At 42.6% G+C, this 118,369-nt stretch overlaps 3 protein-coding genes across 4 annotated transcripts; 1 reads left to right on the top strand and 2 right to left on the bottom strand.

The window, feature by feature from the left end:
* Window positions 1-4,677: 4,677 nt before the first annotated feature.
* Window positions 4,678-13,857, bottom strand: nt5e (5'-nucleotidase, ecto (CD73)). The gene is made up of 9 exons (XM_048251042.1): window positions 13,407-13,857; window positions 10,698-10,920; window positions 9,681-9,869; window positions 7,984-8,181; window positions 7,549-7,703; window positions 5,896-6,004; window positions 5,464-5,613; window positions 5,157-5,357; window positions 4,678-5,054 (listed from the first exon to the last, which is right to left on the bottom strand). The coding sequence occupies exons 1-9, from the start codon at window positions 13,737-13,739 to the stop codon at window positions 4,888-4,890; spliced, it is 1,725 nt and encodes a 574-aa protein (XP_048106999.1). The 5' UTR covers window positions 13,740-13,857; the 3' UTR covers window positions 4,678-4,887.
* A 38,136-nt stretch (window positions 13,858-51,993) lies between these two features.
* Window positions 51,994-103,239, bottom strand: mei4 (meiosis-specific, MEI4 homolog (S. cerevisiae)). Of its 2 annotated transcripts, none has more exons than XM_048250749.1 (5): window positions 103,066-103,239; window positions 102,007-102,249; window positions 95,937-96,487; window positions 79,268-79,399; window positions 51,994-52,679 (listed from the first exon to the last, which is right to left on the bottom strand). In XM_048250749.1, the coding sequence occupies exons 1-5, from the start codon at window positions 103,121-103,123 to the stop codon at window positions 52,452-52,454; spliced, it is 1,212 nt and encodes a 403-aa protein (XP_048106706.1). In that variant the 5' UTR covers window positions 103,124-103,239; the 3' UTR covers window positions 51,994-52,451. The 2 variants fall into 2 exon arrangements, with proteins under 2 accessions (XP_048106706.1, XP_048106707.1); XM_048250750.1 differs by lacking the exon at window positions 51,994-52,679 and adding an exon at window positions 77,663-77,740.
* Window positions 103,240-107,410: 4,171 nt separating this feature from the next.
* Window positions 107,411-110,248, top strand: LOC125299267 (5-hydroxytryptamine receptor 1B-like). The gene has a single exon (XM_048250478.1). It carries the CDS (start codon window positions 107,884-107,886, stop codon window positions 109,033-109,035), a length of 1,152 nt encoding a protein of 383 aa, XP_048106435.1. The 5' UTR covers window positions 107,411-107,883; the 3' UTR covers window positions 109,036-110,248.
* Window positions 110,249-118,369: the final 8,121 nt, after the last annotated feature.

Below are 118,369 nucleotides of genomic sequence, written 5' to 3'. Positions count from 1 at the left end.
GGGGCAGCCGTGGCCTACTGGTTAGCACTTCGGACTTGTAACCGGAGTGTTGCCGGTTCGAACCCCGACCAGTAGGCACGGCTGAAGTGCCCTTGAGCAAGGCACCTAACCCCTCACTGCTCCCCGAGCGCTGCTGTTGCAGGCAGCTCACTGCACCGGAATTAGTGTGTGCTTCACCTCACTGTGTGTTCACTGAGTAATTCACGGATTGGGATAAATGCAGAGACCAAATTTCCCTCACGGGATCAAAAGATTATATATACTTACTTAGACATATACCTCATCCAGAGTGAAACATCTTAATCATTATTAATGTAGGTTGCAGAAGTTGGATCCTCACATACACCGGGGGAACGCGTCAACATTTTTTTCAGTAAGTATATTCCAGTGAGGCTATTTGCATGATACCAGACATTAGTATTAACTCAGGTAATCCACCCATTTTTTTTTTTTTTTAAAAATCCAAACATTAAAGTCCATAAGTAGAGTTATGTGGAATAAAGTGGAATGACACAGGTAAAAAGTATTGAACGTGCCTACTGACATTTTTTAAATACTTTGTGAAAGGCCTTTATTTCTAATCAGTCGCAGTATTCAGGTGTGATTTTGGCCCATTATTTTAAACAGGTAGTCTTTAAATCTTGAAGATTCCAGGGGTCCAGAACTGTTCAATTGTCAAAAAAGTCAGGGCTTTGATCTCCTTTCTCTGAAACCAATTGAGTTTCCTTTGCTGTATGCTTTGAATGATTGTCCTGCTGGAAGGTCTAGCCACGTCTCATCCTCATCATCCTGGTGGATGGCAATATTCTCTTGGGAAAAAATGACTCCATTCATCATTCCTTCAACTGTATGAAGTCTGCCAGTACCATGAGACGAGGAGATCCTTTGCATGGCCGGTTGATGATGCAATGTTCCCTCCACTTGCATACAATGGCCCCAATGCTGCTTACTGGAAGATTCTGAAGTTTTGAAATGAATCTGTAATCAGTTCCATTGATTTTTCAACAATAAGATTGCGAAGGTCTTGGGAGAGCTCTTTGCTTTTTTACCCATCAATGAAATGAAATGTTTCTTGTGTGACACCTTGGTAACAATAAACCCTTTTACAGTCCATTAGTATGTACTAACCCAGCTATATGAATTTGCACAGATAGGAGGGATAATTTCTCTCGAACTACTTATAGATTCCAGCTCGTTCCTTGCCTTGGTGTACTGCTTTTTCATGGTGTTCAATATTTGTTTTCTGTATCATTCCACTTTATTATACATAACTCTTATGGACTTCAATGTTTGAATTTTTGATATGTGTGGATTACCTGAGTTCATATTAATGTCATGCGAATAGCCTCACTGGAAGTATACTTACTGAAAATAATGTTGACAAGTTCAATACTTATTTCCCCTGCTGTATGTCTCTACATACAAAGTTTTTTAAGACTTGTATGACTGACTGTTTCAAACCGCTGCATTTCAGAGCTCAGGAGAGCTAATGTGGTTAAAGCAGAAGTAAAAAAAAAAAACTGCACTCAAAAAACTTTCTTGCACTTTCTATACTGAGGTCTCTGTGACATCTGTTCATGTGAACTTTCGCCCTGCATTGAAATATAAAAAGCATTCATAGGCTACTCCTATTTTCTCTCACATTACTTTTTTTCTCACCAATTTCCTTGTTCCTAATAGATTTTAGCATACTGTAGCATATTTTCCACAAGTGCATGGTTGGAATAGAAGCAATGGTCCCTAAGCTGGCAATTGTTTATGTGGGTGCCCAGATGGGCAAACAGGAGTGCATAAAGCCTGCTTTGTCCTGGAGGTTAAAGGGGGAACATCAGTTACTGGCGCACCCTACAAGAACAAAGTCTGCTCTTATTTACAGCTTATTTCTCACAAGGTTTCCGCCTGCGGTTCACTGGATGGGTATGTAAAGAGACTATGAAACGTGGTGTAAATTTGCAATTGTTCAATATCAAACAAAACCATGTAGCACAGCCATTTTATTGAATCTTTTGCTAATGCCAGGAAATCATTTCTTCAGAATAAGCAATACAATGAGCAATAACTTAAAGTTCATTAGACAACTACAAACTGCATTTTCTTTTTAACTTCTGTTGTTATAATCTTTCCATTTCTTTTAAAGATATTAACAAAAACCTTCATGTTTACCATATAGAGAATTGGATATACAATTCTTGAACAATAGATCGTAAGGCCAGTCGCTTCAGAACATTTTTCTCTTGCATTTGGAAAATGCCTTCTACTATTATATAGCTATTGAAATGCATACATTATAATATTGTTCTTTATTTTAAAAGACTATTACACATTCTTCTAAGCTTAACTCCACTGTTATTTAGTGGAACATTAGAGTGTTAAAAATCTTTTGCATTTCAACCCAATGTATGACCATTTTTACGCAATTAAATAAAAATGTTCAAGTATTTAAGCTGGTATTGAGAGACAGAACTACAGTCTAGACATAGCAGACTTTTTACGTTGATGCATCAGCGCAGAATCAGGCTCGAGCTACATTCTACTTTAGAATGAAATTAGATTATTCAACTATGCGGCTTTATTCTGACCGCTACCTTGACAATAGAGGTTTGGTGAAATGAATGTCTCTAGGACTCTCTTTGGCTTTGTATAAGCGGCACCCTACAATTTATGCAAGAGATGACTATATAAGGCAATCAGAAAACTGCTGGTGAAATCGCCACTCCTGTCTAATAGTATACTGCAGATAGGAGGAGACTACTAAGGTCTAATAGTATACTGCAGATAGGAGGAGACTACTAAGGTCTAATAGTATACTGCAGATAGGAGGAGACTACTAAGGTCTAATAATATACTGTAGATAGGAGGAGACTACTAAGGTCTAATAGTATACTGTAGAAGTGTGTAAGTTCAGAATAAATATTAGTGCCATGAGCTACATTTTGAAGAGTTGCACACATTCTAAACAAATTCACATGTTCTTAGGTCCTATTTTTTTTTTACTTCATCAAAAAACTGGGATCTAAGATGAGAATACAGTATGCCCTCACACAAGTGAATTTCACAAGGTTTGCCAACCTATTTAGCTTTCTGGTATTATAATTCTACCAAAAAGACTCGGGAGGCAAACTATATTGAAAGGCGTTTTAATCCTAGTAAAGTCTTTGGCGTCCGTAGTCTGGCAAGCAGTGCAGGGATATCGGATCCTGCTGATAGAGCGAGGCAGGGACGAGGTGCTATCCCCCGGTATACGCTTGAGACGGGGACCGACTGGTGGCGGTGGAGACATCGAAATCAGCTTACTGAAAGTAGCTAGGAGGTGAGTTAGATACAGAAGTTTTTAAGAAGCACATGTACTTCCTATTGGTTCGTAGAAGGCTAGTTGAATGAATGGGAGACGTAGGCAACGTGACTGTGAATCGAGGAAGAAGAATGAATTAATGACATGGCGTGTTAATTTGCTAGTAGTACTTCTCCTGAGCTGTGATTGGTTAGCGAGTTATGAATGGAATGTGTGACTACGAGTCTTCCCAATAGAACTTCGCTTAAGCTATTATTTATTTTGTTGTAGTTTTTGCGGATTGTCCATCTGAGACGACACAACAATCTAAAATCTTTTGGAATATTCAAAAATATGTCTACACCCTTTTTCAAGAATTCAAGAATATGTGTACACCAAATTTTAGTGTGAATACCCCTGCCTGAAAAACCCTATAAGGGCCAATTAACTTTTTGGGTAGGTTTTCCCCCACCATTTCTTGCATGTGTGCACCTGGTAGAGGGCTTAGGCACACAGGTGCATTCTCAGTGCAATGAATCTTCTAAACTCTCTGTTTGTACTCAGCAACAATAAATGTTAATTCTCCCCTGAAATGTTCTGGTTTCTTGTGTTACAAGTGCTATTGAAATAACACTGAATTCAAGTGCATGGTCCAAATTGGATTTGTACATAAGTTGCTAAGCTGCACTGACTAACTGTGCCCCACAAACAATTGGCCAGATTTGAGCCTTTTGTTACTGTAATGTGCATAACCTTCTGGTTTCAAGTTCATCACGCCAAATCACCATAACAGTGGTGAAAGAGTTAGGTACACAAGTGCATTCTCACGGGACCAATCCTTCTAGAACCATCTGTTTTCAGATATAGGGTTCAGGATACCTGTAAAGCATCCTGGTGTCTATTGTTTAAAAAATGCTTTTCAAGCACCGCTGAACAGAAACAAAAATCTAACTGTTAATTTCCACACAAGTGGTTAAACTTCCCTGCCAAATTATACCCAACAAGCAACTAATGCATACGGAGCTTTTGTAGTCTTGACCAGGGTAGCCATGGGGTTTCAGGTGAATCACGCCACTGGAAGTAACAGAGTTCATAAAGAACTATGTCAAAGCCGAAGCATTTGGTATCACACAGATACTTGCAAAACGTCTGGACAGAGCTGATGGGGTCAGATGATGGGGAAATGAAACAGGACGCAGAAGTGCTAGTACTGAAAGCCCCAGAACAGCAGGAGATGGAGCAGTGTCATTGTTTTGGAGGAGTGAGGTTGGGTTCAGAGACATTACTTTATAGAAATTTGTTTTCACTTTGACATTAAAGAGGAGATTTGTGTAAATTATTGTAAAAAAGTCCAAATTAAATGAATCCTTTTATAAAAGCTGTAAAAGGGGAAATATCCAAGGGGAGTACTTTTTATAGGTACTGAAAACTGAGGGGGGGGGAACTAAAACTAAGCTGATTTTACCTTTACTTCTATTTACTTTTAGTTAGTTTTGCAATGTTCATTGTTGTTTTTATTTAGTTTTGATTTTTTGAAAGTTAAATTAAAAAACTAAATTATTTTTTCACTGTTAAAATAATTCTAACTCTAATAACTCTGGTTCAGACAGCGCTGACTATAGGCTCACTGACAAAGCCAAAAGCATGATCAAGAGCGGAAGTGAGATCATGCGACTAGGTCCTCCACCTGCCAAGCTTGAGAACTTGATGCGCCCTTCCACAGCCGGGTGAACTCTCTTGGACTCGCTGATGTAGCGTTCCACCACCGCGATGTCCAGATCGCCTGCAAAAGATGAAGTAGTGCTGAAACTGGCATCGAAATATCTTTCCGGTTAAGAAAGGCAGAACAAGACAAACACTTCTCCTTTCTGTGCTCCAAACTTACCACTATCGTGCTTCAACTTCTCCTCTTTGATCATTGTATAACCATCACCACCATCCGCAATGTAAGACGGCATGACTAATTTGTAAACCTTTTCATCTTCCATTGGCTCATAGCGTGGAACTCGACACTCGGTGCAAAGGATGTGGACAGATGTCACACGCTGGAAGGGTTCCCGAGAGAGATCGAACTCAACCTGAAAGCCTGCAGAGGCATCGTAGAAAAACCAACAACTTTAATGCCATGAGAAGTGTGGGGTAGCCCCATATGTATTGACATGTGACATCAGACTCCTTGGACACTGCTGTACCTGATACTTGTAGGAATTCCCCTGTGCCCCCTCCATGCCGTCGCACGCCATGCTCAAAGGCCTTTCTGATGGTGGAGCCTTTCAGCTGAAGCAAGTCAAATGTGGATCCAAAGGGCAAGACTGCAATCAGGTCCTCCATTGTGATAGAACCTGCAATAATATTGAATTTAGTCAAGACAAATATACTGTTCATACAGGACTGGTTCTACAACTAAACTGAGAAATCTCTTTGCAAACCCTCCTCCACATTCATGTTCTTATTTTACCTACAAAACCAGGGAAATCATGTGACAACTGATAACCTAAGCAAAGTAATTAGTAGCATTTCTCTGTACTACCGTAGTGTTAAACATTTTTGCGGACTGGATGCCTACATCTCACCAATGTGACTTTATATTTAAATATCGAAACTAGAGGCAGACACAAACACACCATTTCGGGCACGCTCGTCAATGGGTGACCGCACTGCCCCACCGTTTAGCAGGCATGCGCTCACGTGGTTCCACTGAACCTCATCGGCATACTTGATGTTGTGGTCCACCTGCAGCACACAGTGAATGGAGTGAATGATTTAAAAACACAGTGTTTAGCAGACATTTTTCATCCAAAGTGACTGGATGACATATGTGAATTCTATTACAAGGGACAACATTGTCCCTAGAGCAACTCGGGGTTAAGTGCCTTGTTCTCAAGGGCATAACAGTGGAAGCCAGGAATTGTACCCCCAACTTTTTCAGGCTACTGTATGCTAGGCCAGCTCCTTCGCCGCTACGCTACCACCACCCCACCGAATGCTGGCCTGTGTACACTGTTAGTAGGAGTCTGAAGAAGACTGAAAGGTTGCAACGTTATTCTAAGCCAAGCATAACAAAATAAAACACAAGAAAGGAAAGAATCGACTCCTTTTAAAGGTGCTCTAAGCGATGCCACGCGTTTTTTAGGCTAAAACATTTTATGTCACTTACTCCAAACATCACCTAACCCAGTGTTTTTCAAAGTGGGGGCCGGGGCCGTGAGGGGGTGCCAGGGGGGCCCCAGCAAGTTGGAAGGAAAAATAAAAGCAGCAAATACATTTGAAGAATTTAAAATATACCTATTACTATGAGGGTTGTTATACAATGCCATTATAATAATTTGTCAAATATCTGTACATTATATTTTCCATGATAATGACTGGGAATAATAGTAGAGTGATAGCTCTCATATAGCAGAAAGCCCCAAATGCAATTTTGTACACACTGTATGCTCCATCACGAAGTGCTTGTGGCTAAAATAATTATTAGGATTAGCTTAATGTATTTTACATTTGCTGTAGTATTGTCGATGGGTTTAATAACATATCAAGGGGGTCCTTGGCCAGAACCTAGTGGTATTTGGGGGGCCTTGTCGTGGAAAAGTTTGGGAACCCCTGACCTAACCAACCGCTAGCTGTCTGTGTCCTGAATCACTGTAAAAAAACGTGATCTCTGTGGACAGCCCAGGCTCCAACAACGGCAACAAAAACAACCTGGGCAAACCTAGCCCATAAAAACATAATAAACTGTTCTAGCAAATCACAGAAGAGATGCGCGTTTAGGAGAGTTTCAATTGCACGGGAGCAGCACGGGAGGGAGGGGGAGGAAGTAGCGAGCTAGCTCTCCGTTTTGTTTGAAAGTCAACAGAAGTGACGTTACCCAGCATCGCTTAGAGCTCCTTTATGTATTTAAGTATTTTTTCACTTTTTGTCCTTTAACTGTGATGTGCACGATGACCCCTTCTGACTATCCAAACACATGAATAATGTATATATGCAAAGTGTGGCCTTTTTTCTTTCTGAGTTAACATTTAAGTTTGGCCAAGCACTCTAAAAAGTAACATAAGAGACTGAGTGAAGCCTGCTCCTACCATCCTACTTCATCCAAACACATGACCATTATCACCCTCGGGAACTTTCCAGGCATTCACATTGCAGCCATTCAAAATGTTGGACATTGTACCGGTTTATCAGTATTATCAACAAGAGCTCTCTCTGGGGAATTGCACTTGGGTGTTGGCAAATCCCTATTCTATTACCCGGCCTAAGGGAGTGCACTGTTTTGTACAAACCATGGCGTCACAGATGAGGTTGCCCAGGTTGCACTCGCGGAACCGACACTCCTGTGAAGTCCCATTAAGATAGACGAGAGTCTTGCCCACAAACTGAGCTGTGTAATTAGCCAAGCTTTTCTTCCACTCTTCAACGTCAGCAAGGACTGCAGGGTCTGCGGTTATCACAATATGATGGTGAAGCAGATATCCTCTCTCTCTTTCTCTTTCTCTCTCTCTCTCACACACACACACACACTGTTTCTTGTGTATGTGTATACATACATAAACCACAAGTTAAGAATGTGCAGTGTAGCATGCAACAAGTTTTAGAAATCATTTTTTAGAAGCAAAAAAATAAAAAGCATTCATTATTTAAGGTACTGATATCATTGTTACAGTAATTGACCCGGCCTTTTCCATTAAACATTTCAAATGGAAAATATGTTAATTTACCTTGTTGTATGGAGCTGTCCAATAATATTGGATTGCCTTCTGCCTTAAGAACATTTCCACTGTCGTCAAAAGTCACTTTAAGATGGCCAAGGTATTTCCCAAAGGCGTAAGCCTGTACCACAGGCACCTGTCGGCCATCTTGTGATTTCACCATGTAGGGATAAGGTCCAGCCGGGACCTCATTGGACGGGGCTATTCCTTTAGACAGAGGAAGGGGGACAAACACAAAATGAGGACTTGGGAGTTTAAGAGGTTGAATGAGGTTAATGTGATACTTTCAGTACTGCTCTTTTGACTATTTCCTTTGATCTTGTCAACTGTACTGTGATGGCCAGGAGCCTTCTATGCTGTATGTTCTCAAGCTTAAAACACAGCTAAGAAACACAGTAACAGTATGTAGCAAAAGCCCTGAAGATTACATTCCTGTGAAATGTAGCACAGTGTGTTCATAATTAAATACACTGCAGAATATACACTATTCAAATTTCTTGCAATATAGGGAAAAGATCAAAAATGTGTGATTTAATGCACATTTCAAGAGTTTTCAGTTAGGATTTGTGACTTCAGGTCACTGGCCTTTACAACCATTTGAGCAAAGTCTGAACACTGAATAGAGATCAAAACCTTAGATCTTAGATTTAAATACAAGGAAGTCAAAAGGCAAAACAAAAACAAAAAGAAACACACTTCCTCTCTGGTAGAAAATGGGTTTGCAGAAATGATCAATCTTTCTCCATTTTCCATGTTTTCCAAACATGAAGAGCCAGCACACTAAAACTCCACTACTGTGTTGCATACATGCACATATGATCTCAATTACAGTTCAACTCACCCTGCCCATCAGTTACACCCAGTTCAACTCACCCTGCCCATCAGTTACACCCAGTTCATTAGCTGAAGTAAAAACAGTTTGCCTGGACTAGAGTGAGCAGTGGATGGGGCAAATGGGCTGTTATGGTAATACTCATATAGAAAGTGAACAATTTACACAAGAGTCTGACTTAAGACTGTTAAGTGGACTCTGGATCCAGGTCATTTAGGATCAGACAAGTAAATTATCTTGCTCCATGGCAAAGAGCATAACAGATTTTTCCCCCCTCAATTTCTATATATTTTGGAACAAGTATATTCAAAAGGAACACTTTGCTGTCTTTTCTTTGTCTCACAGAAATAAGGTCAAAATCTTTTCCTAATGTTAAATTGAGCTCAATTATTTGTTCATTTTAGCTCTCCTCATCATACACAGTACAATCTACCGATAATATTCCTGCTTTATTCCTGCTATTCCTGCTAATGGCTACAAAAATGCATAAACATAAATGTCTGTATAAAGAACTAAGAATACATTAGTGCTTTGTTGTGCAAAAGACTATGTAGATGAATATGTTACATGAATGTAGAGTTCTAACATTCTAACAGGCATTGTGTAACCTGCGTTGTGTTGAACCGCGCGACTCAGCCCTGCAGTCACCCTCAAACCCGCAACAGCAGCACCTCAGATTGGAAGTCGAGTGTGCTAGCAATCGAGGTGAAGTCGACTGTGCTAGCAATCGAGGTGAAGTCGAGTGTGCTAGCAATCGAGGTGAAAGCCCAGGCTGCTACATGTAGCTCACCCTCACATGACTCTTAAAGTGAGGAAGGTTTACACAGCGTACATACTGCACAGCTACGGACTAGCTGGTTGCCGTTACACTCACCTGTGTACAGGAACGTGTTCGTGTGTCCTCCGATCACCACATCCACACCTGAGACCTTTTCTGCAATTTCTTTGTCTACCGTAAAACCAGAGTGGCCGAGGGCAATGATTTTATTAATGCCCAGAGTTTTGAGTTTTTCAACTTCTGTCTGCAGGGCTGTTATCTCATCGTGGAATATCAGGTGTGGACCTACAGTGAAGAGGACAAAGACAAGTGAGGTTAATGTACCCGATGCTTTAGAGGGTGCGTACCAGGTGCTTTAGAGGGTGCGTACCAGGTGCTTTTGAGAAGGCATTGGCCATGTTGGATGTACTTTTGGGTTTGTACCATTCTGCATCACCCCATTTGGAGCATGTAGTGGGTGTTTGATGTGCCATATTATACTGTACCATGAATCCTATATACTGTACATTCTCCTCTTTCAAAGTGAACATTGCTGCTTGGTATTGCTGCAAATGAACCCTCATTATATACTCTCTAATACAAGAGCAACATTGGTAGGGACGGTGTTGCTCTGTCAGTGACATTATCCGGTGTGCTTTTTTTTAACACTATGTTGTTTTTACCTGGCATAGACAGAGCAGGTGTTTAACACTATGTTGTTTTTACCTGGCATAGACAGAGCAGGTGTTTAACACTACCGGTATGTTGTTTTTACCTGGCATAGACATAGCAGGTGTTTAACACTCACGCTTTTTTTTACCTGGCATAGACAGAGCAGGTGTTTAACACTACCGGTATGTTGTTTTTACCTGGCATAGACAGAGCAGGTGTTTTAACACTATGTTGTTTTTACCTGGCATAGACAGAGAAGGTGTTTAACACTATGTTGTTTTTACCTGGCATAGACAGAGCAGGTGTTTAACACTATGTTGTTTTTACCTGGCATAGACATAGCAGGTGTTTAACACTATGTTGTTTTTACCTGGCATAGACAGAGCAGGTGTTTAACACTACCGGTATGTTGTTTTTACCTGGCATAGACAGAGCAGGTGTTTAACACTATGTTGTTTTTACCTGGCATAGACAGAGCAGGTGTTTCTCTGGATGTGTATCCTACCACAGCCACTATCTCTGAACCCATGTTGAAAATCTTGTAAGGCAAATATTTCCCTGAAACGCTGGATGCCAGAGAGGCATCTGCTTTGATGTTAGCACTCAGGATGGTGCAGCTCACATCTTGCAGAAAGGGACTGACAAGGCCTTCCCATCCATTGTCAAATTCATGGTTCCCTAGAGCCTGGGAACGAAGGGAGAGAGGGTGAATAAGAGCCTTGCCCAGTGAGTGTCTCTATGCCATGTTACCACTGCGACCCAAACCTGGCATGTTAACAGGCTACATTTGTTTAGATCAGTGGTTCTCAAGCTGTGGTACAGGTACCACTGATGGTGGTGACTCTCTCTAGTGGTATTCCGGGAGTCTCCAAGATGGACTCCCATCTATGCTTGTTATATGTTCTCACGTAGCAGCACATTCTTCAGCGAAAATAGTATTACTCATGCAGCTTGTTATTCAGCTCTGCTGCAGCAGCGTCTTGAGCAGATCTAGGCCTCCATGACTGCATAATACCTTGTACTTACATCAATAAATGCATTCTCTCATCCATCTGTGGGTTTTTTGTCTGAACTGTATTTTTAATGCTGGTCATAATGGTGGTACTTGGAGAGACGATTGTTTTCTGAGGTGGTACCCATTGTGAAAAGTTTGAGAACTACTGGTTTAGATGTTGGTGACATTTTAAAGGGGTTAAATTGGGACATTCATCTAGAGTAGCTGCCCCTTGCCATGGTTTAAACTAGGAACAGTAGAGAAGCAGTAGAGTTGGCGTCTGTGCCTTATGGTGATCTGTGTATAAAGGCCAACGCCCACTGGCAACCACTATGGATTTGATGCTCAAGAGATAGAACAATTTTCTAAAGTTTGGCGTTGACGCGTGTCAGACGCCGCCAGTGTGGGCTTTGCTCCGTTAAAATAAAGTAAAGAGTTCTAAACTTTGGCATCATTTGACATGCGTCAGACGCCCCAGTGGATGTTATCCTTAATGGTGTTTTGTCTGGTGTATAGTCTCAAACAGATGAGAAGTGGAAACCTCACTCAGAGCAGTCTTGTCTATTCAAAGGAACCGTAGAAACACAGTAGGGACACGTAGCCTACAGCACCAAGACCACTATTTAATATACTGTAGGTTTCTTCTAATCCTTACTGGTGATGTAAACATTTGTCTTAAATGACCTTATATATCTTATTTGCTATCAAATCAAACAAGCAGAGAAGATCTCGTATCACTACTACTGTGACTAATGATGTCTCTCCTTTAGCTTGCCACTCAGAATCCCAATTGGCTCTGGATTTAAAGCCCTTTTGTGTATCTTAATGGTCACAGAGGGGAAAAGGATAGCCCCTGTCCAGACATGTCTAGCTGCCCTCTCATCAGCACCTCCAGATAAGATTCCAGACCTCTACATCTGGGGGTTGTACTCCATGGAATTAAGCCAGTCCCCATACACAATTATGGAAACCTTCAACTTAGTTGCGTTCACAACATCCACTTGTTGATTACATAGTGCACTAGTGAAAAACTATATTCACTGTATAGTGCACTATATAGGCCTAGTAAATGAGTGGATGTCCAAAAATAGGCTTCATAATGTTCTGTGAGAACAAATTAACAAATAACACACCTTTGTAAGATTTCTAACAAACTACTTGGTTATACTGTTGCAACTCAATACGTCCACTTCCAATAAGTATTAAGTAAGTATATATACTTTTTTGATCCCGTGAGGGAAATTTGGTCTCTGCATTTAACCCAATCAGTGAATTAGTGAAACACAAACAACACACAGTGAACACACAGTGAGGTGAAGCACACACACTAATCCCGGCGCAGTGAGCTGCCTGCTACAATGGCGGCGCTCGGGGAGCAGTGAGGGGATAGGTGCCTTGCTCAAGGGCACTTCAGCCGCAGCCCACTGGTCGGGGCTCGAACCGGCAACCCTCCGGTTACAAGTCCAGAGTGCTAACCAGTGGGCCACGGCTGCCCCTCAAATAGGACAATAGGCTAGTCCACAGTCACACTCTGTCTTTGTTTCAACCATTCTCTGAACCAGCGGTTTCTAATAAGCAGAACTCTTCAGCCCCAAAACCCTAACCTGACTAAGCAGAACCTATAGGCCTAGCCCATGGGGCGGCAACCGGAGATGACAACCGTTTAATTTAAAGACGCCGCAGCTTGGACCACCTCAACTGTTTGATTAGCCCATTCTGGTCTGCCATCCAATATATATAGCCTAATTTAGACCAATAGGCTGAAGACAAGGCCCATGGTACTTGCACTTTCTGGCCCCCAGAAAGTTTTTTTTTTTTTCCAATTCCTTGTCAAAAAATGGCTCTTCTGAAAGTAGCCTAAAGATTGCCGACCCTAATGGTATGGCTTAGCTTTCTATTGCCTTGCCTACTTTCTAGTGACTCGAAATCAAAGTAGGCCTATTTAAGTTGATGGGTTAGTAGCCCCATACGTCACGATGCTTAAAGACGCGCACTAAAGATACACGAGCTGCCTTTTCATTTAAAGCTGTTTCAAGCTTACATGTAGCCTATAGGTCTAATCATAATCTCAAAAAACGCCGAAAGGGGTATCAATTCATTACAAGAAACACATATTTTAGGCTACATGAATTACATCCCTCTAGAAATGGATAAAGAGAAAGGTATGACTGTCTTACCATTGCATCGTATCCGAGTTTGTTCATGAAATAGGCTGCCTCTGCACCTTTGTATAAGTTGAACCAAACCGTGCCCTGAAACTGGTCGCCGCCATCCAGCAGCAATACATTAGGTTCCGTTCGGCGAAGCTGTGATATTTTCGTATGCCTCCTCGCCACTCCACCGAAACACGGAGTTTTCGTGCATTTTCCCGAATCCTTGCTTGTTTCTTCTATCCGTGCATGGACATCGTTGGTATGAAGCAAGGTTAAGTCCCATGCCTTTCCGACGATAGCTTGAGTGCAGAGGAAAGTGCAAACGAGTGTAGAAAACCGCCACTTTTCCGTCCCCATCTCCGCCTCTGCGATGAGGTAGGCTATAGGCTATGGTCTTCTTCACACGCACTGAAGTGCAGATTGCACTGCTGCGAGCCTCAAAGCGAGTTTTAGCCTAGGCTACTCTGACACCGCCAGAAGAGGGCTGGCTATTCATTGTTTCCATGATTTTAGCGTTCAATCCAACCGGCTGAGGAAACCATGCTTGAAATTTACAAACGTACCCATAAATACCAAAACAAAAACAGATAATGAATAACATAATAATTTAAAATGTATTATTACATCCATTTTAACAGTTGCAAAGTTATGAAAAATAGGTAAAATGTTGATGTTGGATGTAAGGAGGTCTGCTCTAGTGACCAACCAAAGGATGTTAGCTACACCCAATTATTGACCAAATAAACATTGCATTAGTCCTACCTACAGTAGGCCTACATAAAAAAAAAAAAAAAATACTTGTAGGCCTACTTTTGAATACTTAAATCGTTATTCATTATCTGTTCACAAATCTAAAACATTTTGACCACCAAATACAAAACAGGATAACTCAATTATTAGTTGTTTATTTACGTTTAATGATGTACAGATCTGGTCCATTTCATGATCATGGAGGACGTTCTGTTCATGCACACACACACACACACACATTCAAAAACTGAACACAAACACACGCATGAACATGCTCAGGAGCGAACACAGGCACGCAGACATACACACACACACAATATACCTTTTTTTTTATTACTTTTATTACTACTTAATTTATTCTTTAAAGTTGAGCTGGCTCTTGAGCACAAGACATTTCATTAGGCCTAGCCTACTGATAAATCCTACAGTAGTACATGACAATAAACTTGAGCTATTTAAACTATTGAAAAAAATGAACTTCAATATGGTCTATCACATTATTGCATTTAAAGAATCCCTTCAAATGTGCTTGCGAGTAATGAGTAGGCTACTTCATGCTTTCATGATGTAGTGGAGTCATAAGTACAGTATATGTCATTAAAATAAAAGTAATACGATTCCAAAAATATTAACACTCAAGTAAAGTATTAATAAGTATTTTTTAGTCAAGTGTTATCAACTACTAACACTATATCCACAGCGTGCAGAACACTATCTCACTGCTTAATAAATATAAGTGAGAGATTTGGGCCTATAGGAGTAGGCCTGAGCGCTAACCCCCCACCCCTCCAGCCACAAGGTTTTAAGGTCTCCTCTCAGACTGAACAAGTTCTTCTTAGGCTTAAAAGCATTTGGACAGATGAGATGGGGCCTCAACGAAAAAAAACCCACAGAGGAAGGAAGTCTGTGGTTGTGCTGACATTTATTACACACAGTATAGCTCCTCTAATGCCGTCTCCTAAGAGCTCTTCAGTTAGTTACAGTAGCTAGTTATACTTCATTAGTCCTGTAGGAAATTTGTTCTCTGGATTTTACCCATCCGGGGGTAGTATCCGATTCACTAACCAGTAGGCCACGGATGCCCCATCAGTTGTTGTGTTCAGTTGTTGTGCTTGTAATATTTGTATGAACGTTACAGTTTGCATACCAGGAGAAAGTGGGCGTGGACGATGCCATCACTTATCTTTTACACAGGACACATTCTCACCTAGACAAGGGGAAAAGTGCTGTGAGAATCATGTTCTTTGATTTCTCAAGTGCTTTTAACACCATTCAACCCCTCAGACTGGGAGACAAGCTTTTGCAGATGGGTGTGGACGCTCACCTGGTAACCTGGATTACAGACCACCTGACCGAGCGACCACAGTTCGTCAGACTGAAGAACTGTCTCTCTGACACAGTGATCAGCAGCACTGGTGCGCCACAGGGAACTGTGCTCTCTCCAGTCCTGTTCACCCTGTACACATCTGACTTCTGCTACAACACCGAGTCATGCCACATGCAGAAGTTTTCTGATGATACTGCAATTGTGGGGTGTATCAGGGACGAGCAAGAGGAGGAGTACAGGAGCCTGGTGGAGACTTTGTGCATTGGTGCAAACTCAATCACCTTCAACTCAACACTTCAAAGACCAAGGAGATGGTGGTGGATTTCCGCAGGTCTAAGCCCGCTCTGCTACCAGTCTCCATTGATGGGTTCAATTTGGAGGTGGTAAGCACCTACAAGTATCTGGGTCTCCACCTGGACAATAAACTGGACTGGTCAGCCAACACTGATGCACTCTACAAGAAAGGTCAGAGCAGGCTGTACTTCCTGAGGAGGCTGCGGTCCTTCAATGTGTGCAGCAAGCTCCTCAGGATGTTCTACGAGTGTGTTGTGGCCAGCGCCCTCTTCTATGCAGTGGTATGCTGGGGAGGAAGCACAAAGAAGAAGGATGCTGGGCGACTTGACAGGCTGGTAAGGAAGGCTGGCTCTGTAGTGGGAGCTGAACTGGAGTGCATCACTTCAATATCTGACAAAAGGACCCTGAACAAACTGATCAACATCTTGGACAATGAATGTCATCTACTCTACAGCACTATTAAAAAGCAAAAGAGCTTGATCAGCTGGAGACTTCGCTCACTGCCATGCACAACTGAAAGGCTGAGAAAGTCATTTGTCCCCAGGGCCATTGAACTGTTCAATGCCTCACTAAAGGGAAGAGGAGAGATAGACTTCTCTGCTTAGTCTGTCTGTCTCTCCACCCTCTCCATGTTTGAGTACTGACTGCCCACTACTGCTTTACTACTGTTTTACTAATGTCCACAGCCTAATGTTTTCACTACTGTTTTACTGCTACACTGTTTTTCATGCTATATTAGCACACATGATTAATGGCTGCGGTCAGGCTTCTGCTACAATACTGAATGAATGAATGGCTATTACCCTATTACCTTAACCTGTTCTTGCACTGACATAGTTTTTTTTATATTTCCTTGTCTACATTATACTTTACTCTCCTATTTGTCCATATTATTTATGCTGGTCTCTAGACCTTACTCTTGCACTGTTGCACTTTTGGACTAATGTTGGACTACTTGTTGCACCTTCACCATGACACTCACTCTCTTGAGCACCTTACCAGTCCCGGCCCTGTCACTACAAGCGTCTTATGCTTGATCACCCTCAAGCATAAGCATAAGCATATATAATAAAAGTCCAATGTGCTTATATCAAAACTAAATACTAAATATACTATATAAATTTAATTTATATAGTATATTTAGTATTTAGTTTTGTTAGTTTTCTTATCTTTCTTATCTACTACTGTCTTTATTGTACAGTGGAGTTTAGTTATATGTTTACACTTATACTTATGTTTACCATTTCTGCTGTAAGTGCATGTTGTGTGTGATGTCTGTATGCTACTGAGACCCTTGAATTTCCCCTTGGGTATCTATCTATCTATCTATCTATCTATACTCTACTTTTGTTTTCACGTTTTTTTGGAATCCAACTCCTAAAGAGTTAGACCATCTGCTGCATCTCCACAGTGTAATATCTATGTTTAAGAGATTTATGGAGTATAAACCAAAACAACATTTGGAATGTGAAAGAACATCTGCACAGCATCTGCTAAGTACTGACACAGAATCAGATGATTATCATCCAGCACAGCCAGGTGCATAATGTGCACAGTCCAGGAAATTGCCACATATCCTCTGTCCCTGATGCAATTTCATTTACTGAATTTAATATAATGAACTATTCTAAAGTCTGTTTATCCCCGGATGCTAAAGCAATTACATTTAGTTGAATTTCATTTAATTTTATTTCAATAAGGCTAACTAGCAATACTTGAATAGTATTTGGTCTAATCACAGAGGTTCCATCTCAAAATAAAATCAAGGAAGTGACAAACACGCCACCAGAATATAGGATGTACGAACCCTCCAGAAACACAAGGTGGCAGAAAACGCCCATGAATAGACTGCCCTCTTCCTACACAAAGAGGCAACTACTGCAAACACTAGCTATGCAACTCTAGAATATTCACAAGAATATATATAACACAACAGTATTTCTTTCATGTGTACACGCTACCAGTTACCAACTCACAAGGGTTTCATCAAGGTCAGGCCAAGTGCTTTAAGTGAGCCTGTTTAAATTGAGGCTGTATGTTGAAAGAGGTGCCATGACATTCACTTTGACCTGTGTTTGCAGCGACAGCTGCTTCAAGACTCTAGCTGCTTCTAGAGTGATTCCCCCCCCCCGTCTCCTCACACCACACGCTGGTGCCGATTATGGGGAATGCCGTCCGGACGCACACCACACTGGGGGGCAGGAAGCCAGCGGAGGTGGTGCAAAAAGACTCTCCATAGTGTATACACATACACTCTGCTGTGTCTCTCTATATAGTATCAGATATACCTATGTGGTTGTTAGTGTACTGTATATATTTTATCTGTGACTCTGCTCCCCATGGCATTTGAATTTGAATATTTCTCATATCTAGTGAAATTTATTTGAAGACTGGCTAGCAGTGAATACGACTATGTCTACTATCTGAAAAGTGTATGCACAGTGTACACAAATATATGTTGTTGATGTTTAATATCCAAATCCATTTAATGTGTGGGTATACATTGAGTGTGTACATTCTGTGGGTGAATTGATTGTCATTCCCTCAGATTTGTCCTTGCCATTGCCAGCACCGTGCAAGGTCACCTGCATGGGAGCTCCACAACCTTTGCCGTTATAAAATGGTGCTGAAGACAGCATGTTCTCCTGGTTCTCACTTTGGATCCAAGGTCTGCCTCACACTATGTCCAGTAGTGATCTATACAAAGCCAAAGTGCAGTATCTGCTTTTTTGTGAGATTCACTTTTTTACACTAATATAAAATGCCATATCCTCCGATCAATCTATTAAAATCTCATTGATCTACTAAGACATTTTTCTGATGATATAGGGGTTTTCATTATACAGTATCTGCTAAAATACAGTGAACAAAAAAACTTAAAAAAAACCCCAAAAAAAGCTGTTTTTTTCTGTTTGAAATGTTCACAACGTCCCCAACGTCGTCTTCCAGGCAGCGCTGCCACTGCTGACTTAAAGGCACCTAATCCTAAACCTAACCCCAACCCTAACCTTAACCCATGCCTAACACTAGTGCAGGGCTCTACAGTGCGCCCATTTCACTTGCACATGCGAGTAAAAATTATGCCGTGCGAGTGCAAAAAAAATATTTAGGCGCACTGGTGCAAATGACTTCTAACCATGTCATTGTTTGTCTACAAAATACACCGCAACATCGAGAAACATTACTGGTGCAAACCACAGAATCACCAGCTGAATGCAGCATAAAAACTACACCTCCCATCAACGTTAGCAGTTTCGCGTTGTGACTCGCTAGTAGTCGCTTCTATCAAATCCATGAGCGCGCAGAAAAAGCGGAGACTTAGACTAGCCAGCCAAAATGCAAAGATTGAAAAATTAGTTCTTCTATCCACCGAATTCATTGGATATAGGAGGAACAGGATGAGATGCCTTTTAGCCCAGTTGATGTATTGGCTGCAATATGCAAAATATAGCTGTAGCGAACCGGCACAAAAGTAGCCTCCCGTAATACTCCCATTTTATTCAAAGGTAGAACGCTACTGACAACTCCAGGCTTCCACGCATGCTTGTTTGTTTACACCGATTACAAGCTGAAGTGCACAACGAAAGTAGGCCTAACGTTTGCCTACTGCCCCCATCAATGCAGATATTTCAAATAAAAACTAATTATAAAACATAACTAAGTATAAAACATATATCCTTGATTAGCCTATGTTGGGTTTTGTGGAAGAAAAAATGTAGTAGTATTAAGCAGTATGCTGTCAGATAGGTCCCCATGGGCATATTTGGATTAGCTATAGATGGATTCACAAATAAATAAATTAGCCTACATTTGGCAGGATACTTAATAAACAGGCTAAATGCAAATATGGCACTGTATTATATTATTTTACATTAACAAAATGTAGGAAAATAGAACAGACTGAAAATAAAGTAGGCACTGATCTTTAAAATCCTTTTTCCTGTAGCCTAAATGTTGTCAGTCATTCTTAATATTCGCAATTGGTGCACTGGTTTGTTTAACTATTAGCTGCAGTATAATGTTATTATGTGTAAGTTAAGTACAGAACTCACTGTGCGCCCAAATTTTTGTCTGTGCTCCTAAATTTTTAACTTGGGCGCACAAGTGCTCCTGAAAAAAAATGTTAGTGTAGAGCCCTGCACTAGTGCCTTCCAGGCAGTGCTGCCTTAACGTTGGGGGCATAAAACACCAAAGAAAAACAATTTGGCTTTGCAGTTGTCCCCCATCCTTGGGCCAGAGAGGTTGAGAGTCCTAGAGAGAGAGAGAGAGGGAGAGAGAGAGAGAGAGAGCAAGTCCTTTTAGCCAAGTCCCTCCATTCGGCGGCCATCTTGCAACACACTTTGGGCAACTATTTTCCTATTCAAATGAATGGGGAGGCATACAGGAATGGGCGGAATATGTGTAGGCTAGACAGCGACCATATTGGCGTTACGAACAAACCCATGCATTTCTGTGGATGATTCTTTGAGTGCTGTGTCTCCTCATTAGAAAGTCTCTGGAGAGAGCTTGTGTCATGTGAGTTTGTGTGTACGTGCACAGCATGTTTAAAAAGCAAAGAGACTTCCTAAACTCCCTTGTTCTCCTGACATTAAACTTTGCCGCAATATTCTCTGACGCGTCCCTCTAAATGAGCTAATCACTGTCTCATTCGACTCCCTCAGTCACACCTGTGCGGTCGTGGCAGACAGACAGACTGCCGGTGTACGTCCCTCGCTATCCAATACAACAACTATCACTGAAAGGTATAGTCTAACCCAGACAAAACAAGCGCCGAAGATTATGAATGCGGAGGCGATATGATCACAACAGCCTTAAGAAAAATATGAGTTATGCTCCAGAACTCGAAAAGTTATCCAATAGAAAAGGTGCACAAGATTCTCCTCGATTATGGTAGTCTTCATGAGTGCACCCAAGGTCACTTCCACGGTAAGATAGAGCTGCCGCTAATTTGCAAGTTTCATTGCTTTTCCATTCCCTGCCTGTACAACTTCAACAACAACTTCAATCGTCTCTCATGCCATTTTTTACAAGATTTGGGTCAATGAGGTCTAACCACAATTGCCACGGGTATACCACAAATTAATAGCAAATGATTCACTCAAAAAACACAAGTATGGATTATGGCATCTTCTCTATATTGTATGCATTCAGACAGTGTATAGTGATTATATAGAATGTTAACATTCATGCATGCTTCATTTTCAAGTCATTTTTTCTGGTGTCAGACAATAGTCTAGAGTATAGACAATTCATCAATGTATTAAGCAGGACTGTGAGAATCACATGGGAGAGTGCTGACACAGCATTGGACAGGGGGTAGCATGCATACTGTATTGTGTGTTTAAGAATGTTCCAGAAACAGAGAAATACAAATGCAACTTCTTGGAAACACCATGTGCAAACACACTAATCTCCCCTTGTAATTATTCAAAACAGCTCATCATAGACAGAGTGATGTCTCTGTCATAGATGTTTATGGTGTGAAGTTGGAAATGTGCTGACATATATTTATCATAATCAAGCAGTTCTTCCACACACGCCTGATTACTCTTAACATCAGATAATATATTTGACATGCACATATACAAATATGTGTCATGTGTAGGCCTACTGTATGTGTACTATTACGCCATACTGCCATGTGTGTAAGTGAGTGTGTGAGTGTGTGTGTGTCAATAGATTCTCAAGCCAACATACTAAATATTTGCTATACTGTAGCAGCAAGAGAGAGAGGAGTCTTTTGCTTGTAATGTACTAGCCTGGTATTTTCCCACTGAGATTATAGTCTTGAAACCCTGTTTGTTGAACTGCTATATGCCAGGATGGAGCACAATAACGTGACAGCAGTGGTAGAGCTAGATGAAGCAATACATAAAGTGTGGATTTATTATCAGTTTGCAAAGGTTAGTGGTGTGAGGAATACTGTACCTGATCCATGTTATTGATATAGACCCTTTCAACAATAAAAACAAAAACAATGCTTGAACGTTCTATTTGGGCCCCAATCTACTTCCTCTGCATTAAGATAACATATGGAATGTTAAAACGGAAGTCTTGTGGGGCCAACTATGATGCTGATAATGGAACTCTCTTGAAAGGGTCCATAGCTGGTCCAGTGATTTCAAAATGAATGTGAAGTCTATGCCCATTAGGATGTTATGACCTTCAAACATTCCAGTACAGACCATTCTCAGATGAAGTATACATGTATACACATTATGCATGAAGTGAATGGCTTTGCTGAAGCCAGGCTAGTAATATACAACCCTCTCTCTCTTTCTCTCTCTCTCTGTGTTTGTGTGTGTCTTTTGTCTGTGTGTGTGTGTGTGTGTGTGTGTATCTTTTGTGTGTGTGTGTGTGTGAATGTGCAGCATACATCTACTGCTGATCACACAAAACACACAGTACAGTAATTAGTTCTGTATTGCAGAGAACCGTCTGTAAATTGGGGTGAGTGATGTGTGTGTATACATACCATACACATACATCAGCCACCGGTCATCCTTGTCCAGACCTTAATGACACATACCAATTATGCACACGGTATAGTGCATGCGGAATCTGCCTCTACATGTGTGCATATAGTCACTAATCCCACAACCCAAACTAATTAAGCGTGTGTGTGGCTTTTAAGGTTTGTACATGCACATTCCGTTGCTGACTCCCACACATTTAATCACACATAACAACTTATAGCGAATACAGTAGCCCCTGTTTGTTATGGCCAGCTATACAGAAAGAAATACAGAGTATAGAGCCAGAATAACAACTTCATACTCATGGCACACTGACATAGAATATGGAGACTGAAGCCTCTGACATTGTCAGTGCATGCCCAGAATGCTATTATTGCTTGAGTAGGCCAACCACATAACCAGTCCCATGAGTTCCGATTGGATGATCATGTTTATTTGCCTACTGATGATTAAAGTTCTCAAGAAAAATAAGTTGCCCAACATCTAAGGGAAGGTGCCAGAATAACAACACTCAGGTACAGTATGTTGCCCACAACATTGCTCAGAAAGGTGCCTTGTATCATCAGCTTTAGAGGACACATACACATCACAGTCAAAGTTCTACCAAAAACAAGGAAACTTATAAGTGTGGGTGAGCAAGTTATGTGGTCCAGAGAGTGGGTTGGTGTGAGAGAGGGAGTGTATTGTGTGTGTCAAGGGCGTAGGTTTGCAAATGGACCATAGGGTCATTTACAATGACTAAATTGTCCTCATCAATATTTTAGTGAACTCATTCATGTTATATTTGCTGTGAAGTCATATTCATTCGAACGTGTCCTCAACCAATTTATGTCCCTACCCAAGCTGAGACCAAACCTACACCCTTGGTGTGTGTGAGCAACCTTCATGTTACTCATCTTGCACTGGATCATCTTCCTGAATCTCAATATTCTGATCACAAGTCTGGGCAAATTACTAAGTCAGCACCAGTCAGAGGCTTTATTCATTGTTTTGCACTTTTATGATGTGGTTTTACCAGAAATATTTGGCAGTGTTCTAAGGTGCTCTAGGCGATGCCATGCCTTTTTTAGGCTAAAACATTTCATGTCACTTACTGCAAACATCACCTAACTAACCGCTAACTGTAAAAAAAACGCGATCTCTGTGGACAGCCCAGGCTCCATGAATGGCAATGGAATTTCCCCTGGGGATCAATAAATTATCTATCTATCTATCTATCAACAAAAACAACCTGGGCAAACCTAGCCCATGAAAACATAACAAACTGTTCCAGCAAATACTGACAAGATGCGCGTTTAGGAGAGTTTCAATTGCACGGGAGGGAGGGGGAGGAAGTAGCAAGCTACAGTAGCTCTCTGTATTGTTTGAAAGTCAACAGAAGTGACATTGCCCAGCATCGCTTAGAGCACCTTTAAACTACAAAAATACATACCTATAAAGTATTTTGATACAAAATATGCAGCCATTTTCTTCAACTCAATAAAATACAATAAAACACAATTACATTTTGTATTTTAAATACATGTATCATATTTATCATAAATTATAATGTGTGTGTGTGTGTGTGTTTATCTGTGATTCATGTCTGCTGGTAACTGGATCGCTGCAAAATGAGTGAGCCCCCCGCCCCCCCCCTTCTCCCCCCCCCTGCTGGGAAGTGGGACAGGAAGGCAGATGAGATCCCTGTGCACCCATCAGAGCCGAAGGGAGCAGAGATGAAGGTGTCACCGCCGGCAACGCTGGCTGACTCATGAGACACCTTCCATTGGCACCCTGCAAAGCAGGCAATCAGGGGAGAGCGAAGGAGGAGTGGGGGGCTGGCAGGGGTAGAGGAAGCTCACACAACCATCACCACCACCACAGACACCGACCACCCCCCCTCCCTCCAACTCCACGCCTTTGATGCGCGCAAAGAGCAGATGAGAGGAGAGGGGAATGAAAAACGGTCCATCTCGAGGAGATGAGAGCGACAAGAGAGGACGGCGAGATGCAGGGTCGATAGCCCTGGAGGAGCACGGCACGCGTGCTGTTGTGGACGGAGGCACAAGGCTGTGGTAGGGCTGCACAGGGGGGGGGGAGGCACAAGGCTGTGGTAGGGCTGCACAGGGGTGGGGGGGAGGCACAAGGCTGTGCCAGGGCACCGCACAGGGGTGGGGGGGAGGCACAAGGCTGTGTTAGGGCTGCACAGGGGGGGGGAGGCACAAGGCTGTGGTAGGGCTGCACAGGGGTGGGGGGGGAGGCACAAGGCTGTGTTAGGGCCGCACAGGGGGGGGGGGGAGGCTAGAGGGTGGAGCGGGGATGGAGGGGTGAGATGGTGAACATGGTCAACATACCCTTATCAATTATTATACCATCATCTATAAATATGATCGAATTTATGGTAGACCAGAAAACCAGAGAGCCAGGGATAATCAAAAGGTCAGGGGGATGAGTGGAGCGCTGGTTGGATAAGTGCTGCCATATGTGACAATTTCCTATGGTAGTTTACGCTATCTGGATGAATTGTCGTAACGGTCACTAATGGCCTGAACAGTGGTTATGAACGGCTGTAAATTCTTTTTTGTGGGCTGTTTGTTGCTTGTGTGTGTGTGTGTGTGTATGTGTGTGTGTGTGATATGTAATGTCACCAGGTTAGTGTCAAATGGATGTGGTCACTTATCTGAAGGACACACTCCTATAAAGATCTTTATCATGACAGTGTTCAGCAAGAGCTGTAGAGCGAACAGGTAAGTCCAGAGGGTCCAGAGCTAGAGAGAGATAAGCTGTGTCTGTCTGAAACGACACGCAGCTGCCTGCTACTTCAACTATCAAGTCACTTGCCGTGGCAGGCATCAAGGTAGCAGCTATGAACTTTGTTTCGGATGGCCTAGCAAGATAGCAACACAGAACGCCGTTGCCAGGATACTGACAGCTGGCTTTAATCAGTGGGAGTTGAAGCAGAGACATTCTAAAGATTCTAAAGAAGGCAGCACAAAAAATACGAATGTATGCTGTCTTCCGAATATATGGCCAAGGTATCTTAGAAGGCAGCATTTTATAGAAATATTTACCTTGCTGTCACCGAATGCTATCTTTGAAGGCAGGGTTTTTTCCATGTTGGACACAGCCATAGTGTTTGACAGAGAGAGAGAGAGAGAGGAAGAAATAGGGATAGGATTTGTTAAAAAATGACTAAACATGAAGAGGGATTGATTTAGAGAGAAATCTTCAAACAGGTTGGAGAGGCCGCCAGGGCTATTTGCCAGCTGCATCCAGTGCCCTGCCAGGTGTGGCGCCACAGGCAGTCGGAGGGGCTTTGTGTGCCCACACAGATGGCACAGAAGAAAAGACATGACATGACCCAGAGACAAAGAGCAGGAAGCCCAACACCACAGCAATGCTGATTAGTAGCCACAGAGGAATTTAAAACCAATCAAAGAAAGAAGTAAAGAAAAACATCTGCAGATTTGTTTATCTGTTAAAGAGAAATCACTTAGGGGGGACATTTTGTGTAGAATCTGCTGTGGTTTCTTGAATTGGTGACAGTTGGATGGGTACTGACCTTGTACCAGACAGTGGAGCATGTGTCACGATTACAGATACGTATTACATCACAATGATGAGGGAGGACTTTCAAGATTACAAAAGAGAGAGAGAGAAGAGAGGAGAAAGAGAAGAGAAAGAGGGAACTTGCTCAGCTTTCAAGTTGAATTGTCCCTCTCACTCCTCTACCCAAATTCATGACCAGACTGATCGCAAAGAGGTTAATTTGAGGACAGACGATAGCAAATTCATTTCTCTCCCCAGCGAAGCTATATCAGATTCCACCTCACCTAATTTCCGCCGAGGCAGGATGATGGAATTTTCTCCCGGATCTATGCATTTCATTATTCACACGCCCCAGAACAGGAGGGGTCTTCTGGAGGAATCTGTCTGAATACTGACACCTGCCTCATCCACCGTGGCACAGAAGAGGGGTTAAGTTGGGAGGGGGGGGGTCTTTTCTTCATAATTGATAGTGGGAAGTGGGCACCTGTGACAAGATGTGTGTGTGTGAGAGAGGGATGGGGAAAGAGAGAGAGAGAGAGAGAGAGAGAGAGAGAGAGAGAGAGAGTCTGTTCAGATTGAGAGAGTGTGTATGTGTGTATGGTTGGTGGGTGTTGGTAAGATAAGTGATGGAAGATGTGTGTGTGAGAGAAAGAAAGAGATAGAGAGTGTGCGTGTGTGTGGGGGGGTGTTGGCAAGGCAAGCAATGGAAGATGTGTGTGAGAGAAAGAGAGAGAGTATGTGTGTGTGTGCGTTGGCAAGGGAAGAGATGGAAGATGTGTGTGTGTGAGAGAAAGAGAGAGAGTATGTGTGTGTGTGCGTTGGCAAGGGAAGAGATGGAAGATGTGTGTGTGTGTGAGAGAAAGGGAGAGATAGAGTGGAGGATAGTGTGGGGTGTTTTAATCAGGACTCTGGGCGCAGGAGGAAGGTGCCTTGGTGCCGCGCTGAAAAGAAGTCTTGTTCCCAGTGAAGGTCTGAGCCTGAGCTCCCATGCCATGACCCTGACGTGAGTGCCAGCTGCTGCTGATGAGTTTTTAATCAGCGAGGCTGCATCAGAGCTTTACAGTATCCATCAAACTGTCAGACATGGCCTCTGTATTATACGCAAGAGCTCGCGTGTTCGCGTTGTTAAAATACATCATCTGGTCTTTACTGTACAAGTGACTGACGTGTTAATAATCAGTTTAATTTCATCAAAATGACCAAACTCCTCGTTAAAAAAATAGGCACTTTCACTGAAATGGATTGGCCATGCATAAACAATGTCAGGTCGTGTCAAGCACATGTTGGCCAACCTTGAACAGTGGACTTGTTTGGAAAGTGGTTGTTCGGGGGAGAGGCTGAGTTATAGTGGGAGGGCTGAAGCTGAGTTCAGTGATAATGACAGGGAGACCAGAAGCAGAGACGTGCGCAGACTGTCTATCAGAGCACGCTCATAACATAACATCAGCTGCTGGAAACATGCCTGTATGATGGAAAATGGACCGTGACAATAAGCTTTGTAACTGAAAATGATCCATTCCAGAAAAAACAGCATGTGATCCATATAATCGCTCGCTGATTGACAGGCAGCAGACATATTTCCCATAAGCCATCACTTGGCTTCGACATATGGAACACATCACTCACATGTTCGTTCACTAGGCTTTCATGCCTAAATTATGCACTGCGCCCTTGTCAGCCCATCATGCATCATGGATGTGTGTGACATGGCCAACACATCTGCAGAATGTGTGTGTTGTGGTGGTGGTGAAGTGTGTGCGCACATGTGCATCCGTGTGTGTGTGTGAGTGTGAATGCATGTGTGTGTGTATGTATGTGTGCATGTTGGTGGAGTTGATATGTGCATATGGCAATAGTTGTATGTGTATGTACTGTATGTGTGTGTGTGCATGTTGGTGGAGTTGATATGTGTATATGGCAATGATCATTGTGTGTGTGTGTATATGTTGGTGGAGTTGATATGTGTATATGTCAATGATCATTGTGTGTGTGTGTGTATATGTTGGTGGAGTTGATATGTGTATATGTCAATGGTGTGTGTGTGTGTGTGTGTGTGTGTGTGTGATTGGGGAATGATGGACGGAGGTCTTCAAAAGACCACAGCAATCAAACACACCGACTGCTGGGGAGGCCTGAACGTCACAGATAGCTGCTGCTCGCCACTCGGCATAATTCACTGCCGCTATCCTTAACAAGTTTCCCACTGCTCTGTGAGATGGTCGCCATGGGTCGCCAATCCAATTACAAACTGGAAGCGAGCATGGGATTGTTGTGCATACATGTGTTTGCAATTCTAATGTATTCTGTGGATTAATAATTGTATATTTCCCTAATGTGAATGCACATTATGTGACTGGTATCAGTATTTGTGTGTGTATACATTTTATTGAAAGAGTATGATGTGCCAGTGCCATTTCCAGTAGAAATTGCATAGATCCTTGCCTATCTCTTGTACATGTCTGACAAATATTAGCCTGCATGGTCTGATATTTTGGTGCTGACCTGATTACATTTTGATTTAAAGAATAAATCATATGCCTATGCTGACCATTTTAGGCTCGGTCACAAAAGATGGAGAACAATTAATCTTTAGTTTTACAATGCTCATTCTGGAATGACTGAAATTTGTCAGAAATTACGAGTAGACAAACACAATGTACAATTAAAAATTACAGTAAATTTGTACAATTTTAATCAATTAAAATATCTTACTACCTTAAAGGTTTTTAATGGTGTGTTTAATCAAATTGTACTTAATGTAAATGGGGATAATGTATTGTCCGCCGGTCGACATTGGAAAATAAGTTCTGACAGGGTGGACAGGCCGGACAATAGCCTACATTATCCTCCCTATTACACGGCTACTTGTGAAAACAAGAAAATATGATTCACACAATATATCTTTTAAAATTAATTTGTTACTATTTTGTGGCTTACGCGGAGAAACAAATAGCTGACTGTCACTCTGAATGAGTGAGTGGACTGCCTGCAGAGTGATATGAAATAAGGCAGAGGCACAAAAACCGCTGCAACGGTCATTCATTTTTTGCGGCAGTTATTACGTTATTATCGGACCCCCAAATGTTGGGAAGGTCTGTTCATGTTAATGAACCTTTCTGCAGCATTCTAAGAGCCATAGAATAACTGCTTTTAAATTCATTCCTTTTGCAGGTACCGTTAGGCACAGGGAATGTGTATGTGCACAGGGAATGTGTATGTGCACAGGGAATGTGTCCCGTTAGGCACAGGGAATGTGTATTTTTCTCAGTATGTGTGCTCCCATTCAAATTAACATTCCTTATGAGTCAATCACAAATAACCAATTTACAACCCGCAGACATCAAATGAGCCGCATCCTAATGACCTTGAATCTCTCTTTCTCTCCCTCTCTCTTTCTTTTGACCCACTTAGATGATGAAGGTTTTGAGCCGATTTAGCCACTACTGTGGAGATGTGGAGAAGCCAGGCACCTTAGCAGACGCACAGGTCAACCCCGCAGGGCTGGGACTTTCTGTGGGCTGGGTGTGTGTGGAATAGTAAGCGCGTAGCTTCAAGGGGGAACACGCTAGGTGGGTCGCACCGGGTCAGAACAGGCCCAGGGACCCCAAACTCGGAATCCAATGCAGGAACACGAACACACCCTGGAGTAATAGGATATCTCAAGGAGAGCTGTCAATCTAAGGAATGCTTTGTCATCGCTTACACTGCACAAGTGATTGAACAAGTGAATTCTTTTTTTTATCAAAGACAACATTTCTTATGTCATTCTCTATTGTGTGCATGCATTCTTCATGAATTCAAGAATTCTTCATGAAAAGAACTGTATCGAAACAGATGTGTCAAAAGATGACAGATGTGTCAAAAATATCTCATGCAACAGCAACCATCCAATTTATAACAGATGTGTATCAGGAAAATCTGTCCTGAAGGTGGTACCAGATGTTGATGAATCTCAATCATTCACCATGACTATCTGATGAGTGTAATCGGCTGTTAACCAAATGGATGGTGTTGCTTTTGCCATTTTAACTTCTCTGTTTGTCTCAATTTTCAATCAGCTTTGTTGTACCAAATTTCAATTTCCTTGTCCATGAGAATGTTTTCATCCTGTTACTCACCATGTGTGAAAACAGTCTGAAAGAAATAGAAATGCGGATTAAGGGATAAACTAGCTTCTAGGTATAAGAATTCATGGAATGAAAAGCCTTGGTTTTGGGGAGCAGAGCTGCCCTAGCAGGCTACTGCCTCAAGATGAATGGAAATCTGAAATGTATGCACCTCCTGATAGCTTCCAAGTGAGATGACGGCGTGTGGTTTCCATGCTACTAAAATGAATCACTTTCTATGTTGTGGGGTTTTCTAAGGTAAATGGGTGTAATATAAGAGCAAAGAGAGGACACTGATGTGAGGTTTTAGAAGAGCAAAGAAAGGGCTATGTAGAGTATGCATGACTCACCCTACACACACACACACACACTCTGCTGTGGCTTTTTGCTTAGTGAAAGGATTGCATCTTTAAGTGTCTGTCAAAGCCATTGTGCAACATGATTGCATTCTTTTCTCCCCCCAAGTGGTGAGAGTACAGTGTGGTTTCAAAGCAAACAGCGTACGGGTTCATCTGCAGACGTGCAGTCCTGGTTGAGGAAGCAGTCGAAGAGCAGAGAGGGGGACGGAAGTAACAAAGGATGGATGGAAAAAGCCATAGAGAGAGAGAATCAGTGGACATCACATACCTACACCGTTATCATGTAACAGATGAAACTCCGTCTTTGAGGCTGACAAGGACCATTATCTTCCTCTCCAGGAGAAGAAAGCAAAGCAAGGGAATGGAGTCTTACTCGTACACCAGAGGGGGACAGAGACAGAGGGAGATAACAGGATGATAACCATTCAGGAGCATTACTGTGAATGTGAGACTGGCTTTGGAACCATGTTGTTTTTTACCCAGACCACGTATCGTATATCTTTAAATTGTCATTTTGTGTGTGTGTGTTCCATAATTACCATCATTTTCAGCAAATTGCTTGTTTTTCGAAAGTTCTTGTGCAATTACATTTTTGTAGGTAATTTGCCAGTGTACAATTACTACCTCCCCAAAACCATAGTGCAAGTTCGGCACATTAACACCACTGTGTGAGAAGATCAATGAGACAGACTGAGAATGAGCATGTTAAAAAGTGCCAAAGCCATCATCTCCTAGTCAGCAGGAGAAAAGGCATCCCACATAGACAAAGTAAGAGAGCTTTAAAAATAGGCAGAGAGAGTAGAGAAAGAATTTTGTGTCTGTTCAGTCGACCCTGACCACTCTGGAAACTCTGGAACATTGTCCACCTCCGCTGGGGCGATACATCTCCCAACCCAGTGGTGCCACAGCAACGTCCCTGAAGTGACAATGGCTCAAACCGGTCCAGACACCTTCCACACTCCACTCCATCGGTACAAGACAATTAGAACTGTCACAGGCCTGCGCATCACTGCACTGCTGGTCCCCCCACGGCCACTGGTCGCAGTCCCGCTCAATGCCATAGCGTCGTTCCGTTTCCAGTTTGGTGCCTTGACGGTTGCCAAGAGCAAAGCCATATCCCTTTTGATAGCTTGTCAATAAGATGCAGGCCCCTGGAGGTCAACATATGAAAGAATGTTGGAATTTGGTTCCAAAGCCTGACAAGTCAAATAAGGCCAGGAAGAAGGGGACACACCAACCATGAGAAATGTTGCTTGTTAAATTATGTTGATTTGTCCCAGTCATTTCTGCTGCTGTAACACTTGGGTTAAATGCACCTTGTCAGCACTACAACAGTACAAATACAGGTGCTATAAGCGATGCAGGGTAATGTCACTTCTGTTGACGTTCAAACAAAACAGAGAGCTAGCTCGCTACTTCCTCCCACTCCCTCCTGCAATTGAAACTCTCCCAAACGCACATCTCGTTGGTGATTTGCTGGAACAGTTTGTTATGTTTCTATGGGTGGTTGGCCCAAGTAGATTTGTGGCCGTTTTTGGAGGCTGTCCACGGAGACCATGTTTTTTTACACTGTATTCAGGGCACAGGCCGCTAGCGCATGGTGAGGTGATGTTAGCTGTAGGGCAATTCCACGGAAAATTGACTTTTTGTCACATCCATAACGCCAGTGAAATGCCTTGTCATTAATTTTTTGTGCATTTTTTCTCATGTACATTCTTCAGCCAAACAATAGCAAATGCTCAAATTTCATGTAATCATTCACATCATACCATACCATCACATTTTATTGGAGTTATGGATGTTACAAAAAAACATAATTTTTCATGGAATTGCCCTGTATGTGACAAAAAAATGTTTTAGCTTAGAAACCGCATTACATCGCTTATAGCACCTTCAAGTACTGTACTCACGTAGCATTTTCATTTTACTTTACTGCCCTTATTTTTTATTTTTCACATAAATATCTGTACTTTCTACTCCTTACATTTTCAAACTGCCTCTTTTATGTTAATGCATTTGAGGCAATTTATCATGACTTTGAGGTCATTGTGTGCTTTCCCAACATCAAGGCTGATTTCAACCTACAGTAAATGGATGGGACAACAATAGTGATGCAAAAAGGTGCTAAAGTGCAGCGGCAAAACAATGGTTTCATGAAAACTTCGCCGAATTCAGTGCGTGTACAAATGGCAGTTTACTTTTCCTCCTAGAAAATTTGTGGGGAAATATTCTGACATTTTTCTACTAGACCTTTTCTGCCAGCAAACTTACCTCAAACAGTCAAACCTCAAACTTGTTCTTTGCAAGGTCATACTTGGCTTGGTAGAAGGCAACAAGCTTGCTTGATTTTTTTTATGAAAGGAGTTAACAGTTCATAAGTACATTTTAGAGCCTGTACTTTGTGACTTTTACTTGAGTAAAGAATCATGAAGTATGGAAATCATAAAGTATGAAAGTGTGCTGGACAAAGCGTAGGTAAAAATGTTGGGTTGGGACGAATTGTTTTACTGAGAAACCAGCTGCATGAACCACACTGTGTTCAGTGACATAACTACATTCATTCACACAGGACTCCAAAGCAAAGGTCCACAGTTAAGCACATGCAGCGCTGTAAGCATTAAGGCAAATTTATAGCCCAGATGTCCCTCAGAATCAGTCTAAACATCACTCAGTCCAGACGCCACTTTGTGTCACTCAACAAAAAAAAATGTTGTAAAAATAATAAAATGTATGTTGCTAAGATGTCGCAAAACTCATCAGATACAACATGCTTTGCACAGACTTTGTTGCAGAGTCCGATTGTATAGCAAAGTAAGCTGTAACAGAAATTTATATTCTGTTGTGTTCCATGTGTATGTGGTTACTTTTGTTTCGTGATGAAATGTAACATTAAAAATGTATACTGTAAGTTGCTATTGAAACAAGGTCAAGTCAAGTCAACTTTACTTTTATAGCACATTTAACACAACAGAGTTGACCCAAAAGTGATGTTTTATTTGAAATTTTGTCACTGGCGCATGACTATGAAAGCCTACAGCGCTATAGCTAGGCCTTCAACCTAATATCAACATCATATCAGCATTTGCGCTGATCAGAAAGAAAGCATACATGAAACAGGGAATGAAATACATTAATAAACTGTATGTATAAAAATAATAGTTAATCTAACTTATATGACAAAATGATTGAATTAATGCTCACCTTTCTTACTGACCTCTGTGTGTTAGGACATGTCTCATATCAGCGAATGGCCCAACCAGCTGAAGTTCGACAGAAAAATCCTTGTATGTGGATAAAACATGATTCTCTAGGTAACCATTCTTCTCTTAATATTAATAATTTTATTTATTTATGTATTTATGCTTATGAGGAAATGTGTATAGAGCCTTAAGGTTTTAACTTGTAAAAGATGGAACCTCTGGATCTTTAAAAAAACTGCATTATTGAGAACAGTGTTGTCTTGCATTTATTTTGTTTCTAATAATTGCCCAGTCTTTGACATAGCTAGGAAAGGCTGCAGTAGACCTCAGTGACAGTGAAAATATTTTGGGGATCAAAGTCATACTGTTGTGGAGCAAACTGTTGGCTGCCTAGATATGAAGAAACATAAATGATTTTAAAAGAGATAGATGGCATGATGGATTTATTGGACTATATCTCGGCAGCCTTTGCTGCTTAACTTGCAAAACCATACAAGCAACGCTCAACACCACTACAAAAGTAAAGAGCAGCAGATGCCACTCTTCTGGACAGCTTTGACAGAAATCAATCATTTAAAGAACACACAGAAAAGGGGACATAAAAGACGACTAAGTGGCTGAGACATACTTACAGTATGGAACGCTAGAGGAACACAAGGACACTTTGAGGCCCTACCCTGATGAATAGGTCGACTTGTTTGTTTATTGCATATGTGTATAAACGCTCACCTCTTTACCTCTCTACCTACCACCCTCACTCCCCAATGTCTTTGAATCACTACAGCAGGGGTCTTTGGGCAGTCTATGTAATATAAAAAGAATACTGAAAAAAAACCCATTCTGTTCAGAGAAGCTTCTCAAGCACAAACACACACTTCACCACATGCATGTAATGTACATACATACACACACACATACACACACACATAAAACATCCACAGACATATTTGTAAACCGTGCACAGATACACTCAAACATGCACCTATAAATGCACATAATCCACGAAAAACACACTCATCATTCACAAATGCCACCACAGGCCATCCCAAACAAGCTGGCCGCCCAGGGACCGGGGAATATGTATAAAATCATAGCATCACGCTTGAATGCCAGCACACATTATGATTAGGGCTCTGAGCAACCGTGAAAGACAAACATGACAATCAATGGTACTTTTTCATCTGTTCCCCCTGCTAAGCCGCTATTCCCCTGCGAGATCTCAAATGCTTTGCAATCACAGTGCTGCCGCAAACACATTAATGCTGCTGCCTCTTCCCCATATTAGCAATTCTCCCTTTAAAATGATTGACCTTTTGTAAAAGCGACACAGAGGACACGTGTCAGCCATGGCTAATTTGTCTGGTGTTGGGTTGTCCACGCACATCCTAAAGTGTGTCATGTATGCTCATTTCCACACACTCGCAGAGACCGGCTTTTGTTGCAGCCTGCTATCAAAAATACTGAGTGTTATCATGGATATGACGGAATATAAAAAGCCACAAGGGATTCAAGAGTTGTTATTATGCTTATCTCCATGGCGTATCATGGGGTGAGAATAAAAGATGGAGATGATCTGAGCAGCTCATTTGTGAATGTGGAGAGGCCTGGGCGGAAAAAAAGGGAGCAGAGACACTTTGCAAATGCAAATAGAGGTAATGAGAAAAATAATTAATTAGATGTCGACAATTGAATTAAGGCAAAAAATTAATCGTAAGTCCGGCGTGCTGCAAGGGAGCTCAAACGAGGGCCTTCGATCACGAAGCGTGGTTTCCCGGGCAACGCACATATCAACCAATATGCATAAACAACAGAAACAAGCCAAGCCGCAGCTGTGATGACTGTATTGAGTCAGTAGAATGCCAATCTAGCCAAAGGCCTATTGATAAAAACAATTAAATCTGCATGCTGAGAACAACAGCTATTTGTGTTATCACAATCACAGTGTGATTTCTGCACACGGTGAATGTCCTATGGAGGTAATAATACCTAAAATGGTGGAAATTGTCGCACGCACGCACGCACGCACACACACACACACACACGTTGGAGTGAAATCAGAAGCTAAGGCCTACAATCTCCGGATAGACGGAGTGGGCCTGTTACACATCAGATGTCCAACATGTGAGCTTTTATTAGCAGCTGTACTTGATTAAGACTTCTAACTCCTTCATTTCCCTAATTAAGGCCCTTAATTTGATCCTCAAGAGCCTGAATTGCCCTCCACTGACATTGACAGAGCTTGAAATGTATGAATAACAGATTTAGCCGAGTCGTGTTTGATCGCTTCGGGCCTGCCTTAATTTTATAGCATGCAATTAACGATGCGCACACAGCACTATATTCCCTATATACTCTATCTTCAGGTGCAGTTTATATGAAGATGAGATTATTGGGGAGTTGGTTATTAAAAAAGCAACCACGTTGTCTCTATGTCAAAGCTGCCAGAGACTTCAAGCCACTGAGGGCTCGGGAAAATAATATAAGGTGGGGCTCTCCATACAGCGGTCCGAACACTATAGGGAGAACATACTACAGAAGACAGAATATTCTGAAATTGCTGCAATTAGTTTGGTTTATTTGAGTGGATGGCATGTGCTGTGAAACCTATAAGTTTGAAAGACAAAAGTTACTACGCAATTGTGAAGCCGCTGATGCCGTGCCAGTGTGAAATAGCCTACCGAGACCCCTCTGACCCCCTTCATGATGGGAGTCCGGCAGTCATGTGCCCCTATGCTCTCTGTTCATCAGTGATATCTGACCTCTCAAGCACAGAGACGATAAGCGCAGGCTTCTTACTGTTCCTCACAAAAAATGTTGTCGAACCCACCATGTGACACAAGGTCTCCATCACTATGAAGAGAGGACAGAGACTGGGTCGTGCTTCATACCAGCTCCTCGTCGTTTTTGCATTGTGCAGGCTGGGCTGTCCCAAGAGTAATCATCAGACACTGTCATCCCATAGAAATCTTATGCAAATGCTTTCAAATATACTGACGCTGTTCAACCGTATATCCCCGAGCTGTACTTCGATCTCCGCACTCCTGTCATTGTTTAGAAAAGACACCTTGAGCTCTTGGAGGTGACACACAGGTGCAACGACAGCAACAAAAGAGCAGGTAACAGCAGAGGAGACCTGGCAGTGGACCTTCATTCACAGCTGAAGGCTTCATTTGTAGTCAAGCAACAAACAAAATTGCCTAGCTCACCCTTTTAGTAGCCTACTCTCCTCACCCTGGCACACTGCTTTCTCTCTACTTTGATCTAGCGGTTGAAAGACATCTTTCATTCTTTACATGTCATGGACCTCAAAATGATAAGATAACACTATTTCAACAACAGTTATTAGCATTTTAAATCGAGGTCTCTGTACACATATCAATTCATCATGGCTTAATGAGCCCTTGTTCTTATCTGTAATGGTTAGTGAATCCTAGTCTCATCTTCAGATTACTGAAGTATCACAAACCAGCTGATTTTTGTAGTGTCCAGTTTGAGTTTATTGGTCCACGAAAAAGAATTCACTTGCTGAGAAATGTAACAGCAGATTCGGCTGTCCACCATTGTCTTGCTACAGCAGAGGTTTATGATTGATCATGTTACATCATTACAAGTTTGTCAAAATAATTCTTTCATTTCAGTACAGACAGCTGTTGGCCATGACAGCTGCATCAAAGTATCTAAGAATCAAACTTCAAACCACTCATCAAAAGTGTGATTGACTAGACTGGGTGCAGACAGACATCTACAGACCTTTTTTTAAGATGGGTTCAATCTACTGTAGGTGCCAACTGTTCAAAGACAAGTTGTGATGCAGAGCTACCCCAGTCACTCCATCATTGCCCCAACAAGCCGCCACCTATGCGTTTGCAGAAACCTGCCTAAACATGCCCCCCGAAATGAGTTCACATCTCTGACATTAACAAATACGTGATATGACATTGGGAAATACATCATAGGTCAGAAAACCCATTTGAGTGACTTCCAGGTGTTCCAGGCTACAGCACCATTGGCAGCAGGTTTGATTGATGCACCTGTGACCCCACCCATTCATCAGGCCGCATGCTAGATGGAGTAGTGAGAAGACAGAACTGAGGAGGAAGAATCACTCTGTAATACTGTAATGGTATGAAGACAGACCATCCACTTCAATGAGTAACCTATAAATTGCTCAGACAAATTGTTGCAGATGAGATGGGGCCTCTCGTGTCATTTAGGTGACAGCTGACGGAAAAATATTGTGCACTTGTCCTTTCGATAGATTGCCTTGGGAAAGTCTTGAACAATCTGATAAGCCAGTGATTGAAGCTTTATTGTTTTTTTTAATTTTATTTTTAGTGTCCTTTGGAAATATTCATGTTAATCAAAAATGGTTCTTGGCTATAGCAGAGGTCACTTGTGGATGACAGGGTAGGTAAGGTGACTAAAACAAAAAACAGTTTCACTGACATCTATTACATCTAGTTAAAGATTAAATCTACCGTACATACCAACATGATTTTTTGGAGCAAACAGCCCCCCAAGTATAGAGATGTATATGTAACGAAATACACTGTATTTAAATGCACTGTGCAATGCATTTATTGGTAAATTTAATTACTCACTCCCAGTGTGAATCCTATGGATCAAAAATAGTAGTCCTCACTACTGCAAGGAGAAGGTCATGTTCATGTTGTGTTTTCATAAAACTTTAATCAGGATGGCGGCTGAGAAAATTATGTACAAGACTACAAACATTTTGATTAAAACATGGCCATCTGGAGGGAAATTTGTGCCTGCTATAAGTATGCTTGTGAAAGGCATTCAATTAACATAAGAACTCTCATAACCATTCAGTGTTCTGGCAATAAACATGCACTTCCGAGGCTCCATACAGGGTGACCTTGAAAAACACAAGTACGGTAAGTTAATGGTAAGGAACCTTTCCGTTTTGTTTTTGACCAGGCTGCATGTCAGCTGTGCCGTTTAGCTGGTGGTCTCAAGCAAGGCCACGTGAGCCAACCCCCATGCTCTGACTCTTGACTGTGGGCAGGCGCCAGAATTGCCCTTCTCAACCCCGAGATTAAACTGCCAATACTCGAGGAAACGGTCAATAAAGGGAACCTCCTTCGCAGCAATGACTTCCACCTCTTGGCCTGTGGATTTGACTGTGCTCACTTCACATCTCATTATAGCCCCTACGGAGTGATTGATGGAAAACAGCAGCTATATGAGTTGCCTCAAGAGCACTTAGAGAGTAGAGGTTCAGACATAGGCTGAAAGGACACACACATGCCTGTGTAAAGACGCAAACTTGGTCTCGCAAACCAATGAAATCTAACCAAAGTGGCTCTTAGCTGCAGCGTCTTCAGTCAACTCATCTTCATAACAGTTCGTAACCCCTAAATTTATAATTCGTTTTTATTTTGGTGCCATGGCATGAACACCACAGCTGAACAGAGTACACTCTTCCTCTATGGCACCATCAAACACAAACACAGACGGCAAGCTCTTTGTTTTTCATCCCATTTAACTCTGCACAGTGACACTGGCATAATTTTGTGCTCAGTTGGTCAGAATTGATTGATCTGAACAACTCTAATGAGGCCTAGGCCTCTTTAATGTACAACATTAGGGGCTAGATGGGCTGTTGACAGAGTACTAAGCAAAATAAATGCAACACATTTTTAACAGCAATTATTTCTCCTCAACACCTCTATTCTGGAAAATTAAACGTTTAGGATTCGGGTATTGTCTTGTGTAAAGTCAATGTTCTTTGAATTCAAAATAAGAATATATACTGTATATATATATATGATATAGTAATCTATAGTATAGTACTAAGAATATATATACTATAGGTATTTTTTGTCACACTAGAAGCAGAATTATGAACTGGGCTATAGAATTCAGCCTAGTTGCCTTGGCACTGGCCAACTGCTGCGCACCAGTGGTGTTTGGAAGCAAGAAGCATACTAAATGAATCCTGAAAAATTAAAGCTTTAGCCATTCTCCCTGATGCCATCCCTCAGCACAGCCTCAGATCAAATGTTTACTCTATGTGATGATGGCAGGGCCTCAAAGGGGCCAGCAAGATTTTGAAGAATCAAATAACCCCTACTGAAACGTCGGATGGGCTGTCGGACTCGGACATCAAGCATGGTGGCGCTCCAATCAAACTCCTCAAACAGCATTATCAACCCAGCGTATGTGAGCATCAGGAGCGGACGGGCCAGCCCAAATACCATGGTATTGTGTTGGTGTTATGGATGTGACAGTTTTGCGCGGAACTGCCCTTATGCAGTATATGTGAGATGTGAATATGAGATCTTAGTGATTTGTAGAATAAAAAACATAGACCACAGATGTTTCAGTATGTATTATTAGAAGCCTAGCTTAAGATGATGTCCTCAATTGCCCTGTTTTGTCCACACTCCCAAAATATCTAGCTTACTGGCATAGAACAGTACGTAGATAAGAAAACATTGAAGTTGAAGCTGAAATCAGAATTTTGAGTCAGGGTTTTTCCCCCTAAGAAACTGCTCAATCAATTACCATTATAGTTGGTGATTAATTTAATCAACCATTTAATTGCTGCAGCCCTAATATATTGACCCGAACAAATTACCTCATAGACCTGTTCTCACAGCCTCGATGACTCCTCTGAGGCCTCTCTTGTTCTGTCTTTCCCTTCTAGGTTCCTCAGGTTACTTCAGCTTGTATTGTGGGTGATCTCTTTTACGTCATATCTTTGTCAAGGAGACAGAAGGAAGAGCTACAGAGCAAGTCAGAGGCAAATGTAAATACTATCGTCATCATCATTAGGTGATGTCTTGGCACTCCTAGGGGAAAAAAGCTTCTGCATCATAAAATCTCATTTAAAGCCCCAACATGCCCATAAGGTGATACAAGAAATACCAGCACATTCATTAAAAACTGAGTCAGGATTTGGTGTCATGGTTACGGTTACGGTGACAGAGAAATCTTGTAACCATGGAAGTTGCACGGTTGGCCACAGCAATGTCTCTGTCTCTGCTGATTTAAAGTGATTCTTGAGCCTTTGCAAGATTTCTGTATAGACCCTTTCAAGAGAGTTCCATTATCAGCATCATAGTTGGCCCCACAAGGCTTCCGTTTTAACATTCCATATGTTATCTTAATGCAGAGGAAGTAGATTGGGAACCAAATAGAACGTTCAAGCATTGTTTTTGTTTTTATTGTTGAAAGGGTCTATACAAAGAACATCTAACCCCCTGTGACACGGTTTGATGCTCCTCTGATAAGTCTTGCTTTTTTCTAAAATAATGAATCATCAATGAATATTTAGATTTGACAGCAAATTAATGAGAGCCAAATTAATCATACGAAGTTGATTGCCTCTGATGCATCAGGGACCCCCACTTAACGAGAGAAGCCATTTTATTCAGTGACACGAATCCTCCATCATTCAAAAGCCACCGTTTCATCCGTGACAGCAAACAGTTTTGAAGACACACCTCAAATGAGTCCTCACTGAAGAGGATCGTTACAGAGCCCACCCAAACTAGCAGTTCTAATAACGCTGGGATGAATCATTAGAAAGCACTGACGGCCGTTGTTTTGGTTCTCTTCAGCAAGCAGCAAGCAAAGGTCACAGCCGTGCAGACTTATTCTGTCTGATTAGTTATTAGTTGTGTGTACTGTGTGCTATATTAGCGTGTGCATTACTGCATCTCTTCCAGTTAGTATTGGACCTTAATACAAATGACTGCAGCACTTTCTTTACTGTGACGCAAGGGCCTGCCTTTCTATCTCTCCTCCTAAACTCAAAAGTATGTCTCATGAGTGCATTGTGCGCAAAGGCAATTACAATCAATGCAGCTGATGCAACAAAGCCCGAAGAAGAGGGAGAAAACACACACACACACACACACAGATTACGCCTGTTCTCAACAACAATAGAACATCAGAAGTGAAATGAGGTTTTGTTGCGCAGATAGGTGTTTTATCGAGTGTTTATCGATAAAACACCTCTCTGCGCGTGTTTATGGATCGCCCCCCACGCGTCTTGTTTGTGATGCGGGAGATGCCGCCTTCCTGCGGCTCCAGTCTTGCTGAAAATCCACAGTTTTCCCCTCATACAGTTGGCAGTGACACAAGATAAAGCACTTCAGCACACAGAAGCAGGATCTCAAAGACAAAACTGATCACAAGAGCCAGATCTGATCAGAGGCCCGTCATGTCAGGCTCACTCAGGCACACAAACTTGTTCTTAATTCTAAAATGATGATTTCAAAAAAATAACTGCCATTAGAGTGTCGTGTTCCAAGACGGAAATCTCGTTTCAGATGGTTTGGACAAGTGAATCACTGGCCCCAAAGCAGAGAGCATCATGATCAGAAAGGGTTATTTCCATTTTATGTGTTTGCTCTGTCTATGTGTTGGGGGGTTTTCATTTTATTCTCATTGTGTGTTCTGTCTGTGTAAAGCAGTGATTCTTAAACTAGGGGTCGCCAAAAACTTCCGTGGGGTCGCCAATTATTTTCTGTATTCAGTCTGAAATTATTATTAGGTGAAACAAAGGGAAATAATATTGGCCTTTTTCTTATTTACACGCAGTTAAGAGAAGAGAGAGAAATGTTTTCGTCTTTCAACGAGATCTGGTTCAGCCTATGGGCTACTGGTCCGCTGATAGAAACAATGTAACTATCTGCTCCACTTCGCAAACTCAACTTGTTCCCGCTATTTTAAGTAAAACAAAACAAAAGACATAGGTAGCCTACTAGCCAAAATGGACAGGTGGCTGCTTAAAAAATTGAACAAAAGCTCGGAAGTGCCATCTACCAGTGCGTCTACTCCGTGATCCTCAGATGGGACAAGTCTACAGGCCGGTGAGAATAAAAAAGGCGCGTCGGCTTTATCAGAAAGAATTTCTGAAATATGGATTCACTTGCCAAGTTAAAGATAACCTCGACCACCCACAATGTGTGATTTGCGGCGATGTTCTGGCGAATGAGAGCTTAAAACCTGTCAAAATGAAACGACATCTCAAAATACAGATGTCGGCTCAGCAAATCTCTGTGTCGCCGTATGCAGCATTCCTCCTAGAATTAACTTGCTATGTTCACGGAAGCATGCCCACCCTTCCCATTGAAATTGTTAAAGATAGTAAACCAGAAAAGGGAAATAAAAAAATATTGTTATTGTTATCACCATAAATATAATTAATGTAACGTTGTAGGCCTAATGCTGCAGGCTATGTGTGTGTGCGTGCTTGTGTGTGCGTGTGCTACGCACATAGCGCTCTGATCTGATATGGCGGCAGCTACACTTGTTTAATCGTGATTGTTTGGTTTTCTCGGTTCTTGTTCATATGGAGTAAATAAAACAAATGACTTTGCTTTCTAGGTTTTGCTTGATTTAGTTGTTAACGTTTGAGGGGGGTATCTAAGTAAGGACTTAGAATGGGTTTGGTGAAAGTGGGGTCGCCAGACCTCGTCATACTTTTTTGTGGGGTTGCCAGACAAAAAGTTTAAGAACCACTGGTGTAAAGCACACTGAATGACGATTATGTTTAGTAATGTGCTATAAAAATAAATCTGACTTTGACTTTGAGAATGCTAGGAAGCATGAGCCTCTTCCTATGACTCCCCTAATATTTGTGGCTGGCTGTTACCTCCTTAAGGCCACTGATGCTGCCCACCCAAGCAGCGATGCCCATGGACCCACAGAGCTATGACCCTCCCCCCACACACACACACACACCCTCTCGGCCTCCTATCGCTCCATGCTGGGTAAGTCTGCTGCATGCTGGGACATAATTCACCTTTATGGTGCTGCTGGAACAATAATCCTGTCACCTCCCTGTGATGCAAAAACATGCTAAACTAGAACCAATGACTAGAACTCAATTTGCACCGAAGTGCAGTAAATTACACATATCACGCTGATTTGATCATCAGAGAGAGAGAGAGAGAGAGAGAGAGGAGAGGGAGGGAGGAGAGAGAGAGAGGAGAGGGAGGGAGGAGAGAGAGATGAGAGAGAGAGAGAGATGAGAGAGAGAGAGAGAGAGAGAGAGAGAGAGAGGGCAGTTGAGTACACCAAAACATTAATGCTCAGCCTCACTATAAAGCCCTAAGGCTTGAGATGCTGGCCCTACAAATGACTATTTCCAACTCTGTCAACAAATGGAGAACATTGTCTGACATACCCTACCCTACCACACAAGGACATTTTTCTCTCCCTACCTCCTACTCTATCTGTGCCGATTGACTTTGAGAGAGTCCATCTAGGACCTCTGAGATTGCTAAAAAACACGTAAATGACAGATGAGTAGCCTTGACAAAGTGAAAGGGATGGAGTGAAGAAGGGGTGTTGAAAGCAATGCCAGCACTTCAAGCACTAAATTTGACATTGAAATATTGTCATTTTGCTAAATTATTTGAACATGGTATATTGTTAGATGCTATTTCTGGGTTTCTGGTTAATAGATTACCTTGACAATTAAGATGTTTTATTAATAATCCACTTCCCTTGCCCTTCATCTTTCTAATCAAGTTCCAGATCTTCTTCAAAGGTGTATCTAATGTAAAATTTGATGCAAAACTCCTCCAGCTGTGTATCTTTTTTTGACTGATGGTCCTGCGTGCTTGAACTTATCAAAGTTTCAATCTGATGAGATTTTCTGTTGTTGGATGTTTATGAAACAGCCTTTCTGCCTTTTTTCTAGACTTCAACAGCCTTTTTATATTGTTGTCCTTTAAGTGAATTTTTCTGTTATTTAGTAGATACTAGTCATAATTCTCTAAAACAGCAGAAAGGACGGGCCAATGACAGGGGATGACTGTTAAGTTTCGAAATCAAAGTGGCTGTGGTAAACAGCAGTTTCTGAACAGCAAAGGCTGTCCTACATACATTGTTACCTGACTGCCGATGCGGTTTATTGCCAGTTTGTAAGTTGGGAATCTTTTGGGAAGCCTTTAGGATTCTAAGGCAAAATAACTGCATTGTGTTCCTTTGAGGATCAGTTTTAATGGCTATGGAATTCCATAATGAAGGGCTAAACCAACATGCCCTCACAATGTAATGAAACACAATAACCTTCATCTTGTTGTTAGTTGATGGCAGAGAGCTCTTGTATTTATTCAGATATAACACACACTAATATATCATGCACACTCACAAGTATGGCCAATGAAATTGAAGACAGAAACGTCTTGAGTATGATGTGCACTGACTTAAGAGTATCAGGCGTGGAGCCCTCAGTGGCCAGCCATGCCATGGTGTATGGAAAAGGGAGTGAACATTCCCATATTTGTTCCATATATTTTCCCCTTTCCTTTCCTTGCTTCTACTCGGCTTTGTGGATGTGGTTTTGTGTGGATACAGCACCGTGCTTGTTTGTCTATGATTTTAAATAAAATGTTTTATTTTTCGTTTTTCTTCGACCGTCACAGAAGTGACACAGTGACATTTGGGCAGCCGTGGCCTACTGGTTAGCGCTTCGGACTTGTGACCGGAGGGTTGCCGGTTCGAACCCCGACCAGTAGGCACGGCTGAAGTGCCCTTGTGCAAGGCACCTAAGCCCTCACTGCTCCCCGAGCGCCGCTGTGGTTGCAGGCAGCTCACTGCGCCGGGATTAGTGTGTGCTTCACCTCACTGTGTGTTCACTGTGTGCTGAGTGTGTTTCACTAATTCACTGATTGGGATAAATGCAGAGACCAAATTTCCCTCAAGGGATCAAAAGAGTATATATACTTATATACTTATACTTATTTCAACTTGAATTAGAAAGTGTGTTTACAGTGTAAGCTGTAAAAGTCAACATTGTGAAAATCACAATCAATATTCAGCATTCAATATTCAATCTTATTATCTATGAAAACCAGTCAAACTATTACATTTAGAGATTGTATTCAAACAATCTATGTCACTGTAAAACTATATTAATTTGTAGCAGCACATGCATACACGGCTTGTATAAACAAATCAAACACAAACTGCAGTCATATGCTATAACAACAAGCTTGTGATCATGTTTTACATTGTCTTCACAGAATCATAGATGATGGCTGATAGGCAAGCTTATAGGCAAGCTTATAGGCCTACAGTCTAGGACAGGGGTTTTCACCCCCTGGTCCACAGCCCAGTCTGTGATGGCTTTGCTGGTGGCCCCTGACCATGCATTCAATAATGTAGTTTCACTGTGGGATTCACTTTGTTCTATTCAGTGGTGGTCCTCAGGTTTATTCCTTATTCAGAATCACTTGAAAATCCCTGGCTGAGGACACTATGATTTTTGCTACCTGCAGTTAAAATCTAAAAACCACCCTCTATCTGTCTGTCTTCCCATCCGGTTTATTTACTGCTAACCAATTCACCATGGGAGAGATTTTTGTCTTAAGTACAAAGGTTCCCTCTTGTTGTTAAATAAATCTGAAAAGCATCTTGACAGCCACACAGCAAGGGCACCCTCAAGATTTTCTTCACAAGACACCACCAGGCATAACTCCAGCATTGTGGTGACACCTCCTGTCAGGATGTCACCTTACCCATGACACTCTTACGTATTTACTCCCAAGCACACACACACACACACACACACACACACACACACACACACACACACACACAGCTGAAAACGCTACTGATCAAGGACAAGGCAGTAACCTGTCCCTGTACGCCCCTGCACATATGGACGGGCCTGGGGCTGCTGTGACCTCTGAGAGAGAGGGCGATGCACCTCTTCCGCGACCCATGAGTGGGCACTGGGCAGCGGACGAGGCCAACCATGCCTCCTGTTCGACTGCCTGTCTGAGTTGTCCAAACAGAGGCGTGTCCCCTGGAGCTATTGTCAGTGTCACTGTGGCAGCGCCGCGGTCCTCCTGCATGTTTGAGAAGGGAGACGGTGGTCTCGATGAAATGTGAAGCGATGTGACTAAACCCAGGCCAAATGCACTGCCGTTGTTTTCCCATCAAAGCAGCAGACATTACAATGCTCTGGTGTTTCCAGGAAGTTTGCACAAGCTTCAGTATCGTCAGAATCTTTTTTGGATTCTGAGGTGCCGCCGGGAAAATTCAAATACCACTACACGCTACTACGTGGCTTTATGTCGGCACTAACCACATTATGGACATCACCTTGTCAAATGTGAAATACTGTAGGTGTCAGGACGAAGTCGATGATGATGATGACCACACATAAATTCCACATGAGAGAGCACCCACTGGTTCCGTCAACTGAAGCAATCACCAATCCACTCAACAGAAATGGATAAAATGCCAAACAGAGGAAATACAGCCACATCGACAGTGGCATGTCCTCTGTCCATAATTCACCACCTCTCACCTCATACAAAGCGGAGGCCAGCACTGAGTGTGAAGTCTGACCCATGTGGAGGAATGTCCTTACAGATGTTTCTGTCTAGGACAGCTGCCAAATCCCCAGCACCGGAGATGTATGGAGCAGCATGGCATTAATCATCTTTTTTGTCACCTTCTGTTCTACAGTACTTGGCAGGTGGACACAGACACACTGAGACAGGATTTCCTGTCCGAGAGGAAGAGCAGCGGCCTTCGCTGAGGCCCGGTGCTTCGCACACAGGGGAGGGAAGAGTGCCAGACATGCTCGCGCTGTGTTTCACTTGACAGCTTGATTAATGCCGTACATAATGTATCATTCACCCCAAATGAGGGTTCAGATAATTGGTTAATGCTGGAGTTCACAGCTATTGTTATCAAGTTTTCACTGGGAGCGTTGGAACTGCCATGATGTTTACTGCTGAAAGAGATGCAGTACATAGCGCCCATTGCTATTGTAATATTTTGTTTTTATGGTTTAGGATTTTGAGGATGAAAACACTGTCTCACTAATTACTATGTGAGGCCCACTTGATTAATGGCTGTTTAATTATGCCAGGAGACAGCTACAGGCCTCATGGTGTGATTGTCAAAGCAGCTGGCTACAGTATATCTGAGTCCTTATTCTGGAGTAATCTGTAACAGTCCATTACTTTCCTCAAGTTCTTGCATATATATACTAAGAAATAGTCACATCATCTTGATTCATTGGTGCTCTGACAGCACAGATAGGGATAAGTCGACACTCAGAGTCAGGACAGGAGGGCCTCTGTCAGCTAGACAGCATGCATGCATGCAAAAAAGAAAAACAGGCTTTGTGTCTGACCTTCACATGAGATCGCAGCTGCAGAACCATACATTGAGGTCAGCTGATCTGAGTTGGGGAGAAGGTCAGCGTTTGTGTCATTTCACAGTGCCCCCGAGCGGCTACAGTGGGGCCAAACCTGCTGAGCCATCAAAATCGCTCAACTGGGTGATAACGGATCTGTGTTGCTGCAGTAGGAGTGTCAGCTCAACTGTCCTCTGACACCACATGTCCTTCTGTTAGCAACAGTAATATTAGCAGACCAATAGTGTCAGGAGAAAAGCGATGTGTTTAAAGGACAAAAAAGAACAACTGAGAATCTGAGTGATTACATCATTTCATATTGACGTGTCTGTCATCTTTTCGGGGGGTTCGTGAGGGATTTGAGAATGTGATCCTTCTACCCTGTTGTCCTCTGGGCTTTAGTTGCCATTGCAGTAAGAAAATATTGACTAGAGGGTGATTGGTGGTTCCAATAAGGATAGACTCACTTTGCCTTTCAGATTGAAGGGATGGACTCAGTGTACCATCTCCATTACATTATAATACTGTTTGTCTATTTTCAGAGAGGGAACACAAGCAATACAAAGCTAAACTATGATATGTGGGTGCCATTGAGTTACTATAGTGATGGTAGTTACTTTGTTTTTGACTAAAATCACTGTCTGTACTCCTACGGCCTCTTGGGGCCTACTGCTTAACTTTATGAGCCATGATGCCATAAAGCCATAAAGTTACATTTCTAGAGCTTTCTAGAATTTTCCAGAGCACAGCCAATTCATGTTACTGAAATGGAACTTTACATAGCAATATTAATTTGCCCAATTTATCACCTCAAAAGCCAGGTGAGAGTCAGGTGTGCTATTTCAAATGCATTAACTGCCATTCACAAGCTCCGACCTGTGACTTGCTAAAATCTTCAGAGCAATGTTTCCCAGACATTTTCTATGGCGGCACACCATTTACTATTAGAAAATCTCACAGCACACCACAATATTACAGTTTTTTTCAGTCGCTTTGGTACATTTCTCAAATCATCATCATTAACATTTGCATATATATATACAGTATATATATATATATATATATATGTATGCACTATATTAACAGTTAGTGCATTTTTTAAAAACAATTAAAGCAAACTGCACAGCATAGTGGATTACCTGCTATTCAGCAGGGAACCAATATAGGTCATGACATTAGCAATTAAAAATAAAAAAAATAGCAGACATTTGAACAAAATCAGTTGCATGGATGTAGTAAAGCATTGCGATTTGTTCAAGCTGAGGAAAAACTGCTTTAATGATGTGCACAAGTGATAAAATGATATGGAGTTTGAACAAACAGTTTTGAGAATTTAAATTCTGATCTGAGAAATGTAAACTGTAGAAACTGTAAAAAAGCCACAACATAAGTTGCTTGTTGTTAATTGCCCCCTGCCAAGAAAAAATAATAATTTTGACACATAATGTAGGGAAGCTACAGCATGCGAGTGAACCCCGTGTCTGTCCGTTACCCAAATTGAATTTTCTTTTTTCTGTCCAGCGCAACAAAATGGGGTGGGTCAAGTTCATGGTCACACATCCTTCAAGTATCCCTACAGTTTTTGCCGATGTCTTTCAGCTATACAGCATGACGCAGCGATTGCTACAGAGGGTAGCGATGTCTCTCAGCTATACAGCATGACGCAGCGATTGCTACAGAGGGTAGCGATGTCTCTCAGCTATACAGCATGACGCAGCGATTGCTACAGAGGGTAGCGATGTCTCTCAGCTATACAGCATGACGCAACGATTGCTACAGAGTGTAGCTGAGTGTAGCGATGTTGTTGTGCTGTGTTTGAGGTGTGTGATTGGCTGCACGACACGTGAGTGTAACATTCCTTGAGTGATGTAAATGGAATCAAGAAAGATGGACAAATGTGTCCAATGAGTCAAAACATTATGCAGATTAAATACAGTTTGACTTAGAAGCTATTTCATTAATGAGATTTCAATAGCCTAGAATTTGTGCGCAAACTGTTAATTAGTCCTGCTGCAGCACACCTAAGCAGCCCTCATGGGACACGAGTGTGCCGCAGAGCACAGTCTGGGAAACACTGCTTTAAAGTGTGCAACTTAGATTTCCTCTGCTCCTACATCTTTTCTTCCACTGAGGCATTTCCGAATCATCCCAAGGGTGCCGCATAATCATCGCAAGTCACCCTAAATCAAATACCGACACTCATGTTATGCCACTGCCCTTGACAAACAGAATGCTCTCAGAAGTCCAGCACAAAAGGCATCATCAAGCGCACAAGAGAAGCCTGTGGGGGCCATGCAGTCCAGTCAAGAGTGTTGGCTGCTCCCTAACCATACAGCCAAACCACAGATGGCGTCTACACCCCTTTGGTATTAATTAAAAGAGCACAGAGCACTTTCCTTCCTTACACGGTGAACTACAAACCCCAATCTCAAACATAATCTAACATCCCCCAATATCATCTAATGGTGACCAATGTGACTTCTTTTCCCATTTCTTACAGTCCTTTGAAAATCATGCCGCACACATTCTAATTCCGCACTATACACTGCACTTGTGGAGAGGGAGCTATGAGAGCACACAGACACAGATTGTTCAGCACCTAATATGGTGTCTGATGTGGTGATCTGTTCACCAGACCATGTAACATAAATGATTCATAAATAAGTAACATAAATGTGTCATGGGGGAAGAACAAATCTCTACAAATATGCGAATTCGGGGAAAGAATGCTCACAGGCATGGCTCAAAGATTTTGAGCAAAAAATCTGTTAAAAATCTTGTTATTCCTCATTTTCCCTCCCTTAGCTATTTTGTTGCAGTTAACCAAATCAACTGAATAATTTGAGATTTTCCACAAGGATGAAGACTGCTCAACTGTAACATGCCAGCATTTATGTTTTAAAGGTCACAAAGACCATGTGGTCCACTCTCTGGTTTTAAGACTACCCCTGTGGGGGGCTCTCACAAGCATCTTAGCGGCAGCAATGCACGCATCCCTCCTCGTCACCCCTAGCACACCCTCCTTCTCCATCTTCATACAAAATGAGATCCACAGTGCATCATGATGTCTGGGCACGCAGATGGCCCCCACCATTCTCTCTCCTGTTTGCGTTCTGGCCATCCTCTCATTCTCCTTCCCTTCCATGGGCTGCACCACTCCGCTCTCTGGCCCTCGCGACGCAACAACAGGATATGAAAGATGTAGAGATCGGCAGCGGAGGGAGGCGAGGCAGGAGAGGCCAGCTCCCCGGGCAGAGGAGGCACGAGCGCGATGGCTATCAGTGGCTCACGCAGCCAGAACCGACAAGGAGAGAAAGGAGGTCGGTGGTGGTGCTGATGGTGGCAGTGGTGTGGTGGGCGGGGAGTACTCACTCGTCAGTAATTCATGACGCACGCCAGCACTCAGATCCATGGCTGTCCTGAGGGACCCTCGCTCACTGCTGTTACCATGGCAGAAAAAAAAAAAAAAAAAAGGGAAAAAAAAAGCTTCAGCGTTCTGGACGGCACACATCATCATGGCTGGCTCGCCTACTCCATCATTTAGGGGGGAGGTTTCATGGGGAGCTAGAAGATGGAGAGAGGGAGTGAGAAGCGAGAGAGGATGCCTCATCCCCAGTCCCTCCACTCCACCGAGGGAGTACTGAGATCATGAGCAGCAGGCGGCACAGGGTGGGGTTGGGTGGGGATGGTGGTGGGGGTGGAGGTGACGGTGTAGTTGTGAGCGGGACACGCCCAGGCGACACGGCACCTCAGGAACACTGACTGCTGACAGGAGGTGATAAGCGAACATGTCATGATCCCGGCCGCAATAAATAATAGAAAGTGACCTTCTTGCTAAAAGTGAGAAAAGGAGTGAGGGGTAGAGCACACGGGCGAGAGCACACATTGGCTACATACGCTCTACTTTAAATGTGCACGGGCGAGAGCACACATGGGCGAGAGCACACATGGGCTACATACGCTCTACTTTAAATGTGCAAATGTCAGCCATAAATGCCAGAACCTCCCACTGGAGGCCACAGAGGAAAGGCACAGGCAGCCAGACCTGGATGCTGGAGAACAAGGCTACTGCTCTGTAGCTAACTGCTGGCCTATGAACTTGGTTGGGTGCTCAACTCAAGCTTCTTTTAAGCATCGTTTTCCCTTATTAGATTGCTACGTGAAAAGTCCCATGATAACATGATATTAGACCGCAGTGAAACTCATTTCATTGACAGCTGATTGGCAAGTAATCTTTTTTTTTCAGGAGGCAGAATGTCTGCATTTGAATGGGAAAAAAAATGTAATGAGGTTTACCAAGTGACCCTAATGAAAATTATGAGATGAAAAGTGAAAAGGTCTGATTACTTCCTGAATGCACTGTATATTTGCAAATCAACAATAGATAAAGGCACATCATTTTGATAAGAACTAATACATCTAAAAATGTAAAAAGGAAGCATTTATTCCAAAAGAAATGCAATCTATTTAAAATACAAATATCTAGTTCAACCTGGCTGGTTGTCTGATTACTGGTTTGACAAAATGAAAAAACAAACAAACAAACAATTGATCAAGGAGCATGCATGCATGTTCTGTATGACAATTGCTGCAAATGTATTCTCTTACAAAGACACTTAGGACTGTTTACCAAAGTGCTCCACACTAGCTGACCGAGTTATCTCCACTGTAAAAGCACAGTCTGTCAACACACAATTGTAGGGAAGACTGGGCCTCCCAAACAAACTGCATCAAACTCTATAATCTGATATGTCAACTGGCACCCTTGCTTGATAATCTGGCCATATCAGCAAACATGCATCAGTCTGTTGATCAGTCCTTTGGTCTGAAGAGTAATGGAACGTAGGTGGTACCTGGCATCAGTCCACGGCAGGCTTTGACGTCTTTCATGTGGAGACCTCCGGCTTGAGCAGGGCTCCGATTCTCCACAGGTAGAGGCTGAAGAGTGGGTACTCGTCAGCCAGACGCAGCACTTGCCTCTCCAGCTGGGCCTGGGCCTCCCTGAGATCCGGGGCGCCTGCATCCCTCAGGACCTGCTCCAGGACCCAGAGGAGGTAGAAGGAGTTCTCGTAGCGTCCCACCTCCAGCCGCGCCGCCCTCCCACTCGCCGTTTCCTGAAATAGAGAGGCGCACACACACACACACACACACACATATGCACACAAACATGCACACATTAGGCTATAATTGTAATATGTCATTAGAATATTATTTGGTATAGGATTTTAACATCTAAATTATTTTTAGTATTAATATTAGTGCAATGGAGTGTTACTGCTTCATGTCATACATCACGCCATGTTCCTACGACTCAGACTTGAACACTGGAGTTCATGACTTGAATGAAATAACACATGACTTATAAAACAACCTGCTAAAGGGCACCACAGGGCTCCTTCGTTAATATCCGATCAGTCCACGTGTGCTGAAAACCGACAGAGAGGCGGCTAGCAGTGGCGGGGATCCATTTTATGAGCATCTTCAGGGGTGATGAATAACTTGGTGAGCGTCATGTAGAAGCTACATCTTCTGCATTTTTAATAGGCTCCGGATCCACGGGCATGATGGGGGGGGGTAGACTGTACCAGCAGCAACAACACTGCCGCCCTTATGCAACTACACATTAATTTACAACACGACACCTTTATTTTGTAGCGAAGGGCAATGAATGTCAGGTGTAAAGGTAAACTCCCTGGTGAGGCTGCCTATGCAATGCCATTCCAAAACAGGAGAGACCATGGTGACACCGCTTCAAGTATTTGTAGTGTTTGTAGTCTACAGTTTGTGGTGGTGCGCACTTGTGTGTGTGTTGGTCTGTGTGTGAGTGTCTCTGTGTGTGTGTGTGTGTGTGTGTGTGTGTGTGTGTGTGTGTGTGTGTGTGTGTGTGTGTGTGTGTGTGTCTGTGTGTGTGTGTGTGTCTGTCTCTGTGTGTGTGTGTGTGTGTGTGTGTGTGTGTGTGTGTGTGTGTGTGTGTGTCTGTCTGTGTGTGTGTGTGTGTGTGTGTGTGTGTGTGTGGAGTGTCTGTGTGTGTGTGTGTGTGTGTGTGTGTGTGTGTGTCTGTGTGTGTGTGTGTGTGTGTGTGTGTGTGTGTGTGTGTGTGTGTGTGTGTGTCTCTGTGTGTGTGTGTGTGTCTCTGTGTGTGTGTGTGTGTGTGTGTGTGTGTGGGTGTCTCTGTGTGTGTGTGTGTGTGTGTGTGTGTGTGTGTGTGTGTGTGTGTGTGTGTGTGTGTGTGTGTGTGTGTGTGGACAAGCAGGTGGCTGTGACATGTGCGGCCCTGTCCCACCGTGCTTTACAGAACTGAGTGACTCGATGTGACAGAAACGTCACCCAACTGCTCCTGACTGTGGGAGATCACTCATGCGCTCTCTGGGCTACAGCCATATAGCAGACGCTATAAAAGGTGTTGTATGCCGAGCATGTTATTTTTAGCATTAGCATGGATCTCAAGCATATTTTAGATGCTGTATCAAATAAAATGACAGATAACTCGTTTTAAAATGCAGGTGCTTGACTGTGGGTCCGACCATGAAAAGCAATGTGAATTTCACCAATGACGAAAGCAAAGCTTTTGAGGGAAAAATCCAGATGCTTGGGATTTAGTCTTGTTGTTGATAAGGGATGAAGCCACAAGGCTCCACTATAAGGTCCAATGTAAATCTGTAGTTTTGTAGTCTTAAACTAGTGATGGTGGGGTTCTGTATCCTTACAGACATTTATCTTTGTTAAAATACGACAGCATAGTCTTCTAATGGTATTAGCAACATGACCATCCATCCTGAGGAGACAAGCAGTTCCACCACCACAACAAACGGACAACGTGAACCATGAAATTCTCACAAACGGAAAGGGAAGGAACTGAATTCTTCTTCTTCTTCTTCTTCTTCTTCTTCTTCTTCTTGTGCCTGATAATGTACAATATCCTCAAACAAACATATTTCAAAGTCTGCCAAGGTGATATTACCTAATACTTGCCCACACTTGATGAAAAAATTGGATGTAAAAATTGCCTCAAAGGACAATAGTTTACAAATCCAAGTACCGTATTTTCCGGACTATAAGTCGCTCCTGAGTATAAGTCGCATCAGTCAAAAAATGCGTCATGAGCAGGAAAAAAACATATATAAGTCGCACCGGACTATAAGTCGCATTTATTTAGAAATGTATTTCACAAAATCCAAAACCAAAAACAGAGACTATGTCAATGGATTTTTGAGGCCAAAAAGATTCATGTTAATGAAGACGAAGGAGTGAAGGCAGCCAAGAGGAGGGCAGGTAATTGCAAAGCAAAAGATCCACTGAAAGAAAATGCCATGTGGTAGACCAAAATGTATCTAAAATGTGGAGAATACAATGCAATCAAGCATTTTGGGCAATGTGGAGTCACAAGCTGGCAGCAGATTAAATGCTCACAAGAGAGAAAAAGATGCAGTTTTAAAAGAAGGTGACCGAAGCAAGCAGGCGATAGGCCTATAGGCCCGACTGAACAAAAATGCTGAATTTAGCTAAAAATGTGGAGAATGCAATGCAATCAAGCATTTTGGACGATGTGGAGAGACAAGTCGGCAGCAGATTAAATGCTGGAGAGAGAAACGATGCTGTTTTAAAAGGAAGTGCAGACCGAAGCTGCTGCAAGCAGGTGATATTTAGAAATATATTTCACAAAATCCAAGACCAAGAACAGACAGACTATGTAACTGGACACATTGAGGCCAAAAATATTGAGAATTCTACAGGGAATGTTACTGAAGACGAATGAGTGAATAGTGGCAAGAGGCAAGCTGAAGGCTGCTGACAAGGGCCCGACACTAATTGTAAAGCAAAGCTAATTGCAAATATTACATGGCAGTGAGTTTTGTTTTCAAATGTTTTCATGCTTGTCTGATAACGGGTGATGAATGTTTAGGAGACTCGTAAATCCTCAAATTTAGGCTGCGCAAAGCACAGCACCTTTATTTGGCCATGGCTTGTATTCGAGTCAGCTATGTAGTCCTTTATTTCTTGCATTTTATTGTGAGACATAGGCCTACTTTTCGTTTGGAGCGGCATGGGTAGGCCATCAAAAGCAGATGTTCAATTTGAGATTTAATTTACGTTTGGACTGTTTGATTATATTGCTAAATATCGGGACTGATGACCACTGAAATCTGTGGGGTATTTAATGGCTTACTATTAAGTTTCATGTAGTGTCGGGATTTCGATTGCCATCCACTTATTGCGAGATAAGGTATCCGTGCTTGCATTCATTCATACGTGTGCTGTGCTGCAAGGGAAACCTTATTCCGTATAGCCAAAGAGGTCTAAGATAACCTAAATGTAGTTATTTTATTATAAATTATGCGTGATTTACTTTTTATAAAATTCATAGGCTGATGCCTGGCAGCAACAATCGTGTTTAAATGTAGGTTACTGCTTCAGCCTCTAGCTCAGAAGGGGGCGGCATGCGACTGGTAGCTTGAGAGCAATGAGAGCAACGTGTTGGAGACTCATGGTGTAGACAATGACTTTTCATTGGCAACAATACCAACCAACAATATAAAATATTAGGAAGAGCTCTTTTATGAGTTAAATTGAAATAAAATTATACTGGCTTTTATTTGTCCAAATCTGAGGCCCGGCTATAAATAGAATCCCGGCCATAATTTGACGATTTAGGTATGCACGTGTGTTTCAGTGCGTTTCACGTAGGGTTCATGTCAGTTAATATAAATTAACATTTAAAAACATGTTCAATTATATATTTTTTTCATATATAAGTCGCACCTGACTATAAGTCGCAGGACCAGCCAAACTAGAAAAAGTACGACTTATAGTCCGGAAAATACGGTAATCGGTATGCCCAAACTACTGTGAGTGAGAAAGTTGTTTAGCTTTTATTAAAAGAACTTAGTTGGCCTTCAAGAACTTGGCTCCTTTCATGATGTTAGTACTACATGATTCAACACAGTAGAGACAGAAAAAGTAGGTGTAAAGGGACGTCTAGTTTAACTACACTGATGGCAGAATTCTGCAAGGGCCTCATTAATTTTTCCAATTGGCTCAGAACCATCCCGAACTTAGTAGACATCAAGTAAGGGACAATGGACGACACGCCTTTCGGTTCACAGAAATTAATGCACGTTTGAGATAGTAAAACGGCCCTGACGTGCAGTAAAGGGCCATTAACGCACTGTGGAGTGCATTATCCCGCATATTCCACTGTTGCCACAGGCGTTGTGTTCATTTCCTGTTATAATTTAAACTTTTTAATCACTAAAACTGTCTTGTTTTTAGAACTACAGTACTTCTTTCCGACACATATCAACTTGCATATCAACTATTTCTCAACTTGCAGGACAAACTGCCGTTACTAGTTCAAAATGGATGGTTGATACGGCCAAAGGCCAGTTGTTAGTTCCGTCTCTCCCGTTGTCAAGTGGGCATATCCCAGGATTCTGATGAACCTATTAATAATTAATAATTAATATGTGATACGGCCATCAAATTGGATCTACTTCATAGGTGTGCAAATAACATACGGTTAATGCACGTTCTAAATAATGCAGGACAATGGGAAATTCAACCAAGCAGTGGAATAACTAGCTTTAAACACTATAAATGACCTCATAATCACAGTGAATGACTGTATGATCCATCCTTTACTATGTGAGTGCTCAATCAGCATTTGACACACTAACATTTAAGATAATGTAGGCCTAGACCTTCTGAAGCTGATTATTTGAAAATATTAAATTGTAAGATATGTCAAGATGTCAAGTGTATGTGCTGTGGCATAAAAAAGTTGCACTCATTAGGAAAGCCTGTTTTGTTTTTCAGTACTCTGAAATCAGTGGTTGTCAAAATCAATCATTCAGCGGCTCTCCGACGGCACAGTTCCTTGACGATCCCTCAGAAGGACCCTCTTTTTTCTGGCTGATCAGTCAGATAGCTTACCCATCCACACATCCCACAAGACTGTCACCACCCAGAGCTCAAGATAATCAACTGCACTCTGAATGAGATTTAATCATCTGCTAGATTGGGCCCGGACTGTGAGACTGTCAAGAGACTTCAGGACAGAGGGGAGAAGCAGAGGAAGAGAGAGAGAAAGAGAGAGAGATAGAGAGAGAAAGAGAGAAAAAGAAAAAAGAAAGAGAGAGCGAGAGAGAGAGTTCTTTAATGAGGACCTGACTTTTGAATGCAATCCAGAGAGGGGCTATGAAAGGCTAAAAATTGTGAAAGGAGTGGGGGGTCAGATGCTGTGGGAGAGGGACACTGGAGGCTGCGTGCTGCTGCTCTGCCACACACACCGCCTCATGATTACTGACTCAGACATGAATAACCAGAAGTGCCCCATGCGCTGTTCCATAACAATCCACAAGGCTGGCCTAACTTAACGGCCTCATCCATAATCAATGTGAGGTTATAGGATGTAATGCACAGTAGAAGTCCATGTCCTCTAATGAAAACCCCTAAATCCAAACTAATTAAACTACATAAATCCTATTTGAACAGCTGACTCACAACAGCTCTTATTCAATACGACAAAACACCCTCAACATACTGGCTATACTGAGCGTATTGTATCATACGTATAGTCAGTATATAACGGCCTTAGGTCTATTAAACAAACCAGCGTTAAAAACAATGAATAAGCAAATAAGCCAAACGAATCAAATGAATAAAAACACAATTCTTCTTTAATGTAAAGGTCATGTTCAAAGCTCCGGCAGCCGAGTCTTTGGCCGAGGCAAACAACTTCCGCAACCTCAAACAGCGGGTGTGTTGACAGAGCTCCTCGCTTGTCGATACCATAGACAGGCTATGGTAAGTACACAGAAACGGAGATAAATGTCTTCCGGCTGCTTGCTTGCTGTTATTGCAACAGCACTGGGTGTATAAGCAGCAGAGGGGAGAGACAGGACAGGGTGAAAGAGACAAAGAGGAAAGGACAGAGGAGAGAGAAAGGACAGAGATTCCCAAAACCATTCACCAATCAGCACACAGGACTATGTGTTATTCACCAATCAGCACACAGGACTATGTGTCATTCACCAATCAGCACACAGGACTATGTGTCAGTGTGACCAGCAGGAAAAGATAGGAGAGAGCGATAAGGAGAAGAAAAGGACACCTCCACGGTGCGGAAGACAAAGAGATTTCTAGACAGATGAAGCACCTCGGGGGCTGAGGGAGGCTGATCTCTTGAGAGCAGACAGATAAGAGGGTAGTTAGAAAAAAAACAAGTGATGTGGTGGGTGGTGTGAGAAAACATGCCACAGACTGAAGAGCATCTGGCCTTTTGGTGAATGGCCACCACCCTGGAGACTCCATTTAAAGTAAATAAAAAGAAAGCTTTATCTGTAGCTACAGAAGGAGACCCAGGATGCACTGTACATACCTACAGTATAGGCTGAGAACAGAGACTATATTGGTGCTTGCATGACTGCCTTCTCCAGATCTATTTGTAGTGAGAACCACAAATAACGCTGGTCGTCTGTCATAGCTGGCCTCTTCACACATCCCACCACAAACAGACAGGGCGGGCTGCTTCCGGCCCCACCCGCTCCTATGGCAACAGCTGCCAATCCACATCCATCTCTGGCCGTGGTGCAAGAGCCGGACCGCGGCACTCGGGGACTGCTGCATCTCACGTGTCCCACTGTACAGGAGGGACAGTCTCCCCCTCGAGCAACCGCGACCCCCGACCTCACGCCTCCCCTCCCCTATAGGTCAGCACCAGTAGACCTGCCCCCAGCAGTGGCAGCAGAGCTACAGCTGGGACTCTGCTGCATACAAGTAAAGCTCACGTTTAAGGCTGCAGCAAAGCCTTTTCCGCGTCACAGATAAGCCGTACACTGCAAGTGGACCACCTCCAAACAGACGCTGTTTACAAAGACACCTTCACAGCTTCCACAGGAGATTGGTGGTCGGGCTCATTTCTGACCTCTGTGGTGGAGATATTCATTTCCCAACTGTGGCACAATCTCCGCTCCCTGACCGCACCAGCAAAGAAATATCTAATGTTACAACTCCATGTCTAGACAGACACAAATCGATAAAAGTGAGTCTTGGGGGGGGGTTAGCTTACACTTAATATACACAATATTTAATTTTTCCTTTGCCAGCAGGATGTAGCAGAGACAGAGAAAATGAAGGCATGGAGAGAATGACTAGTGTCATCAAATTGATTTTGAGGATGTTATTTAAAACTCATTAAAAAGAAACACTAAGGCTGTGTCCGAAACGGAAGGCCATAGCCTGCTGCCTCAATGCCTTCAACTGTCTAACGAGTCCCTTGCTGTAACAAGCAACAAAGTAGCAGCTATGAACTTTGTTTCAGACGGCCTAGTTAGACAGCAACACAGAACGCCGTTTCCAGGATAGACAGCAGACTTTAATCAGTGGGAGCATTTTATAGTAATATTTGTTTTGGACATGCCTCGTTGCCACCAAATGCTATCTTAGAAGGCAGGATTTTCTGTTTTGGACCCAGCCTAAATGTACTTGCTTAGTACCTTTGCCAGTTTCCAAACATCAACTGCACAGAAGCCTTGTGTGAGTGTCTTCACTTCAGCATGCCCACCATGATGGACTAGACTAGACTAGACTAGACCTCACATGATGAAGCAGTGGCTTTCCAACTTACTTTCAAACTCTATTGGTACTTAATATTTGATTTTTGTCTCCCACTTTTCTGTGTAAACTCTTGCTTGCCCTTGTTAGTTTGCCTTGGAACGAACACAGCCTAATTAAAATGCATGCCTTAGATCTAATTCAAGCTTAAGTAATCAAATGAGGCACAGTAAGCCCTCTACAGGGGTCTGCAGCACAGCAAACAGCTGCGATTCCCCACCAAAATCACCACCACATCTCTCCGCCCGGACATCGTACTTTGGTCCCTGTCTGCCAAATCTGTCTTGCTCACAGAGCTGACTGTCCCCTGGGAGGAGGGAATGTCTGCTGCTTACAGGCGCAAAAGAGGGAAAAGTAGGCAGAGCTGGTGACGGAGTGCAGCGAAGCAGGATGGGCAGCTCACATCTACCCTGTGGGAGTAGGCTGCCAGGGCTTTCAACAGACTGCTCCAGGAGTAGACTACTGTGGGAGTAGGCTGCCAGGGCTTTCAACAGACTGCTCCAGGAGTAGACTACTGTGGGAGTAGGCTGCCAGGGCTTTCACCAGACTGCTCCAGGAGTAGACTACTGTGGGAGTAGGCTGCCAGGGCTTTCACCAGACTGCTCCAGGATGTGGGCCTTTCTGAGGAGAAGCTTCGCAGGACATCTAAAGCCCTTACTGAGGAGGCAGAAAAAGCAAGCTTCACGCTGTGGCTAAGGACAAGAGACAAGGGGTGGGGGTCAAAGCAGTGAGAACGGGCTCTAGGGGGTGGCAGGGAGACATGCTTGCCACTGCTACGCCACCAGGAGGTGTTCTGGGGTTAAAGCGAGCGAAACATCAATGAGTGGCGGTCCCCCAGCCGATGACCCTGCAGCTGCCCCGTTGGCGCTGCAGGAGGTGCTGCAGGCAGTAATGCCCAGCGGGTTTCCACCTGCCTGCAAACATAGATTAAGTATAGACCCTTTCAACAAGGTAAACAAAAACAATGCTTGAACGTTCTATTTGGGCCCCAATCTACTTCCTCTGCATTAAGATAACATATGGAATGTTAAAAAGGAAATCTTGTGGGGCCAACTATGATGCTGATAATGGAACTCTCTTGAAAGGGTCCATAAGTATATATAAGTATATATACTTTTTTGATCCCGTGAGGGAAATTTGGTCTCTGCATTTAACCCAATCGTTGAATTAGTGAAACACAAACAGCACACAGTGAACACACACTAATCCCGGCGCAGTGAGCTGCCTGCTTCAACGGCGGCGCTCGGGGAGCAGTGAGGGGTTAGGTGCCTTGCTCAAGGGCACTTCAGCCGCGGCCCACTGGTCGGGGCTCGAACCGGCAACCCTTCGGTTATAAGTCCAGAGTGCTAACCAGTGGGCCACGGCTGCCCTAAGATTACAGGGGTCTGGAGCACAAAGGCACTACAGAAAGCTTGATGGTAAGCATAAATGTGGGAGAATCTTCCATTTGAAACATTCCTGCACTCTGCAGCTCGCTGGAGTGTTCAGCATCAAGCCTGTGACTGAACTATACCATAAAAAACTACACTGCCTGTACGGCACACAATACCGCATCAGATTGTGAAACACGGCTATGTAAGCTTTGAGGATGTGGCCTCTTCTTGGCTACTCCTAATCAGCTCTGCACCAAAACACAAAGCCTTGGTGAAGAACAAAAGATTTAGGCCTAATGCCGACCTAAGGAAAGGCGAGGCTTGATCAAATGCACCTCACCTCATCTGGTGCATTAATAAGTAATCAGGCCAGCACAGCACAGAGCCCATCGGCTGCTATTGTTGCTCCTTCCCATTATGTGGATCTGCTACTCAAACAGCCTTGGAATACAGAGGCCTTTTTTTTAGTTATAGGGAAAGACGGTGCCAATAGGAATGTGGGAAAAGAGTGATTCACCCACCTATCAAGGACTGTTTGTACTGTTCGCCATCTGTGTTGTGCTGCCATCTTCTCAAACAACTTGGCCTTCTTCCAGCGCAATATTACATATATTTTTTTACCGAGCATTGATTAAAAAATTCGGTACACTTTGCGGTAAGGGTACATGAATTATCATGAATTCATGCATGAATTAATTCATGATTTATGCATTACTTCATTCCTTTATATCTTATGAATCATCAGGAATTTACATGAGTTCATAGTCTCTCATTCATGACCTCATGCATGAACAACACATCAACTAAGACATTAGGTACGATGGGTACATCATTATGATTTATGATTTCTTAAGCATGATCATCATGATTAGATTCATTTAAGGTTAATTGCTCATGAGCTCATAATGTCTGTGGCCCCTCAACTAAAGAGTTTTAAAAATGACATGTGTTTACAGTAGAGAACTGCAAATAAACAAAGTCTCTCCTTGTGTTAATGAATGTGACGGTTAAAATTCAATGGGTTCTGATTGGCTATTAGCTTTTTATCGTTCTGAAAATCCCTCTGAAAGTGATCCCCAACGACATTGTTCTTCTTGTCGTTATCGTTATAGTTTATGTGTGAACGTCGTCATTCATATTAACGAGAACGATATTTATTTATATCATTATTGTTCTTGGTGTGAATGGGCCTTAATGCTTTAGTTGATGAACTGTTCATGTATGAGGTCACAAATGACAGACTATGAACTTATGTGAATTCCTGATGATTCATGAGATATTAAGAAATTAAGTAATAGATAATTCATGAATTAATTAATGGATGAATTCATGATAATTCTTGTACCCTTACCTTAAAGTGGTACCAAAAATTCTTACAAACAACCATTCCTTGTACTAATATGGTTCTCTGACAAATGTCGCATTCCTTCTACTAATATGGTTCTCTGACAAATGTCGCATTCCTTCTACTAATATGGTTCTCTGACAAATGTTGCATTCCTTCTACTAATATGGTTCTCTGTCAAATGTCGCTGGGGCTGTTCTGCGGGACTGCAATGTAATATTTGATGTCAACCTGATGAAGAGATACTGGACTGGGCAGATACCGCAATTCCTGGAGGTGGTGCTGATAGCATCTTTGACTCAGTGTAAGAACAGAACAGTCCCTTGATACAGATGACAGCCTTATCCAGTTCTGACATTCTGAAATATATATCAGAGATATTTTCAGTCACAATTCAGGAGGAATGGTAAACTATTACTTTAACTTAGCTGGACTTTATGAATCTTCATAGAAGCTCACTGTGAGCGCATAGCTTTTAGAAGCTAAAACTGGGAGTGAAGATGATACAGCATATCAAATACCTCCACTAACATATCCCATCCTCATCATGTCTGTGAGGATGGGATATGTTAGTGGAGGTATTTGAGCAATACCTTTAATCTGCCAGGGAACTCTATAACAATTACAAATGGGTCTGTCTAGCTCAAGTAGGCCCAACAGTCTTATTCTGCCGTAATGCATACAGTAAGGAACTTCCTGGCTTCCACCGTTGTGCCCTAAAGCAAAGCACTTAAACCCCAAGTTACTCTGAGGAAAATTATCCTTGTAATATAGTTGACATATGTAAGTCGCTTTGGATAAAAGCGTCTACTAAATGAATAAATGTAAATGTGAGATGATCTGTGCATTGGCTGGTGGACTTTGAACTACGAAGCCAATAATTAGGGGTGTATAAGACGATTCGATACATATCTAGATGCATCAGCTACGATACGATTCAGAAAAACGATACGTTTTAATACAAAACGACTCGGTGTGATACGGTGTAATAGGGCCCCAAAATGCAATACAGTTCTTCAGATTTGTTTATTTTCAAATTTTATTTATTTTTTAATTTTTTTGTTACTTTATGGCATGAGCAAAATTACAATTGCATGTCATTGGGTTTATAATTTCTCCAAAAGACACAAAGACTTGACTGGATTGAAAGACTGAACAAACATACTGATATTAAGAACTTTGCCAAATCACTAGGCCAATTAATAGAGATTTATTCCACTGCTTGGTTGAATTTCCCATTGTCCTACGTAATTTAGAACGACCATTAACCGTATGTTATCTGCACACCTATGAAGTAGATCCATTTTTTGGCCGTATCACACTTGTATATTAATTCGCCAAACTCATTGTGAAGTTTAAATGAACTGTCACGTTGCATCCGAGCTGTAAAATGCAGACGTTCAGAACATTGCAACATTGTAGCATATGACGGAGGTGGCTTTTAGCTAGATGGATAACAGCAGGCTAAGTAAAATAGCGATGTTTCAAAGCTAAAGTTCATCAGAATCTTGGGATCGCCGCTGACAACGGGAGAGATAGAACTAACGACTGGCCTTTGGCCGTAGCAACCATCCATTTAGAACTAGTAACGGCAGTTTGTCCTGTGAGTTGAGAAATTAGTTGATATGTGTCGGAAGAAATTAGTTCTACAAACAAGACAGTGTTAGCGATTAAAACGTTTAAATTGTAACAGGAAATGAACACAACGCAAGTGGTAACAGTGGAATAAGCGGGATAATGGACTCCACGGTGGTCTGTTCACAGAAGTTAATGCACTCCGCTTCGCGTCGGGGCCGTTTTACAACCTCGACCGTGCATTAACTTCTGTGAACAGACCACCGTGTCGTTCATTATCCCTTACCTATACGATCATGTCACTCTTATACTTAGCTGCTGAGCCAATCACAATAGTTTAGAACTCTGTGGTGTAACTTAGCTGTAGCTTTTGCTAAATTTCGAGTGCCAGGGGGGAAAGGGTGTCTGGACTACCTCTCATAAACAAGGAGGCTACTACTGTAACACACATTGTCAGAAGTTTGTCACATCAACAAAGACAGGTAGGCAATATTACTCTCCCTGCAGTTAACTTTTAGACGTGCACAGGAGCAATGGGGAGACTGCTGTGGAAAGGGGAATGCAGAAGGCTGAGCAAAGTTACAACACAGACAAGGGGTGTTTGTTGCAGTAATGGATCAATTCAAGGTGATAATCATCTGGCTAAGCAGCAGTTTTGTTGTATGGTACCTGGGCCTTCACTTCCTCAACAGCAAGGATACAAAATATGCAGAGGAATACTTCTGTAAGAACTGTGGTTACAGTTAGTTTTCCACAACAAGATATCTTTCAAATCTCTTAAAACAGAGAGATTTTGGAAGACAGCAAATCAATGTTGTCTTTTCTAATGCTGCATGTCGAGCTTATATCAAGTGGAACCAAAACTGCTATTGATCCAGACATAACAAGAAAGACAACAACTCTAAAAGAATGAAAACTATAGTCTGAAATAACTTTACTTCAATGTTGCAGAATGTTCTTTTTTTTTTTTTTTTTTAAAGAGTGCACTACAATATCCACAGGCATTCACCATTACATAGCGGAGAACAGAGGAGAGGAAATGATTGGTGAAGTGATAACTTCTTTAAGCCAAGATGACAGCAGTTGGGTACTCGGCGGTGTGTGTTTGTTTGTAAAACTGCATTGTCTTATGTGGCTGTTTGATGATCATGTTGGGAAGTGATTGGATTAATATTCACTCCTCCGTATCAGACAAGTTTAATATTCTTCTGTAAAATTATTAATTCAATTAATAATGTCAAACAGAGCAGGGCCTGAGGCAGTAAAGCAGCCCCACATCAAGATGCTTATTTAAGCTAGCAGACTGATCTATTTATATTTAACCATCAGTCTAGAACAGGGTTCCCCAAATGGCGGACCGCGGTCTGAGTCTGGACCCTGACGTGATCCTATCTGGACCCGGATCATAATATCCTAATTTAGATTTTCACGTTTATTCCAAAGCTGCGCTAAATGTTTCGTTGGTTAGGATAACAGCATTTACTTCAGGAGCTTCAGGAACCATCATTTCGCTTGCTGCTACTCAGCGAGTGAAATCTGTGAATTCTGATAAAGTCGAGTCAGTGAGTAAAGTAGCCTAGCCTAGCCTACTATGGGGAAGAGACTGATAGTGAGTAAAGTAGCCTAGCCTAGCCTACTATGGGGAAGAGACTCATACGGGGAGGAGACGGGATGAGAAACAATCAGATGGATCTTAAGTGTAGCTACGATAAGTAAGTTATTTTTAAATCATCGATTGCTCAAAGAGGAGAAAGCTAGACAGCGAGAAGAGAGCTTTATATAACGATACGGGGGCAATACCACGCAAAACTGTCACGTCCGTAACGCCAACTAAATATGGATGAGACAGTTTTGCGCGGAAATGCCCTGGGCCTCTTCTATTCTGAGACAGTCCATTTTTAAAAGCGCCAATTTGAAGCACCTCTACTAGACAAAGCATATATTTTGAGCAAGCATAGGGTAGGCTAGGCCCAACAGTGAACTGAGACCACAGAATATTTTACGATTTAAGAAGGCAATAGGATTGATCCACCACAATCTAGTTAAGCCTAGGCTACATGCATTCACTGCCCAACAACGTGATGTTCCTGGGTTTCCAGGATTTCGGGTCAACATAAAAACAAATAAATAAAAAAATAAACTTGCTGATTAATGGGTTCAAGGAACCAGCTGTGGAATATCCATCTTTGTCTCAGCTCAAATTTTATTTTAAGTTCACGTTAAGATCTTAAAAATAGCCAAGGCTACTCAGTTTTTCTCCCCAATTACTCTTATCTTGCCTTATTTCTCCTCATTTCGAATGTTGCCTTTTAGGCTACTTATTTTATTTCACATTAAACATTAGGCCTAGGCCTACAACTAGGCTCCATCCATCCATCCATCCATCCTAATATTTTTTATACCCACACACACACACACACATACATACATACATACATACATACATAGCCTAAACATAGCATGTTAAACATTATGATGCTCCGGACCTTTGCTTGAGCAAATTTTTCGTAACTGGACCTCACTGAAGATTAATTGAATACCCCTGGTCTAGAAAAATAGTATTACCTAAAACTTAAGTGATCCATGATTAATATTTTTCCCTACAGCCCATAAAACTGAATTTAGGGTGAGGGAAATATGTGCTGGCTGCTTGCATTTAAACAATCATTTGCATTTACATATTATCTAATATAGTGTACTGTGTCGTTTCTATTATTCTGTCTGCTCAGTATTCTATTCCAGTCCCACAGATCACTCAGTTTCCTTGGCTGAAAATAAGTTGATTGAACAGAGAGGAGAGTGCACTGAAACAGATTTAAAATGCTAATGCATTATTTTAAGGTTAACTGGAATAATTGTAATACAGTAGTTTCAATAAACCAATTAAGTTGCAATACAAAAGTAGTGTCTACAATAATCAATAGGCCTATAGCTAGATATTAAAGCTGACAAGCCAACACAACTGCATGTCAAGTCACGTATATCTTTGACTACAATATGTATCCATACATGTCTGTTTTTTTTAACCATACCCCATGGCTATTGTGTTTCAATGATGTGATTGACACTGTACTATATTTCCACATACTTTTAAATAGGCCTAAACACAGAGCTAAAATAACTAAACCTGCATGTGTCCATTACCTCCCTAAGCTTGAGTGCTGTGCTCGGTTGGTCTCCAGCAACTCCTGAGGTGAATTTTTGGGATTCAGTAATGATCAATCTTCCTTCCCTTCTGTTGATTATGGCTGAATGTACTCTAATAACAATTCTGTGTGCATGCTGTCCACTCTGCGTTTTACATTAGGTGGTGAACACTCACGGATAATTGGGCTATGCATGTAAACTGTATTTGCAGTTCTTTAAAAAAAAAAAACACAGTCTAATTGGGTAATACTAATTCTGTTTTTGTATTTTGCATCTTTTTTTCATTTTGCTCATTGATGTGTGCATTTTTAATAGCCTGATTTTTTTATTTATCAAAACCAATACTTGCAGCCCCCACAAAACTGACTAAAAATACATTAACATTGCAACCACATTGTGGGACTTTGACGCTTTTTTCATTTGTGGCTGGCACTGGAGTCATCAGAAGAACTATGCAACTGAAGGATGTGACGGTATGCACAGTCACACGTCAGGGCTGATTACTTTACATTCAGACATTCAGACAAGTAGGTAGAAAGGTGTGTATATTACCAGCCGTGTATGATGGCCCTGGGGAAAATAACTAGTTTGTCAACGCTCCTGTCATGTTTAACATCTTCTAGTATTGTTTACAGTTATGCATTTTATACTTTTTATTGGTTAACTATTTTTTTTAATCGGTCTTTAACCTCATTTTTGTCATTTTTAACCTTGGTGCATTTCAAACCTGGCTAACACACAGATATGTAGAATGCTAACAGCTGATTTGTGAGCTTGGCTTGATGTACTCAAATTAGTGGAGGAACTCTGAACCAATCATATTTGATTGGAAATCATACAAAAACATCTCCTGCGAACCAGCGCCTTCTCAGCAGGAATATGACTGTGGATATGAGGAGCGTGACAGGAAGAGGTCATGACACAGACTGCTACATGGAAGTCAAATGCTCATGCCAAAAGTTCACGCTAAAGAGCCAGCACTCGGGTGAAGTGAAGTCAAACGCTCATTCCAAAAGTTCACGCTAAAGAGCAAGCACTGTGCTGCGTTCATTACCTTGAACTTGCCATTACCTTGAACTTGCTTGAACATTTCTAGAAAAGCGTTACTTTTCTCATTAAATCACTGTATAATGCTATATACACCTGTGGTAACATCCAATGGTTGTGAAGTATGGTTCACAATTGCATTGGGGAAAATGTCTAAAAATGGACACTTGTGTGACTTATGTTAAAAGAGAAATCTGGCAAGTTTTCACATAGATCTCTGTTTCTCAAGGTCACCAAGTACTGTTGGTAAAAAAATAACCCCGAAAACAATCGGTTTTACTTACAGTAGCTCGAGTTGCTACAGCCAGGAGCTAACGTAGCCAGGCAGCTACAGCACTACACTCTGGGGGCATGTACTGTACATGGAGGCTCATGGACATGCCCCCAGAGTATAGTGCTGTAGATGCCTGGCTGTGAAAAGAAGAGGAGAGAGTGAACCAAATAGCAGGTCCTGATAAATGCTCTATACATGCATATTATCAGGACTTAATTTGTGGGAGAGCCAGGGGCAGCTCTGCTCCTGGGCCTCTGTGTTTGAGCCTGCTGAGAACCCATAACCTCTAGTTATGAAAAGCATTGTTGAATTTTTGGTGGGTAAAAAATATGCCTAGAGCGGTAATTTTTTTAATCTAACAGCCACATTGGCTGGTAGGCCAAAAAGTTAATTTTGACGCCTGTGCTTAAATCTCTACAATTCTTTCAAATATAGTTTGAGGCATTATGAAGTCAACTGTTCCAAAAAACATTGTACCCTACATTTTATGTGTATGACCATTCTTTCTATCAAGCCGGCTACCTGAAAATCAAATGATATATAAGCTTGTGCAAGACTTGAATATAGGAATAGGATAGGATAAAACATGCAAATCTGGATACATTCATGTGAAAAAAAGACTTTGCAAGGGCAGTGATAACAGGCATGAAATTAGGCCTACTCTATTTGATTCTCTTATTCCTGTGGAATTTTATGTGGAGGTTCTGAATTATGATGGCTCAACCTGCTGTTCTCTGCCAATAGCATATAATATGTGATTTGTGTGTGATTCCATTCAACTCCTTGGCACAAGTGATTAGCTCTTGAGGGAGTGAAGACAGGTCATTATGGCTATGCTGAGACCAGGTTTCTTTGTTTGAACTTTGAGGACATCAGTATTCATCCAGGACGCATTTATCCCAACAATTGGCTCTTTGTTATTTTCACCAAGAAGGTTAAGTTTTCAGTGTGGTTTGACGGTCTGTAAGATGTATTATGCAAAACAACTAGCCTGATTTTCATAACACTTCATGCAAAGGTCTATAGCTTTGGGCCAAGGGAGGACCTATCAAATCATGAAGCAGATGGAATTTTCTGACATTGGGCAAAGTGACTTGGCTCTGGCAGAGCTCTGCAGTCTCCGAAGGTGTCGGTTTGAGGCACATATATTTTCTTGGTTCAAAGATACTTTTCAAATGGTTCTTCCTACCACACCGTGAGAGGCTCCAAACAAGGTAAGGGCTAGAATATTTGATGAATAGTGTAACTTTATCCCTGTAGGATGAGTATCTTGAAGTCAATGGGCTTTTCTCAATACAAAGTACGCTAAAGAACGGTCTCCCGTTCTTGAAAGTTCGAACTTGAAAAGTTAAGATCGTGAGTCCAGACTCTGGAGAACGCGAGTACACAGGACGCTCAATTTGCAGTTTGAGACAGCAGCGTTCTTGCCAAAGGCAGCTTCTCTCGGAACAGCTCGGGAGTCTAGTCATTTACCTATTGCTCTATTGGTCTACCCAGTATTTCTGACATTTACAATAAAATATATAATTCACCAGCTTGTTTAAGTTTGTTTCTCATTGATTTTTTTTTTTTATTAAATATTAATAACAATATATTCACTTGCCGATGGCGGGAACAACGTTTGAAGTTCGCAGTTTAAGTGACAGTTATGATTAACGTTAGTTGTGAAGCCTGTAGCCTACCGTTTATAGCCTAAACATGAATCGGATTGTAGCAGCAATTATGATAGGTAGGCCTATTATGTATCAATGCTGCCATTTGTCTTATGTGAGTGTCACGGCTGAGCTGACGTAATGCATAGTGGAATCTTCAAGCCACCAAGTTACCACCTGATGCATCCTTGATAAAACCAACGATTCGAGAACACTTCCGGGAATGTTATGCGTTCTTGAATAAATGCGAACTTGTGAATTGGAACAGTACTTCGGCGGTGATTGATGACGTTTCAGAACGATTCATAAGTTCATAAGAACACAAGTATAGAAAAGAACGCATATTGAGAAAAGCCCAATATATATGTTTTGCATGTTGTTCTACTCTTGTGGGCAGTGGCAGCTGATGCTCTTTCAAGAGAGTTCCATTACCAGCATCATAGTTGGCCCCACAAGGCTTCCGTTTTAACATTCCATATGTTATCTTAATGCAGAGGAAGTAGATTGGAAACCAAATAGAACAAGCATTGTTTTTGTTTTTATTGTTGAAAGGGTCTATAACGTTGAGGAGAAGAGGGTCCAAGCTCCAGTCCAAGCTCTGTCTACAGCATCTGGCCTTACCTGGTGTCAAGACATCAAAACATTGACCTCACACAACTAACCCACCTTTGGTACAGCATAAAGGAGGCCATTTAACAGAGTCAGCCTTGCGGATTTCTGCTATAACATCTTACAGTGGCTAATCAAACAGCAGCCGTCTGATCACCGATAAGCCAAAGCAAATAAAAAGAAGGGATGACTTTGATCTCTGACTACTGCATTTGGTCGGACGCCTACGGTGCAAACGCTGCTAATCGGATCACTCGTCAAGCAAGCATGCGTGCATGTGTCAGTGAGCAGAGCTGTGGGGAAGAAGAGGTCACATCCTAAGGGAATCCTCACGCATTATGGAGTCCCAGCACAGTCACTTCCTAAGGGCATCCTCACGCATTATGGAGTCCCAGCACAGCATTCCAGCGCACCACATGGGGCATTTCCCTGAGTCACCATTTAAGCATGGGTGGACACGCTGTGAGTGACCGCAGGCATCCATGTGGAGAAAGGCCTAACGATAATGCGGCCTCCGTGTCAATATTTCTACAAGACTGCGCGCCAAGCTAACACCAATCCAATACATTTCAGGACAGCGAACCCAATAAAGAGATTTACAACCGCAGCAGTTACACTTGCTTTGCTAATGATCAACATTGATGATTGTTACATAGTCGATGGAGGCATTGGCTGTTATTTGTCACGTCGGGGGATAATTAAGGTGAAAGCGATGCTGACATCTCATCTGAAAGCCCAGTAGGAAGGTCGGAATCGAACCGCATCTGTGAAGGGCCTTGCGTAATGAGCACCTTCAGGGAGCACCGAGAGCCATTATGTAGACACTCATTCCTACACACACACACACACACACACACTCTCTCTTCAGGAGCTGTTGGGAGTGAAAAATGCCAGAGGAATGTGCGCTTAATGTTTCTCTCCCACTGCCACACGCACACTGTCTAAGCACAGCCACAAGACACTGCTGGACAAGCCAGAGAGACAAAGCTGCAGCGCCTGAAGTTATCTTTTTAAAAGGCAAACTGTTCAACTGTTCAAATCTACTCTGCTGCCTGTAGAGAGCCTGCTGGCTCTGGACAGCCACACCATTAGCCATGACTTGGATAGATAGATATTTTATTGATCCCCAGGGGAAATTCAAGACTTTGTCAAGTCTTCCCTTTTTCTCGGTCTTTCCTTTCCCATCTTTCTAGTCCCTGCCATACTGACAGAAGCATCCCTTGTAGTGCGGGGGGGAAAAAAGAAAGGAAAAGCTCACCCTGTTGAATTATTCTCTCTCAAACCAACTGTGCTGCTCACCAGATGCTACTGTGTTAGCGATGCCCAGAAAGGCAACCCCCCCCCCCACACACACACACATACCCACCCATCCCCAGGCCTAAGGAGACTTTTCGGACAAACAACCAGCCTCCCCACCCATCAAGCCGATGAGCAGATGGGTTTCCCTTATGCCAGCGCTGAGAGAGTAGTCAACCTATTCCTAGATGCATTCCTGATAGTGTCTTGGGAGCTAAGAACATGGCTCAAAGACAGCAAAAAAAGGGCTAAACTCACAAGTCAACTTCTCTGCTTAAACCACACAATTACTCGTTGATGGATGCTGCAGCTGGGGTGTACAAACAAAATGAAGGCTTCTTGTTGTGCCCCTTGTTGAGGTGAGGAGATTCAGTCTAACTGAACAGTTATTGTGAGAATTTTGTGGTGTGAGGCATGTATATGGGTGTGTGTGTGTGTGTTTATTCTAGAGTGGGGCATTAAGCAGATAAACTGGTTGTGTAGGGTCTCCTTTAAGGTGCTGTACAAACACTCTTGTATGCCCAGGGCCTACATTGAACCTCAACATACAGCAAAATGTCAAACTTTTGAACACCAATAAAAATGATCTTTCCTCCAAAGCAGACAGACATTTCAGCATTTTCCTTTTCCAACCCCCTTCCCCACCCTCTATCCTCTTAAGGTCACCATGCACTCTTAAAACGAATGTGTTAGAAACAACGCAAACTGTGTTGTCCCTATCTGGACATAAATATGAAAAAACACATTTATATTCGAGTGTAGTGTGTCAGCCAATTAGATTACATGAAAAAGACGACCAAAGGGAAAAACCCCCAACAGAATTCTCAGACAATTTCCAAGCTCACCTTCATCAGCTTTGGCCTGGGGTCCGTCTCTAGACATCATGCTCTTAAAATCATTTCGGTCTGTGGTCTCCGATATTCTATGCACACTGGATTTGCGTCATCAATCACCCAGAGGACAGCACACTTATCGTAATTAAGGATGATCATCCCTGACACAGACATAAACGGTTCCTTCTTATGTTAATGAAGTTGAAGGCTGTTCTTTATTAGCTACTAAAATCCTCGCAGTCAGACTAGAGGTGGAAAGGAAAACAGCTCTTTTCAAGATTTTTTTTTTTTCAAAGGCTTATAGGCTATAGCCTAGATATGTATTATAAGCTATAGCCTGAATGTGTATTATGGGCTATAGCCTGGATGTGTATTTTGTCAGGGAACTTGCTAGGATGCGAGCTTATCATAAATAAAACATAAATCGGTAGGTTATTTCTGTACTACATTTGTCTGTCTCTCTAGCAGCTGTTCAAATGTCAGTCGCGAGGCCTATTTGGTGCCTGCATGTCAGTGTGCATGCTGTGTTATTGGCAGGTCAGCAGAATCGGGAGCCCAAAGGAAGGGCTTTTGACAGCTCTCTAAAACCAGCTCAAAGTGCCAGGAAATGGAGAACGGAGGTAGTTCTTCCAGAACAGCTTTCCGCCACTCTGTTTCCTTCCCCTCTACCTCTGTGTGGAACGTTTTCAGTAACCCTTGTCAGTTCTAATTGGGTGTCTCGGGGGTGTCTCGAGTCCTCTTAACGCGTTCATCTGTGGAGAACTCCTTAGAAGCTCAGTGACCTTATAATAAATCTATTAGCGTTGCACTCGTCACTTTACCACTGCTGGGAATAACAATAAGCAGGGGAGCTCATCCTTTCAAAGGACAACCAAGAATCATAAATACTAAATTCTGACTGAGTACTGTAGCTGCTTGGATGCATGGCAGAGAAAAGCTTTTGAGGCTTCATCAGCTCACTTAGCTAGTCAAATGAGAGCTAGCTAAGCAGAAAAGTAGGGTGCCAAAATGCAATTATGGACGCTGCAATTATCCCGTCAAGTCCTTATTTATAAAGGTGAGTGAAATACAAAAGGGACTGTCAGGAGGAAATACTCCGTTGGAGTGCAATGTGAAAGGCGAAAACAAATTAAAGTCATGATCAATCTGGACATGACAATCCTAATCAGCATTTCCACTCAGATGTAATTTCATGACACACTTTCATTTATTCGTCATTTCTTTTTACTTGTACTCCCGCAGCTGTTTAAGCACTGCTTAGAGGTGTCTCTCTCTCTCTCTCTCTCTCTCTCTCTCTCTCCCTCTCTCTCCCTCTCTCTCTCCTCTCTCTCTCTCTCTCTCTCTCTCTCTCTCTCTCTCTCTCTCTGCAGAAGCAGAAGACGGAGGCTGTCTCTGTCACTTTCTTTTGGCTTGTGCCATTTTCTAGAAGAGACCATGGTTCTGTTAACTAGAAGTTTAAAGCATGCTTTCTGTTTGTCATATGAGAGGACATTTTATTATTATGGCTGTTACTTTTTCGCCATTACAGGTTTTGACAATAGTTTCTATACACAATATCCACTGTAAAACAACAAACAAAATCAAGCTCAACGTGAGTTGAGCTAGCGGTTCTCTGCAGGGCTTATGAGAAGCAGATTGATGGTCTGATGGCATTTCCCATCACCCCCCTGGGCCCTTTCGTGTCGTGACCCCTAGCAGGACGTTGGTGTGAGGTCAGCTCCGATGAGTTGAGGAGCATATGGGTACCAGGGCCCCGTGGTGAGAGGGGTTAACGCGCTGTAACCGCACACATACATCACTGCCGAGCCAAATAGACACTAAAAATAAACCCTCTCCTGACAGCGCTGTCCTTACCGCTGTCACCGTTATGAAGAAAAACAGGCGAGGAGATGAGGAGCAGAGGAGGAGGAGGAGGAGCAGAGGAGGAGGAGGAGGAGGAGAGAACCAAATACTGCAATAATCTGCCTTCTTCCAACACCTCAGCCCCCTTCCTCAGGAACAGCGTTCACTTCAACCAACTCACACATGCCAACCCATCGGAGAGGCGTCACAGCACAGCCCTATAATAATGGTCAGACGGCACGTCTCTCAGTCCTCTACTACGCCGGGGGTTACATGGGCTACTGTGTATCAGCAGCGCGCTAAAAGGTAGTGCCGGACTGGACAGTGGCCACATCAGACAGAGATGTATTCGTCTGCCGGGTGGGATGAAATAAATAGTACAGAGAACAAACAGAGCCTTGTGTTTCACCACCCCCCGCGTGAATGTTCTGCTTCTTCACCAGGGCCCCAGACAGACACAGTCTTCTCTCGCTCTGTAAACTAAACATAGCCTGTGGGGCTCTACATGAAGCGTAAAAAAAAATTATTCCGCTTCACACAAAATGCAGAATTCTCCAAATCCAGCGTTCTGTGACAACAGAGCCCTGGTCCTCTGCTGACACATGGCTGTAGAAGCTTGGACTAAAGCCTACAGTCTGTTTTGACAAGTACTGAGAGATGTTATCTTCTGCTGCTTTGAAGAACATGGCCATATCAATAAACTTACAGACCAGTCAGTGATAATTCACATGCTCGTGGCTAAGACTGCCACACATGGCCTGTTTATAAATGATGTAACTATTTCAGCTTGTTACACCACCATTAATGACTACCGCAGACTTTTACAACAAACCTACAATGACAGTTACACACAGCTGATGCAGTTGAGCCTCCCAGTAGGCTCTTGTGTAGTATCACAAGCAGTGTTTGTTCGAGGCTTTCTATCATTTCTTCTATTTGGGGGTGATTTCATTATTCCTTCTGACGATAGCTGGATCCCTCAGAGGGGAGTGTAAAGGGAAGTCTCTGAGTGAGTGACCAGGAGAGGGGAGTAGAGGGTGGGGGGGGAGAGGATAGTGGAGGAGAGGAGAGGATAGTGGAGGAGAGGAGAGGAGGAGGGAGGGAGAGGAGGATAGGGAGGAGAGGAGAGGGTGGGGGGAGGATAGTGGAGGAGGAGAGGATAGTGGAGGAGAGGAGAGGAGGGAGTGGAGGAGAGGAGAGGATAGTGGAGGAGAGGAGAGAGTGGGAGGAGAGGATAGTGGAGGAGAGGAGGGAGGAGGAGGAGAGGAGTGGAGTGGAGGAGAGGATAGGGAGTGGAGGAGAGGAGTGGAGGAGAGGATAGTGGAGGAGAGGAGAGGAGGGAGTGGAGGAGGAGGATAGGAGGAGAGGATAGTGGAGGAGAGGAGTGGAGTGGAGGAGAGGAGAGGATAGTGGAGGAGAGGAGTGGAGAGGAGTGGAGGAGGAGAGGAGGAGAGGATAGTGGAGGAGAGGATAGTGGGAGGAGAGGATAGTGGAGGAGAGGAGGAGTGGAGGAGAGGAGAGGATAGTGGAGGAGAGGAGTGGAGGAGAGGAGAGGATAGTGGAGGAGAGGATAGTGGAGGAGGAGGAGTGGGAGTGGAGGAGAGGAGAGGATAGGAGGAGAGGAGGAGAGGAGAGGATAGTGGAGGAGAGGATAGTGGAGGAGAGAGGAGTGGAGGAGAGGAGAGATAGTGGAGGAGAGAGTGGAGGAGAGGAGGATAGTGGAGGAGAGGATAGGAGGAGAGGAGAGGAGTGGAGGAGAGGAGGAGGAGGAGAGGAGAGGATAGTGGAGGAGAGGATAGTGGAGGAGAGGATAGGTGGAGGAGAGGAGGAGGAGGAGAGAGGAGAGGAGGAGGAGAGGAGTGGAGGAGAGGAGAGGATAGGAGGAGAGGAGAGGAGAGGAGGAGGAGAGGAGGAGAGGAGAGGATAGTGGAGGAGAGGAGGAGAGGAGTGGAGAGAGATAGTGGAGGAGAGGGGAGTAGAGGGGGGGGGGGGAGGATAGTGGAGGAGAGGAGAGGATAGTGGAGAGGAGAGGAGTGGAGGAGGAGAGGAGGAGGAGAGGAGAGATAGTGGAGGAGAGAGGAGTGGAGGAGGAGAGGAGAGAGGAGGAGGAGGAGAGGAGAGGAGGAGAGGAGTGGAGGAGAGAGGAGAGGAGGAGAGGAGGAGGAGAGGAGGAGAGAGAGGAGGAGAGGAGAGGAGAGTGGAGGAGAGGATAGGAGGAGAGGAGGAGGAGAGGAGTGGAGGAGAGGATAGTGGAGGAGAGGATAGTGGAGGAGAGGAGAGGATAGTGGAGGATAGTGGAGGAGAGGAGGAGGATAGTGGAGGAGGAGAGGAGTGGAGGGCTGCAAATGTAAAATGCATGGAATATCCCAGAATGGTTTTACAGAGACAAAAGACCCTAATTATCCCCTTATCACTGGAGCTTTTTTTGCTCTTTCTTCTCTTTGGTTATTTGAAATTCAAATCTCCACCTGTCATCAGGATCGGCTGTGCACCCCAAATCTCCCATGATCCTCTTGCTCCTATGACGGTGTCACGTTCACAGCAGGCGGCGCTTGTCACAAATGAAAGCCCTTTAAGGCAGTGGAGTATCGTCAAGAAAAAAAAATGTGACAATGTTAATTGGGCCCTTGTTGGCACAACAGAGGAGAAACACAAAAACGCCCCCTTGACAAAAACAAAACACATAAATAAACAAACAGATACATACAAATGAATAAACATGGCCCCCATCTTGGCAACATACGACAGCCTATGTGGATGGCATATGCGGGTAGGATAGCCTACGTAGTGGAGGAGCTGTGACACAGTTCCTCACCTCTAATGACTGATTCATTAACGTGGTGTTTTTACAGGCTCCATTAGCCTGGGCCCCATGGCGACAGCTAAGCGAGAGTGTGTCTGTGCGCGACGAAGACGAGGCTCAGAAGGGCTGATTACGTAAGCATCTCAGCCGTGGCGAAGCAACAACCCAGAAACAAAAACGCTTAACCTAATTAATTACTCTGCAAGTCCAGTGACAAAATGTTTTTATTTTTTGCCCATTACAATTTTCTCATGAGTCATACGGACATTTAACGAAGGCCTCAAGCACTGAATATTCATTGGCTTTTAGAATCAAAACAGCATGGCAATTTCTTTGCCTAAAATTGCCATTTTAGAAACACAGGGTATTCGAAAGGAGTCACGTTTTTTAAAATGCAATGCTGTGGAGAGAAAATCGAGACAGTGTTCATGCATGATAAAGAGTGAATTTGGTCTGTCTTGCCCGAGCCTCAGCTGGAAGTAAATGATACAGGCACACATACAGTATGCATGACTGCACGATCCACCCTTTTTACCCCAGGCACTGGAAGAAGCACTACAGGAGAGGAAGCAAGACACGAATAATCTCTCCTTCTTTATTCTCTCGTTCACACAGTCTAAATTTCACACTGTCTGCTGCGGTGTTGAGTTCATAGCTCATTTTCTTTAGAATGCCACCAATGTTGGAATGTCTCTCAGGGGATAATTAAACACTTTTATGCATTTGAAATGCCAGAGCTGTGATGCGCTGTCACCCTACCTCCATCTCATGTCTCTCTCTGAGAGGGTTTTGTGTATTCTCTGGCAAAACGCCAATTTGTCTGCGAAGCAGAAGCATCTGCATATAATCTGATGGCACTCAGTGGGCGGAGCAAAAGCCCACAGAGGAGACGATTAAAAAAGCAACATCAGAGGTGCGTTTAAATTCGGCAAACATTGGTGAACGTTTGTGGTGAACATGCTTTTTCTAAACAGTTAAGTTTTAACGATTTGGTGTTAACATTCCATTGTAATGGTAATTGCATTATTACCTTTGTCAAGCCCGGGTCCAGCTCCACTGGATGTTCACAGAGAACTACCTCCTCAGACTGTTTGCGAGTGTTTGCAAATGTTGGCAAATGTAAGGTAATTCAATTACTTTTGAAAGAAGTAACTAGTAACTGTAACTAATTACTAATTTTCAGTAACTTGCCCAACACTGGCTGTAAGAGAGACTTCTCTCATTTGTCAGGTACCTGCACCCACCCGTGGTTTCAGTGCCACCATGACCACCCAGAGTGCCCTCGAACCCTTACCTGGCAGGTGTGCCACAGGTGGTTGGCCAGGTGGTTGATGTGGGAGAAAAGGAGGCACAGGAGGGTGGGTCTGAGCGTGGCACTGCCACCCAACCGGATCAGGCAGTCGGACAGACACTCCTGCGATGGGAACTGGAAGAGAGAAAAGAAGAAGAGAATGATCAGAGGCTGTGAACATGGAGGAAAGTTGGAGACACAAACACTACACGGTGCATGCCATGAAGACACACACACACACACACACACACACACACACACACACCTTAATAAATGCAGTGGTGTACCTACAAATGCACAGCACAGAGCATACACACATTCCTGCACACATGGACGTAAGAGAAAGCCGACATTGAGACCAAAGGAACACAGGAGAGCGCATTTCTGACAGCCACGCACGCACGCACGCACGCACGCACGCACACAGAGAGAGAAGATATTCACACAAAGCTACTTTCCTACAATAGCATAAGGGCGATCAAGAGCATCTGATTTCAGTAAACAAAAGCATGGGCATCCCACACAATGCCTTAAAAAACAAGGCTAACATAATGACAACACCATGACATGGATGAGCTCTTAATAATACAAAATTAGACTTGCTGCACATAATCATTTATGATGGTGAATTGGTACGGATGAAAAATTCAACACTTTGCTGGGAGCAGAGAAAAGATGGGATATCAGCTCTTGGTGAGCCAGTAGGTCTTGTTGAGCTGAGCTCCTGAGCCATGACTGGGTAGAGGGAAAGGCAGAAAGAGAGTTGAGAGGTAAGGAACTAAAAAGGTGAATAGCCCACTAGAGCGTTTTTCCCCTAAACCATTCGGTGACTTATAGAGGTGGTAAGACCAATACAATCTATGCAATCGAGAAAAGATGTTGCTAACATAAATAAAAAAAATCAAACTGAAGCTCAGGGTGCCAGACGAGCGTGGGAACACTGCTCACTCACGCTACTCTTTGCAAATCCAAATCCTTCAAACGTACTGCCTCTGACCCTTTGGGTATTGTCCAGGCCTGCTGCCGACATAATCTAAAAACTAAATCCAGGTTTTAGTCCAGGGCCGTGAGGACCGAACTCAGGATGTTGATGACAATCTTCAGTAAAAAAGCAAATGATTCTGTACAAGAAGAGAAACCAAGTGATAAAAATATATGTTTTACTTAATTTTCTGGAAAAAGGAATATTCCAACCAGGTTTACACTTCCTTCGTCTCTCCTCTAAACCTTCCCACTGTCCATCTTTATAGGTCACACACCTCTTTTCCTCAGCTTTTTGTTGTAATTTACCGGCCGATTATTATTATTATTATTATTATTATTATTATTATTAGAGTTTGTTTACTACAGTGCCTAAAATATTCTTGAAGAAAGTAATAATTAATTTCCGTTAGTAGGTTTCCCTCAGAAAAGAAAAATGTCAGGCCAATCAGCGACGAGAGGGGAAGACGAAATCGAAACTTATTGTGATAAACAGAAGCAGCAACACCTGCAAACATCAAAAAATTCAGTTGGAAAAATGCAGAAATTTATTTACAGCAAAGGTAAATAAATACATTTAAATAAATAAATAAATACACATACATTTTTCCTGACTGTTGATGCTGTTTATTGTCAGTTCATAAAGTTTAGGCGAAGTACGAAGTAGCCTAACATTAGGAATCTCTGATCAATGTGATTGGTACGGCTGGACTAATGATTTCTATAATGAATGAAAGGACAGCAAAAACCTCTGCAGACCCCTTACATCCTGGTCACAAACTGTTCAACCTCCTTCCCTCTGGTAGGCGAGGCCAACAGGGCAGTTCTCCAAAACCAGCCGACACAAAGACAGCTTCTTCCCCCAAGCAGTCACTCTGTTGAACAGTCAGAAACAGTCCGCCTTCCCCACCCTTACACTGAACAAAGTCAATCAACACTGTTCTGCTCATCTACCTCATGTATACTTCAATCTTACAATTACAATATTGTTATTCATACATTATCATTGCACTGAACTGCCTTGCACTATATTTATATTTATATTTAAATCTTAAATCTAAGTCTATACTGATATTGCACTAATCCTACCTCTCTTCAATTGTATATTGCATCTTGCCTGTGCCTGTTGAGGTGTCCACGACCATGGCAACCTTGACAGGGACAACAATGAGGCGGACATCCCCAGCCACACTCACCCCCCGGACAATTGTACTACCCTACAGTATCCCACCCATAGTGTTCTATTTATTTGCAAAAGTAGATACTGTATTTATGCTTATACATATTACATAGCCATATTTATACTTATACATATTACATAGCCATTTTCTGCTGTTCTTCATTCTATTCTCAACGTTCTGTTTTTATTCTTTTATGTTTTTAAATTTCTATTCTGTGTTAAGTGAGTGTTGTACTTTGAGAGCAAAGATTAACCGGAGTCAAATTCCTTGTTTGTTTTACGCAAACCTGGCCAATAAAGCTGATTCTGATTCAAAGTAAGTGCCCGTCGTCATGCAAGTGTTAATAGACTGAGGGAATGACTGCTATCTGCAGGCAGTGTAGATCGTTCTAGTATAGTCCATCTGTCTTCCCTTCTCTCTCTCATCACTGAGATTTGCATGACATGAGAGACGTATGTATAGAAACTTATTTTCACAACTGCGCCGTCCACTATTCCCAAAGGTGATTGCTTAGAAATGAGTTTTCCCCACACCCTTTCCTTGATAGGCAGTGACATTTGAGTAATGGGCTACCTGAGCATTTGGACCTACTTGTCCTGCGTGTGTGTGTGTGTGTGTGTGTGTGTGTGGAGGGGCGAGGACGGGCAGCCACTTCACAGAGAAGCAGTGGGCATCTTGTCTCATTCACTCGCTCTCTGCACTGCCAGCACATAACAGCTCCATCATTAGTGGTGACTGAACTGTGAAGAGGTTTATCAGAGCACCTCACGCCGAGATGTGTGTGTGTGTGTGTCTGTGTGTCTGTCTGTCTGTGTATGTATGTGTGTGTGTGTGTGTTGACGCCTGCCACCTCATCACAGGGCAGTGAGGTGGAAGCTGCCCCCTGGTGTACGAGGCCAGGTGTATCTGTGGAGCAAACCATTACCATGTTGGATAATAAACAACATTTCCTTATTTAATGCAAAAACTTTTAATGCAATGTTTTTCCAAGGTGTAAAGGCACGACATGCTCCCGCGTCTGTGTCCAGTGCACGCGGTGCGTGACTAGAATTGCGTCATCAACGCGCATGTAGGAGGTTTCGTGTGCTTCCCAACAACTGGTTTTTCGACGCGCGCAAATGTGCATGGAGGAGCATACCACTTGCTTTAGAGTACCAACAAATAAGGATAAACTAGAAGGGTACTTAGAGAGCACAGACCCACAGACCTTTACCAGGGGCAAATGCCTGATCACGTAATGTTAACAACGGTGAAAAATAATTATCCCTCCACTATGTCTCATGAAAATATGTCTTGCAGTTTTTACATTAACCTGCTGACAGACAGACACACAAACCAAGAAGCAGCACTGCGAGCATAACATCCTTGGGCATGAGGTGATGCAATTTGAAATCAAATTATTGTTCTGGTCATGATTTTTTACTCTGGCTTTACCAATCTATGCTCCTCTGCTCACTCAGGAGGGAAATGATAGCTTCAGCGAAAGTTCTACTAGGAAGACTCGTAGTGTAGCTTACTCCTCCCATGCTTACACGGAGCCAATCTTAGCTTTGCCTACTTTCGGGAAAGCCCTGCAATCTGATCATTCACTCATTCAATCAGCGCTAGCCTATAGGAATTCAGTGGGCTCTTTAAATATGTACCACCTAACACTGCTTCTGCTTCTCAGTACGCTGACTTTGACGTCCAGGTTGCCTTGGACGCCGGTTGCCCGGCTCATGACGCTCGTCTAGGTTGCCCTAGACGCTGGTTGCCCAGTTTGGTCCAGGTGGCCCTGGATGCCGGTTGCCCGGCCGTCATGTCTGTCTGGGTTGCCCTGGACGCTGGTTGCCCAGCTCATGGTTCAGGATACCGCTATACGGTCAATGTTAACTGCCTGATTCTGGACTTCGACGCAATTGGATGACACTACGTCTGTCATCTGTTTAGATCGCCTATGGCCCGCTATATCAGCTACACATATATTGGTTCCCCGCGATGCAAGGGGCAAAAGTTACGTGCATCATACTCCTTGCCAGACTCAAGTCTCTCCCTGAGCAAATGCTTCCGTGAGAACTCTGGATTCCCAGGGTACATTGTCAGTCGCTTTGATTAAAAATGTCCTGGCCACATGGAATGTCGCGTGAATGCACACCCCTCCACTCACTCAGGGGCCAGTGCTTGGCGATGACTAATATAATTTCTGCATCCAGTTGGGCGATATGTATTGCTTATTCTCTCCTCATTGCTACCTTTACTCATTGTCTCTCCAGCAGCCAGTTCTAAACTGTACTATCCTGCCACAGTGGTGCAGCTGGTATAGCAAGCTCGCGATAAGTCATTCTCAGAGCTCCTCTGCACTCTGAGATGCATAAGCGCCATGGTGGTACCCCAGCACTCATCTGTTCGTTGTCTCGTCATATTTCAGTAACATATGTTTCTTCCTCCTGTCACATACAGGCATGAATTGTCCTGAAGTCCTTTGTCTACGTCGCAAGGTCATGCTTCCCTCACATTACTGATGCTGCTCATCTTATTTTGGGGGGCTTTCCAAGAGCAGGTGCTAAGGTGTAGCTCACACGCATCCATCTTGGCCTTGGGTCTGCAGCTCATGCATTCATCTCACTCTAGCCGCTGCAGGTGAGCTATCGAATCAGAACACACATCTGGCTTCACAAGCACTAGTCTTCTACAAAACTAGTCATAATGCTTATCTATCCTAAATATTAAACCACATGACTTCGATGCGAATATACTCAAGCACCCATATCAACTAACTCATTGCTCCGGTCCCAAGCATCTGCAACCACAAGCTCTATTCCCCTGCATTGATCCTGAGTACATCATGTTTAACCTTTTAACCCTAACCATGTTTGCTTCCCTGGTCCCCGTTCACTACCTTAAACTACGGCTCACACTTTACCCGATTTTCAGCAGCCATCTAGCTAACGTGCTGCTTAAATGTAACCTCTCTGCAAAGAGGTTCACTTCTCACTCATTCCGCATCGGCGCAGCCAAGACTGCCGGCCAAAAAGGGCTATCCACGTCATCCATCAGGATGCATCAAACTAACTCCTCTTGACATTTTCGATGCTCAGAAGTTGCTCTCCCATGTTAACTCAAGTACCTCATTTTACCTTCACAAATCCTGGTGGGGGTGGTTAAATTCTGGCATTCGCCTTGCACTAATTGCTGAAACATATTGGGCCCCAGCATGCTGGTAGCTTGTGGTGATTTAGTCTCAGCCATGGGCATTTTGCCCTTTCACTGATTGCCCAGCTCGTTCGACGCTTATGGTTCAGGTTACTTCTCGCCGGTCGCCCGGCTCGTGATGCTCGTCTAGGTTGCCCTAGACGCTGGTTGCCCAGTTCGGTCCAGGTTGCCCTGGATGCCGGTCGCCCGGCCGTCACGTTGGTCTAGGTTGCCCTAGACGCTGGTTGCCCAGCTCACTGTCCAGGTTGCCTTGGACGCCGGTTGCCCGGCTTGTGACGCTCGTCTAGGTTGCCCTAGACGCTGGTTGCCCAGTTCGGTCCAGGTTGCCCTGGATGCCGGTCGCCCGGCCGTCACGTTGGTCTAGGTTGCCCTAGACGCTGGTTGCCCAGCTAATGGTCCAGGTTGCCTTGGACGCCGGTAGCCCGGCACGTCTCGTGGTCTAGGTTGCCCTAGACGCTGGTTGCCCAGCTCGCATAAGCACTAAAGTCCAGGTTGCTCTGGATGCCGGTGGCCTGGCTCGTCACGATGTACTAGCTCGCTAGTCACTGGGCGCCCAGATCGTGAAGTGCTTATGGTCCAGGTTGCCCTGGACGCCCGGGTTGCCCGCCGCGATTGGTCTGGGGTTGCCCTAGGCGCTGGTTGCCCAGCTCGTCAACCTTCTAAATCCCACTAAAGCGAAAGCATGCTGCGGGCCCCACTACAACCCTAGGTTATGGTTAACACCTAGCTACTTTAAAATTCTGTCGGCGTCCTGGCACAACGTCTTCACCCCGGCCCAGTCATGCTGTTTAATTCATCTTGTATGTATACTAATGTCTCTGCTCCTCTCAGAACCAGATTATTGAGTCACGCCCTGGCGGGCATCACTCATCCTTTTGGGGGTAGGCTCCCGCCCTGCCTTCATCCATCGGCGGGAGACGAGATCCGCCATCGCTGGACGGATCGAGACGGGCCTACGCCAAAGACTGTTACCTATTCAGGACTCTATCATGCTTGCATCCAAGCCGTTCCTTTACTAATTAAATCGTTAACTGATTCTATTCTGTCTACTGAGTCTTTCTGGTAGAAATGATAGCTTCAGCGAAAGTTCTACTAGGAAGACTCGTAGTGTAGCTTACTCCTCCCATGCTTACACGGAGCCAATCTTAGCTTTGCCTACTTTCGGGAAAGCCCTGCAATCTGATCATTCACTCATTCAATCAGCGCTAGCCTATAGGAATTCAGTGGGCTCTTTAAATATATACCACCTAACACTGCTTCTGCTTCTCAGCACGCTGACTTTGACGCCCCTCCACCTCCCTCCAGCCACCCTCTGCCAGCAGTCCACGCCCATTGGGCACGGTCTGCCTACCACATCTTCCTTCAGCCACCGCCACCAGTTGGTCCCCCGCCTGCCGGGGGGGTAGGCTCCCCGCCCCTGCCTTCATCCATCGGCAGGAGACGAGATCCGCTCATCGCTGGACGGATCCGAGACGGGGCCTACGCCAAAGACTGTTACCTATTCAGGACTCTATCATGCTTGCATCCAAGCCGTTCCTTTACTAATTAAATCGTTAACTGATTCTATTCTGTCTACTGAGTCTTTCTGGTAGAACAACTGTGAGTTTTGTATCCAGGTCAACTTGAAAATGATGCATTTGGCCCATGCTCAGGAGGAGAAGGGGAACAATCACAGGTTTCCTATTAGCTCAGCTTCCACACGCACAAATTCTCCGCAGAGATTAACTAAAAAAATGCAGTCTTCTTAAATAATGGGCTTTGAGGAGAAACACAGAATTTAAAGCGAGAGGGAAGACACCACAAAGAAAGCCGAGAGATGACGCTCCTTCTGAACAGGCCCGATTTAGGGCTCATCGCGGATCAAATGGAGAGCAACAAGAAGTCAGTCGCCTGATTACAACAACGCTATGAGTACAGACGCTCCAACAGCAGCTCCACACCCCAAGGCGCAGCTTCCTGGGGGCACCGCAGACCCAAGGGGCACCGCAGACCCAAAGAGCAGCTTCATGGGGGCACCGCAGACCCAAGGGGCACAGCAGACCCAAAGAGCAGCTTCATGGGGGCACCGCAGACCCAAGGGGCACAGCAGACCCAAAGAGCAGCTTCATGGGGGCACCGCAGACCCAAGGGGCACAGCAGACCCAAGGGGCACAGCAGACCCAAAGAGCAGCTTCATGGGGGCACCGCAGACCCAAGGGGCACAGCAGACCCAAGGGGCAGCTTCATGGAGGCACAGCAGACCCAAGGGGCATCGCAGACCCAAGGGGCACAGCAGACCCAAAGAGCAGCTTCATGGGGGCACCGCAGACCCAAGGGGCACAGCAGACCCAAGGGGCACAGCAGACCCAAGGGGCAGCTTCATGGGGGCACAGCAGACCCAAGGGGCATCGGAGACCCAAGGGGCACCGCAGACCCAAGGGGCACAGCAGACCCAAAGAGCAGCTTCATGGGGGCACCACAGACCCAAGGGGCACAGCAGACCCAAAGAGCAGCTTCATGGGGGCACAGCAGACCCAAAGAGCAGCTTAATGGGGGCACCGCAGACCCTTGGGTGTCAAAACTCGCTTACCTGTGTGACATATTCGGGTTGCTTAATGACCTCAACCTGTCACTCCTGTCACTCCAAGGGAGAATGACGACTGTCTTTAAACTGGCAGATAAAGTCGCTGAATTTAAAGCCAAGCTTGATTTGTGGGGACGATGAGTGGATCGGGGTGTATTTGATATGTTCCAAACAGTAGTGGGGGTTTTGGGAGAGACTGAGGCAGGGCCCTTTCTCTCGCAGCTGGTGCGCGATCACCCATATTTTGTTAAGCATGTTCACACTTATAGATGTAGCTTCAAGTTGTTCAATATTCATAGTTCATATTGTTCAATTTTCACTTTTTCAAGTTCGCGTTTTTCACATGTTTAAGAGATCGTTACCTTCACTGTTCATACATAACTGGAGCTAGTTCTTTTCAAGTAATGCGCATGCACAACACATATGGAACATGCAACATGGAACCCCCGACCCGACCCCCCGGTCCGTGAAAAAAAAATAGGAAACAAACCGGTCCATGGTACATAAAAGGTTGGGGACCCCTAATTTTTACCAATACGGCGGATTCCTAAGGAAACGCAAGCACCCATCCCATTTGGGTATCTTATACTATATTTGCACCAAAAGTGACATTGTAGCCTACAGAGCAGTAAACAGTGTTGCAAGTACAAAACCGCTTCTTTACAGATCAGCTGGCTAACGCTGCTTTTGCCAGCTGCCCGCTACGCCAGGTCAAATTTTGTATAATTTTATTCAGACGAGAAAGATACGTTTAGATCTCCATGTTTGTTTAGGAAAAAAGTACCTATTTTGAAAATTTGCTTTGCCATTTTTTCTACTGTCCCAGAGTTGTCCCAGACTTGTCCCAGACATCATTCTATCAAGCCCTGGCTGGCATATGCCAACTGATGGCTGAGATCAGCACAACCCAGGCTGATCCCGTAGCTCTGGTTGAGAACAGTTTATCAATTACATAAGTCTGTCATGCATGAAAGGCATTGGAGCTAATGATTAGATGATGGTGAAGATGAGTTGAACATAAAATGTTTTTTATAAATCTGGAGAAAACACCCAGTGATATGTCGGTCTTAGTAGATCAAAATCAAGTTCATGTTCATGAACAGCCAATGATTAGATGATAGTTTGTCTGAGTTGAAAATAGTCTGTTAATTATAAATCTGGCAAAACACCTAATGATATGTTGACCTTAGCTGATCCAAATACATGTTCAAGTCCAAGTATGTGAGAATGCAGACCAGTTTGCTGTCGAGCCCAAACAAGTGTCAATAAGTTTCACAAGGCATGTAATTCTTCTACTCCTTAGTTGAAGGACGACTGAAAGGGATGGCCCTGGGGTCTCAAACATTACTCTGCGGGTTGAGGCAGATTAAAGTAAGGGCAAACGGGTGAGTGGTGATAGACTAGCAATTATTCGCCATAAAAGACTATGTATCTCGATCTCCAGTCCTGAGCCAGGAGTCCAATTTCTTTGGTCATGATAAATGCATGGTGCGGTCCTGGAGCAAAGCTCACTCCTGTCCATTTATGGGGGAAAATGGCATGTCACCGTTGGAAGAGTTACAGTGTTATTGCACACATACTCCCTTGTAGTCAACAAGGTCCTAGCGGACAATACGGCTGATATTTTACAGCCGACGACCTCTCTTTCCTCAAGCCAAAGACTGAGCACCTGCTTCTTGTAAGAAAGGCATCACGGCGAGAACACGTCTTTGAAATTGCTTTTCCCGAAGTGACTTTGTGTTCTCTGACTCAATACTGAACTTGATTAATTGTGTTTTCATTGACCTATGCTGTTGCAAGTATACTACACCTGGAGCCAGAGTGCATTTTCTCTGAGCACATATGCACTTTTCCACTTCTCCATTAGCACCCACACATTTAATTAAAGGTACTTTTAAATATATGCCCTTCTAAAAAACTCTCCCTGAAAGCTCAATGAGTAGAACAGCACTGAAAGGACAGCCCCATTCTAGCTCTGCATACAGCACCAGGATTTACACCACTGTAATTCAGGAGCCAGTAGGTGGCATAAACAGAGATATTGGTGATATGTTTGGCAATGGGAGGTTAAACTACTAGGGAGACATAAGGCCACAAAGGTTGATGTGATGTACCACCTGCTTGTACATATATGCTGGTGGTGACATTACAAGCAGCATTCGATCTGGTTTTACTGATGTTCAAGGTCAGCACTGGAGAAGTAAGAGTCTGGGGATCAATAATGTTTGCAGTTGTTCTGCAGATGATACAGCAACTTTTAAATTACTCAAAGTATCAACATGAAAACAGACCTCTTCCAATGGGCTCTGGAGACTAAACAAGCAATTACATTTTCAGCCTTAAACCCAGAGATTCTCACTAAGACTGCAATAATCACAAGACATTTTCAAAGAAATCTTTTTGTCTTAGATTTCTGAAGCGGCCTAAGATCAACAATGATATATGATGTAGGAAATACTGAGTGTGTGTGCTTCTGATGCCGGCCCAGTAGGGGCCTATGTTTCTGAAATCAATCCACCTGCCGATTTGATTTGTAAGCCCCCTTTCATTCATCTCCATGAGCACAATCCTCCATCAACCAAGCATTACAGCTTTTACTCAGGCATTTTGACACAACACTAATTGCTTTCAAGCCCCCTTCCCCCAATAAAAAACAGATTTTGCCATAGTGTCCACCACTCCTGATTTAACAAAAAACTAATATTAAAGGCAAAGCAAACAAACACTCATCCTTACACTAGCAAGGATGTTTCAATTTCTGTGGGGGGAATTGGAAGTTAGGAAGGAGAACGCCTCAATGCCACAGAGGTGTTGAGATGCCAATTTTCTCCGGTCACTAGTGACAGTCCGCTGCAAGGTGAGCAAATCTGTTATGGCAGGCTTCTGGCTTGAAGTTCAGACAGAAGACAATGGCAGATAGCCTGACGAGCCAGATCCACATCAAGATGTATGGTATGGTAACTCACCATTGGCAGTGCTCAATCCGAGGGGCGGGATAAACGGTTGTCTTTCAAATTCCCTCTGCATACAATAGGATAGCGCTACAACCTATGAGTCTCATGTGTTTTCCCACCAGCGCAGCTAGTTGGTAGATCAAATTTTTAGAAAAACTATTTTTAAAAAAAGCTTAACTCGAGTCGCAGCCAAAGCCGATTCAAAGACAGCTGTTTGCCAGCAGCAGCATCCATCTTCTTTGTTTTCAAATAGTAGGAAATTTACGCGGAACCGTCGCAACTCTGCCGTCGTTATGCTGAAGTTGTATCAGCGATTTCAGGCCCAAACAAGACCCAAACATAAATGATCACATTCATCTAATGAACTGTGATCTCCGGTACGTGAAGGCGGCACACTTAGATTTTTGCTACCCCAGAGCTAACTTGCAATACAACTTGCCATAGGTAGTTAGCTTCAATTAACAACCGGATCTCCTTATATGGGCAAAGATGGCCGTTTTGGTTCTTTTTTGTAGGCAAACTTCAGAGATCTATTGCTACCAACAAAGGTTGGCAACCCACGCAAAGGAAAAATAAAGTGTTTTAACCAATAACAGAGGAGATGCGCGTTTAGGAGAGTTTTAATTGCACGGGAGGGAGGGGGAGGGAGTAGCGAGCTAGCTCTCTGTTTTGTTTGAACATCAACAGACGTGACATATCCCCGCTAACACTGATACAACCTTTAAGCCCGCCCACCGACTCTATACACAATGTGATTGGCCTGACTAGAGTTGGTTTTTCCAGCTAAGCCAACGGAGAGTTGCTAGATGACCCTGGCTGCAAATTACATTTGCTGCCTAGGTGTGTCTAGATTTCTAGGCTAAATGGCAGAATATCCACTGGGGTGAACCATCCTTTAAGATCAAAGTATATTAGCAGAAATTATATGCTGATTTAAAGGGGCCAAAAATCTTTTGCAGTCTCCTACTCACAGCTGTAGGCTGTTACACAGCATGTCTCACATCTCTGCAGAGACAACCACCTAGAATGACAAATGGGACATCTGGTGGGCGAGCAACAATGTACAGATGTGCCATCCACATTAACTCTGCATGATGCATTATGCCTTTCTAGGCAGCACACTTAGATTTTGCTACCCCAGAGCTAACTTGCAATACAACTTGCCATAGGTAGTTAGCTTCAATTAACAACCGGATCTCCTTATATGGGCAAAGATGGCCGTTTTGGTTCTTTTTTGTAGGCAAACTTCAGAGATCTATTGCTACCAACAAAGGTTGGCAACCCACGCAAAGGAAAAATAAAGTGTTTTAACCAATAACAGAGGAGATGCGCGTTTAGGAGAGTTTTAATTGCACGGGAGGGAGGGGGAGGGAGTAGCGAGCTAGCTCTCTGTTTTGTTTGAACATCAACAGACGTGACATATCCCCGCTAACACTGATACAACCTTTAAGCCCGCCCACCGACTCTATACACAATGTGATTGGCCTGACTAGAGTTGGTTTTTTCCAGCTCGCAAGCCAACGGAGAGTTGCTAGATGACCCTGGCTGCAAATTACATTTGCTGCCGCTAGGGTGTGTCTAGATTTCTAGGCTAAATGGCAGAATATCCACTGGGGTGAACCATCCCTTTAAGATCAAAGTATATTAGCAGAAATTATATGCTGATTTAAAGGGGCCAAAAAAAATCCTTTGCAGTCTCCTACTCACAGCTGTAGGCTGTTACACAGCATGTCTCACATCTCTGCAGAGACAACTACCTAGAATGACAAATAGGACATCTGGTGAGCGAGCAACAATGCATACAGATGTGCCATCCACATTAACTCTGCATGATGCATTATGCCTTTCTTTACAAGCCTGATGATGGTCCATATGTTAATCATGGATGTGCTTGAACTGCATCCCAAAGTGGGTGTAAATACTTACAGAACAACTAACCGCAATCCTATGTGTGTCTAGATGTGTGTGTGTGTGTGTGTTTGTGTGTGTGTGTGTGTGCATGTGTTACAGCTGTAGTGTGCTTGTGTGCAGTGTTGCCAGGTCATGTGAGGAAAAACAAGCAGCAGGTCTCTGAAAATAAGGCCAAAAGAAGCGACCCAATACCAAATAGTTTGCATCCACTCCCCAAATCCCTGACGTTACATTTCTGGGGCAGTCATGTTAGAGGAGCCTACAGTTACAGCGCAGAGGCATAGGTTAAAAATGCCCTCTGTGTACGTGTAGAGGCATAGGTTAAAGAAGCCCTATGCAACAATTTTAGCAAAAATGACCTTAATTATGCAGGTTGAGAGTCGTTCTCAGGCGGCACACTTAGATTTTTGCTAACCCAGAGCTAACTTGCAATACAACTTGCCATAGGTAGTTAGCTTCAGTTAACAACCGGATCTCCTTATATGGGCAAAGATGCCCGTTTTGGTTCTTTTTTGTAGGCAAACTTCAGAGGTCTATTGCTACCAACAAAGGTTGGCAACCCACTCAAAGGAAAAATATTTTCTCTATTTTGTTAGTTTTGTTGCTGCGGGGTTTCAACACCTCCCAGAGGTTTTATTTTGAAAGTCTAATAAAACGCCAGGTCACTCAGCTATTTCCTGGTTATACCTATGGGTGAGGTGGGGTTGTTTTAGCCTCTCTTCTTTCAGAATTCTGGTTTCAGTTTACCTTTGTGGTTAGTGAAGAGTTGGTGGGTTATGTCGCCATATGCTTTAGCAACGGCAGACAAAACGCTGTCTGTCTGTCTGTCTGTCTGGAACATACTACTAGCTTCTAGATATGTGTGCATATTGAGGAGCATAGTCACCCAAGTTTCACAATTATGCAGCCTGTGGCTGTGCAATTACTGCGCTTTTGGACTTGCTGAAAGCATAGTAATTGGAAAACTGCAGGTAGAACACTTTCACGGCACAATCTTCATTATGCGCCAAGGAAGAGTAATCACAGACTAATGAGATCTGTAGGGAGACTGTATGCATTTTGAAGTATTTTAGAATTATGTGCATTTTGGACTTCACTCCACAGTTCAGTCCATGCCAACACACACTGACATAGGAATCTGAGCAGAGAGGCAATAATCTTCCAAGTCATGCAGAAATATGATAACAAGGAAGGGAAATTATTAATTTAGTCAGCATCAGAATAGTGAACTGCCATTAACTCAAAGTTGATTAATACATTCCATATGATCAGCCGACACACCTCTTACTGTTTACAGTGGCTTTAATGTCAGCATGGTTTACCATTGCACTTTGTACAAGACTAATTACCGGTATTCTTTTTAATTTGTGTATATCTATTATATCTGTTTAAGAATTTCATTACAGATATCGATGTGATATCTTTAACAAGTACATGACAATAAACTTGAACTTGATTTGCAGCTCTGATCACCAAACAAAGGCTGTAGTATTGTTTCTACAAACTTGCAGAGGTAAAAGTCCAGTTTCAGAAAGTAAAAGTCCTACCATGTATACCTGTGCATTTAACACAGGTGATTTCACTAAGTAGCTCATATACCTAGCTGAGGAGTTGTACTTATTAGATTCAGCTGATTTAGGCCATGTCAACACGATGACCGTTTTCGTGAAAACAGTAAAGTTTGTTATCGTTTTTGGCCTTGCTTCCACACGAACACAGTGTTTTAGGTGACCAAAAACGATCACTTTCGAAAATGGGTTTTGATTTGATGCAGGCAAAAGAACCAGGACAAATTAAACAGTTTTTAATTAAACATAATTTACAAAGACATCGTAAAACACTGAAAGCTAATAGTTTGTCACTAGCAACCTACAACTGTCAAATACAATTGCATTTTCAGTAGGACTGGGACAATGCGTCGACGTAATCGATGACGCAAAAAATACGTTGACGCAAAATATGCGCGTTGATTCGTCAGACCCAAAAAAATGCGCAGGAGTGTAGTAGCAACGCAAGTGGGTAAATATCAAGCATAACGTGTGCCGCCAAATATTTTTAATTCATTCACGATTTTTGAAGGATTGTTGTTGCCACATAGAAGCATTGCATAGAACACGGCAGGCTAAATTGCTATTAAATCCGCTTAGCATCGTGACCATCCTGCACAAATTTGTTCAAAACTGCTGCATTAAAGTTAACTCTGCTAAGGTCTTATCACAGCATCCCTTAGTACATTGAGGAGACTAAACTAAGTTAAGTTATGCAATCAAGCAGTATCTCAAAGCTACAGTAACGTTAGGATACTGTTTGGATGTCGAGTTTAGCATGCTTACTTACTACAGCTGCTTGTCAATTTCGTTACCCATGTAGGGTTCATTGTATTGACTCCGACACTGAATGTTTACAAAATCCCGATGTAAATGGAAAAAGTGTTTCCCAAGACTCAAAAGTGCTTGTCCTTGGGACGAAAGAAACATACAGTTTAAGCTATACACTTCCCCACTTCACTACGCTTCCAATTATATAATGTTTCTATAATACAAAATGTTTTTTCACTCTGTTCTTATGTGGGTAAGGTCACCGCATGTCCAAATAAGTGCCCTTCATGACCCACAGGCCGTCAGTCTCCATAGGTTAACATGGCAAAACTCAACCCCCTATCTGATAGCCCCAAATTTACATCTTTCTAAAACCATTTTTCCATGTCTCACCTGCATACAATATACTGTAGTATAAACACAGACGTGTGCAATTACTTAGAATACATGGGGTTTACTGCCTGGTCAGGGCGCCATAGACATTTAGCATTATAGGCTGTTTTGCATCCATTGCAAACAAACATGCAATGTGAAAGTCTGGGATGTGGCAACAGAATAGCCTAGAACTTGGGTAGGCCTACTAGCGTTTAGTAGCCTATGCACTTGCGGTGATAGCCAACAACTAATGTGAATCGCGGACTATAATGAAAGAAAGTAAAGGAGATTAATTGCACCTGCGTTCACCAAATAAAGGACTGGACTGCCTCAGGAATGCTTAATCTGTATAAAATAATTCTATATTCTAAAAAATATTGAATCTTGAAGTATCTGCACCGCCACGGCGACATCTACTTGACTCGCATAAGATTTTTTTCCACTATCGTTAAAGGTGTGAAAACGGCAAGAAAAAATATGCTGTGGCGTTTTCGTGCAGATGCATGAGGTAATGTTCACGTTATTCAGACAGAAGATGGGCTTGTCTTTAGTATTTCTGTCACACCCAAACTACGTTAGGGTGGTGTGCTGTGTGTGTTGGTGTGTTTAGCAACCAGAATTTCAAAAATACTATTTTTTCCTCAGAGGCAATTGTCTACAAAATACAGATATATCTACTAAATATCTTCTGCTAAAAAAAAACTGATCATAAAGGCCATCTGAGCCTATAAAGCCAATAAGCTGCCAATGGACAATTACAATAGCCAGGTGAACTAACACTTAGCTCTGCATTAGATTGCACACAGCAAACTTAAACTAGAACCCAATAAACTAAAGACAACATGTATTTAACATGGTACACACTTGATATGCCTTATCTCCCTCTCTCTCTAGTTACCCACACAGAAAGGACATCAAGAATTTAGGGCAGCTGTGGCCTACTGGTTAGTGCTTCGAACTTGTAACCGGAGGGTTGCCGGTTCGAACCCCGACCAGTAGGCATGGCTGAAGTGCCCTTGAGCAAGGCACCTAACCCCTCACTGCTCCCCGAGTGCCGCTGTTGATGCAGGCAGCTCACTGCGCCGGGATTAGTGTGTGCTTCACCTCACTGTGTGCTTCACTGGGATAAATGCAGAAACCAAATTTCCCTCACGGGATCAAAAGAGTATATATACACTTATACTTAATTTGACTTGCCCGATTGAGTTGAGTATTATTCAACAGGTGGCCAGTGAGCTTCTTCAGGCAGTCCTCTGCCTGGGTGAGGAATAGCCCCGGGGGTTTACAGTGGGCCCGCCACTCATCCACGACCTGCGCCACCACCTGTGACGCCTGGGGAAGCAAAGCCTGCTGGAGGTGGCACTGAACGTCCCTGGAGGCGGCAGGCACCAGGGAGCCGAGCAGCTGGCACACCGAGTCCCAGACCACAGCGCCGTAGCCATCCAGGGAGAGCCCACGGGCACCCAGCTTACGCAAGCTGCAGAAGTTCTGCAGAAACTGCATGTGGGAGAGCAGGGCGTTCTCCCGCCGGTCGGAGCTCGCCTGTGGGAAGTGGGGCTGCCTGGGGTGGGAGGGGATAGGTGCGGAGGTCTCCGTCTGGCCCTTCTCCACACATAGGGATTGCTGGAGGGACTCTGTGCTATTCTCTGTTCCACAGCCTGAATCAGGCACCGAGTTCATTTGCTCACTCGACAAGGGTCCCAAGGATGGGACGAGATCCTGCGAGAGTATTTCCACTAAACCACCACCTGTGAGGAGCATCAAACACACATTTAAGCGCATTTAACTCATTCAGTGCCAAACATGTAACATTACGTTTTTCCTTCCCATGCGTTGAGTGCCAAAAACGTAATATTACGTTTTTCCTTCCCATGCGTTGAATGCCAAAAACGTAATATTACGTTTTTCCTTCCCATGCGTTGAGTGCCAAAAACGTAATATTACGTTTTTCCTTCCCATGCGTTGAATGCCAAAAACATAATATTACGTTTTCAGCTTTTTTTTTTTAATTACGAAACTAGACACTCTAACACACCTTATATGGGATTTTGGGAACTCTGTGATGAATGGAAATTAAATATATGACGATCAAAAACCCATGAAAACGCACAATCTGGACATTTTATCTGGACATTTTATCATAACTCGGTTGCCGCTTTGGGTCGAATCAGTGACGCATGCACGTCAGATCAAAACCAGGCCATTTTGGTGGGTCTATCACTAGGTGGCAGTCTCGCCAGGTCTCGCTGATCACTTCCCGGAAAGTTTACACAAGTAAGTAACAGGCAACACTTCATATTTTATGAAAGATGTTATATCTCCATTTCTAGAAAAAAACAGCGATTTTGATGAAAACTAGCCACTGTTTAGCTTGAGATTTCTCAGGAACAGAGGCGTGTAGGAATACACGGTTTGCACCCACCGAGAGCTTAAAGTCTCACCTTTTACCACAAATAAACCAAACAAATTAATCTACCAGTGTTAGTAGCATACAAATACTAATCTTGTTATTTTACAAACACAATATCAAAAAGCCTTCTTTATTACCAAAAATGTTAGATCACTTTAAAAGACTGAGAGCATACTGTGAAGTTATGTGAAGAGTTGGTATAAGAAAAGCATCCCTCTCCCTCATCTCTCCGAAGCCAAAAGACAAATATGGAAATCCCAAGTTTAGAGGGGCAGTCAGTAATTCTAATCCCATACACTTTTTGTCATTTTGAAAGATTGCTCCAAACAGTTCTCTACCAGCCAATGCTGAGTCGGGCCTTTGCCTTTTCTTCTCTAATATTCAAATGCGAATTACAGTGATACACCACAAACTCAGTTTGACTAACGTACTAAAGCGCTAATAGTTTTTCTATGCGCAGAAAGCGAACACTGTGCTTTGCCATATTGCATGGAATTTACTAGGATGTTAGCCTAGAAATCTAGACGCACCCTAGCAGCGGCAAATTCATTTGCTCAGCCTGTACGTCTAGTACCAAACCATAGGGATTTCTATTGGCTGACACCGTGGACGTCATCCAATCACAGCGCTCTATTTTGTTAGAGAGTCTTAAGGCGGGCTTAACAGGATAACGACAGTCCCGCGACGGTGAACAACAAGGAAGGTGGCTATGGCTTAACTTTATCTGGACATTTTATCTGGACATTTTATCTGGACATTTTATCTGGACATTTTATCTGGACATTTTATCTGGACATTTTATCTGGACATTTTATCTGGACATTTTATCTGGACATTTTATCTGGACATTTTATCTGGACATTTTATCTGGACATTTTATCTGGACATTTTATCTGGACATTTTATCTGGACATTTTATCTGGACATTTTATCTGGACATTTTATCTGGACATTTTATCTGGACATTTTATCTGGACATTTTATCTGGACATTTTATCTGGACATTTTATCTGGACATTTTATCTGGACATTTTATCTGGACATTTTATCTGGACATTTTATCTGGACATTTTATCTGGACATTTTATCTGGACATTTTATCTGGACATTTTATCTGGACATTTTATCTGGACATTTTATCTGGACATTTTATCTGGACATTTTATCTGGACATTTTATCTGGACATTTTATCTGGACATTTTATCTGGACATTTTATCTGGACATTTTATCTGGACATTTTATCTGGACATTTTATCTGGACATTTTATCTGGACATTTTATCTGGACATTTTATCTGGACATTTTATCTGGACATTTTATCTGGACATTTTATCTGGACATTTTATCTGGACATTTTATCTGGACATTTTATCTGGACATTTTATCTGGACATTTTATCTGGACATTTTATCTGGACATTTTATCTGGACATTTTATCTGGACATTTTATCTGGACATTTTATCTGGACATTTTATCTGGACATTTTATCTGGACATTTTATCTGGACATTTTATCTGGACATTTTATCTGGACATTTTATCTGGACATTTTATCTGGACATTTTATCTGGACATTTTATCTGGACATTTTATCTGGACATTTTATCTGGACATTTTATCTGGACATTTTATCTGGACATTTTATCTGGACATTTTATCTGGACATTTTATCTGGACATTTTATCTGGACATTTTATCTGGACATTTTATCTGGACATTTTATCTGGACATTTTATCTGGACATTTTATCTGGACATTTTATCTGGACATTTTATCTGGACATTTTATCTGGACATTTTATCTGGACATTTTATCTGGACATTTTATCTGGACATTTTATCTGGACATTTTATCTGGACATTTTATCTGGACATTTTATCTGGACATTTTATCTGGACATTTTATCTGGACATTTTATCTGGACATTTTATCTGGACATTTTATCTGGACATTTTATCTGGACATTTTATCTGGACATTTTATCTGGACATTTTATCTGGACATTTTATCTGGACATTTTATCTGGACATTTTATCTGGACATTTTATCTGGACATTTTATCTGGACATTTTATCTGGACATTTTATCTGGACATTTTATCTGGACATTTTATCTGGACATTTTATCTGGACATTTTATCTGGACATTTTATCTGGACATTTTATCTGGACATTTTATCTGGACATTTTATCTGGACATTTTATCTGGACATTTTATCTGGACATTTTATCTGGACATTTTATCTGGACATTTTATCTGGACATTTTATCTGGACATTTTATCTGGACATTTTATCTGGACATTTTATCTGGACATTTTATCTGGACATTTTATCTGGACATTTTATCTGGACATTTTATCTGGACATTTTATCTGGACATTTTATCTGGACATTTTATCTGGACATTTTATCTGGACATTTTATCTGGACATTTTATCTGGACATTTTATCTGGACATTTTATCTGGACATTTTATCTGGACATTTTATCTGGACATTTTATCTGGACATTTTATCTGGACATTTTATCTGGACATTTTATCTGGACATTTTATCTGGACATTTTATCTGGACATTTTATCTGGACATTTTATCTGGACATTTTATCTGGACATTTTATCTGGACATTTTATCTGGACATTTTATCTGGACATTTTATCTGGACATTTTATCTGGACATTTTATCTGGACATTTTATCTGGACATTTTATCTGGACGCGAAGAGCGGTTGTTTGAATCGGCGTTACCCGTCAACTTTGGAGGAGTTGAACTTGTGCTTTTCTTTGAAAGTTGAGCAACACAATGCACTTAAGTCATTCCTTTCGAAGAAGGATGTATTTGCCGTTTTGCAGACCGGATACGGATATGGTCGTAGCGCTGGCCTATTGCATGCCTAGGCAGTTTGAAAGACAATTCTCTGCCCGCCCCTTGGATTAAGCGAGGTGAATGGTTCGATTCCAGACTATACATTTCAATGATATAGGATGGCCCGCCAGGCTACTAGGATGTCACTTCATTCCGTAAAACAGCGCTCATCACAGCCCGTCTCTACGCAAGTGCGTGCCCACAGCGGAGTTAAGTGATTGCAAGATTAAAAAGAACCAAAGTTTACGGTAGTGATCATACATGATAATAAGATGTCAACAAGCAGCGACATACTTACAAACTCTAACTGTTTACTGCACATAGGCTAGACTACAGCTATGACTGAATAGCCTAGTGTAGCAGTTTGGGAAGTGGATGTTGTGAAAGTGAAAATACAATATTAGAAAGGCAAACAAAAGTTAAAGTTGCTTTTGACATAGTAGCCTACAATAGAAAACTGATGCTCTGAATACTGATTCAGCTGTCTCTGAGAGTTTCTCTTATTGATGCATTTAACCCGGAATTTGGATTACACCTGCTTTTAACAGGCAGAAGTTTTTCACCGCATTGGCTACATATGGCGGAGTACCTCCTCCCCTGTGTTTTCATATGTATATGCATCAATGCATATGAAAAAAAGTTCCATGGCAAAATGTTCAAATGTATCATGAAAGTCGTTTTTGTATAATTTTTTTTTGGATATTGGATGTGAGAACAAGAAAATGGTTGTTCCATGACACAGTGCATTTAGTAGTGTGTGAATGTCCCACACTGGGAAGCATTATAGTTTGATACTGCAGCTGAAGTTAAACTTGAAGAAGAATCTGTCTGTTAATTTTTAACAGCCATTCCATTATTGAAAAGTTGATTCAATTTCTATGTTAAATTGTTCAACTAAAGAAAAGATATAAAAATAAGTTGTGTGTGCTGTAAAGTGGTTAGAAACAATCGGAAATTGGAATCAAATCGGAATCAGCCCAGAAAATTTAAATCGATGCATCTCTATTAGCAGTGTTGGGAACGTTACTTTAAAAAAGTAATTAGTTATAGTTACTCACTACTTGTTCCAAAAAGTAACTGAGTTAGTAACTGAATTACTCTGATAAGAGTAACTCGTTACCAGGGAAAGTAACTATTTGCGTTACTGTTACACAAAAAAAAGTTGCTATATGTCAAAGAATTTGGATTTTTGAGCAGTTTTGAGCAGCCGGTTGAAATTAGAACAGACAGGTGTTTGTAGGCTACATAACTTTCGATAGATAGATAGATAGATAGATAGATAGATAGATAGATACTTTATTGATCCCCAAGGGGAAATTTAAGATATTGCACATCGACAGACCTAGGCTTGACTTCAGCCTGTGTCAGGTTTTTGTTGCGAGGCAGAAAGATCTAGCTTTTGCTGCTTGGAGGACTTTGCTCCGAGTCCTTCTTCGCTAGTGGGTGGCGAGCTATCATCTGTGGTGGAGGTATCGGTGTTTTTGGCCACTAGCTTCAGATGCGTGTGTGAGATGCTTCATTAAATGAGTTGCTTACAACAGATGTCGACAAAGTCTTCGCTACTGGACATAATGTACACATTACATGCTCGTTCTTGCCTTGATGAATTTGAAGTAGTGCTTATATCTCCACCTTGAAAATGCCAACTTTTCGGATTGCTCCTGACCTCTGCTGTTTCGTCGAATCTCTATTTTAGCTGTTGCGTGTGTGTGTGTGGCACGTGTGCTGGCAAGTGTGTAAAAACACTGGCTCTGATTGGCTATCATGCAACATGACTCTGCCTTAGCCAATCATAATCGCTTACGTCGTTATTAACCCACCTCCTCACTAGCTGTGAGCCAGGCCTGGAAAATGGATGCCTTTTTCATTTTTAATGCATACTAACAGTGATTATGCCATAGATATAGAGTTTATAAGGAGTATGGCATGTTATACAAGAACCCTGTATTGCAAACAATAGAAAGAGAACCTATCAATCAGTGGAACACACCATTTTTGCTGTTCCTGTTGGGTTTCAACAGCATCTTGGAAAGGAGAAGTTCCTGACGAAGTTGCAGCACCTCCTCCTGTAGGCCCTCAGCTTTCATCTTCCAGGACTGCTCAAGATGGTTGAACCTGCAAGCCAATTGCTCCGCATACTGTCTACCACTTTTCCCTGATGGTCTGGCTTTAATGATGGCAACTGCCACAGCAAGTTTAGTTGATCTTGTGTACCATATTTTGATAGCATTCCCTGAGCACAGAAAGAAAATTACAAACTGAGTTACAAATAACAGTTAGCCTCATGCATCATAGTCAATGTGAATAACATTTGCATAACTTTAAGACTTCATAAAATGGCAAACCTATATTAAACTAAGAATAGTGTTTGGAAGCTTCTAAAACACTTTATATTAGATTTGATTAAGAGCCTACAGACCTAGGGTCAGTTTCCCTGAACAGTTCATGTTTATAAGCTGCAACATTAAAAAAAAAAAAAAACCTTGTCACTTATCAAAATGTAGCCTCTTTGTTCATCACAGTTAATGTTGTAACATTATATAACAACACACTAACAGTTACAACTGGCTATTTGGTGCAAAACCTTGCCACTGTAAGTTACATCACAGTCTAATTATGTATCACAACTCAAACCGAATTCAGTAGGGAAGAAATAATGACAGTGATTTAGAGATGTCTCACTGTTAGCGAGGAAGACTGTTCTATGACAGCTACTAACGTTGAGAAAGTTAGTCATGGCTATCTAACAATAATATGCTAACGTTATCGTTACACCAGCTTGGTAAGGATCACCACATAATTTAAACACCGGGTTATAACCTGCACTTTAATGTTATATCAATGTGAATTTGTAATTATTTATTTCTACGTAGCCAACTTAATCGCTGAGAAAACCTCTATTAGAGACTAGATGCTAAAGCTGTCTTAACGTTAGCCATCTAGTCGAACTGGCTGATTCTAGAATGTCTATCGACTGGTCGGTTAACGTTAGCTGTCAGAGCTAGCAAAGGTGAAGTGGACACAACAGCATGAGTTTTACAGGACTTACCAGATAAAGATTGTTTAGCAGAGGCATTATCCATCTCTGATGAAGCATTTGTCTTCATCAACTGAAGTTAGTGTTACCCTTATTGTGTAGAAGCATTACAGCAGATAGTTTCAAATCAGTCTAGCTTGATAGCATAGGTGGGCAAGGGAAAGCAAACGGTAAAGAAAAAACGTTCTTCAACCCTTTACTGACGCATGCGCATGCAGTAATCGACAGTTTTGCCAGGTGCTGACAGAGCTGCCAAGTGCAAACAATTAGGTACATAATTATAAATAATAAGTTAGGAAAATGTGTTTACCATAATTGAGATTGTGTGTTCTGTTTTTCATTGTTTACCTGGCATATAGCAGTGGGAATAAAACATTTAATTTGTCTTTAATTAATTTTAATTTAGTGTCTCTTCCTAGCCAAAGGTAGGCTAGGCTAGGCCTACTCTGAACCATCTGCCTGATAGGAAAAGCTGAAAGGAATGTGGAGGCGGTGTGAAGGATTCTTAATGATGGGTCTCCCTTTTTCAACTGTAAAGGTCTGAAATACTACCTATAGACAGGGAGTCCCCGTCTGTCTGGAGGGCCACCAAGGTCATGTCATCAGCATTATTCAAAAAGTGAAGTTCCATTGTTGCAGGTGATTTCATTAAGGATTTGGAGAAAAGAATGGGTGACAAAACACAGCCCTCTGGGAACCTAGTATTTAAAACAATGTTGCTGAATTTAAAGCCCATCTTTCAAGATAGATAGATACTTTATTGATCCCCAGGGGAAATTCAAGATGAAGACCCCTGTGAAAGAATGTGTAGATAAATAGTGTAGTAACTCGATTTGCGAGAAAAAAAATGGAGTCAGACGGTGAAGAGGTTGCAGTAGTCAACTCTTCCGATGGGCCATTGCCGTATAATTATGAGCCGCCTAGGAGAGAGAGGGGTCAGGCAGAGGGGAAGGGTCAATGGTCAGAGGAGAGAGATAGGGTCTCCAAGGGGGCCTCAGAACTCAGTAACGAAAAATAGCTGGAGGGTTTTAATATTATTTGCCGTTCATAGTTCCACATACTTATCACACATACAAAGTATGAGCTGATTTGGCCGACCCCCATCTTCCAACCTCTGCCTGGTTTTGCCTGGTTTTCTCGTGTAATGACTCTTAAGATAAACCTGACATACGAAATTGGAGCATCAAGGTGCCTAGCCACGGTGTCCAGAAGACTTAGCATCCTCAAGTTTCCGTTTTGCCTTGAAGACAAATTGGAGCCGGTCAACACTGTCTCCCACCTTGGTGATAAGCCCCCCCAGTGATCAACCTCTCCATGCATTCGCAGAAGATCGAGATAAGTTCCACAGGCCTGAAATCATTTATGGCTTTGGCATTGGGCTTCTTGGGAATAGGGATGATAGTTGACTCTTTAACTCCATGTCTGGAGTTGGTATTCAGGAAAAAGGCTGAAAAGGTTGTCACTACACCATCCAGCTGAGCTTCAAACTCTCTTCAATATATGGCCCTAGCCCATCCAGTCCACAGGTTTTCCTCTTAGAGAAGATGGAAACAATCATCCACTCACAACTTCTACAATCTTCTTTTGTGACAGACAGAGGAGTACAGTTAGCAGTGCTGCTCAACACAATCAATGGTGTCAGTGTTAAACAACAAGGATGTGGATTTTCTTTGGAATTGAGTGAACAACTGCATACAGTATAACCTTTGCTCACAAGAAAGATGTGTTTGCTGTAGTGCTGAAAATATTTGTTAAGGTTTAATTGCACTTCTGCCCTCTGGAAATTGGAAGTGAATGAAAGGTCCCCAGACCCAGTTGAACTGAGATCAGGGCTTAAAATGCAATAAAAGCAATACAAATGTCTGTGCCTGAAGTTAGACATATATGAGGATGTCATATACTGTAGTCTCATTGGCTATTTAAATTTTAAGCATACCAGCTCACACCTGAATTCAGGCACGGTGCCTGAACACTTTAAGCCCTGTGAGATATGAGAATTGGTCTACTGTACTCTGGTATACTCTGTAGCTCCAATACATACCAACATCCCTGAACACACACACACACAAACACACCACCCACAGGCAGGCAGCAGCAATGGATCTCTGAGCTGTTACCAGGGGCAGAGACAGTCCAGTGTTGTGAGGAGATGACCCCTATGCAGTCATGCAGCATGCCAATGCCATGACAACAAGCCACTGCTATGTTATTTGTGCTATGTTGCATATGTGTCATCATTGTGTTAGTAATTTGTCCACCATTACTTTGTTCAGTGTTCACCATGGAGATTCTTACTAGTTGTGTATACCATTTTATCACTGTGGATATTCAGTTTGTATGTTAAGGTATTATTCAAAATGGCCCGGGTAACACCGTTACTTAAGAAAGCTTCTCTCAACCCTGCTCAAGTCGAGAACTACCGCCCTGTCTCACTACTGCCTTTCCTATCCAAAGGCATTGAACGAGCAGTCTCCAAACAGGTCTCTGACTTCCTTTCACAGAACAACCTTCTGGATCCAAATCAGTCTGGGTTCAAAAGCGGCCACTCTACTGAAACGGCTCTGCTGTCTGTAACAGAAGCCTTAAAGAAGCCAGGGCTTACCGCCGGTCATCAGTACTCATTCTGCTTGACTTATCGGTTGCCTTTGACACGGTTAATCACCGTATCCTTTTCTCTATACTCGCTGACATGGGAATCTCTCGGTTCTGCTCTCTCCTGGTTTGAATCCTACCTCACAGGACGCTCGTTTAACGTATCATGGCTGGGTCAGCTATCCGCACCTCACCATCTCACCACAGGGGTCCCCCAGGGCTCAGTGCTGGGCCCCCTCCTCTTTGCTATCTACACCACCTCCTTGGGACAGATTATCCGTTCACACGGCTTCTCATACCACTGCTATGCAGACGACACACAGCTCTATCTGTCCTTTCCACCTGACGACCCCCTGGTTTCAGCACGGATCTCGGATTGCCTTTCAGACATAGCTACATGGATGAAGGCACACCACCTCCAGCTGAACCTCTCAAAGACTGAACTGCTGGTCATCCCAGCTAAACCTACCATACACCACGACATCAACATCAAATTTGACTCCCTGTCTGTTTCACCGACCAGGACTGCAAGAAATCTAGGAGTTGTTCTTGACAACCAACTAAACTTCTCAGATCAGGTTGCCTCAGTCGCCCGGTCATGCCGTTTTGCACTCTACAACATACGGAAAATCAGGACTTACTTGACTCAAGATGCTACCCAACTTCTGGTTCAGGCAATAGTCATCTCACGACTCGACTACTGCAATGCCCTCCTGACAGGTCTCCCAGCCTGCGCAGTGAAACCACTTCAGATGATCCAGAACGCGGGCGGGCGCCTGGTCTACAACCAACCCAAAAGGGCACATGTTACCCCGCTGCTCATCCAGCTACACTGGCTACCTATGGTGGCCCGCATCAAATTCAAGTCTCTAACGCTTGCCTACAAAGTAGTCTCCGGTTCTGCTCCCACCTACTTGAATGCCCTCATACAGACTTACACTACCTCCAGACCGGCGGCTCCTCTGACGAACGACGCCTAGCTCTACCACCGCGGTGCGCTCAAGCCAATCCAAACTTTTCTCATCTGTTGTTCCTCGTTGGTGGAACACACTGCCAGTTCCTACAAGGGCAGGGACATCCTTTTCCACTTTCAAAAAACTCCTGAAGACCCAGCTCTTTAGAGAACATCTACTCTCATAGCAACACTTACAACAAGTCTTACTGATCCTAGCACTCACCAGCTGTTTTAAACTGACAAGTAACTGTTAAAAACAGCACTCACCGACGCACTTATTCCTACTGTACTCTAATGTTTTTTTAAACTGTCCTAAAATTGTGAGAATTGTTCCAAAACATACTGTTTACCATGTTGTTAGTCGCTTTGGTTAAAAAGCGTCAGCCAAATGTAATGTAATGTAATGTAATGTAATTATTCAGAATCAGGTTTTTTTTGTACTTGTATTATAGGTCTTATGGTGTGTCCACTGTCCATATCATATACATTTGTATCAATACAATAGGCTCCCTTGCAGTAATCCACATGTTTTTCTCCGTCTATTGCAGGCAGTCTGTCTATGGGTGCGAATGAGCAGTGCCTTCAGCAAATATTCGCTCACCGCTTCTGTGCGGATGATTAATCTAGTGTTAACTTGACAACTATTAAGCCCTTGACTCTCTGCTTGACTGCTAAGGTTTAAATGAGACGGCGTTATGACCCAGTGGAAAAAACGCACATGACCGGAGAAGGAGAACCTGTGCCATGCCCACGCATAGCCGGCTTGCGCGCTGACAGAGCGAACCTAATAAAGCTGAGTGAGAAGCCTGAGTCGCATCATTTCCGAGAACTTCTGAAGTGATAGGGGATCGCCATCTAACAACAGAGAATGGATACCACCAGAAACATTAAGAGCTATATATAGAGTACAAACAGTATTGTCCAATTTCACTCGGTTTCTTTTACGCAGACTTTGGGTATGGGTTTTCAGAGCAACTGAATGAATAACCGAGTAGTGGAAATGTATGAAATGTTGGTGTACACGTATTCTTCAATCGACGACAAATGGAGTAATAGTTTACAAAAAGAAGATGGAACGAAGTAACCCAAGCTAAAGTTTGTTCGTTTTTCAATTTCACCTATCTAAACGCTGGACACAAATTACACGCTTCAATGGGGTCAAGATGACAAGAAAATGCGTTTTTCTGTGTAAAAATGTATTACGAGGAACCCCTGTGAGAGGAGATATTTTAATACATGTACAAAGGTTATAAACGCTATCTCAAACATCTGTCAAGCGGAGGATGGAGCGTTCTAGTCAGTTCAAGCCAACGTCTGTCATTGGAGAGTTATTAAACATATCAAGCAACGATTCGAATTCAAATTACACTCCAAAGGCAGTGGAAAAAGAAGCAAATCTTGCGTTTCAAGCGAGTGTTGCTATTATATTAGCGTTATTAACTTTTGCCACAACATTATCAAATGCTTTTGTTATTGCCACAATTTATCAATCAAGGAAGCTTCACACGCCAGCAAATTTGTTAATTGCATCCCTAGCAGTGACAGATTTGTTGGTTTCAATTCTGGTGATGCCAATAAGTGCTCTGTACACGGTGAGTCAAACATGGACGTTGGGGCAAGTTATGTGCGACATTTGGTTATCCTCAGACATAACATGTTGTACAGCATCTATATTACACCTGTGCGTTATTGCTTTGGACCGTTACTGGGCAATAACTGATGCGGTAGACTATGCCAAAAAACGGACCTCGGCGCGCGCAGCAGGGATGATTGCTACTGCCTGGGTGATCTCCATCTCCATCTCTCTACCTCCATTCTTCTGGCGTCAGGTCAAAGCTGAGGAGGTGACTAGTTGCACCGTGAACAGTGATCACATTTTTTACACTATTTATTCTACTTTTGGTGCGTTCTACATACCAACGCTTCTTCTCATAGCTCTCTATGGCAGGATATACGTCGAGGCTCGGAAGAGAATCTTGAAACAGTCGCCTAAAAAAACTGGGAAACGACTCACTTCGGCTCATTTGATCACTAACTCACCAGGGTCTGTGGCATCCACTACGTCTCTGAATTATGGAACGCATGAAACATCGTCCTGCGACACAATTTCATCAGCCAATGCAAACCAGGTGAAAGTCACTGTGTCGGATTCCCTTTTGGAAAAGAAAAGAATCTCGGCTGCCAGAGAAAGAAAAGCAACCAAAACTTTAGGCATCATTTTGGGGGCCTATATAATATGCTGGCTTCCATTCTTCATCTACACGTTAATCGCAGGGATGTGTACAACCTGCCCTTTTCACCCTGAGCTATTTGACGCTTTCACCTGGCTGGGCTACCTTAACTCGTTAATAAACCCAATCATTTATACCATGTCCAATGAGGATTTCAAGAAGGCATTTCACAAACTCATATCCTTCAAGTGCTGCAGGGGTTGACCTTGCAGCCCAAACTTATGCTGGTTATTATGTCCCATTTGTTTGTTTTTTTTCCTTCTGTGATGTGAGTGAGCTCCAACAGGAGTATGTTTGCATTTGTTGCTTCTTATCCACTGAAACACAAAAATAATAAACAGGTAATAAGAATTCATATGTATATTCACTATTGATACATGGTAAATGTAAGGATATGTTGGATATTCACTTAAGATCTAACTTGAAAATCCATAGATACTTTATCTTAAATTACAAGCATGCATGTTTTGCAACGGTCAAGTAAATCCTGGCAAAACTGAAACCTCATAATTTGTGCCACTGAGAAACAGCATTGTGCTTGTGAGAATGATCTTCACCAAAAAAAGATAATCAATACCAATCCAACAAATGGGGAAAATGATAACAACCTTCAGCGGATCAAAATCCATTTGCCTGTGTGTGTGTGTGCGTCAGAGAGAGAGAGAGCTCTTACACCCCATCATTTAGTGTAAAACGGTGAGGCATAATTATGTCCTCATCCTCAAATATAGGTCTTCAGCTTTGTCATATCTGTCACACCTACTCATTTTGTACAAACCTTATACTGTAGCCCTCTCAACAGAGAATGTTTGCCAACCCTTTTTTGATGATCAGTGATTAGGATTGTCTGTGTTTAAGCAATATTTTGTGTTTGTATGAATGTTATTCATTACATCAAACAGTTGTATGTGGAGTATTACTTTCATATGAGGTCTGTTGAACTGTGAGTTAAAAAAAAAACACAACCACAGAAAACACAAACAGAATGCCGTCTGAGACAGCCTACTTTACTGAAAATGCCAAACTTGTTTTGTTTTTGAACACTCATCCTGGAGAGTACTATCCATTATACTTGGATTTATTTTGTTCAAAGTGTAAAACAGAGGAGCACAACCAACTGTATTAGAGATCTCACACGAACTGCCCTGGTGTGCCTAAACCCGAGACAGACAGGGATGAAAAAAGTATCAACCAAGGGAGGAATGTTTCTCCTGCTCCATGGGGTGGTGCATAAAGGGCTATAGCCCCTTGTTATGGATATCATACTTCATCAAAATGACTGCTGTACTATAAATGCTTGTCTGCAAATAAGCAATGTATTGTGAACTGCCTTGGATGTGTGGGATTAGACCCATCCACATAGAGTAAAAAATACTGCTGCTATCAAAAAAGACAATAAATAAAATTTGATCATACATTTGAGGGATATGGTAATTTTATTGAGGCGGCGGGGTTAAATAATGGGGATTAAGGGGGATTTAATAGGCTTGCTCTTGTGGAAAAACTCACAGGGATTGATATCGAATAAAGATTAAGAGTGTCTGCCAACACGTTAAACAATTGTATGACTATGGGAAAAAACTATGACTGGACAGGATGAGCAAATGAGAAAGACCATCATTTTGCTTTATTTCAACACTCCCGCAAATCCGCATCAAATTGCAAAAAAAGGCAATTGACCAGTCATAGTTAAGGAAAATAATAAGTCAGAGAGTGGCAGTGCTGTATAGGACAAAGGTGGCTCAAAAAATGTAGACATGCTAAAATGGTTGTTTTATTACTATCCTTTTTGCTATGATGATGAAATCAACCATGGTGAAAAATAGGGTCAGATTTTTTGTACGCCTAGTGAACCTTTAACAATGATTTCCCTTCAAAGCGAAGCCCTATATTCTCTCTCTGTGTTAGATTGAAAAGGGAGAAAGTATAAGTATGATGAGAAAGTATGTCTTATTGTCATCCAGAAATCTGCAGCTTTGTGCAATATCGTAATCTAACAAAAACAAAACAATAACACCCTGCTCTCTCTCTCCTTCTTGCTCTCTCTCTCATTGGAACAGATGTGGCTGAAATCTAGTGAAGTTCATTTAAAAAACTATAGATAAGAGTTTCCATGGTTTCTTTTTCATATTTCTTGAGTAAACAGGAGTCTCTGTACGTAATATTTAATTTAGGTGTGTGACAGACATAACTACATGACATATGAGATTGTGTATTATATTAATTCTGTTGAGTGTGCCATCTGACCGTATATTCAGGTCACTTGATTGGGACCTTCAAAGCATCCTTATAATTAATTGTCTGTGATGGCAGAGTGACATCTCATTATCTCTAAAACCACAGTAAAAATAACTTATTTCTCCACCAAGACTGATGTTGGTGGACTGTTTGTTCTTATGTATAAATAGTGGGAACGCATTCTATAAAAGCATCCCTCAATCCTTGACCACCATGGGCATCAATTATCTGGGGATGTTTCAGCTCAGTGGAGTGGCATTATCATCCGCTTAGAAGTGTAAGGGCACGGCTGACTTCAGAGGAAGACCGAGAGAAAGTGCGATATAAGGAAAAGTGAGATAGCGAGAGAATAGGGAAGAGTGCAGAACAGGAAGTGGGAGTGTGGGAGAGATAAGGAGAGATTTAGTGAGTCCATGTGTGTGTGTGTGAGAGAGAGCGAGAGAGAGAGAGAGACAAAGACAGAAACAGAAAGAGCGAGAGATATTGAGTGTGAAAGAGAGGGGAAATATATTTATTTAAATATAAATAAAAATATATTTATTTACTTACTTGACTTGCTCATAAATAATCTATAAAGGCTCATTTCTCATTTCTGTGAACGAGATTGGAACACTACCTTGTCTTCTAGTGGACCCCAGACTCCAGCTTGAACAGTTTGTGACGAATAAATGGTCAAGTTGGAAGGAATGAAACATGGGGTTTTGTCGATTTCCATTTCTATCAAAGACCCCCTGTTGAGAAACTATCTCCATTCCTCTGCTCATTGCTACTGATGGCTTTGAGATCTGAAATATGTCACTGAAATGTTGCCATTAAAGGTTGCGACTGCAGTTTTTGACAGATGCTGAATTGAATATACAGCAATGCAGTCCAGTTCAAACCCCATCAGAGGACCATTAAGGCAGCATAATGAAAGACAACCTTTTTTTACCTTCAAATCTCCTGAGGAAGACATTTGATGGCAAAGATCAAACTTCCCCTCCAAAGAAAACAGGTCCTGTGATATTGGCTGCAGATCTGAGGCAGAAGGATCTCTGTCTGGCTAACTTTCTCTTTATAGTCCAACCATAGACGCTCATACCACAACAATGACAAAAAAAGGCATCTTATAATAAAGGATGCAGTAAATTTGCTTTGGAGTTTGATTAGTGGCCCCACCCTACAACTGTTGTAGTGACACATCTAAATAAAGGTGATCTCAGTTGAGAAATAGGTTGCCTAAATTTACCGGACAGCATTCAATTTGTGTACTCCTGCAGAGGAATGAGATTATAACCATAAATGACCCATAACAAAATGACCCATTGCCTGTTGTGACAAATTGGAAATAACATTGAACTTACAGTAATTCAGTTTTACTGTTTGAGACTTTGTCTCAAAGACTGTGTTCTGTTATTCATTATTGTACCATCTACAATAAATCATCATTTAATCGCCGATCCTGATCCCGCCATCAAGCTTTATTGACCATCTTCAATACAACCATTAGAACTAAAACACAACACAACAACCAGAGAATCCTACAACAGGGTATAGCATACAAACAGTTGCTAGATAACCGTAGCCCAAACGTTTACACTTAGTCCAGTGAGACACACTTACAGTACAGCACATTCAGCTTTGTGGAGAGTATGTCTTCTGCTGGAGTGGAACAGATTGATGAACTTTGTCTTCATTTGAAAGTTAATTTTTATTCAGTGACTACTAACAACATCAAGCCATGATGATAAGTACCAAATGTGGATTCCTGGTGTACAGTATATATGCACGGTTACCTTTTAGAAAACTAAGCATTTTTTTAATAGTTAAAGTTTAAATAATAATAATAATAATAATAATGATACGTTTATTTTATATAGCTCCATTCTCAAACCCAAGGTCGCTTTACACAGTAGGAAGGCAAGGAAACACAATAACAAACAAACAAAACAATACAACAGAGACAAAGGCAGGGAAACACAATAACAAACAAACAAAACAATACAACAAAGACAAGTTATCTGTAGGAGCTATGTGTTGGGTGTGGAGGAGAAGTGATCATTAAACAGAAAGGTCTTGAGATGTGCTTTGAAGAGAGGAAGAGACGAACAGGCACGAAGAGGTTGGGGGAGGGAGTTCCAGAGTTTGGGGGCTAAGGCACTGAAGGACCTGCCACCCAGGGTGGAGAGTTCTTAAAGTATAGTTCTGAAAACTGAGTATTTATTCCAGGATCAGAGTGGGGCACAGGGTTGTATGGTGTTAAGGGCAGACAGTGTAGCATCCAAGGTCTGTACCCTGATGCGCCAAGCTCAGCTGTTTTGGTTGAACCCTGCTTATGACCCCCACTGTGATGATGTTTGAGGTTCCTTCCTCCGATGGCTCTGACAACTGGCCGCCACCCCCCAAAAAAGATGACCTGCTTTTGCATCTGGCCTCCATCAGATAATGAGAAAATGGTCATATATGGCCTGGACTCTGGGAGGACGACTTCCATCTTCACTGGACAGAAAAAGCACAGAAAATATTTCCTTTAGAGAGCAGCTCTGTCAAACTCAATTCTGAACCTGCATGGATTCCAGGATGCAGTGAGATGACGGTATCCACACAGTATATAACAGGATTAACCATTGCTCACTAAATTAGAACATTTTTGGGGCAGAGAGCAAAGTATCTGTAGCAGGTCCTGGCCCACTTCGGATGACTGAACCCAAGGAAGAACCAGAGCAAACTAATAATTTCAAGCTTTAATGGTACAATGGACTAATGTTTTGACACACACAGCTTCTTCCTTAGAGTCAAACTGTACTGTTTGTGTTTAATTATGTGTACAATTGTGTACAATTATTTGTGTGCTCTGGTCCTTCCCTGGGTTCAGTCATCAAAGAAAACTGCTATTACAGAAAATTAAAAATATATATATATATTGTTATGACATTAGGATATTATAACAAATCAAGTTTAATGGAAAAAAAAGAGTTTCTTCCAATATGCTTCTGAATACTGAATCACTTCATACTCATACATGGAGAATTACCCACAACAGGCTTATTTCCACTTAACAGCTCTCTTCTCTCCTCACATGACTTCTCTCTTTCTCAGATGTAAGGGGAGCGCTCTCAGCACCTTGTCACGTCTGTGTTCAGACTCACCCATAGGTGTTTATGTCCCGCTGCCACTGTCGCACCACTGGGGAGGCTATTTCTGCCACTACAGACTGTCTGTGACCACACGGTGTAATGAGACATGTCCAGAGACACTAGACGAGATGTGTGTGTGTGTGTGTGTGTGGAAAGTGTGCTCGGCTGGTGATGAAGAGATTGCTTCCTAAAGCCCCATCGGTCTGTATTACTTCAGCAAAGGGCCCCGGCCAAGCAGTGACCCATCAATCCATCTGGCACAGAGCAACAAGGGCCTTCCTGCTGGCAGAGGCTCTTAAAAAATAGTCCCATTTCCCTGCAGCGCTATGAAACACCCGAACGAAGATGCCAATATTAGGGTGGTTCCTCATTGGCCATTCTAACTGCCAAGAGTGATTGAACTTAAACAATTAATGAACAGTTAAAAATGCTGGGCATTGATGCCTTGCCAGCATAGAGTCAGAGGAAATTATAGTGTGTGGAGACAGTTTCCCTTGAGCTTGAGGTGGTCAACTCTCTTGGTATGTTTATATAAAATAATTTTGAGGGGGGTAGAAAATCAGTGTGCAGTCAAATGCTTTGGGCCTGGCATACAGTAAGCTCATCATAGTGTCATCTATCAATTGGATTGCTTTGAAGTTGGCAGCTGTCATGTGGGATGTTTGTGTGCTGCCTGAGATTTTTACATAAAGTGTGATTTATCACAAAGCAGTAATGTCCTCCTATCTGCTGGGGGGCATGGATGTGGGAGAAACACCTGAGGCGTCAAACAGATCTGAGCTGTGAACCAGTTCAAGGTTGAGATGAGGTAAAAGATCACAAGGGGCAGGGAGGAGATAAAATGGACAAACACACACACATGCACACACACACACACATGCACGCACACATTCACACACACACATGCACGCACACACACATATGCATGCATGCAAACACACACACACACATGCACGCACACATGCACACACACACACACACGCATACACACACAAACACATCCCTCATGCAGACATCGCTGCAGGGCTCCTAGTGGGCCTCACTCAAGTGGGCCTCACTCAAGGGCTAACTGAGAAGAGTGCGGCCAGAGTTAACGACAAAAACAATCTAATGTTATTTGATGAACCACATTTCCTCTCCACTTCGAAAGGTTAGCCTGCCAGGGAAAAAGATGCTTAATTTAGCTCAGGTATTTGAGTCTGGCCTTTTCTATTCTGCTCTAGATTGCCTTGGCATATAATTTGAAGGCAGTGGACACTTCAGTTTGTCTTTATGAATAAGGGAAGCAAATACAGCAATACATTAAAATTATGTTGCAGGAGGTTCACGTTTGATTCAGATGACTCATTGATCTAAAATGCCAACCTGTTCTGTCATCATAAGCAGGTCCCAAGTGGCAGCACAAGGCTAACACAAGCAGTCAGGTGTAACGATGACACCAGGGGCGGACTGGGACTAAAAAGAGGCCCTGGACTTTCTTTCCAATAAGCCCACTACCATTTGTGCAAACACACTACATTAGCTGTCTATCACAATACAGTCTCACAAGTGAAAGTGTCACATTCAAGTCAGTCAGATTTGACAAAAATGATCAAATAATCGTGCCTTCATTCATATAAGTAGCCTAAACCAACGGGGACATCATATACCATTATGGTAAATGGGGGTCTATCCATAAATGGCATTGAGTGTCTGTTCATCTTTTTAAGACATTGCACATACTGTACATAGCAACTTGGTCAGGTTGGTGCACAGTACATCTCTTCATTGGTCTTGAGTTGCACATTATTAGTGCTTGAACTGAAAATCAGAAAAACGCAAATTCTGAAAAATAATTTTAAACTTAAAACTTATAAACTTTTTTACATGATTTCAAGCCCATATTTTTTTTTTGTCACATTAAGCATCATCTTCTCATGACCAGCTGCCCATTACATGATCACACTGTAAAAAAAAGGTCTCTGTGGGCAGCCCAGGCACTGAAAACAAGTGTGTGTGTGTGGGGGGGGCAGCCTCCCCAAAACAAAAACAAAACCCTGCAAGGAATTTCTCTGGAAATACTGAAGATATGGGTGAGCTACCTCTCTGGCGTGTTTTGTTTGATCCTTGGCTGAAATAATTTACAGACGGTCATGGATGGATGGTCGTTCTTTTCCGCGGAGTGTCCAGATTGCTAGTCCACCCCTGTATGAAACCCAATATCTGCCCCTCAGTGACCTGCTTATTTAAGAACAGAGTTTTCAGAATTCTGGAGTCCGATAGTCACTTATCTACGCAACACTCTCTTTTATTGGAAACAAATGCATGGGTGAGCTGGAATTGCTTTCATAAGCTATAAACACCCCTCAACTGAGAACTCAAGCAAACTTCATATGTATTATTAATGTAACCACTAAAAAGTTGAGTTGAAAGCATTAGGGTGAATGGTGTTGTGGTGCAGAATAATAACTTCAATAACCCTTCAGGAAACTATATGCAGTGAACAAATGATGTTAGGGAAATGGGCTGCTAGGACAGCTGTTAAATATCTATACTTCTTTGTGTAGAAACAAATGTAAGCACATATTCTGTAATTGTCACTGTAACTGGGTAAACCTGCTTGAAGAGAACCCAGCGCTGAGTTAACGGCTTCTTTCTTTCTTTCTTTCTTTTTTTCTTTCATGCCACTTCTATGCTCCTGATGGCACCTCTCAAGGCAGTGTTCCCTGGTGCTTGTAACACCATACATCAAATAGCATTGACTATAGCATCCCACTGGCCAGACATGTTCATCTATTTGACTAATGTGTGTTTTCATCATCCCACAGAAATATTTTGTTTTATTTTGGTTATTTTGTGTGTGTGTGTGTGTGTGTGTGTGTGTGTGTGTGTGTGTGTGTGTGTGTGTGTGTGTGTGTGTGTGTGTGTGTGTGTGTGCATAGTGTATGTACAACATGCACAATTTATATGCATATGCTGGCAGGTCAGCAGCGTGCTTATTTCTCAGTGCAACATGAGAAGATGTGCAAGGAGGTGTGTGAATGACAGCAGTGGGTCGATGTGGCAGCGGACCAGCGTTGCACAGCTGCGGAGCTGGATGGGGGAGCTGGAAGCCTCCTTATCTGCCTAGCGTCACACAGGGGAGCGGGATTACATGCAGCCATGTGGTTTGGTGCCTGAATGTCAAAGCACAGCATGCTGCTCTGTATGCTGTGGCTGGAAGTGTATTGACGTGTCTCTTTGCATGTAACTTTTGGAGGAGATGAGCATGTGGTGTATGTTTGTACACCCCCCATCTGCTTTTTACCACATCTGTTATGATGAATATCCTTAATGCTCTAGAGGGGAGAAGATAGCCTATTTTCGTAGCTGTATTAAGCCTGTTGTGTTTCCATCAAAAATGACAGTCTTTAAATAGTTCAGTCTTCTGTCTCTAATTATAATAATAAAAAAAATGTTAAACTCATGAGGATTCATAACATCCTTCACTCTACTAACTTTAACAGGATAATAAATTATGAAATACATTAAAGATAAATAAAGTTTCTTTCAAATAATTTACCATTGTTACATTCATTGTGTCTCCTTCAAAATGCATGGAAAATGAACAGTTAAATCATCAGATATCACATTTAATTAAATTAGTTGGGTGTTAAATTTTCCGTCATAATTACACTGGTCATTTCTGACCAAAGACACAAGTGATATTAAGTTGCAAAATTACAGATTTTATTATGTATATTTTATGCAGATTTTCAAAGTGTGTGCTTAATGTATTGTTAGATACATACCGAGATTTAGATTTTCAGTTTGTTGGATAACATTAAAGTCGCTCTAAGCGATGTTACTCAGTTTCTAAGCTAAAACATTTTTTGTCAAATACAGCAAACATCACCTCACCATCCGCTATAGCTGCCTGTGCCCTGAACACTGTAAAAAAAACGCGATCTCTGTGGACAGCCCAGGCTCCTAAAACGGCAACAAAAACAATTTGGTCCAGCCTGGACCATAAAAACATAAGCTAAACACCAGATACGTGTTTAGGAGAGTTTCAATTGCACGGGAGAGAGGGGGAGGGAGTACATCACTTAGAGCACCTTTAATATCTTGTATTACCAAACTGGGATGAATAATCCATGGTAACTCTGATTAGTCAAATATAGCATTAATCTCAAAATGACCACCACTCTGTGCAGCCTATGTGG

The sequence above is a fragment of the Alosa alosa genome, chromosome 8, assembly GCF_017589495.1.
Source record: "Alosa alosa isolate M-15738 ecotype Scorff River chromosome 8, AALO_Geno_1.1, whole genome shotgun sequence".
Taxonomy (NCBI): Eukaryota; Metazoa; Chordata; class Actinopteri; order Clupeiformes; family Clupeidae; genus Alosa; species Alosa alosa.
Note: the sequence above shows the minus strand (reverse complement) of the source record. Positions and strands in the feature narration are given on the sequence as shown.

What these genes read in the sequence shown, in the direction of transcription:
- nt5e (XM_048251042.1), bottom strand. Translation starts at nt 13,739, where the DNA reads ATGGGGACGGAAAAGTGGCGGTTTTCTACACTCGTTTGCACTTTCCTC. An exon ending in ACCTGCTCTGTCTATGCCAG is followed by an intron (nt 9,870 to 10,697) that starts GTAAAAACAACA and finishes TCTTCACTGTAG; the next exon opens with GTCCACACCTGATATTCCAC. An exon ending in GAACACGTTCCTGTACACAG is followed by an intron (nt 8,182 to 9,680) that starts GTGAGTGTAACG and finishes CTCTGTCTAAAG; the next exon opens with GAATAGCCCCGTCCAATGAG.
- mei4 (XM_048250749.1), bottom strand. Translation starts at nt 103,123, where the DNA reads ATGAAGACAAATGCTTCATCAGAGATGGATAATGCCTCTGCTAAACAA. An exon ending in TGCTAAACAATCTTTATCTG is followed by an intron (nt 102,250 to 103,065) that starts GTAAGTCCTGTA and finishes TTCTGTGCTCAG; the next exon opens with GGAATGCTATCAAAATATGG. An exon ending in ATAATACTCAACTCAATCGG is followed by an intron (nt 79,400 to 95,936) that starts GCAAGTCAAATT and finishes TCTCTCTTCCAG; the next exon opens with TTCCCATCGCAGGAGTGTCT.
- LOC125299267 (XM_048250478.1), top strand. Translation starts at nt 107,884, where the DNA reads ATGGAGCGTTCTAGTCAGTTCAAGCCAACGTCTGTCATTGGAGAGTTA.